The sequence below is a fragment of the Paroedura picta genome, chromosome 11, assembly GCF_049243985.1.
Source record: "Paroedura picta isolate Pp20150507F chromosome 11, Ppicta_v3.0, whole genome shotgun sequence".
NCBI lineage: Eukaryota > Metazoa > Chordata > Lepidosauria > Squamata > Gekkonidae > Paroedura > Paroedura picta.
The window spans coordinates 37,699,826-37,844,004 of record NC_135379.1 but is presented as its reverse complement, the minus strand read 5'-3'; the positions used below and the strand labels follow the sequence as shown (position 1 = coordinate 37,844,004).

Sequence of the window (144,179 nt, the reverse complement as noted above, 5' to 3'; positions counted from 1 at the left end):
AGGATAAACAAGGTTGGCAGTGATACCCGTGGAGTTGGGAGTCAGGGAATTTCCAGCTGTTGGCAGCCAGCAAAGCAAATGTTATTAATTATGCAGGTCGGCTATAAATAAAGCACGGGTTAGCTTATAAATTACGTTGATGCCCCACATCTTCATCTCTGGGTGCAGGGATTCATACAGAGTCTAAATTTACTCCTGTTCTGTTAGTGGCTCTTGACAGCACATTTATGACAGTTGAAAGGTTTGAGTGTTTCATATTTCTTTATAATAAAACCATTATTTAAGCATCCAGATTACTCAATCCAATCTTCAAAAAAGCCCCACAAAACTATTTTGTACAATTGGAAACCATACTGAGAGTCATATTGGTTGTTTCCCGTCTTGGCTCCTATCAGGCTGGGGCAGAGTCTCAGGAATGGCCAGGGAAAGGAGCAGTTACGTAGTGTAGGGAAAGGCAAGGTGGTGGTAAGTTTGCCAAGAGCTAGGAATGCAGCAGCCTCCCGTATTCCTGCTCAGGAGTTCCTGTGCACTCCAGGCCAGAGACCTGATTTGCAACCAACATAATAATGGCTTTTCTATCTAAGCAAATAGATATATTGCTTTCTCTTTACTCGCAAGCGACTTTCAAGAAAGCAAACTAGGAGTAGCAGTGTATGTAAAAAAAAAGTAACACAGATATGAAGGTTTAATTTGTTCTGCTGAGTAGCTTGCTCACTTGATTAAAGATTGGACTTTTATATTGATATAAATCCCTGTCACAAACTTGTTCTTGTGGCTTGCTGGCACCTTCCCAGTCATCGTTACAAATGACTTTGGATGAAATTCAGTGGTGGAAAATGGCAATAATTATAATTGCCTTGGATTGTGAGGCTGGATGGCCTGTATGTCCAAAACCATGGAAATATATCAAGTCTGTTTCAATGTCATAGCATTCTCTCCCCCCCCCCAACCAAAACAGAAGGCTTAAGGAAAGGCTTAAAGAGGGAAAGCTGGCTGCACAGGTGCAGCACCATAAACCCATCCCAAGAGCTCCACCTAGCAAACTGTACAGCAGATGTGAAAGAGACAGAAGTGAAAGGACCCTGCCTCCATACCTGAGAAAGATCTGGAAACTATAATTCCCATCAACTCAAGCAATCTTGTAATTTGTGAGCTAGTGCTGAGAGTGGTGGTTACCCTTTGGCTGCCTATGTAACAATGAATACCATGCGGAATGCAAACGGGCTGTAAAAGACTGCTTCGTTAAAACTGTGAACAAATAAGCAAAGCAACTTAAGAGTAAAGAGCACTTGAGGCAAAAGTGGGTACTGTGAGCAGGCTGTGAGCAGGCTGTGAGCAGGCTAAATCCATCTCTCAAGCATATAACATGATGCAAGGATCAGTGTCACTAAATCTACTTCAACACTCATGAGCCTGCTTTCCCTAATCATGGTGTGATTAGGGATGAGCATGAATCAGCTCATGAACTAAAGCTTATGATGAATTTTAACTGGTCCCTGCTTCACGAAGTCAAGTTCTTGGCAGGTCAACTGGCTTGAACTTTCCACGAACTTTCAAGCTGTTCATGGAAATATGTGTTGGTCTGTGAATTGAGATATTTCTAGACAGCAAAGCATGTAGAGGAGTTTCTGCAGGAGGTCCCCTGTAGGTTTGGTGTCGCATTTCCCAGAGGCACTCAACCTTGGAAGGCAGAGAGGAGTCAGCTGGAAATCCCCTGTGAATTTGGTGTCTCATAGAATCTATTATATACCCCACTGAACCTTGGCAATTTTGACAGATGCAGTCTCAGATGGTTCAGGAGTGTATAGATCAGATCCGGTGCAAGCCAGACACACCAAATCACTGGGGATCTCCAGCTGAGTCTTCTCTAAGTTTGGTGAGGATTGGATTTCAGGGTCTCTGTTATGCCCCCAAGAAGGTGTTCCCAGGTATCTCCACCTATCATTTCTCATGAAAGCACTTTCCTGGGGGGACTTTCAGTGGGGGGGGGAGCTAGAATTCAGATGCAATAAATCCAATTTTCACCAAACTTGGAGTCAGTTAGAGGAGAGGCAGCCAGAAATCCCTGGTGAGTTTGGTGTCTCTAGCATACTGGAGGGGCATTGTACCACCTCATGAAATGAACTGGTTTGTGAGGCTAAACATTTGTGATGGTCCATGGTTTGAGAACAAGGCATGCTATGAACCATTAACCAAACCATAGTTTAAAAATTCTTCCCCATCCCTAGATGTGATACGTGAAATGGGATTCATGTGTCTTATGGGTGGAAACCGCCAACATCCAATGCTTTGTCAGGACTACTGTGGTGAAACTTTCATGTAGCCTTGTAAGTCTGTAGCCAGAGTCTCCACAAAGCAGTCTGAGGGCATCAAAATAGCAAGAGGGAGGCACAGTGTGTATTTGGGAGGTACAAAGCTCCCAGCATGCGTGTGATATAAAACACTTGTATTGTTTCAAACTGAACACAAAGCCTTTGTAATGTGGAGACAGAGTGAGTCCATGTTTCATTCATTATAGTCGATCCCGACAAAACATATGTTTCCCCTATTTCTTTGCAATGCAAAGCCAGTTTTAAGCTACTTCATTCAGTCCTAAGCACTTGAGTTATTAGAAGCCGTAGGCTAGAGAGGGAGCGATCCTAATCCTATGGCCCTGTTTATTGAATATTCCATCCTGTTGATTGTATTAACTAACATGGAGTAATCTGCTTGGAGTTTCAGTAAGAAAGGCAGCCAATAAAAATGGAAATAAATAATAAGGGTCCTATAAAATGATTACCCGACATCTGCTGTGAATACCTGCCTCATAAGCTGAAGTGCACAGAGCTGGAAACAGAACAACCATTTCCCCATGCCTTTGCACCCAGACAAAGCTGCAAGTAACCTTTTTAATCGTTTAATCATTTAAGCATTTACTGCATTTATATTCCACTTTTCTCCCCAGAGGAGACCCAAAGTGGCTTACAATATAATACCCCCCCCATTTTATCCTCACAACAACCCTTTTTCTGTGACTATGCCTCTCAACAGAACCAATTCCATCCCCCTCCTTTCTCCCTAATCTCACTGACAGGAAGAAGCTCCTGATTATATGAAAATTGCTCTATTGTGTCGGATCAGCTTGCTCGGGAAGGCGATGAAGAGGTTCATCTGGAAGGCGAATGAAGCAAACGGTTTACCAGTATGAGAGCAAAGCACAAAACTCCCCTTTCCAATTCTCAACTGGTTTTCCAGGAACTAGTTGAGCAGGACGGTTACCTGTTCTCTTGCATACGGTAACCTTTTGCTTCTTCTTGCATCCCTCCTTGCATCCCAGCACCAGTAAAACGCAACTGCCTTATGATTTCTAAACTATCTTTGGCATTTCAGGGCCATGTATGTCAAACACTGATCTGTGGGGTCTCCTAAAAATTAAAATGAAGAGGCAGATGGGTGCACCTGCCGTTGAGCTGAACCTTCGTAGGCAGGTGTGTACACGGCAAGAAAATTAAGTTCATTGAACTCCCTTTGCTGCGGTAAACCCGCAAGTGTGGATGACTAGAGCTTGTTAGTAGGTCTGTAGCTGGCTTGAAAGTATTTTAAAGAAGCTGCCACAGTCTTCCTTGAAATAAAACAGCAATTTTGAATGACCTTTTTTTTGCCTTACAAGGATACACAATATTAAAATTTAATACATCATCAGCAAGCCCGCCCAGACGAGTCTAGTGAAGGGTAAAGAGCTGTAAGATAATGCACTTTGAGTCTTCGTTCTGATTTTTATTTATAATGTATAATAGAGGCAGCCACCAATAAAATCATTTAAATCACCCGTTAGATTAAGCTAATGTCACCATCATACTTCAGGGCTTCCCGTGATGCTTGCCTGCTCCTTCAGCACTGCGGACATTAATAATCACCCGCACTGCCAAAAATGGGTCCCCAGGCACATTCTCCTTCTTTGTAAACAGCCCCGCTCCCCTACCGTTTGCTTTCTCACTGGGCTTCTAAATATAAAACCCATAGAATGAATTGTCATACTCCGTAAAATCAGATGAGTGTGTGAGGCTGAATTTACACAATTGTTCCCCCCCCCCCCCATAGTGTGTGAATGGATTAACATTTTTGAAAAATTAAGGGTTTGCTTGCACATCCCAGCTTGTTTGCAAGAGCTTCAGGAAAGGTCGTTTTTAAAGCTTGCAGGGGCTGATTTTACTCAGAAAAGATATGTGGCTCTGACTTCTTCCCCACTATTTTTCCTGAGTCCAAATGTGTGTGAGGGTTATTTGCATAGAAGAAGAAGAGTTGGTTCGTATATGCTACCCAAAGGAGTCTCAAAGTGGCTTACATTCGCCTTCCCTTTCCTCTCCCCACAACAGGCACCCTGCGAGGGAGGTAAGGCTGAGAGAGCTCTGATATTACTGAAGAAGAAGAGGAGTTGGTTCTTATATGCCGCTTTTCTCTACCCAAAGGAGTCTCAAAGTGGCTTACAGTCGCCTTCCCTTTCCTCTCCCCACAACAGACACCTTGTGAGGGAGGTGAGGCTGAGAGAGCCCTGATATCACTGCTCAGTCAGAACAGCTTTATCAGTGCTCGGACAAGCCCAAGGTCACCCAGCTGGCTGCATGTGGAGGAGCGTGGAATCAAACCCAGCTCACCAGATTAGAAATCCGCACTCCTAACCACTACACCAAACTAGCTTTTGAACTCAAGCTGGCTCTTAACCTTGGAGTCAAATGTGGAGTATTCCAAGCAGAAGTGGTTTAAGAATTCACGGGGCCCATAGCACTGGAGCCAGTTTAAGGATGCATGGGACCTAGCAGAGTACATTTGAGACAGGAACAGCCAGACTGGGGGCAGAGGGACCCCTCATAGTGGAAAGGAGTGTTACTCCAAGTGTCCTTAAAGCAGGAAAGAGGGGGAGGAGAGAGGTTATGACCCTAATTCATGGGGGGAAGGCACTGTGTTGGGCCCCTGGAAACCCAGGGCCTACAGCACATGTTACATGTGATACCTGGATAAACCAGCCTTGATTCCAAGCACACATAGCTCCAAAATTATGCCAATAACTTCCAATGAGGGGCTGTTTAGTCTCAGGAAAGGTGTCGGGGTAGGGAGAGAAGGAGTCCCTGCTTCCCCCAAGCCACTGTTTCACATGAATGTCAGAATGTCTCAACCCCCATTCCCAGTTTGGTGTAGTGGTTAGGAGTGCGGACTTCTAATCTGGTGAGCCAGATTCAATTCTGCACTCTCCCGCATGCAACCAGCTGGGTGGCCTTGGGCTCACCACGGCACTGATAAAGCTGTTCTGACCGAGCAATAATATCAGGGCTCTCTCAGCCTCACCTCCCTCACAGGATGTCTGTTGTGGGAAGAGGAAAGGGAAGGCGATTGTAAGCTGCTTTGAGACTCCATTGGGTAGAGAAAAGCAGAATATAAGAACCAATTCTTCTTCTCTTGGCATGTTTGGTCATTCACAGGCTGCTGTGAGCAGTTTTGCATGCATTTATTAAGACAGTTTCTATGCTGTCTCTCCAAGGAACTTGCCTGAGGCAGCTCACAACAACATAAAATAAACAACATAAAATAAAACAACAACATAAAATCATTAAAAGTTCTTATATTACTTCTGTCTTTAAGATCAGTTCACTTAATTTTTGAGTTCTGTTTAAAATGCTGCTTGTTACACCCCATGTCCAGGACCCACATGTCTTCATAGTCTGGGTCCCATAGATCTTCAGGATAGCATCCCACAGTATGCTGCCACAGCTTATCTCTGGAGATCAAAACTGATTAAACGTTTAAACATTGACAAGTTAGAATAGTGTCTGTTCCAGAGCTTTTATAGTGGAATGACCTCCCTGAGTATGCCAGGAAATCCCCTCATACCATTAATAGTTCTTTGTGGTTTTTGCAAAATTGAATTATTCATACAGGCATCTTCATTACCTATTCCTGTCTGAAGGGGCCTGGTTTGTGGGATTAGGTCCGACAAAGGATCTGTAGCTGTAGAGATATTATTACGGAGGTCCAATTTTTGTCATGGTTTTTATTAACATGGAAACCAACTTTCAGTCCTTCTAGGACAAGGCAGGCAAAAAGTTTAATAAATGAAAGCATTCAGTAATGCTTTGTCAGCTCAAACTTGTGGTTCAGCCTTCCAAAAAACATATGTTGCTTTTTTATTCTAGCATCCTTCCGTTAATTTACAGCTTAACTGTTGGAAAAGTTTTCTGAGGGATAACCCCATGGAGTAGATCCGAGTGGGATTCAAAGCAGACCAGTTTAGGATTGCACTGGTAATCTCCTTCTCACTGAGAAAAACCAGTAAAACTGCAACCTGATCATACTTAATAATGAACTTTGATTAGGTTGCCTTCCCACTCCACTATCTAGGATAGTTTTAATTTGGACCATCTAATTAGATTTTGTTCTCTTTACTATGAATACAGCTATACTGAGTTACTAAGCAATGAGCTCATTAGCAACTTTTTATCCTGGATATATTTATTTATGTTTGTACTTTGAATCATATTTAGCTTTGATCTTTTTGTTTTTGTTTTTTTGTTTTCAGATCTATTCAGATACCAAGCATGATGGTATAAAGAACCTCTGACACCACACTCTTTTCCTTTGCTGAGTGGCTCAGGACCACTCTTACATGGATGATTTAGATGTTTATTCCTCCATTTGGCCAATTACCTGCCCGGTTGATCCTCTTCCATGATGCTCCTCCTACCCCCTACATATCTAAAGTTGTACAGTGGGCCTACAAAATGGAGGCCTAAGTACAGAAGGATCCATCTTGTGTGAGCTTTTTCTGCTTTTGGGAGCTTGTGTCACATTCTGTTTCAGGTGTTGTAGTGTCCATAAGCAGCCTGGTTTCATTCTTCCACCATTCTGAAGGACCGGCAGGGAAACTAGTTGTTTGAACTGAGTTGGGCAATGTGATACTCTGCCTATTTTTTCAAAAATCATTCTGATTGTGCTTGGCAGGGCTCACTCAGAAGTAAGTGGACATGAAATTGTAGTCTGGGTCCTTTTCCAGCGGCAGTGCACTCCATTGTATTTACATAGCTGATCCCCAAATGTCCTTTGCGTTTGCAGTAGCAAACGTGGCCGTAGCTGTCTTCGTACTTAACCAATCAGCAACATGGAAGCTTTCTATGTTGATCCTTTTTGATATTTTTAGGTGCTTTTATGTTTTTTATTGGATGTAAACCACCACGAGCCAGCAAACTGGGAGTGGCGGTATATAAATATAATAAATAAACAAACAAATATACAAACAAACAAATAAATAAATCTGCCTGTATCTTTGCAGAGCTGGGAATGTGAGACCGATTAAGCATTGGGGTGTAAAATACATGCTGCCTCCTGCTTGCAAATGCACGTTTGGAAACAGTATTATTGCATGCTTCCCAATGGGAGACTCATCCCGTATTTTCGTGCTGTCTTGTCGTGGCTTTAAGCCTCCCAACAAGGTGGCAGAGAATTTGAAAGCATAGACAACACAAAATTCTCCACCCACTTCTCGGGTTGCCACTCAATGCAAGCTACCAATCACTTCATAGTGGTAGTTTTGGGGACTCAAACTTCCATCCACCCCAAGCCCCCAAATTTTTTTTAAGCCCCCTCCCCACACTGCTGTGTTGCTATGGGGAAACGCCACAACAGTAAAACGTTTTTAAAAAAACCTCACACTTCCGCATTGCTGTGGGATCACGGCACAACAATAAAACATTCCCTCAGATCCCTTTTTGGGATTCTTTGTATAATGGCCTTTCTTTATGTTCAGATAGATTTGTGATAGGTGGTCATGGTAATTGGACCCTAAGGACTGTATGTTCATTATAACGATTTAAAACACAGACTATGGATGCCCAGCTAATAGGGAGAGGGCTGCTTCATCCCCCTCCTTTCCCTGTTCATACCCCACCACCAGAAAACACTGCCCTATTCCAAAATTACCGTGCACAATGAAGAGAACATTTTTATTTGTACTGAGGGCATGTAGCTTTATGGTCCCACAGCTATGTGAACTATACCATTTTTTAAAAAAAAAAAAGTTTTGGGTCCGGAAATGGAGAGTGGAGAGAGGCAAAATGCTACCAAGACTGGCACGCATTTCTCCCTCCAGACAGGCTTGTCTCTGTTTGCATCCCAGATTGCAATGTGACAAGAAGTGGCAAATCAGGATTTGGTGATTTCCCTCATTGCAAAGAAAATCTGACAAAAGCTCACATCACTTCCTGCACAGCCACAGGTTGCTTCCAGCATCTTATGGAAGCTGCATTAAAACCAGCAAGCCATGAGAGGCTTTCCAGGGGTAAATTCCTCATGCAGAATTGGTCTGACAATCCCCTTTCACATGTCAGAGTGGACATCTCTGCTAATGAAATAGGTGCACTGCTAAACTATGTTGTCTGGTGCGGAGGAATGTTTATTCAGACAAGTCAGTATCAGTGAGACCTTTGGAGATTGACTTTAAAAATGTGCTACCCCTCAACATGCCTTTCATGCATCAAGATGGAAAATCTGTTGCTCTCCCTTAAGGAGTTAAGATATCCTTTAGACAGTATTCTTTTATAATACTGCACATATGGTCTAGGAGAAATGACATAATTCTGCAAGAGAAAATCAATGAGAAGCCTGCAGATTGTCTTCTACCTACAGAAAGGCCAATTACACAGTTAACTACTGAAATAGATCAAACAGCTACACACTGTGATATAGGAGGAACAAGTATAAAAATTACTGTTGTGATGAGGATGTATGTTGAAATATTTAAGTTGTTCTAAAAATAAATGTGGTTGAGGATGTGGGGAAATAGCATTTTATTGCAGAACAGTCTTTTACAATTGCTTAGAAATACTCAAAAGCCATCAGTTCTTATGACAACTCAGGATATATAATTATAAACAGATATAAGAAACCATTTTTTCCCCAAAGGACTATTAATATGCAACAAAGATTGGTGCATGGCCTACTTATCACTGAGCCCTAATTCCGTATCCAGTTTGACTGGTAAGCCTGTGGCTGGACTGTAGAATGTCAGATGTGATTTGACATGATTTAATGTCCAGCAGTACACTGGCTCTGATGATTCCATTCATATATTAAGCCCAGGACACACTGAAGCAATAAACTGGTTTCCACTATAGACCATTGCTAAAATCACATGTGTAGTTGAATGGGTCTGCTTCAGCTTGCAAGCCCTGTTCTACCCTGCCCACTCCAAGGGGTTTGCAACTCCTGGACCTTTTATGCATGGTGGCAGCTACCCCACGCTGCCGCTGTGCCATTGCAGCTGGGCATGATGCCCTACCGTTTCCCATGTACGCATGGGGACAGGGCATGCTGGACTGGCCCAGAGTAGCGCATGTAGCGTGCGCTTTATGCCGGGACCAGGAGGGCTGGATCGCTGTCAGACAAGGTAAGCTGAAGCAGCGGGGGGGGGGGGGGGGGTTGGAGAGGAACTGGGGGGGGAAAGAGGGGCCAGGCCCCCTCCACATGCACTGGTGGGGGCAGGGGGTCACCCCTGCCAGCTCTGCAGCTCGACGGAGCTCGCAGGGGCGTGCGGTGTCCCTACAGGGACACCGTACGGTGGGACTGGGCAGGCTGAAAGACCCAGTGCTGGCAATTATGCACAGTGCAGGCCCACCTCAGCCCCTGCCGGCCCCCTGCCGTACCCAGGAAGCTGTGGAAGTTCCCACGTTTGCTTAACACAGGCCTTCCGTAGCTCTGGGCAGGTATGCGCCCGCGCTGGTGGTGGCATTAATCAGGGATTTCCCTGCCACCACCATGGGCATTATGGCCCGTGCATAATGGACCTTGGAGAGGCATCTCTCTCTCTCTCTAGGGTAACTATTGCCACCACTGACTTTTATATGAAATTGCCCACTGAGAGGGTCAGCTTCCCTTTTTAGTTATAAGGCCTTGCCTCTGTATCTCCTGCTGCCCAGCACTTGGCCCAGCACTTGGCCACCAATTTACTGCCTGGTGTGTCCCTGGAGGAATAGCTGCTTGCCAATTGCCAGACTCTCTCCCTTTCTCACCCCCCTTCATAATTGTGTGTATAAGAGAGTGGCTATCTTTATAGTAGAGAGAACCACTACAAGCATCCATAGTTCTAAAGCATTTATTTATAAGAAAATGTTTATAAGCTTTTAGCACAGCACCAGATTGAGCAAGGAACCAAAACAACTGGGTAAAAACATAAATCCTTCTTCCCCTCTAGCTTAGAAGTTACAACTTTCTATATAGTTCTCATTACTTTAAAGCTTTCTCCAGCTCTCCAGGTGTGCACAATAGCTGCCAGCTCTAGACCTCAGGTGAGAACTCTGTCCCCCTGATGGACTCCATGCCAAAGAGACCTCCTTCCTTGCTGTCAAGAGTTTTTATCGCGTCTTGTTCTCCACCCACTGCCCACGTCAAACTGGGTCAAAGAGCTATTTTCCTGAAGATTATACCTGAGGCTGACTGGATTAAAGTCCTCCAGATCTCTATTGTCTGCTCTGAAGAAGATCATTCCATTGTCTTTAGATAGACACACTTGCATTTATATAAAAGTAAGTATTTGGACTGATTTATCTCTCTCTACCTTGGCTGCCCAGAGAAGGGGGGGGGGGGGAATCCTGTTCAACTGCTCAACTCAAACTTTCACAGAGAAAATGCATTTTTTTACAACATGCTTGAATGCTCTTATCGCATGCACATACTTTCTTTTTCTTCTGTATAGAAAGTGAGATGTCAGAAACAAGGATTTTTAGTGTACTGTCTGACATTTCTGTCTTCTGAGAGGGGGATTGTTTTTGTATAAAAGAACATCCAGTCATATCAACCAGCAGTCTGAAAAGCTGTAGGGCCGATGTTGATTTACTCATCTTATTGAATACTATAACTTATACATGAATAAAATTGTGAGAGCCAGTGTGATATAGGGGATCATTGGACAAGGAGCTGGGAAGAAGATGTAGGTTCAGATCTTCATTCAGCCATGAAACTCAGGTTGTCACCCAATAATGGGAGGGAAACTCTTGGCTTGGTAGGCCCAATAGAGACAATTGCCCACATTTGATTTTACTGCCCCCTGTATGCTGAAGAGAGGAAACTGCCAACCATGCCCCTTCTCACATGCTTTCACCCTTCAGAAAGCTTCTTCCATCATGCTGAGAGTCTTTTATTGAAATACCTCTTGAATGAGAGGCACAACAGAGTCCCATGAGCTGTAGCAAAGTTCTATCTGTAAACACAAATCTCTCCTAACACTGAGTAATTGCTAACAATGTAGCATTTATAGCCAGGTTTCTATATTTACTGTGACTACACTGAAAGATATTTCATCATACGCATAGCTGATTAGACTGCACAATTTGTAATGTATGTTTTGTCAGATTTAACGTTTACTTGTATAGAACTTGCACAGCTTTATTCTCCTGTGTTTTTTATTTGCATGTTGGAAATTTGCTGGTCGATGACCCTATTAAATGGATAGATTGATATTCTAGGATCTTAACAATAGTAAACTGAAACTGAGCCCCTTTGTTCTGGAACCACTTGCTTGGGATCCGGTATCTTCTTGTTAATAAATAGATGTTTTGAGCACTCTTTTGCCTGCTATGCAAAGCAGAGACCAGGAACATGAGTGAATACTCTAGTCCTGACCTACGAGCAAAGGGAACATTATACTTTCAGTAATCCATGTACCTCTAGCACTGATAAGATCTAAAGTATCTTCATTTTCAAAAATCTCACACCAGTTGAAATTCGACCTAAAATTTTGATAGCTTCGTTTGAGGTACTCGGCTTGTTGACCCCAGATATTACCACCTTCTCCAGTGGTCCTCAGCAGGGCAGTCCTGACTCTTGGGATATAGCTCCTCCTCCTTGTGGGCAGGGTCGCAAATCTTGTGACTCCACTAGGGGGGGTGCTCTCCCAACGGCTCCAGTCTTTGGCCTCGCTGCTCAGAAAGCAGGACGTAGATTGTCAGCGCTCACAGCACTTTGACTCCACACACCTTTTTTACTGCAGCCACAGAGGTAGCCTCACTGGAGGGCAGTCTTGGAGAGAGAGAAAATTGGTCTCTCTGGCCACTGAGACATTCCAGCTTTGGGTTTGGAGCACCCCCCCCCTTCACTCTCAGAGAATGAGTGTGGCCCATCATTATTGGAGCACCTGTGCCTTCTGAGCAACCTTAGCCTGCCACTGTTCATGACTGGGATGAAGGATCTAGCTCGGAGCCCAGTAAGATTGGGGCCTTTTAACACGTGGTTGAGGGGCCCAGCCATCTCTTTTTGGTAGGAAGGGCTATTGCCGGCAAACACTACAGCCGCAAGGGTATAGCAAGAACCCCTCTTGAAAGCATGGCCACTAACCTTGATCTCCCTCCCTCACCTGGACAGGCCTCCACGGATCCCTCCTTAGGATCAGATTCCCAGACTCAGGTTCCAGATCTCTCTGGGGCTAATGCCCATGCAAGCCTTTTGGTTTGGATCAAGGAGTAGATACAAAAAAATAAAGGAAACTGTAGCAAATGCCATCCCTAAGCCCAATGGGTCCCTTTAAAAGATTCCAAGGCAACGCACTCCACCTGGTTCTCCTTCTGTGGGTAGTTGCAGGGAGGTTGATGAAGATCTTTTCTCCTCTACCAGTGCTAAGAGAACTGGAGCCCCAGATTACCACAATGCATACTAGGCCTTTTCCTCAGGAGTTTTTTCACAAGCGGTTGCCCAAGGTTTTCAGGATCCTGGAAATGCAAACAACTGTGAAGGAGACAATGGTTCAGGACCCAAACCTGCCAGGGGGGTTGCTTAGAGCCTTCCCCAAAGTGGTTTCCTCCATTCCTGGAATGCCTTTTCCTTCCGTTTTTAACAAGGCAGTACAGGTCAAGTGGGATAATTTGGCTAGGCCCAAGTCTAACCATCCCATAATAAGTAAATTCTATTCAATGTCTTCAGAGGCAGCTCAGCGCTTTTGTCCACCCCTGGTAGATGAGCCAGTCACCAGCCTCTGTTCTACCTCAGTCCTGCCTACAGAGGACAATGGTATGCCTAAGGATCCTTGCAATAATCGGATTGAGCAGGCAGTTCAAAAAAAAAAAAATGGAGGCAGCCTCCACAGCCCTTAAAGCCTGTTTGACTAGTTTCATTTTTGCATGGGCCATTTTTACCTGGGCCTATGATTTATCCGGGACCCGGGACCCGGGACCTGGGATTGAGATTGGGGATTAGTACCATCAGTATCCCCTCTCCACCTGCTTATAGCAGGAGGGGGAGGTTGATTAGCCTATCTTGCCAGGTTAGCTTGCTAACCGATAATGTTATATTGTAATTGTTGCTGAGGGTTTTTAATGGATTTTATTGGGGGGTTTAAAATGTTGTAACCCGCCACGAGCTGTAAGGGAGTGGCGGGCAATAAATCGAAAGATAATAATAATAATAATAATAATAATAATAGTAGTAGTAGTAGTAGTAGTAGTAGTAGTAGTAGTAGTAGTAGTAGTAGTAGTAGTAGTAATAATCTGGTGCTGAAAGTGCTATTCCTAAGGAATCAAAGGATGAGTTTAGAAAGATTGCCCTTATGGCTGCCTTCTCTCTTGATGCATCCTTAGATGCGATCCAGCTTTTGGCTAGAGCCATGGCTTCGAATGTGGTGGCAATAAGGAATACTTGGCTCTTCAATTGGGAGGTTGACCTGTTTTCTGAGACTAGGGTATTTGGAGTTCCCTTTAAAGGGGGGTCTTGTTCCAGGGCTGTATCACCACAGCCAGATGAGTATCAGAGATTCAAGCACTCTCAGTGGATAAGGAGTTGTGCATCTTCCATAATAATAGAGTGGTTCTCATTCTGGTCCCAGCCTTTATCCCAAAGGTTAATTCGACCTTCCACAGGGGAGAAGAGTTAGTCCTTCCTTCATTCTATCCAAAGCCCATTAGTCAGCAGGAAAGAGAACAGCACTGCTTAGACGTTAGAAGGGCTCTGTGTTTTTATTTGGATAGAACCAAACCTTTGTGTCAAACTGACTCAATGCTTGTTTCCTTTTGTAAGAGTTCCCTTGGAAAAAAGGTTTCTTCCTCTACCATTAGCAGATGGGAAACTACTCCAGTAGTTTATAGGGGTTTTCCTTCCCTGGAAAAGATTTGTAGGGCTGCCACCTGGAGATCAGTGCACTCATTTACGAGGTACTACAGAATTGACAAACTGGCCTCGGTGGAGGCTGAATTTGGCAGGACAATTTTGCAGCAGATAGTCCCAACTTAGAGGCTGGTCTTCCTTCCCAGGGACAGATTTCTTTGGTATGTCCCAAGAGTCAGGACTGCCCTGCTGAGATCCACTGGAGAACGGGAGATTTGTTTCACTTACCGTGAATCTTCCCTCTTGTTGATCCAAAAGCAGGACAATCCATATTTCCCACCTGTCGAGAACGACTAGTTTGGGCAGCGCGGGGGGTCCAGAGAAGGAGCGTGCAGACAGGAGCGGAAATCTAAGAAAGGAAGATATAGAGGAAGAGATCCCAACAGACCCTCTTTGGATACGAAACTTACATAAAGGGATGTGGGGAATCAGTTCGCCAGGGGTGGGGGAAACGGTAGCACAGGGGCAGTCAGTACAAGCGGGGAGAGCAAGGGAGAAACCCAGGGCGGGGCGGTGGCGGAGAGACGCGGAGTCCCGGAAGGGCGACGTCCGCCTGAGAAGCCCGGAGGGTGGAGACAGGGGCTAGAGAGGCTACTTAAGGAAGCGTCAATGAGGAGACGGGGTTGGAGGCGTAGTGAAGGAAATACCCTGAATCCAGGAGCGGGAGAGAGAATACCGACTCCATTCTGAGATGCTGTTTCCTAACGATAAAGCCGTCTAGTCCCGGGTCTCCCTCACCGAACAACGTGGCGGACCCGAAGCGTGGCAAAGACCCGGCGGACCCTGACACCACCCTGACTCATCTTGGGAGATGTGGGCCTCTGAGTCTGGGAAATCCTTCAAGTTTATAGGGCTGGTAGGAAGTTACCACACTGCTGCAGTTAACTACAGTCGGATTGACGGTTCATTTTCGGCCATCTTTGTTACACTATACCACCAGTTTGTTATGGTGACAGTGAGTTTGGTTGTTAGTTGGGGGAGTAGATGGTTTCTTCCTTTGACTGCTTTGGGACCAGATTGGGGCAGTTGGGAGAGCACCTCCTCCTAGTGGAGTCTCAAGATTAGCAACTCCGCCCATGAGGAGAAGGAGGAGCTATAGCCCAAGAGTCAGGACTGTCCCGCTCGTGGACCACCGAGAAGGAAGATTCATGGTAAGTGAAAAAAATCTTCCGTTCCTTCGGGTTGACCGCTCTATTTAAAATATATGACACTTTGGAAACTGTAATATTATTGGAGCTAAGCGGTTTTAACAGAATGCCAAAACAGCAAGACGCTGGGATCCAGCTGAGGGACCGGAACAGCTAATGTGAGACTGTGTGCTGTCCTGATTGTTTTGAGGTTAAATTATCCATAAGGCCTGTTCTTTATACAGCATAGTTTGGTAATAATAATGATATCCGAGCTGGTGAACAGCAGGGTTCTTTTCTTTTCAACTGCCAACAAGACACTCAGACCTCAAGCAGCTGCTTCTTTCTGCTGTTCCAGCTCATCGTAGGGCTTTCTAGGCCAGTCCCCCCCCCTCTGAGTAAACAACCTGATGTTTACACAGGAGAGAGTTAGAAGGCAAGCATCTATTCTCCTAGCTAAAGTGCTGACCCATCTGCAGGTGTTCAGAGTCCTCACAGAGCAATTAATCAGTGTGCTGAGATGATGGATATTAATACTTGATTATTCCTGTTGTTTATGTAATCATTATTTTATAGCATGCCACATTGCCCTGGGTAGGTGCAAAGCAAATGCAAGCTGTCAGCAGTCCTGTGTGAAAGCAGTTCTTTCGTATCACACAATGACAGTAAATGGAATTTTTCAAATATGTATAATGTATGGCATTAGCCAAAGGCCACGGCGTCAGAAAAGAGCCACAAGATGCAGCAAATATACAGCTTCCCAATAATGATCATATTTATAGCCATATCCATAGCAACTTTGCGCTGTTAAAACTTGATCTGAGACTTGTGGCAACCCTCCAGCGAACAATCAGACTCTGATTAGGAAGCAGGAAAGTAATCTTTGAGAGAATCAGCGCTCTAGATAACCTTTTTCATAAGGAAATAAGAACCCAAGAAGAGCACTACAGGATCACCCACAAGTAGGGCAAGAAGCCATCTTTCTCTCTTGTTCTTTCTCCAGCAGCTAACATGTAGCTGCCTGTGAACATGGAGATTTTACCTAGCTCTCAGGGTTAATACTCATGGTAATTTCATCCTTTTTCACTTTGCTGTTTCATCTTTTATGGACACCATAGCCAGTGTAATGTTTCTCTCCTTCCTTTTGGCTTTTTGTCTTGGATGAACAGTTCTTTCTTTCTTTGTTTCTTTCTTTCTTTCTTTCTTTCTTTCTTTCTTTCTTTCTTTCTTTCTTTCTTTCTTTCTTTCTTTCTTTCTTTCTTTCTTTCTTTCTTTCTTTCTTTCTTTTTCTCTTTCTCTTTCTCTTTCTCTTTCTCTTTCTCTATATCTATAGATAACAAGCCTCTACCATCGTCTCTAGATCGCTACTCATCTCTAGATTATAATGATCAGCCCTCCAGGCAAACATTGGACTCTGAGGCATTGTATGATTTTGAAGCCCCACCTCCCAACCTCCAGGAATATTTCCAACCCAGGGGCCAACCTCCAGGTGGGGCCTGGAGAGTTCCTGGAATTGTAGCTCATCTGCAGACTATAAAGATCAGCTCCCCAGGCAGAAAGGGTTGCTTTGGAATTTGGACACGGTTATTGTGGAGAAGAAACATTTAAGGCCTCCCATGGAGGTTGTTGTTGAGGCCTACTGCATAGTGTTGTTGTGCAGATAAAACAGGAGGCAAAAGAACCTCCACAACAACATCCAATTTCATCTGCACAACAACCCTGTGTGGTAGGCCTAAAAATCTACAGGAAGTTGTTTGGTTGCATCTTCCCTCCAGCAGTAAGGCCAGCCAGAATATTATTTTAAGTGAGAAGGGGCTTTTCTGTGGCCTCCCTGTCAGCGAACTGTTGGGCAGAAGGGGAAAGCTTCCCTCCTCAAAAGGAAAGCACACCCATGCCCAGAGACTCCCCTGCATTGCTCTCAGAAGGAAACACCTCCCTCACCTCAGTCAGGGGCTGTCAGAGGCTTCCTTTGGTGGGAGCCAGTTTGGTGTAGTGGCTGGGAGTGTGGACTTCTAATCTGGCGAGCTGGGTTCAATTCTGCACTCTCCCACATGCAGCCAGCTGGGTGACCTTGGGATCACCACGCACTGATAAAATTGTTCTGACCGAGCAGTGATATCAGGGCTCTCTCAGCCTCACCCACCTCACAGTGTGCCTGTTGTGGGGAGAGGAAAGGGAAAGCAACTGTAAGCTGCTTTGAGTCTCCTTCAGGTAGAGAAAAGCAGCATATAAGAACCAACTCTTCTTTTTTTTTTCACAGCAGGGCTGAAGGGAGAGGGAATGCACTCACAAGCCACCTGCCAGCTCCATCAGCGATCTGAGGCAAAGTGAGTGGAGTTGTTGGACATGACAGTTAGGGGTGGGAGATGCAGCCTGATTGGGCCTGATTAGGCCGGTTGGACTGTTGGGGGTGGGTGCCAGAGGGGCAGGGCCAATCCGGATGCGCGGAGGGCCCAGACAGTCTCCGCCCAGGAGGGCTTTTCACAATTATATTATTTGCATTGTAGCTCTTTTGTCATTTTGTTGCATTTTCAACCTGTTTAGAGAACTTGTAGTAATCTGCTGGGGTTTTCATCCTTTTGACCAAACTGATGTCATTTATGAATTCAGATAACATACTGCTAAATCCAAGTCATTTTGGAAATATTACTGTCCTTGGCTGGCATTTGGCCTGACCTTGGCTGAGGCACCTATGGTAAAGTTGAGAACAACATTGCAGGAACTCCTAGGTCCCAGAGTTTTAGGTGCTGGTTGATGACATTATCATCTGTCACTAGGACAAAAAATATGATGCTGGGAAAGATTGAACCCCAGGAGCCCCTAAACGAGCCAGCAAGCATGGAGACAGCCAGCAGAAACTCAATTGTGACTATTGGGTGGCTCAACAAGAACCTGGGTAGAGCTAGGCACAAAGTCTGAGGCATCCCAAGAACTGGACAAGAAAATGCAGGAGAGCCAGCATAGATGGGGCAGGAGATCGGAGGGAGTGATGTTCTGACTGTAAGGAGTGTTCTCAATAATTAGTACATGATAACAAGTATGCCTGATTGTATAAACTAAGATCAGGAATTCCAAATCCTCCTTCACTGAATGGAAGTTGCATCCTTAAAAAAAAAGAGAGACAATAAATAACCTCACATGAATTTTTGAAGCAAAGTAGTAATTTTATAAATATATTTACAATGTATATAGAAAGGAATTGCATGTAAAATACAATCCTAGGTATATTGTTCATTTTGTGTGTATTTACACTGCTCCATAAAGATGTTTAAGGCTTCCCATCTATCCAAATCCAAAAGATATATCAGGAACTTTCTTGTTAAAATTTAGCATAATCTTATGCATAATATATCTAGGAATCAGTATTTCAAGATAAGTAATAACATCTGGGCACTACCAAAAAGATCCTGTGATATAACATTTTCCAGTGGTGTCAACTCAGATTTTGCCCCATTAATCAAATATCCAGAAAATTTCCAAAGGTATTGTTCATATTCATTAATACAGGAATGGAAGACTGAGGTTCTCAATAAAATATCATCTATATAAAGAATAAATTTCAGTTCCAGAGAGCTATGTACAAAACCATGGGGATGGACTCGAGTGTCATCCCTTTCCCCATTTCTATTCTGAAGCCTAGGGAGACGCCCAGGTGTAAAAGTGGTACAACTGCTAAGGTCTAAGGGGTGGCACCATCAAAGGAGGGTCTACCCTTTCTTGCATATCTTTCCCCTTTTAATAAAACAGTAAGGGATAAAACAGTAAGGGATGTTGGGGTGGGCTCAATCCGTGATAGGGAGGGGCAACAATTGGTCCCATGGCCCTGGACTGACAAGCGGAGGGGCCAATCGGAAGGCGCGAAGCACCTTCCGATTGGCCCTTTACCAGGACAGACCAAAATTCTATCCAGCCAGGGGCAATCTGGAGAAATGGCTGCCAGTCTGCTCCTGACCACCAAAGGGAGAGGAGGTCAGTAGGGCTGCCAAGGGGGGGGGGGTGAGAACACATGCTGTGCCAGTCCTTTTTGCCCCAAGGCTGTCCTAACTGTCATGTCCAACTGCAAATTGCCTCAGAACCCTGACAGAGCTGGCAGGAGGCTGCAGAGTGCTCCCCCCCCCTTAAGGCCTGCTGCGGAGCCTCTGAGAGACCCTGACTGAGGGGAGGAAGGCATTTTCCTTCAGGGAGCAATGCAGGGGAACCTGAGGGCCTTCCTTTTTGAGGGGGGGGGACTTTCCCCTTCTGCCAAACAGCTGGCTGACAGGGAGGCCACAGAAAAGCCCCTTCTCACTTAAATTACTGCTCTGGCCGGGGGTTAGACACAGCCAAGCCATGTGTCTTTCTTCTTTGCAACTCTCGACAGATTTGAGGCCACTGCACAACTTTATTCTGAAGATGAAACTGTTTTTTTGTCTCCTGTTTCATCTGCACAACAACCCTGTGCAGTAGGCCTCAAGTCTTTCAATTCAACAACAACAACCTGTGTGGGAGGCCTTAAATGTTTCTTCTCTACCACAACCCTCTCCAAAGTAGCCTTCTGCCTGGGGAGCTGATCTTTATATCCCAGAGTTCCAGGCGGCCCTAGAGAGCGACCCACAGTTGCCGGGGCTCCATTCTCAATTGTGTGCCCATGAGGGGCTCTGGTACAGGGGGGGTCAGTTGTACATCCCGCCTCCCTGCGTCCTGGAGACGTGCCACGATAGCAAAGCTGCTGGGCACTTCGGATTCATGAAAATGTGGGGGCTGCTGAGCCGCCAGTTCTGGTGGCCCGGGGTCCGGAAGGACGTGGAGAGGTATGTCAAGGGGTGCCCCACCTGTCTGACCCACAAACGGGGGGCTGGGAAGCCACAGGGCCTGCTGAAGCCCCTCGAGGTCCCTGAGCGCCCCTGGGAAGTCATTTCCATGGATTTCATCACTGACCTACCCCCAGCCAGGGGAAAACAGTGATTTGGGTGGTGGTGGACCAGTTTTCCAAACAGGTGCACTTCGTACTCTGTGCGGGCCTGCCCACAGCGCAGCGCCTGGCAGAATTGTTCGTCTCACTCGTAATGAGACTGCACGGGTTCCCCCGTAAGATAATCAGCGACTGGGGGGCTCAATTCATTGCCAAGTTTTGGGGGGCCCTCATGCACCTGGCGTGGGTAACCCGGGGTCTCAGCTCCGCATACCACCCCTCCACGAATGGCCAGACCGAATGGGAGAACCAGATGCTTGAACAGTACCTCCGCTGCTTTCTGAACTACCATCAGGATGACTGGGTTCCCCTCCTCGCCCTGGCCGAGAACACGTACAAAAACGCGCCCGACTCCAGTACTGTGAGGTCTCTGTTCGAAGGGGTTCAGGGGTATGCCTTGCCAACGTTCCCCACCTTGGTGAAGCCCCCAGGCTGAGGGTGGAAGGGGGCCTTAGGGGAAGCCAAGTGTCATGAACCTCGATTCATGCCAGCTAAATTTCACTTTCTCACAAACCTTTTGGTCTCTCACCAGCCGGCCCAAGCCAAGGCCATAAAACAATAAATCTGTCCGCTAGCTTCTAGCCTCCCTTCCATTTCCCAGCGGGAGTGGTTCCGTTGCTGATGTATCAATCTTACTATAGGTGTCCTTGCGGAGACAACTCAAGTCTCAACAATGTGCCAACTTCTTAGATAAGATTCCGGGCCATCTGGTCACCTGGGAATCAACCCACCTTTGCTGCTCTCTCGCTCTCCCACCAAAATGCCTATGTGCCCCCCTCCCTTATGTGATGGGCTCTATATCTGCCCTGGGTTTCCTATTATACTTTGTTATTATCAAGATCTTTGCTTAGGAAGATCTTGGTTTGCCTTAGCGTTCTGTGGACTCTGTTTAATAAAGCTCTCTTTGGATTTACAACTGGCTGTTGGATCTCGGATGTGTCTTTATGATGGACTCTGCAGGCTAGGCTCATCCTGATTCCTGACAACATGTCTGTTAATTTTGTAATCATTGGGTAGCATTAAAGCTTCATTTCTGTCACCTCTGCTTGGTTTATTTGTGCTAATACTCTCCATTTCAAAGTGACCACACTAGCTCTCTTAAATAAATCTAATCATATATTATTTCTTAGAGGTTTATTGATGCTTGCCCATGAATACACAGCGTCATTCTGAAGTGGCATTCTCGGTTTTATTAACATGGATCTCAATAAAGTGCTACTGGTTAAATAACCTTGTCCTCCACTTGATTAAATTAGAAACAAGCTTTTTACCACTTGCCACTCTTTAATGAGGGAAATAACCTATTACTTAATGACAACTCAAGTAGTATGCAAACTGAACATCTCCGGTACATAATTGTCTAATTATGGTAAGATGAACATTTTTTTCAACATGCCCATGGGGTGTAGCATTCTTTGTACCAGTTATACTTACCTTGGCTGATTCTACACTTACTTTGTTTATTCTGTTGTGCATCCTGCAGAATTCAGATCGATTTGAACTCGGGTCTTCCTTTACCCCCCCCCCCTTCCCCATTGAAACATAAAGTGGTTAGGGAAGTTTGGTGGTTAGGGAAGTTCGGGGGAGAGGGGTAGCCAAGCACAGCAGGAGCATCTTTCTTTCTTTTCTTGAATTGGGGGGGGGGGGGAAAGGAGAGGATTGGAGACAGCATGGGAGGGGGAATAAATCCAAGAGGAAAATCTCTGCTGAGAGAAGTTAGGGCACCTGGAGCCTCTGCTGAGAAGTTAGGTCTTCTCCTTTAAGGCAGTGGTCCCCAACCTTTTTATCACCGGGGACCACTCAACGCCGGGGACCACTCAACGCCTTTTACTGAGGCCCGGTGGGGGGGGTAGTTTACTCCTCTACTCTCAACCACTGCCCTAACGCTCTCTGATCGCTATGGTAATGTTTAAACATCCCTTCAAAATAAGATACAGACACGCCACAACAATGAACATAAAGGAACATTTTATTTTCATGGAGATTTTAACTCATGACAATGACAAATCAACGGGAACCCTGAGCTTGTTTCTCTGCAATGAGATAGTACCATCTGGGAGTGATGGGAGACAATGACACCCGAAGTGTGTTGTAAAGGGCCAGGGGGGGGGGATGAAGTAAAGGCCCGGGGGGGGGGGGAGAAGGCGTCCTTCGGGGCCCACCTCCAATTAGTCGAAGGACCACATGTGATCCGCAGCCCACAGGTTGGGGATTGCTACTTTAAGGGAAGCCTTGCAACCTGAGATCCAGGAACTGACGCCCTGGACAATCAGGGCTTTTCTACAGCACTGGAGGCTTGGCAGCAAGTTATTTTGGGGAAAGCAGACAGCTGCATGCTTCCTCCTGCCAATTTTTCAAATATCGAGGGTTATATCGCAGGGAAAGGTAGGGTCACTCTGGTCCAAACATGCTTGTTGCAGATGAAAAATTTAAATTGATCTAAATCAAAATGGAAATCACATTCAGTGATGATCATGGACATCTTTCCTTTGAGGGAGGACTGGAGTGTCTGGGACTTTGCGGTTTAGAAAACAGACCACTAAAGTGAGACTTGATAAAACTATGCCTGGAATGGGCAGGTCATCTAGTCCAACCCTCTGCAGAATGCAGGAAATCCGCTATAGTAGAAATGTTTCTTCCTTTCCTATAATGTTAACATTTGGGCGCACCAATGATGTTCATGGGCAACAAGTTCAGGACAGACAAAAATAGCTGTCACATCAAATTGACTTAAGGCTGACTGACAAGATTCAAGGCCTGGCCATTACAGTATGAGACTGTCATATTTGCAGGACCATCTCTGTTATACTCTTGGGAGGGAGTTGTGTTCTCAAATGGGAAAATGCTAGTAGTTCTCAGCCCAAGGGGGTGTGCCGATCATCAATCAGGACCAAGGTCTTTTCTGCCCTGGCTCTGACCTGGTGGAACATGCTTCCTATTGAGACTCAAGCCCTGTTTCCTTTCCTTTCCTTTCCTTTCCTTTCCTTTCCTTTCCTTTCCTTTCCTTTCCTTTCCTTTCCTTTCCTTCCTTTCCTTTCCTTTCCTTTCCTTTCCTTTCCTTTCCTTTCCTTTCCTTTCCTTTCCTTTCCTAGCTTCATGGGTTTGGAGCCATCTGAAAAAATTGAAATACTGAAATTAAGTTTTAGATGTTTTATTATCTTATTAATTAAATGAACTGTGGATGTTTTTAATTGCATCATACCATGGATGTGTTAACTGATAATTTTGTGACCCGCCCAGAACCTGTCAGGAAGAGTGGTATATAAATCTAATAAATAAATAAAGGCATTGTACATAGAATTTTTGACACGACAAGTCTTTTCCTGTGAACAGTTGGACACTTTAAACACCATTGGAAATCACTGCTCTCATATGTACCTAAATGTCTCTTTCTCAGAGTCAAACTAGGTGTTATGTATAACAGGACTCAGGACACATAGTGCGGGGGGTTGGACTAGATGACCCATGAGGTCCCTTCCAACTCTATCATTCTATGATTCCATGATACTATGATTCACAGTGCCTGACCCAATTCTTAGCTGCATGTAATACCTGGGAAACTTCCCTTGAAAGCACTCTGTTGCTCCATTCAGTTCCAGGAACAAGCAATAAGGCATTGGGACTCCAATATTGTACAACAAATTATTCCAATGTAATAAACAGACATCTGGGGGGGGGGTCTTCAATCTTTTGTTTATTCTTAAATAAGCAGAATTCTTAATCAATCCCAATGCATTTCACTGCATAGCTTTATCAAGGGACATCCAATTCTTAAAAATATACAAAAGTATAATTAATGATTATGCCAAAAATAATCCGTAACGGTATTACATGAATATACTTAACAAATGACATGAAATGACACGAATTGTTTTCAACTAGAAACTTCGATTTAGACGAATGCTCTCTTAAGAGATCTAAATGATCTCTAAAGCAAAGCAAAACACTGAAAATATTAATCATCATGATTGCACAGGATAAATATAAACTTTTGTATTATAAAACAAATCTACCTGGTATATATGGCTTTTAATCTGAATACTATTTCAGCCAACCACTGTAAAATTAAACAAATTACGTACATTTAAAAAGGGCCAGTACGTCCTAAAAATTCAAACCCAAATTGTAATAGAGACTTACAAGACTGTTGTAGAAAATTCTATAAACAGCAACTGTTAGCTCAAGGTGTTCCAGATGCACCTGAATCAGGGTGAAAAGGATGTTAAATATGTCTAATTAGCAACAGCTGTGGGGTACAGAAAGGCAACAATGAGTCAGCCATTACAAAAAACAGCAGAAATCCAACAGGTTCTTCAACCCCCCTAGGTTCTGTAGTAGCAATTTTAAAGATAGCACGGGTTTCCTCCTGCTCCAATAAAAGATTAACATCTAGTCTCTTAAAGCATTCTTTTTCCAACCTTCTAAATACATAGAAGCGCAATTGTTCCCATTTATGATTTTTAATTAGGCAATGTTCCATAATAGGAGCAGACAGAACTCCATTTTAAGGTGAGATTTATGTTCACTCAGGCATGTTCTTATGGCACAAGTACTTTTGCCAATGCAAATCAAGGAATAAGGGCATAAAATAAACTTAAATATAAAACACAAGATCTGGCACAATTAGAAAAACTGTTATGTTTTAAGGTAACATTGTAGGTAGAAAGATAGATCTCAGAGCCTTCAATGAGGCTGCTGCAAAAGGAGCACAACCCACATCTAAAGTGCCCCCTGTGGCATGTGGGACTGTTCTGCAAATTTATAGTGATCAGTTCTAACTAGAAGGACTTTAATTTTTTTGTAAATTTTAAAGCAACGGGGTGGGGGGGCGGTGTTCCAATGCCTGTCAAATAACAACATTCCAATATTTAGAAACAATGTTTTTGATGGTGTAAGTTAAAGGGGAATATTTAGGAACCCAGGTAAGTTTATTTTCATCCTTTAAATAAGGCATCCCTAGGGGTAGTGAGAGCTCTTTGAAAATCTGCATATGTTCTTATCAGGGTAGTCACAATCTTTAACATCTTCTGCCAGGGAGTTGGCAGTTGCCCAAAATTCTGCTTGAGAGGAACTATTCCTTCTGTACCTTAAAAACTGATGGAAGGGAAGAAAGATTCCTCTTAATGTGCTGAGGATGGTATGACTGATAGGAAAGTAAGAAATTCCAAATTGTAGGCTTGTTAAACAAGGACACCTACAATCTTGCTATAGCGATTAGAAGCACTGACTTCTAATCTGGCCGGGTTGGAATCTGTGCTCCCCCACATGCAGCCATCTGGTTGACCTTGGGCTCACCACAGCACTGATAAAGCTGTTCTGACCAGCAGTGATATCAGGGCTCTCTCAGCCTCATCCACCTCACAGGGTGTCTGTTGTGGGGAGAGGAAAGGGAAGGCGAATGTAAGCCGCTTTGAGACTGCTTCTGGTAGAGAAAAGCGGCATATAAGAACCAATTCTTCTTTTTCCTCTTCCTCTTCTTCTTCCTCTTCCTGCACTGTCAAAATAATGTGTCTGAATAGGAAACACTACATCTACTGTAAATTCCCTCAAATTTAATGGAAATTTGTAAGCTGTTTATCCACTAAAAAAAAAATAGAAATATAAGCTTCATCATTAAACAATAAAATGTTATCAATTTAGCGCCCCATAAAAATTACACTGGAAAAATACGGATTACAGTCTGGATGCAGAAAAGTGTTCTTTTCAAAGTGTGCCATGTACAGAAAGGCTGTGGTGGGCGCTACTGAGCTCCCCATACTAACTCCATCCATTTGTAAAAAAATTGGTTCTCAAACCTAAAATAATCATAGTCAAAAATAACAGCAAGAAGATCCATATGCAAAGGTATGGGAGGATCTAGCTGCTCACGAGAATTTAGAAGGTGTTGCAAAATTGTTCTTGCCTCATTTAAAGAACTTGATGCATATCAGGACTTCACTTCAAGTGTAGCCAATAGGCATGCCAAATAAACCTGTAAATTCTCAACCAGAGAGATGAACATGGCTACCTTAGGGACAAATGGTGACAAATAACAGTCCAAAAATGTGGAAAGTGGCTCCATAGGTGAGCCAGAAGAGCTTACTTTGGGGGTCTCTGGAGGAGGGAGAATCCCTTTGTAAATCTTAGGAGGAGTATAACACAATGGAGTTCTTGGAACCTTAACAGTCAAAAATTCAGCTACAGTGACTCCATCCAGCCACTTCATTCTCTGTCGTCCCCTTCTTCTTTTGCCCGCAATCACTCCCAGCATTAGGCTCTTCTCCAGGGAGTCCTTCCTTCTCATGGTGGCCAAAGTATTTGAGTTTCATCTTCAGGATCTGGCCTTCTAAGGAGCAGGCAGGGCTGCTCTCCTCTAGGACTGACCAGTTTGTTCGCCTTGCAGTCCAAGGGACTCGCAAGAGTCTTCTCCAGCACCAGAGTTCAAAAGCCTCAATTCTTTGACGCTCAGCCTTCCTTATGGTCCAACTTTCACAGCCATACATTGCAACTGGGAATACCATAGCCTTGACTAAACGCACTTTTGTTGGCAGGGTGATGTCTCTGCTTTTTAGGATGGTGTCTAGATTTGCCTACCTGTTACCTTTATAGAAATACTCTTCTGAACAGTTCTGTTTTACATATTTGCACAAGAAGTGTTGGAGCTTTCCTAACTTCCTCAAGCAGGCCTTTCCACAAGATGAGGACCACATCAAAGGATGGAGGTATACAGAAGGTTGTCAGTTATGCCCATCTGCAGACGGCACTGCTCCGATAAGCTACCCTGTGGAGTAATATACTTATGAAAAGTGCCCCAGAATGTCTCTCCTCAGCATTTGGGAATGGGAGGTATATTCTCTCTGAGAGCCAGCTTGATGTAGTGGTTAGGAGTGCGGACTTCTAATCTGGCATGCCGGGTTCGATTCTGCGCTCCCCCACATGCAACCAGCTGGGTGACCTTGGGCTCGCCACAGCACTGATAAAACTGTTCTGACCGAGCAGTAATATCAGGGCTCTCTCAGCCTCACCCACCCCACAGGGTGTCTGTTGTGGGGAGAGGAAAGGGAAGGCTACTGTAAGCCGCTTTGAGCCTCCTTTGGGTAGGGAAAAGCGGCATATAAGAACCAACTTTTCTTCTTCTTCTTCTGAGCATGAAGGTTCCATTCAGTTTTCATTGCTAATAGGCTAGCTACTGATAGACCTGTCTCCATGTATCTGTGTAATGCTTTAAATGTTTGTCAGCCTGGGCTGGGTTTAGCATGAAGGTTTTTGTGTGCAGAGATTGGTAGGGAACTATCTTGTGTTCTGGAGGGCTATTAGTGGCCATCCTAGTTTTACGGACAGGCTTTTATACAGAAGTATGTTTCACTGTATTCAATAGAACTAACTGCCAGATAAATGTATACCTAATAGCAGCCATAGTGGATCTCACTTCTTTTGTGTATGTGTGTTTTTAAAACTCCTCCTGAGTTTGGTGGGGTTTCTATGCAATGTGATGATTTCTCTAGGCAGCAAAATAATAGTCAAAATGTCTCACAAGTGTACAGATAACAGAAGGCGGAATCAGTGGAAACACCAAGAAGTTTGAAAGCAGCTAATGAGAAGGTGATGGCCCGGGAGATTGTAATGTGAAGGATAAGAAATGTGCCTGTCTAAATTATGAAGGAAAATGGAGCTTTAACATGTGAAAAAGAACCCAGAGATAATTAATCCCCCCCCCCCACCCATTAAGGCTTGAGGAAAGACCAGCATCGGTCTACATGCGTAGGTTGAGGTGCTAGGAACACAAATAGATGGCAGCAGCCATTCCCTGCCAATTTATGCTGCCTGTCACATACATTGTGGAGCCATAATGGATCTGCTGTGTCAGAAACAAACAAAAAGTTTCACAATATTTGAAAAGAGGCCAATGTTTTAAACTTAAAAACCATCCATAGTCATCATTTATTTATATTTAACTTTAGATATTAACTTTGTATTTAAACCCCTGTTTTCTCCCCAATGGAGACCAAATATGGCTTCCAACCTCATTCTGTCACCTTCCGTTTTATTCTCAGTGCAACAACCCTGTGAGGTAGGTAAGGCTAAAATTGAGCTTCTGTGGCAGAGTGGCATTCAAACCTAGATGTGAATCTGATACTTTAATTCAGGGGTGGTCATACTGTGATTCTCCAGATGTCCATGAACTACAATTACAATTTATTATAGTCAGTCAACATCTGGAGAGCCACAGTATAACCATCTCTGCTCTAATCACTATAGTATATGTTTTTATGTAATGATGTCTTTTGAAATTATGACATTTTTAAAAATACCACTTTATTTCTTCATCTGTTTTATAAGAGCCCAACCATAGGTCTCTTCTGCAGTTTGTTCTCTTCTGCATTCCCTATCTTGCCACAGTGGCCATCAGAGGTCTGGCTGCAGCAGACCAATACAAAAGGGAAGAGCTGGGCCTTTGAGGGCCTGCTCCCCTCCCCCTACCTACAGTGTCCCCACAGGGACATGAAAAGCCCCGTTCAGCTTTGTGGTGCTGTGGAGCCAAAAAAGGCATTTTTACCCCCCATGATGGTGGGAGAGTGGCATGCCAGTTTGGTGTAGTGTTTAGGAGTGTAGACTTCTGATCTGGCACGCCGGGTTCGATTCTGCACTCCCCCACATGCAGCCAGCTGGGTGACTGATAAAATTGTTCTGACCGAGCAGTGATATTAGGGCTCTCTCAGCCTCACCCACCTCACAGGGTGTCTGTTGTGGGGAGAGGAAAGGGAAGGTGACTGTAAGCCACTTTGAGATACCTTCGGGTAGAGAAAAGCGGCATATAAAAACCAACTTCTTCTTCTTCTTCTTCTTCTTCTTCTTCTTCTTTATACCATCATGTGGGGGGACTCCCATGCCCTTCCTGCTGCTGCTGCGAGATGCGGTTGCACCTTCCTGCTCTGCAGTTGTGGGTGCACATGCACAATTCTGGGGTTGATTGTGTGCTCTGGGGGATGTCCTCTCCTATGCATACATGGGAAGTGGCGGGGCATGCTGCTGCTCCACCACTAGGAATTGGCGGAGGCTTAGCACAACCACCGCTGTGCATAATCAGTCTATCAGAAGAAGCTTGCTTGTATGTTCTAGTAGCTCTGCTGGGAAGTGTCAACCATTCAGCATTTGAAAAGCCGGTTTCTTTCTTCAGTTGGATGGCTGATTCCTTATGGGTAAAATAATTTTAATTACACTCTGGTAACCAGAAAGGGAGTTAGCACCTGCACCAGTGTTGGTAAGAGCTATTTGTTGAGATCACAAAGAGACAGACTGCTCAGTTTTTCTCTCCTGGAAAGTGATGACTATAATTTCCCCCAAATTGCCGCCTACGTTTCATTTAATTTGTGCTCAAGGGCTATTCAGAAGCAATGATTTCTACAGGTTGAAAGATCTTGCCACAGCTGAGAGGGCAAAATGTAACTGAATATATTTGCTTCTGATGAATGCCGGTATGTGTCTCACAGAGGAGGAGTCTGTTCTGGAAAAGGCAGGTGGGTACCAGCATTGTGGAAAAGAAAAAGAAAAAACCTTGGTTGAAGCTGGCCCTCAGGCATAAGAAGTCTCTGAGCAGCCAGCACAACCTGCAATATCCCTGTTTCCCATCATTGCTTTTAAAGCCTTCTTTGAATGTAAAACTCTGCTGAATTTAAAACTCACAAAGTTTAGATCACTTTCAGTCCTTCACTATTGTATGTGGACAACATTCCCATTATCCTATTATTTTTGGTTTTGATTTTTGGCTGCCTGCCAGGTAATAAAAGTATGGAAAGTTTGAATTTACTGTAATTCTAAGTCTGGTGTTGTAAGTCCTACTGGAAGAGAGCTTTTTCTAGCTCTTATAAAAATGCAGCTGTCTTGGCAGAGTGACAAAAAATGATCAGTGATACAAATAAGAGTTCTGTGGGCCACTGAACAAAAGGCATCACACAACAGGGGGAATAAAGGTAGTGAGGAAGTTCTCTTCTCATGGTCTACTAAAAGGTCTCTATGCAGAAAAAATTTGGAGCTCTTTCCACTGTATAATTTGACAATACAGTGGTACAACTGCAATTTATTTTTTCATTGTATTGAAAGTATATTGTGGGGAAGAGAATATATCTAGCATATATCATGTCTAGTTTTACTGTTTAGAGCTTCCCCCATTTCATCCACAGTGGCCTGTAGAAATCTGGCAACAGATGGCCACAGAAGAAAACCAACCCAGTCCATATGGATGCAACAGATTATGACTTGGTCACATAATGAAATTGCATCACCTGTATCCACTCTTAGCAGAGTACACTCATCCTTCACACAATTTCCGACAGATAATGACATAAAGGTGAACTGATGGGTTGTTAAATTACATTTTGGTAAGCACCCTCAACACGTCTTGATTTTATTCATTTTCTTTAAATGTCAGCTACTGTAGCAGTGTTAATTTAATTAGAATTATGTATTTCTGGGGGAGCAAAGGACCTCCCTGTGTTCAAGGCAAGCTTAGATTAATTTTTGAAGGATACTTCTGTTCTAATGCCAGAGTTGTAATAACCCATTACAGATGTTCTCCTTTTGTAAGTTTCTGGTTGACCCTTTCCCTAGATGAACCAAAACCAGAGAGATTGGAGTAAACCCAACCATCCTCCAAGTATCCCTTCTCCAACCTGAAGTGTCTTCCTCAATCTCAAATGGTTCTTCCTCCAATGTCTCCTTGGACTGGAGGAAAGCTTTGAACTTAAGTCAAAAGGAAGGTTAACCTATAAATATTTTAATAAATAAATACATTTTGCTCAGGGAAGTTGTAGAGTTGGGTAGAATCCACCCCAGAATTTTGTGATGTGTCAAGCAGCAACCTTTGGTAGATTTCAGATATTGATGTTCACTGGGGAAACAGTAGGTATAACTGTATAGTGTTTCTTTCCCCATTCATTATTGCTTTTTATCCTGTAACGAGACATTCTGTGGGAGTTTCAGGCTTCCAACTTAATGTGTGGACCTCATTCAGACTGGTAGTGCATGAGGAGAGGGGACGTAAGTTTCATGACCCCTAAAGCCTCAGGAAGCTGCTATTGGCTAAACTCCTATGTGCTCTTTGTTTAATGGTTTTGATCCAATTTGGACTACTGTGTGCTTAAGAATTATGTTCCAAGCATGGAACTCCCAGAACATATCTATTGACCAGATGTGTGGCAAACATCAAGACTTATTAATATAAAGGTTGACCCCTGGTATACTGGTTTATACTGGTTATTGTACTTGCTGTTGAGACTGCTCTTTTTTACCTAATTAGATTGCCTCTAAGCTCTTGAAGTTTAACGCTTCCCCCCCTCCCATACTTGTGGCATATGACTTGGCTTACCTGTTTGAATCATTTGCAGTTAGTTCTTCCACTAGGAATGGGCATGAATTGACTCACAAACTAAAATTTGTGATGAATATTGACCTGTTCATGGTTCACAAACTGAAGTTCATGGCAGGTGGATGGGCACAAACTTTCTACAGAATTTAAAGTGGTTTTGATTCTATACTGAAACCCACAAAACTTATAATGTCACCCTTCTAAGGGTGTTAAGAGAAAATGTGGGGAATTTGTATATTTTTGTAACTTATCATCTGACATGTATGAGATTTCCCATTTATTAATTTAATATTTTCTGATTGAGGCAAGCTACAGTTTCATTTTATGTATTTATGTGGATTTCCAAATGCAATTTCTTAGTATACTGCTTTGTATACTGGATTTCAAAATGCAGTTTCTAGGGGGCATTCTGCACCCGATAAATATAGTGAAATGCTCACCTTATGCAGAGGCCATAATTTTGGCGTTTTGCATGACAACGCCAACATCCAGCATCCAAGCAGCAAACCGGTAGCTACATCCTCCTTTTAAAGCAGTGGTCTCCAACCTGCGGGCCGCGGCCCGGCGCCGGGCCGCAAAGGCCATGGCGCCGGGCCGCAGCTCCCTCTCCCCGCCCCCCCCCGCAGTAAAAAACTTCCCAGGCCGTAAGCTTGCGGCCCGGGAAGCTACTTACTGCGGGAGAGCGGGAAGAGGGAATCAGGGCCGGGCTGCGCCCGTGCAGGCCGCGCCCGCGCGGCCCGATCCGCGGGCGCGGCTCGCGGGCGCGGCCAGAAGCGTGGGCGTGGCCCGCGCAGGCGCGGTCCCCGCGGGCTCGGCCCGATGCCCTGCCGGTCCCCAGCCTAATAAAGGTTGGGGACCACTGTTTTAAAGCATTAGCTGGGGAATCGCATAAGGTGGATTCCCCCAACTAAAAAGTGCAAGTTAGAAGAGAGCAATCAGCAAGCCACAAGCTAAGGAAATGTGTGGAGCTGTAGAAGCACTACCTGCACCTCCAATTCCCACCCTCGTACCCACCTCCCTCTCCCTTCTTCCGGGGATGGAATGTTTTAAAAAAGCAAACTGCCTGGAACAACGAATAGATGTTAAATTGTGCAGGCAAAGCAAAAACAAGCAAACAAACAAACAAACAAACAGACAGACAGACAAAAAACCAACAATTCCACGCCACAAATCACAAAACATGCCTCTCTAAAGTCCCCCCTATCAAAATCAGGAATGAGATTAATTTTTAAAAGATTCAAGGCTAGTGATTCCATAAGGGATGGCATTATAAAAGTACTGTTTGTCTATGATTAGATGCATAAGAGTTTCACTGGAGAAGTTTTACTTTAAAAAAATTAGCTGCCATCATGGGTCCTTTAAAACATGGAGAAATGTGATTGGCTGCCTGGCTCTCTTCTGCCTTTTCAAGCAGGCATGCAGAGTGCTAAGAAGTCCAAGAAGGCGGCAGACGAAAGCGAGAGAGCCAGAAGGTGAGGAATGGCTGAAGGTGTGTTATTTTTTAGCATTACACCATTTTGCTGGTGTAATGCTATTGTTTTCAATGTTCAGAAGTCACCTTAGTATACTGCTTAGTGTACTGGTTTCATAGTATACTGCTTTATATACTGGATTTCAAAATGCAGTTTCTTCACATACACTTTTGCATATGTAATATGTAGACACAGAATGGAATATACAAAGTAAAAGGCTGGTTGAAACTTTCTGCTATCTTAGGTTTGCCATATTAAGAAAATGGCTCCAGTGCTTATTTATTTGCACAAGCAGACACAACAGAAGTGAGGGACACAGTTTTATGGCTGTAGGGGTACTGCCAAAACAGTGAGAGATGTTTACATTTGGAAGTATTTACCTTGTGACTTGGGACCATCACACTGAAAGTCTTCCCTCACACTTAATGGTAATATGGGGCAATGACGATTTGTAACTTAATGGCTGCAGTGCAGATGTTATGCTTCCAGACATTACTGAGAGAGAAGAATACTCAGCAGGAAAGGTTTTCTGAGGAATATCCACAGGGCAATGGTAATACATGCCCTGGCCCTGGGCTATTCCTCTAAATATCTGAACACCGCCCGTGGCGCCACGGACTAAATAAAAGAGTAAGGCGTTCTGGGGCGGGATGTGTCCGGGATGAGGAAGGGTCCGGATTGGACCCTTCCTCATGACAGACAATCGGAGGGAACAATCGGCAGGCGCGAAGCGCCTGCCGATTGCTCCCTCTGATTCCCAGCCCCAGCAACTGCGAGCCGCGCGCAGCGCGGCTCGCAGTTGCTCCTGGCCTGACGCCCGAGGGAACCCACGCAGGCCGCAGCCCCCGCGCACCACCCCCTCGCCCCCAACTTACAATGGTCTCCGCCGTCCTCGCAGCCGCTCCCGGTTCCAGGAAGAAACACTCCACCAGCGGCCCTGCCAGCAAGCGGCCCGATGTGCGGGCGCGGCTCGCGGGCGCGGCTCGGGCGCGGCTCGCGGGCGCGGCCCGGGCGCGGCTCGCGGGCGCGGCCCGGGCGCGGCCCGGGCGCGGCTCGCGGGCGCGGCCCGGGCGCGGCTCGCGGGCGCGGCCCGGGCGCGGCTCGCGGGCGCGGCCCGGGCGCGGCTCGCGGGCGCGGCCCGGGCGCGGCTCGCGGGCGCGGCCCGGGCGCGGCTCGCGGGCGCGGCCCGGGCGCGGCCCGTGCCGGTCCCCAGCCTCAGAAAGGTTGGGGACCACTACTTAGGCAGAGAGCCGCCGCCCGACAAGGTCAGTTTCTAGCGCCCGCTGTATTCGGCATACAGCGGGCTTAATTACTAGTTTCATATATTGCTCAGATTTTGAAATGAGTTAGTAAAAATCAGCCTTAAACCTTTTCAAAAGCATCTTTAAGGCAGACATTGGCTATGAGAATAACCAGGAAAAAAAAAGAGCTTGAGTGCTGAATTTCGAAGTAGATGCGCTTATTGTAAGAATTTAAGGCGAATGTAACGTGAAATCTTATGAGTGTAATTGCACACTTTGTAAGGGCCAAAAACACCAATTCTCGTCTAGTGAATATGGTGAGAAGGGTAGCAAATTGAACTTCATAGGACTCCCCCACTCCTGACCTTGCGGAGAACTAATGTAGCGGTTGTAGGAACAGACTGACCCAAATTCCTATCTCTGCTTGCCATGAGACAAACATGCAGTCTTGTTTTCATTATTGGAGACCTTCCACCATGTCCCCACTTTTCCCGTATGCTCATTCACAAAACAAAAATGGGTTGTCTGAAAAATTGTATGGTGTACCTTCAGCGACTCAGAAAGGACTTGGGATGTTTTAACCAAGCCTGCAATTAATTAACAGCAATCTAATTAACTTTCTGTCCAGAATGTTAATTAGATTGTAATTAAGGAAATATAAGCAAGTTCTAAATAATTTGACTAAATGGCTCTTTGCATGTTCTCATTAACCAGTCTATCATGGCTAATTACCAATGTCAAACATATAGGAAATAGACTCGTTCTGGGTAATCTGATGAATATATAGATCTTGTTTAACAATAGTCAGATTATATAAGGAACTTCTGATTGCTTAGAAGTTGCATGGAAAAACTTCCAACTAAAAATATTAATGTATTAAAGTATAATCAAGTATTTTAGTAGAACTACCAGGTCAGGGAACTGGGATGCAAAACAATAAAATGCAAAGCTCCCTATAGCTCATGATGGAGCTCTTAACCTTAGCTGTTACATGGTTAAACTCCAAGATGGAGCTCTCTCTTTGCCTCAAGTTGCATACTTGAGACCAAACATGTACACAATGGCGTAAACAATTTACATACCAATAAACAAATCACACAACCCATTTTTCCTGTTCCCACCAGCAACAAGTGTCAACAAACAGTTAGCCCTTTACCTGACAGTCAGTGGCTGACCCTTGCTAAAAGACAAAGTCTAACAAAAAGGCAGTCATGTGCCTGCCATGGAAAGATGCCCTTGTTTAGGAAGAAACAAACCTGCCCTGTTTTGAGTTTGCAGTGAAGCGCATAAACATTCCAGATTTGGGGATGGGATAGAGAATCAGCATATCTATACAGATGTCACACCTGGTCAGATGACCCAATGAGTTGTCAAACTGTCTTACATGGTGGGGGGAATTAACGGAAGGTTTCCATAGGTTGATACCCCAATATTTTCCTTCTGAGTATTCCACTTGCTCTTTGCACTTTACTGTACAAAGACCCATGGGTAAAAGTACTCTGGGTTCTTGAGGAAACTGTTTATTGGTTAAATTCTTCTTTGGCAGGAGGTTTGAATGGATGTCCCACTTGTTGATATATCCAATATGGAACTCCTTGCTTCTGTGGAACTCTTTGAAAAATGCACCAGAAATGTAAAAGCCTTTATCTCTTTTTTGCTCCGGTCAGCTGGTGGAAATTGTGATCCATCGCCAATAGGGAGATGTATGAATTCTTGTAAGTTTTTAAAAGCTAACAAAGTCTGCTGCTTTCCTTTTGTTTTCATAGATTCACCTTTTCTCAGTTTTCAGCCATGTTAAGATCATTTTTGAGGGATTTCTCATAGCTCTTTTTCATTGGACAAAGCTAGGTGACCACTCAAATGGAATCTTGGCTTGACACTCCTCAGGCCCCCCGTGGGCTTCATTCTTAATACTCAGGCAAAACCAGAGCTGATTCTGCACTTACTTTGTTTTTTCCATTGTCAATCCTGCTGAATTCAGATCGATTTGAACCTGGGTATTCCTCATTGCTTTCCCCCGACTTGAAACAGAAAGTTTTCTGCACTTGATTGGGGAAGCTCAGAGGGGGAAGGGCGGAGGGTGTGTGTTAAATCCAGCCAGCATTATTATTTCTTCTCTTTTGACTGCCGGTGTAGAAGCCAAGTGCAGCATGAGGCTGCTTGTCTCTTTCTTTCCTTTCCTTAATGAGCGGGGGGGGGGGGGAGGGGGGGGAGATGAGCCAGAAGCAGCCTCTCAGAGAATGAGGCAAATCTCTGTTGAGAGAAGTGTGGGATTTTGGAGCGCAGTCACTTTAAAACAGATTCCAAAAGGAGAGCAAAAATAAATCTTGGAAGGAAAGTTTTGTAGTTGGGAACCAGGAAGTCTTTGAACTGGTGCCCAGCCAATCAAGGACAGACTGTTTCTCTACCTCAGCAATTTAATCAATTATAATGAGTTATATCCGCTCCTGGATATTGTAGGGAAAAGGTAGGGTCAGCACAGCTCAATCATGCATGTTCTAGAAAGGAAAATTTAAAGTGCCCAAAATCAAAATAGAAATTGAATTCAGTGTAGATGGAGGAAATTTATTTGGACTGGGTCAGGATACCACACAGATTCTAACCGTGCAATTTCCAAGAAATATTTCCTGAGAGTAAGCCCCAATGAATAGCAGGATTCTGAGTTGATCTGCTTAGGACTGGCCTCTAAGATCAGATCTAGATATTATCTGTTCCAGTTTGGTGTAGTGGTTAGGCATGCCAGGTTCGATTCTGCACTACCCCACATTCAGCCAGCTTGGGTGACCTTGGGATGATAATTTTCTCCTAAATAGATTCTGAACCTAGAAGCTACTCCTGGATTAAATACCCTCCTCAAAGGAATGTTTGAATTATATGATCAGGGAGTACCAGTTCCATTACAAAGATCTTATGCCAGTTCCACTGAGCTGACAATCACCTCAGTGCCTTTGACTTCGATACAGCTTCATAAGTATGTGGAAGACAAACCTCAATGTGAGCTTCGCCCCCCCCAGGCTGATTTTCTATGAACTGCATGCACAGATTCTTTATGGCAGATTTCCAAACTGTGTAATTTCATTTAATTTAACTGGTGTCTAATAGTTTCTCAACTTTATTTTGCTCAGACAGACAGCCATTAAAAATTATCTATTGGAGAAGTATAGTTCCTCCCCCCTTAATAAGTATTTTGCTCTCTCTCTGTATTCCTTTCCAGAAGAGATTTATTTAAAACATCAAGTGCCTCATTTTCCAACCATTACAGCGGGAATCTACAAATGACTTACGCCAGAATGATACCATTAAGCCTGGCTGAAATATATGGGACTGATCTTGCCCAACTGTAAAGAAGGCTTTGAATCCCATCTCTGTAATCCTAAATATTTCTGCCTGCAAGGTCAGGGCAATATACTTATTTGGTCTTATGATAGCTGTATCATTATTGTGGCAGTTGTGGTTTGCCTCTGAACACATGCAATTGCCTTAGACTGGCTGAATCAGACCCTTGGTCCATTAAGGTCAGTATTAGCTACTGGGGCTGGCAGGGGCTGTCCAGAGTCTCAGGCAGGGGTCTTTCACATCACCTGCTAAAGATACCAGACATGGAAGATGGAACCTTTGGCTTTACCAAGCAGGATCACTCCCAAGTTCCTGACTGAGGGAGTAGCGTTGAGCCGCACTCCTGTCAAAGTGGGTAGGTGTGCTTCCTTCCTGCCCAGCCATAGGACCTCTGTCTTGGAGGGGTTGAGTTTCAGGTAACTCTGCTCTAACCATCCAGCTATGGCTTCCAAACATCTGACAAGTGTATCTGGGGGGGGGGGGGCGACGACGACAGGGCAATTGTCCATGAGGAGATAGAGCTGGATGTCATCCACATAACTCTGGTCATAACTCTGAACCAGCTGTACCAGAGGGTGCATAAAGATGATAAATAGTGTGTGTGTGGGGGGGGTACTGCTCCTTGTGGGATCCCACAAGGTTCTGGTAATCACCTTTAAGGCCATATGCGGTCAGGGCCCAGTATACCTGAGGGACTGCCTCCCTGCCTATGCCCCTCAAAGAGCTTTATGCTCCGCCACTATCAATCAGCTAATGACCCCTGGCTGTAAAGAAGCCCGTCTGGCCTCAACCAGGACCAGAACTTTCTCTGTCCTGCTCCCCACCTGGTGGAATGAGCTCCCGGAGATCAGGGCTCAAGACGGAACTAAAACAGTTCTGCAGGGCCTGCAAAAGGGAGCTCTTCCACCAGGCATTTGGTTGAGACCAGGTGACCAGCAACATCTACAGGGCCCCTGCTCCCTCCCTCCCAGAAATCCATCCATGCGTTCTGCTCCTGGACCTGTAGCATCGTTATACTCTGTTACCTCTGTTATAGTTTAATGTTAATGTTATTGTTATTGTGAAAAGCTGAGTTCCATGTACTGTTTTCTGTGTTTTATGTAAGCCGCCCTGAGCTTCAGGGGAGGGTGGTATATAAATACAATCAGTCAATCAATCAATCAATCAGGGAGTTGATAGGGGTGTGATAATTCATCTCCCACTGTCACCTATTTAAAATAATATATCTGACAGCTGATTAATGGAATATAAGAAGGACATGTGCATGTCCAAGAAGAGAATGGGGCTGTTCTCACAAGCCAGTGTACCTTTTCTAGGAATAAAATTAAACTGGTACACAGGTAAGCAAATTTATTTTTTACGAGCATCCAAACAAGGAAGTCTTCTAGGCAGTTCCCAATTGAAAAAGCTTATCAAAATGTTAGTGTAATACCAAGCCTGTGATTAATATAATTCATTTGGTGTAGGGATTACCATGGAGGGATGATGAATCTGTAAAGCTTTAACAGCCTCATTAGAAATGTGTAATACTTTTGTTTACCAAAATAAGATTTGCCTTGAAAAGTCCTGCCTCAGGAATTATTGCTTCTTGTCTTTGATGGCCAGGTAGGGGCACATTTTAAGATTTCCATTTCCATGCAGCACAAACAAAAGGAAAGTCCTGCAGCACCTTGAAGACAAACACCTGTATGGTAGCACAAGTTTTCATGGATTTGAACCCAGATAAGGTACAGCCCAGAGAAGATTATTCTCCAATAAATTATTCTCTATTACAGTGCCAAAGGTTTTTATTGTAAGACCTGTGAAAGATAACTAACTTTCTTTTTCCTCCAAAAGGGGAACAACAGCTATGAGAGAACAGTCATTACATTTCTATGATTCTTTGAGGGAGTTCTACTATGCTTTCACTGGTGCCCAGTCAAAACTGTGGCAAAATAAGCGAAACAACAATTGTGAGCAATTCTGAAAGAGTACTAAAAACAACTCTTATTGCTTTAGGGGCCCCTGAAAAAGTACCATGTGCTCTGGGTTGGGAAAGTCCTGGAGACCTGGGGGTAGAACCTGGGGAGGAGAATACCACCCAGAGGGGTATACCACCATAGAGTCCACACTTCAAAGCAGCCATATCTCCAGGGGAACTGATTTTTGTAGTCTGCAGAGTAGTTTTAATTCCAGATCTCCAGGTCTGACCTGGAGGCTGGCAATAGGCGATCCCTCCGCTTGTGCATCGAAAATCTCAATTCGGCATGGCTTCCACTTTGAGTTTATACTGTCCTTTGCCATCGATTCTTCCTCACTGGTAGATTGCATTATTGATATAGCCTGATATATCACCTTGCAGGTTATTTTAATGGGAATAAATAAATTGGTAAAGGAAGGTATGTTGTCTTGGTCAGCGATCATGGGGGTATCATTGAGGGATAGCCAATTGCCCGTAATTTGGTTTATTGTTGTATTTAAAAAAAAATTCTGAGGGAAACCATTGGATTTCCTGCCTCTCCCCCCACAATGCCTTGGGCTGTTTATGATTTGGGCAATATTTTGTATTTATTTAATTTTTTTCGCAATAGCTTTTAGACAGGATTGCAAATAGCTTTCCGTTGCTTTCCAAACAACCACCTTTTTATTCAATTTAGATCTGCAGTGTACTTTATTCCAAAACCTGTGGGTGGACAATACTACTGTAGAAATAAAAGACAGTAAATGGATCTATCTAGTCAAGGCTCAGATGCAGAGGTTTTCGGGGTGGTGGTGGTGGAAGAAAGGTGAACAGGGCAGAAACAGCAAAACACAAACACATTTGTCTTTAAAATGAATACATGGAAACACCGCAGGCATAATATTATAGTTGATATTGCAGTTCTGATGCGGCAGGGAAGGGAAAGAGGCAAGGCAGTTAGAGCCCCCCAGCCTTGGAGTCACAATAGCAGAGAGCCATGGTGTTATTTAAGGCAATGCAGCGGGAATTGGCAATAGAAGGAATTTAGGACTATGAAATCCGGCAGTCATAGGCTGCTAAGGCTATCCTTATGCATGCTTACCGGGAATTAAGTGTCATTAAATGTCATGATGGGACTGTCTTCTGTGTGGACCTGCGAAGGATCGTGCTGCATGCAGCGCAAATAGAATGCAAGTCACCCTGTTCTTTCAAAGATTATTTGAAAGGGGAAAGGAAAGAAGCAACGTGGGTATTGGTTTCACGGCTGGAGTGATCTAATCTGTGTTAATGATTCTAAGGGGGGCAATCTGCACTTTTCACAGGAAGCTATTTTGCATCTTTGGTCAACCTAGCCAAATATTGCCTCCCATGAAGCTGAACTACATGTGATGCTAGGGAATCCAGGGTCAGACACCCCATCATATAATTTAGCTGCAGATGAATCTTGGAGGGCTCTGATAACTGCTCTGGGGTGTTAAGCTATTTCCCCAGCTGAATCTGTTCCCCACCTAACTTTAGCCTTGGTAAAGAAAAAAAAATGCAGGTGCTCATATTGTGTCCGACTTGTGTGCGTGTTTGGATTCCTAATCCCCGACTCTGTATGCAATTCAGCCCTCAGTGGCAGCAGGTTTCTCAGATGTGGGGCATGGTCCCCCATCCCCAGTCTTTCAAGTTATATACCTTTGAAATGGAGACACAGTGAACTGGGGTATACTACAGTCAATGTGTGTCCTCTACTCCTTTTCTATGACTTTTTGCAGCATTTCTTTTATGCTATTGTCTCTTGGCTGATTGGGAAAAAGGGAAATCAACAACAGATATCTGTGTTATATAAGCCTTGAAAATATTTTCTTGTATGTACAGAGGAATGGCTGTGAACTCTGGAGGAGACAGCATGAGCCACGCTCAGAAAGTGACTGTTGTGTTTGTGGATATTCAGAAACCTCAAGCTTGGAGCAAATCCTGAACCCTGAACCCTGAACCCTTCTTAAGGATCCATTGGCTCCTGGTTTCTAACCTATTGTCATGAACCCCGATTCATGCCTGTTTTGTTTCCTGCAGCCTAGCAAGGCCAGGCATTGTAAAAGTGTAAGTCTGTCCTCTGGCTCCATCACTCCCCTGCTTTCCCAGCCGGGCATCACTATCTGCCTGCCTTATCAAACTGCTCCTTTGACCTTGCTAAGACAGTGGAGATTCAACAGAAATGTAATTGTTGGGATCAAAGCCAAGCCATCTGGCTGGCTGAGAATTCTTGCACCTCTGGTGCCCTGTGCTCTCCTGCCTAAATGCCTATGTCCCCCTCCCCTATTGTATGTACTCTATACTAACCCTGAGGTGTCTATTGTATTTCGTAACTGCCAAGATCTTTGCTCTGGAGGTCTTGGCCCATTCCAGTGATTCTGTAGTTTCTGTCTAATAAAGATCTTCCTTGGACTTTCAACTACCTGTTGAATCTCAGATGTCTCTTCACCATGGACTCTACAGGCTGGGTTCAGCTTGATTCCTGACACCTATCAGCAAACAGACTTATGGGCCTATCACAGGCCCAGTTGCATGTCTTGGTGGGAGTCTCAAACATGTATATAAACTCCTCCATTTTACTTGTCTGTGTTTGGTGTTTTCTGCTACTAGTAAAGTGTTGGTTGTCTGGAGCTGAAGTGTCCAAGTCTTCACTGGAGCCACAGATTTAACAGTGACATTTATTTTGAATGAGGTGTGATCTCATAAAAGGTCTCAGGTTGTGATGGTGGGGATGATATGTCTTGGAAGTCCACACCTGCATATTGCGTCTGCTTTTACAAACCAGCCTGAAAGACCACTGAGCAGTTACCTTGATTGGTGTCTGACTGGGAGGAAGAGAATATTCTGTCATGGAAACAGCAAATTTAATAATGATAATCTCAAAGCCACTAATACCCTTTTAACAAAGATTTATGAGGTGATTTATTTTTGTTTGTTAAGCTCCTGAAAAGAGCGACGGAAGGGCTACAGATGGAAACCTGTGAAAAGCTCTAAGTCAGGCAAATAAGGAGCTTTCTGGCTTGGGTACAAATTTAAATGAAACACACTCTTCATTTGATAAATATTTGCGGGATGCCTTTCCCATTTCCTACACTGTTCGGTTTTTTACCTGTCCATAATTCCTGGGATTACTCTCCGGAATTAGGGTTTTCTGAACCGGGTCAAGGGCTTTTTTTTTTCAGTGTTCCAATATGGGACAGATCAGGAGATGTGGGACTAACTTGCCTGACTACTTTTGGAACACATTTTGTTATCATTGTAAAAACTGAATTTGTGCTTCATGGCATTTGGAGGTCTTTGCGCACAGGGAGATGATGAAAAACAACCGTTATGTGGGAAGAGCTTATCCATAAACAATTTTTACATGGCTAGCTGACAGTTAAATGACTCAGTCTTCTTAGTTTTCCCCATACAATTGACACTGTACCCATATATAATGAGCCTCTTGTGGCGCAGAGTGGTAAGGCAGCCGCCTGAAAGCTTTGCCCATGAGGTTGGGAGTTCAATCCCAGCAGCCGGCTCAAGGTTGACTCAGCCTTCCATCCTTCCGAGGTCGGTAAAATGAGTACCCAGCTTGCTGGGGGGTAAACGGTCATGACTGGGGAAGGCACTGGCAAACCACCCCGTATTGAGTCTGCCATGAAAACGCTAGAGGGCGTCACCCCAAGGGTCAGACATGACTCGGTGCTTGCACAGGGGATACCTTTACCTTTACCTTTACCCATATATAAAAGGAGTTCATTCCATGGCATAGATCCATGGGACTATGCCCCGCCCACACTGGCAATAGAGTGACTGACTTCAGGGCATGGTCAGGCATTTTCCCTGATTTACAGTTGACTTCCAGATTGCAGAAATTAATTGCCCTGTTGGGATTGGCATTTTGGAGGGTCAGCATGTTACCAAACTAGTCTTTTGTCCAGCCAAAGTTTACCTGCCTGGACAGCCTTATTTACCTTTAGTTTTCCAATCATGGTGTAATTTCATGGGAACCTTTGCAGGACAGGGCATCTACCAGATTGCCACCTTATTAACATGAAACCTAAATAATGTAGCTACTTAGGGGACTTACTAGGAGCAAAGAGAGGCCTAGATTGGCATTGTCAACAAGATGGTGACATTTGGCACACACTAGAAGTGATGTCATCATGTAACTGTCATGCTGGTTAAAAACTCTATGGTAGAATTTATTTCTGCCATAGAGTTTTTGCCTGAATACCAGAGTGTCTTGGTTCATTGGCAATGTGATGGTGTCACTTCAAGTGTGCACCAAAAGTGTCTTCACTGTGTTGCCAGCAACACAGGCCTCAACCTCCCTTTTCTGACAGTAAATCCCCTGCAGGCCGGCTGATCAGTGTCTGCTGGTGAGGAATCCTTGCCCTTGGTGGGGCCTGACAAGCCTATCAGCCCCTTATAGAAGTCTGCCCTGGCCAGTAACAGTAGTCTCCCAAGTACTTTGTTAATCCCAAACTCTTGCAGGTGTTAAATTAGAAGAAACTCTTTTTCTTGAGCTCTCTTGCCACGATTTTCCACATTGGCCTCCAGAAAGTTTCTGGAAAGGAACTCCTGCTTGTAACCTCCTGCCCAAAGTTTTCTGGTCTCTTTCCCAGCAGCTTCCCCTTCTGGAACCTGAGTTTCCTCCGCTTAGTTTATGCCAAATATGTATGTATGGAAGGTTTACCATCTTAGACTGCTGTCTGAAGCACACTAATAGAAGTAAGTACTATTGAACATTGTAGAGATTACTTCTAATGAACCCTGCTTTAAGAGTGAGCTGAGAGTGCTCACATGGGTTCACAAATAATATCCTTGCCCCAAGATAGATAATCCAGAACCAGTTTGAACAACACGTGGGAAATCTAAAGGTTTCTGTCCATCTTTTTATGTTGCAGTCCAGGGCTGAATCTGCATGGAGCTTTTATTCCAATCCCAGGTTGATTCAGTCCCTGCCGTCTTCACTGAATGTGATTTCCATTTTGATTTTGGGCAATTTAAAATTTTCATCTGCAACAAGCATGATTAACCCGGAGTGACCCTACCTTTCCCCTGAGATATCTTGGAGTGGATGTAATCCTCGATATTCGCAAAATCGGCATGAGTAAAGGTGCAGCTCTCTGCTTTTCCTGAACTAACTTGCTGCCTTCAACACTGTAGAAAAGCCCTGATTGGCCATGGCATCAGTTCCCAGGTTGCAAGGCTTCCCTTAAAGGGGAGGCCCTAACTTTTCTCAGAAAAAGCTCCAGAAATCCTAATTTATCTTGGCAGATTTGCCTCTTGGATTTTTTCCACCGCCTCTCCTGTTTCCAATCCCCCCCCCCCAATTCAAGAAAAGAAAGAGGTGCCTGCTGCATTTTGCCCCTTCCCTTCTTAGTTTCACTAATCACACACCTTTCTATTTCAATGGGGAGGGGGGATAGAGGAAGATCTGAGTTCAAATCAATCTGAATTCAGCAGGATCCACAACAGAATAAACAATGTAAGTGCAGAATCAGCCCAGGTCTGTTTCACCCACTTCATGATGGGCACTCTGGAAAAGCACCCTTAAAGCCAAAACTAGACAGATGGTAGAAATTAGCTATACAACTTGGCACTGAATGATCATCTATGTAGCCATTTCCAATTTAGTCTGGGGATTGGCTTGGCACCAGAATGAGCTCAGCTGGGATTGCAGAAGCTAAAAGGATGTTTAAAATCTATTTCTCCCCACTCCTGCTTTGTCTTCTTGCTTTTCAGATGTGCTGGGTTTCTACTGGTACATCTTCCTGTTTGAAGAAAGGGCACTTTGATTCTTGTCCTTATGCTTTACTGCATAAAATTAGTTTTGACCTTTCAGAAAGTAACAAACATGTTTATCCCTCTCCATTTCAGAACAGATAAAAGTAACATGCATAAATACAAAACATATTTTCCGGGTGCACTATGAATACACAAATTTCATTTACATGTTGAAAGATGTTTGTGGAAGGAGAATGGTTATTCCTCTTCCCCCCTTCATTTATTCACTATGTATGTAATTACAACCCATTCTGAATTTTTTAAATTGCCATAACGGTGGGATAGCATAGCCAAAGGAGATTATTACAGAATGCATTTTCTCAAGGTAGAAAAAAACAGAGAAGGGAGGGAGAGAAAAGGTAGAGCTATAAATCTTTAGAACTGTTCTGAAAATGAATTGGATGCAGTTTATTGGCCTCGACATCTGACTTCATAACCAAGTGTTTTATTAGCCAATGGGTTTTTTTCTTTTTGTATTGCACACTCCAGAAATAATTCTGATCATGCCTATGGCAGATTTGAATGTGCATGCATAGTTTTTTTAAAAAGATCGGATGGTTTCAAATTCACAAATGGCTGTGATTCTAGTTAATCTGTCAAAAATAAAGTAAACTAAGATAAAAGACAATCTGGAAGCTAGGCAGGAAGGAAAATAATGCCAAAGGCATAAAGCACCAGCTATTTTAGGACCCTTTTGCACTATGAGATTGATTTCCTTTAACAATTGCTCTCTACATGCTGGCGACAGCTCTCACCCTGATGCCAAAACATAGGCGTTTTCCAGATTGCCTTAATGTTCTATTTTCATCCTCCTAGGCTACCTTTCTTTTTCCTGTGTCCAGACAACTTTATGTACATCCCCAGACTGTCCCAGCTTTTCCTTATTTCCTCCTCATTCTTTTCTAAATCAGTGTTCCCCATAACCGCCCTCCCCTCCAATTGTGGAATGAATCCAAAGCATACTCTTAATTGGAATCTGAACATTTTTGCCCGCTTCACGAAACGCTACCCAAACTTGACCAGAAAGAGCAAATTTGGGTGGCAATTTTTAAAAAATATATATTTGCATGCCAGTGCTTCAACGTTTGAATGCTGGAGGGTGCCTGAGCTGAAACAAACTATCAGCTTCATTGGGAGACCCAAGTACAGCAGCTAATCATTACCTTCCTTACCATTCCCTCATTTACACTCTGGAGCAAATTCTAGCATGTCCCTGGGTGCCCTTTTCAGTGCGTGCTGCTGAAAACATGCCCTTGAAGGAAACAAGCAAGTCTGCCAGAGTCAGTGAGGTCTCCTGGAAAGAACAGGAGACTATCAACTTGCTTGCAATTTGAGGTTGGGACAAGGTACGGGAGACACACTATGTGCCCTCCAGGAACATAGATTGCTGTGAACGCATTGTGAAGGACGTAGCGGAATGTGACCACAACAGAATTGTGCAGGAATCAAAGAACAAAACCAGGACCTTGTGTCTGGAGTACAACAACCAGTCTGGAAATGCTGTGGCTGCCTGTCTCTTTCACTCAGAGCTTCGTCGCATTCCGCACTGGGATGCCGGCGTGAAACCAAGGAGAATTGATTGCAGCTTGAAGTTTCAAACCCTGGTGAGACAGCCATCTGTGCCTGTGTAGTGGCAGGAGGGAACTTTTTGCACATCATCTAGTGACTATTAACCATGCAGACATATGTGAGTCTTCTATAAGGAACTCAGGGACATTTCAGGTTGCCAGTGGGGGATATAGGGGTAGGATTACCAATTCCAGATTGGGAAACTCCTGGAGATTTGGGGATGGAGCCTGGGGAGGAAGAAACATCATTGGGGTACAATGTCATAGAGTCCACCCCCAAAGCCTCCATTTTATCCAAGGGAAGTGATCTCTGTAGTCTGGAGATGAAGCACAATTCATGGTGGATTCCCAGGTCCCACCTGGAGGCTGCCATCTCTCAGAGGGATCTTAGTGAGCTATAATGCCATTATGTCCACCTTCTGAAAGAGCCATGTTCTCCAGGGGAACTGATCCCTTTAGCCTAGAGATCAGTTTTGTTTTGAGAGATCTCCAAGAACACCAACAGAGGTAGGCTAGGGGGGACAGGACAAAATTCAAAGGGGCCAAATCAGGGCCCTTAAGCTGGGCAATGCAGTTTACACAGAATGCATTTAAAGTATGACCTATTCCCCATGGAGGCCTAAAATGTGTGTGGCCTCTGGCTTGCAAACGTGGGATTGTAAACCTTGCATTTGCAGACCTCCAAATGGGAAACCTGTCCTGCGCTTCTCAGCTGCTGCACCCTTTCCCCTCCTTACAAGGCGGGGGAGAAGGCAGAAGAGAGAATTGTGCTTCTCCTTCGGTTGCCAGCAGCAGGAGGTGGGGGTGGGGGTAGGGTTGCCAGATCCAGGCTGGGAAACTCCTGGAGATTTGCAGATCGAGCTGGGGGGGGGGCATAGAACCTCAGTGGGGTATAATGCCATAGAACCAACCTTCTAAAAGCAGGGATGGCTAAACCGGGTCTCTCCAAATGTCCAAGTACTACAGTTACCATGAGCCCCTGCCAGTATGCTCCAAAGCATCCGTTTTGTCCACAGGAACCAATCCTCTGAGATCTCCATTTACCACGTGGAGCCTGGCATCCTTAACTTCTCCTAAATTTGGCTTCCATCTGTGTGTTTTGTCTGTCGGCTGTATACTTACCTATATTTCGTTCAGAGAAGGGCTCTTACAATAGCAACAGAAAAAAAAAATTCTTTCACAGGATTTCCTACCCCATGAAGTGGATGTGAGGGTGATCTGGCTGTGACACCCGATCCTTCTCAGAGAATATGTTGCTTCTTGGTGTGTCCTTCAAAAGGGAGGTGGAGGTATATGGAAGGGTTGCCAAGCAGACAGCTGTGTGTGTGTGTGTGTGGGGGGGGGAAATTCAGCATGAGGGGCATGTCAAGGGGCTCTTTCTTACATCTTATACCATGTTGCTGTTCTTTCGGGGGGGCAGAAGCAGCCTCTTAACTATGCAGGGGTTCCACTGCCTTTTCCATTGCAACATTTAATGTACTACTTGATATCGCGTTCAACAGATAATTGGTTGGCGTTGTGTCTCAGGCATTCAGACAGGGATCGCAATTTACGGAACAAAAAAATTCTTTCAGGGCTGAGTCACCAGGGAGAGAGGAATCGGAGCGAGATGCGAGCACACGCCTTCGCAGAATGCTGAAGAAGGTAGAGGATAACTGATGTTGTGCTCTGAGAAAAGAGAATGTAAGTGGATAGTCATCACAAAGGTGCCATGGTAACCAAATTCCTTCCACACACCCCATTGCAGTGGCAACGGATGCTCCAGCGGCAGATGTTGTCCAGCTTTCACTAAACCAGGGGTAGTCAAACTGCGGCCCTCCAGATGTCCATGGACTGCAATTCCCTGCCTCGTCCTGCCCTCACACCTGCCTCCCTCTCCCTTGTTCCAGGGGATGGGAATTTCTTTTTTTTAATGGCTAACTTCCGGGAGCAACAGATAGGCAGACAAGCGTGTAGGCGATGCCAGAAATAAAAGAATTTGGAAGGCCGTTCCACCAGGCCAGAGTCAAGACCTAAATGAGTTTGCTCTCCTTGGGGCCAGGGACCCTAAGCAAATTTTGCTGGCTCAGCCTTAATGCCCTTTGGGGATGGTGGTCTCCTGTATAAGGCTACGCATAGATAAGATCAAATTAGCTAAAGTCCATGCCTTCTTCTTAGAAGTGAAGGTTATTTTCTATGTAGGACTTCAGCTCTCCCCTCATGGTTTTCTTGCTGCCACCCTTGCTGAGATGAAAACCTCCTGCCCCCCATATCATATTGTTGAATATGTGTTGTGGATTATATTTTGTTTTGGGGTAGTTTTATTATTTTTTTCTCATACTTGGTCACATTATGAGAAGACTGGAGTCACTGAAAAATACAACACTTTTTCACTCAACAAAAGGTTCCCAAGGTGGCGAACAATAAAACATTAAAATGATATTTAAAACACGTGTAAGTATTCAAAACAATTAAAACAGAACATGTAAAAGAATGAATGGGAGAAAGGGTCAATGAAAATCAGTAAGGAAATGCTAGACAAAACAAGAAAAGTCTTCACCTACTAGTGGAAGACCATGATAGAAAGGGTAGGAATTCCTGATTCTGGTGCCACAACCAAGGAGGCCCTGTTCTGGGTTGCCACCCATCTGCCTCAAATGGTGGGGGCAGTAGAAGCAGAATCGCTGCAGATGCTTGTATGTTTTATGGATGTAGGTGGCCCTTGTGAACTTCAGTGCCTAATAAATCTTGGCCCAACCTCTTCTACCACCTTTTCATCATGTGTTGCAACTCTGCCTGTCTAACTAGCTTTACGTGTTGCTTTAGATGAGAAGCAGAATTATTTGTTCTATTTGTTTCCATTACAGAATAGATAGCCTGTGATGGATGGCTCCTGAGAACCTTCTAAACTAAGCTCTGATTGTACCACAACTATTGATTATTTCCCGACTTTGTTGCCCTGTGTATGCAGTATTTTATATTTTCAACTTGCAGAAAAACAACCATAACAAAAGCCTGTTAGGACCTAATTATCTGCTGTGATTTACTTGTTTCTATGCTGGGTCTGTCGATCAGACATGTGCTATGAGCTCTATGCTCAGAACATGGTCTTCAGCTTGTGGGGGGCAACCCAGAGTTTGGCCTGAAATGACCCTGAAAGGGCACTGTTTGCCTTGCTGAAGAAACTTACAGGTTACTCTTTAGTACAGGGGTAGTCAGTCTGTGGTCCTCCAGATGTCCATGGACTACAATTCCCATGGGAACTGTAGTTCATGGACATCTGGAGGACCACAGGTTGACTACCCATGCTTTACTACATGTGTAGCCCACCATGGGGTAAATAGTGGCTTCTTAGGACTGTTTCAGCAGCACTAGGTCATACGGTGGATGTGCAGTTCATGTATAATTGGGGTGTCAAACCTAATACTTGCCTGAGGACTCATGTGCCAGGAATGATTTTATGTTTGAGACTGCCCTGATAGCTCAGTGAGATGAAGCTCTAAATTGAAAGAGGTCCTAATGTGGGAAATTAACACCTTCCCTTTAGAGGACATTCCATAGGTTGATGAACATGGCTTACACCCAGAAGCTCCAGCGTTCAACCCCTAGCATCTCCAAGGGAACAAGCAACGTCGCTGAGAATTTGCAGTGCAATCGTATACAGTTACAGCTTTCTAAGCCGATTGGTATCAATGGATCTGACTGATGCAGAATGACTGTTCTCTTCCACAGCCAGCCATAACGTGCATTAGGTTACATTCCTCGCTAGGTGGCCAGCCCAGGACAGATTCTGTGTTGTGCGAGTTGGCCTTTGGGTATGAATACACACTCTCACATTTCTGAAAAGTAGCCCTGGAAGCAGTTCTTAGAGTTCCCGGAATAGCACACCAAGCAGTTCTGTAAATGTGTTCCATATCAACAGCTAGCATGGCAGGCATACTGGAGGCACAGTGCTTGCTTCGGGCAAAATGCCTTTGGGAGACTTCTCAATTGTCAATGCCTCATCTAGCTTTCCCACTGCCAGCTAGGCCTTTCAAGCCGCAAAATAACCAGGCCGATGCTCTTTACTTCACTTTCTACACAAGAATCTTCTGGGGTTTTTTTAAATCCACAAACAACTCTCCACCTTTTAGTTAGTAGCGTTTTAACTATCTCAATAAATCTTTATGTAGCAATGGTGATCGCCTACATAAACTTCCACCGTGAATTAAAGAAATACCTGCTATTTAAATGTCTCTGTTCAGTGAAGGGGCCTGTCGATCTTTGAGGGGGCTGCCATTTTGCTCACACTTTACAAGCTGCAGCCCCTGCTGGGAATTAAATTGAGAATAAGGAAATGCAGCTCATCATTGGAAAGCAAATGCTCCCCCCCCCACCTTCATCTACAGTATTAAGCTCGGCTCGCATCTAGCCATTCAAAATCTTTCTGTCAATAATTGTTTGTGAGATATACTGAGCAATCATTGTTCTTCCCCGCAGTGTTGTGAATCTTGGGCTCTTAGGTTTTATCTGCTGCCAGGAATGGCAGGATTGCTAGACAGTTCTTTGATAGCCAGTGAAGCATTATGCACAGTGTGCGGGCGTCACTGTTCAGAGATTACATGTTGCCCTGATTTCCTCTTAGAAACAGCAGAATGCCAATGTACCAAACGCATAATCATAAACACAATCCCGACCTGTTGAATTCAATGGATCTTGAAGGGCATAACCTCAGTTTAGGATTGTGCTATTTGACTGTTGCAGCAAAACTGCAGGATCTTAGGATACCAAGACTGCCAGGTCTCTGCTACAGTGGGAGACCTCCTATAGGCCACCCCAGCTGCTCACTGCCATTGCTCTTGGTGCAATTTTCCTGTGGCACTTCCAGTGAAAACGCAGAAGTGCTATCATGTCATACTGCTCAAGTGGTGTGGCATCACTACCTGGATTTTCACAGAAGTGACAAAACACTGTCACTAGGGTTGCCAACTCCGGGTTGGGAAATTCCTGGAGATTTTGAGGGTGGAGCCTGGGGCATTGTTTGGAGAGCAGGTGGGATCTCAGTGAGGTATAACTCCACAAAGTCCTCTTGGCCAAGTAACCATTTTCTCCAGGGAAACTGATCTCTATAGTCTGGAGCTGAGCTGTAATTCTGGGGGACCCCGAAGCAACTTGAAATTTTGCACTGATAGAGACCCCCCCCCCCCAAGTCTCCTCACCCTGCCCCGCACTCCTGCCTGTTAACACCCTATTTATTAATCACACAGTATGTAGCATAGCCAGGAGATCTGACGATCATCTGACAGCTGGGCAAGCGTCGTTCAAAGGTGGTTTGCCATTGGCTGCCTCTGCATCATGACCCTTAGTGTCTTTTGGGGGAATTACCACTGATCTGGGGAGCTTCCCCATCAAAATACTAATCAAGGTTGACCCTGCTGCGCTTTTGAGATCTGACAGGATCAGGCTTGCCTGACAGCCCTAACTGTACCTGAAAAATGAGCAACCAAGGTGTGGTGCTAGTTTTCAGGAACTGCAGTTTAGTGTATTAGATACTCTGTATATATCAACCAATGTATCCCTCTTGAGACTCACTTAAAAGTTGTAGCCTGTTTGTATTGTTCTAATGCTGGAAGGTGGGGAAAAGGGAGGCGTTTCCCCAGAAGTGGAAACTGAATCGGATACATCCTACTCCATGCTTACTTGTAACTTTGGCACAAAGACTTCAACAGTGAATGTGTCGATGACGTTTTCCTTCTTACCATGACAGCTTCTGCCTTATTAAAAACTGAGACATTCCCAAGAAACCTAATTGGGCACCGGGTTCTGTTTTGCACATTGCATGCACTGGGGATAAATACCCTACATAGGGTATAAACCAAGGGTGGTCAAACTGCGGCCCTCCAGATATCCATGGACCAATTCCCATGAGCCCCTGCAGCGTTTGCTGGCAGGGGCTCTTGGGAATTGTAGTCCATGGACATCTGGAGGGGCGCAGTTTGACCACCCCTGGAAACTCTGTCGTTTATACAGAGTTGTACGGACGGCTCCCCTTCTCTTGCCAACTACTGGAATGGTAAGACTGGGGCCCGGAGGCTCAAATTACAGGAGACCCGGCTTGGTGCAGTTGTCAGGAGCTCTTTGCCTCAGAGAAAGAGGAGTGAATTTCAAGCCTTTTTCTGTTTCCTTTTTTGCTACCCGAAATGAGTTAACAGGACCAAAAACAGCAACGAGCCTTGACAACTGCATTTCAGTGCAACAATTTTTTCTCCTTTTGAATAATCGGAAGGTATTAGCTGTCCTACCAAGAAGGCAGAGTGTTAATGACAGCGTCCTTCTACAGTCATTACTCTGCAGGCTTCTCACAGAATGGACATTTCTATGACTCCGAGTGAGCGATGGGATGGAGAAAGTGCCTGGAGGCTTTCTAGCAATCAGGCTAGATTTAGATGTTATAGGGGGATTGCTCACCGTATATTGAATGAACTCAGTCATCCATTTTCTGCATCTCACACATCCATTTTTCCCCCCTACGTTGGAAGGTTATAGCCATAAAACACCCGGATTTGTTAATCTTGCTCTGGCGAGCCAAACAGCTTGAGCTGAAACTTAACATTTCTTAGGTTCGGAGACCAGAGCAGGGCCAAGGCAACTCCTAGGGCAGCTGTCCCCAAGCCCCGGTCTGCAGACCGGTACCAGTTCAGGCTGTAGCTCCTCTTCATCCACCTCCCCAGCTGCTGCCTCGGGGGCTGCCCTGCCACTCTGCTGCCAGCTCACCATTGGTGCTCTCCAGCAGCCGCCATGGCTGGGGCTCCCCCTTGGTGTGGCATTGCACAGCTGCTGCTGGCCATGCCCCCCTAGTGGGCGACGGGAAGTCAGGGGCACCGGTAGGAAAGCAAGCGGAGGGGGGGCTCAGGCGGCGGCGACATCCCTCGGCAAAAGACTACCCGCCCGAGCCTCAGTAAGATTGTCAAGTGTTGACTGGTCCCCGGGGCTAAAAAGGTTGGAGACCACTGCCCTAGGCCGGGGATAAATGCTGCTAACATTGAAGTGGAAAGTCCGATTGAGCCCAAGTAAACACCATGACTGGGACCTCCTGAAACAGCCTGCAAGATGAGACAGCAGCATGACCACAGAATAAAGCAATAAATCCAGAGTCCAGTAGCACCTTTAAGACCAACAAAGATTTATTCAAGGTGTGAGCTTTCGAGTGCAAGCACCCTTCTTCAGACTAAGAACTCCCTACATGACAGTGGGAATATATAGAAGAGACTAGTTGCTTGCCCCATCCGTCTCCACCCAAGCATGGAAGCATCCCCACACATGACAAGTCTTGCTGAGATGTTAACTTGTCCTGAGACCAGAGAGTTAGATTCTGTCTAACTTATATCTACACTCTTATGATCCTCTTTCCTTTGCCTGAGGAAGAGTGCTTGCACTCGAAAGCTCATGCCTTGAATAAACCTTTGTTGGTCTTAAAGTGCTATTGGGCTCAAATTTTGCTGTGATGCATCAGACCAACACGGCTACCCGCTTGGATCTATCTAGAAGGCAGACTGTATAGCTTAGAAGTGTCTCCCCTCCCCAAACCCTGTCATCTGCAGGCTCCACCCCCCAAAGCCTCCAGGTCTTTCCTAGTGTGGGGCTGGCAACCCTAACAGCATCAGAGCCCCCCCCCCCCCGTCTTCCTGCACAGACTTAACACAATCACATGTGAGTGATAGGTTTGCCTTGATTGCTGTGCATGAGGGGCCTGATTCGGATCAAGACACTGGTGCCATGATCCCTGGGTTGGGGATTTGGGGGTGGAGCCTGGGGAAGGAGGGGGACCTCTGCAGTCTGGGTATCCCTTCTTTTGGGTGCGTGAAATGGCCATTGACTTCCTGAGGCTAGCAGCCCACCTTAGTTGACAGAGCTTGGGGGGGGGGGAGCAGCCTGGGGCAAACAGAGATCTGTAGTGAAACGATCAAGATAATATTTATAAAACCAAGCGAAGCAACAAACTGTTCTTTGATGTAGCTCTGATAAAGTAGCTGTCTCCAGGTGGGCGTTTTGTTTTGCTGTCTTTAATTGCATCTGAACCAACCCCTGCTGCTGGCTGTCTTTCAAATGGCACATTTATCTACCTTCCTTGAAGTAAAGAATGAGTGGCAGGGCGGGGAAGGTTATCAGCTGGGTTCCCCCCTCCCCCCTTTCTGTAGCACTATGATGAGCAGAAACTCAGCTGCTGAATCTCTGCATCCCCCCCCCCACGTAAATACAGGAACAGAGGCACTACCCGTTGAATTTCTGCCTTAATACGCCGATTATGAATCGGAGTTCATCAAGCGGAAAAAAATATTCACAATCTTAAGACCACCTCTTGGCTCTGTGTTCAAAAGACACAATCAGCAGGACTCTTGAGGTAGAACTCCAGCCACCGGAACACCCTCATAGAATCATAGAATCATAGAGCTGGAAGGGATATCCTGGGTCATCTAGTCCAACCCCCTAGAATCATAGAATCATAGAATCATAGAGCTGGAAGGGACCCTCTGGGTCATCTAGTCCAACCCCCTAGAATCATAGAATCATAGAGTTGGAAGGGGCCATACAGGCCATCTAGTCCAACCCCTTGCTCAATGCAGCATCAGCCCAAAGCATCCTAAAGCATCCAAGAAAAGTTTGTATCCAACCTTTGCTTGAAGACTGCCAGTGAGGGGGAGCTCACCATCTCCTTAGACAGCCTATTCCACTGCTGAACTACTCTGACTTTGAAATCCCCCCCCCTGATATCTAGCCTATAGAAGAAGAAGAAGAAGAAGAAGAGTTGGTTCTTATATGCCGCTTTTCCCTACCCGAAGGAGGCTCAAAGCGGCTTACAGTCGCCTTCCCATTCCTCTCCCCACAACAAACACCCTGTGAGGTGGGTGAGGCTGAGAGAGCCCTGATATCACTGCTCGGTCAGAACAATTTTATCAGTGCCGTGGCGAGCCCAAGGTCACCCAGCTGGTTGCATGTGGAGGAGTGCAGAATCGAACCTGGGATGCCAGATTGGAAGTCTGCACTCCTAACCACTACACCAAACTGGCTCTCCCCCTGCACCATGCAGGACACTCACAACCCTATCGCTGACAGTGTAACCTGCCACCTCCTTGAATCTTCACAGAATCAGCATCCCCTTATTTCAGGGCCTGGGAGTGAAGCTCCATCTTGGACAGAGCTCCAGAGATCTGGAGCTCCCTCCCACCCCAGGACTGATTTATGTTCCTCACTGTTACAGCTGGGAACACAGCCTAGTTCTTCCCCAGGCAGCAGGTGCTGACAGAGAAGCTTGCTTATTCAGGCAACAGACAGGCAGCATCTAAACATTACAGCTCAGCAGTCTCAGGGGATCTGAAGTAAAGAACTAGAGACTGCAAGAAGGCATATCCTGTAGCCCTCTACTTTCCTACCCTTGCCTATCCTGTTCCATGCTGTAGCACCTCTTTGGCCCATAACCTTTTTTTGTAGGCAACTGTTGTGTAGAAAGCACGAGCCCTTTACTGGAGTCCAGGGTCATCTAATTTTCTAAATATGTTTTGTATCTGTTAGGTCTGTTTTGTTTCATTGGGCCTCTTCGTCTAACAAAAAGGTTTCATTATTTTGAGACTAGGAGCCCTTTGGGAATAGGAAAGTTTGCATGTGGGAAAACTACAGTTAAGCTCCTTTGAGCACATGGGACAGAGCAAGCTATAAATGAATCAGATTCCTGCAGGGATTCAAATGCTACTCTGGTGAATCTTATTTTGAGTAAATTTACTTGGGAGGAGATATGGCCTTTTAAATCTCTCTGGCTTTCTATGGAAGCAGTTCTCATCAGGAAATCTAATTGTATCTGGTAAATATACTCCTGAATCTCCAAGGACCAACTACTGTAACCACTGACCTAGGTCAGTGAGGAATGTGCAGACAGCTGGAGGGTATATCCAAGACCCACCTGAGTGGTGATTCACCCAAGGCTCCTCTATCTGATCCACAGCTGGAAAAGAAAATGAAGCCATGGATTTTTCTACTGCATTCTGAGGTTTGGCACCTTTTCAACCAACCTTGCTGCTGTGCTTTTAATAGAGCCTTGATCAGAAATAATTAGTAGGCAATAACGTTCCTCTCCATGCTGTGAAAACCTTTATTTGTTAATTCCTATGTATTAGGCTGCAAAAGGCCCAGCTGGTTGGAAAGAAGTTAGTAATTTTCCCTTCAAATCGTGGCTCTTGTGACTCAGGGTCATGCAGCTCACTGAACTGCCATCTTGAGAGCAAAGAAAATGGGCCTGTCCTGAGTTTGCTAATCTCCAGGTGGGGGCTGGACATCTCCTGGGAGTACAACTAATCTCTTGACTACTCCCCTCCCCTCCCTCTTTCATTCAACTTTTCTTGGAGAAAATGGCTGCTTTAGAAGGTGGAGCACATGGCGTCATACCCTACCAAGGTCCCTCCCTTTCCTAAATCCCACTCTCACTGGCTCCAGTCTCAAATGTCCAGATATTGCTAAACCTCAAGTTGGCAGCCATATATCCTCAAGACGGGGATTGTGTTACCAAATTTTGCACGTGTCAAGGACTTGTGTGAAGTGGGAAATGGTTTAGCGAGAGGTCGGCAATGTAGTGAAAAGATTGGATGTCTATGTTATCCGAGGTAATTGAACCCTTCAGACCTCAAGGCAGACAACAGATAGTGATACAGTAATATGAAATCTTTATTCATAAGAAAGTAATAAAGAGAAATAGACCAACATATATGTATCAGGCACACTCACAGACTATCGGATAGGAAATTCAGGGGGGGGGAGGAGTTACAGTGAATCAAAGATGATATTTACCAGGCCAGGAGAGCAGAGAGGCAGAGAGACAACTGGCCAGCAGTGTGAAGGGTGATCTGAATGGGTCCCAGATCAGAAGCATACTTTGGCTTGGCAAAGCAAGAGTCTTTATTCCCTTCTGAGAGTGGGTCATGTTTGGCACATGATGGGAGCATGATGGAATTTTCCATGGATAAGACACTGGGGAAATGGCCTGGCTGGGTGAGGAGATGGGTGATAATGGGCATAAAAAGGAAATTATCATGTCTCAATAGGTCTACAGGCTCTTTGGAATGGGGAAGAGATTTCCCATGGCAGATTGGCTTAGGATGAGTCAGAGGTGTGAAGACAAAGGAGATCTCATAGAAGCCTCCAGGCAAACTTGACTTTGCCGGCCACTTGATCAGCAATACAATGGGGTGGGAGAGAAAGACATGCAGGATGTGTCGCAGGCTGCAGTTGTCATGTCAAACCTGAGGCTTGGGTCAAGCTGGAGAGAAGATGGACTCTGGCCAAATTTGGTCTTGGCGGACCTTGCCGTTTTATGAGTCATCTCTGGACAATGCATGGATCCCTGAATTTCCAAGGAGCAACTAGCATACAACTACCATAGACACTACCATACACACTGACCTCCAAGGAGCAACTACCATATACACTGTACTGACAGCTAGGAGGTACATCCAAGAGCAACCTGAATAATGATTCATCAAAAGCTCCTCTATCTGACCCACAGGTGCAAAATGACAATGTAGCAGGGAAGGAATGGTTAGGGGCGGGTGGAAGCACCCACTGTAATGATCTCCTACTCATGGCCAGTCCTGTTGCCTGCCCTCTGCTTCTGCCTGGGGGAGTGGACAGGAATCATGTCTTAACCCCCTGAAAGATAAGGATGCAAAATGGAAATAAAAAACCTGCTATACTCTCTTGTACTTGTATTCCTCTTAAGAGATGCAAGAGGTGTTCTGGAGTCTGGCCTGCAAACCTTAATCAGTGAAAATTTTCCAAGCAGAGAGATGCAAACAAACCTGATCCTCCGGCTGCTGATGTGACTCAGTCCACTAGGATGGGCAATAATGGTCTCTTATGCATGCACAGCTTACTTTTGATTTTCAGTGAACGTAGTGTGTGCAGTCTTTACCTGCACCCTGCCCCCTCCCCAGTTTTGTCTTAGGAATCGCTGAATCTCTGTTCTGCATACTGTGTCGAAATTTCTTCTTTGTTTCCATGTGGTGTGGTTGGTCTTTCTTTATTGGTCAATTAAAGCTGGGTGTGTTTTTTGAAAGTGGACAGAGATTCTTCAAGTTGTATTTATTCTTGGGTAGCCATCTTAGCAGGATAGCTGCTAGGCTTGATACTGGTTGGCATATTGTCCTGCTCTAGCATGGATGGAATAGCCAAGAAGGGATTTTCATGGCCAATGGTACCACAAGGACCTAGTGTTCCTCATGTCCTTCATGAAGGGTATTAAGCATTGGTAATGTGTTAATATCCAGAAAGTTAGCAGAGTGCCTTGGTATGGCAATTAGTGCAGCCTGAAAGCATAGTGCGTGTGGGTGGAGAAAGCAACAAAGAAAGAAAGACACACTCACAAACTAATATAGGAACTATTTAATAAAGAACTTAATACTACATATTTAGAGGTAAAGATAAGGTTCCTATTCTAATCTGAATAGCTGGATGGAGTGAAATGCTTGAGGCATCTCCCTTCCATTGTGTTGCAGGCTTGAGAGATGGAGGAGAAAGGAGAAGAGACTGGGGATAACAGGAAATTACCTTCTAGGGACAGGCCAGTGAGATCAAAGGTGAGCAGTCAGTGGCCCTGTCTGTCTCACTAATTCTATGGTATAGAGCAGTGGTTCCCAACCTTTTTATCACTGGTCAACACTTGACTGGTCAACAGGACTGGTCAACACTTGACAATTTTGCTGAGGCACGGGTGGGGGTAGTCTTTTACCGAGGGACGTCACCGCCACCGCCTGAGCCCCTGCTCCGCTTGCTTTCCTACCATTGCCCCTGACTTCCCGCCACCCGCTGGGGGGGCGCTGCTAGCAGCAGCTGCGCAGTGCCAGTCCGAGGGGGAGCCCCAGCCATGGCGACTGCTGGAGAGCACCAAAGGTGAGCCAGCAGCAGAGTGGCAGGGCAGCCCGTGAGGCAGCAGCCGGGGAGGAGGACGAGGAGGAACTGCAGCCCGGTACCGACTGATCCACGGCCCGGTACCAGTCCCTGGACCGGGGGTTGGGGACCACTGGTATAGAGAGTTCCTCGACTGTAAGCTGTGACTTCTTCTGTTAGTATAGAGAGTTCCTGTTTACAGCCTCAAGAAATCAGGAGACATCACTCAGAGAGCTGTTTTCCAACACTTCATGTCTTCAGAGTTACCACCCTCAGCCATTGTTGATCTTATTGGATGACAGAACCATAAAAGTAATTGGATTGGCCAGATAGAGTCCACTAGGTATTCTCTGGTGTATTATTGGACCCAATGTTACCACAAGAGGATTTTCTTCTGAGTGGCTAACTAATGCAAAAAAACTGGGGAGGAGTTACACCTCCACCCCACCATGAAAAAAGGTGTTAGTACTCCAATGGCCATTGTCTGCTTTAAAATGTAAGGAAAAGCACATCTGGTAGCACCCGGAGACAGATAAGGCAGTGGAAAGAATGGGGGAGCTGTGGGGTTGCTGAGACAGGAGGGGGAAATAATGCCACATTTTGTGGGAAAGTGCTGGATAGAGTGTTCTCCGTATGGGTGCATGCATAGCTGAGAACCGGTGACCATGGAGCTCACTGCTGGGCATGACTAGTGAAGAATGAAGAAATTACTAATTGTCAGGCATAAAAATAAAGTAATAGTCAATGAAGAAAGTTTTACAGCATCCTATTTCCCGGGTCGAGGCAAAATGGGTTGTGGATTATTAATATTCCACTTTCAAACCCACAGTCCTTCCTCAGTGGCTTGCCTCTTTTTCCTAATACCTGACCTAGTGACACATAACCCGATGCCAGTCTTGACCCCTTTCCTCCCTCCACCATTCCAGAGCTTGGGAATAGGGAATCTGTATGTTTTTACAATAAAAGCAGAGTCCAGTAGCACCTTTAAGACCAACAAAGATTTATTCAAGGCGTGAGCTTTTGAATGCAAGCAAGTTGCAAGCAATAAATCTTTGTTGGTCTTAAAGGTGCTATTGGACCCTGATTTTATTGTGCTACTTCAGACCAACAAAGCTACTCATTTGAATCCATCTGTATGTTTTTAATTACCTTTGGCTTGGAGGCAAAGCAAAGGGAAGCCTCGTCACAAAACCACTCTCAGAAAACCCGAGGAGACCACAACCAGAAAGTGAACTGAGAGCGGAAGGTAGGGAAACCAATGCAGAATGAAAAAGGAAACCTGACGGACATGCCCAGTGAAAGCGAGGGGAAATTCCCGTGCCTAATAGGCTAATGACAAATAATCAAGACGTGGAGTTGTTGTGACACTTTATTTTTTGGCTTGGTTGTAAACTTTCATAACAGAGTTGAGCGGCAGCCAATCTTTTCAAGAACCTGACTCAGCCTTATAGGTTTCAAAGCTGATTGCCTTGGTCTCTGGCGGGAAGTATTTCCCAGGCCTTTTGAAAAGAAGGCAGAATGGCGGTGCTACTGAGCTATGAGATTTGCAAAAATAATACATTTGGGGTATTTATTTTATTTGCCTCCTAGTTTTGAGTGATGATGATTCATGTATTTGGGCTTCTTCCAGCCGTCATGAAAACAATAATCATGGCTAAGTTTGGACTTGCATTTGTACAGCCAATTGAACACAGCATTTACCTTTGAAAAGCCTTCATTGCAGTAGGATTCCCGCTTGCTGGTAAACACCTTGTTAAAATTGATTTACTTAATGCAAACAGTATTTTTTTAAAAAAAAACACCTCCCTGCTTTAGATTACTGTGAAATGACTTTGAATACTTCTCTGCTGGGGCATAACTGCTTCTTGCAGGAAGTTAGTTCAAGTGGCACGGAATAGACACACCCTCTATTGTTTGACCTCAGGGAATTCTTGTTCGACTGCATTTCTGAGGGTGGAGGAAAGTCCATGTGACAGCCTGGGTTGAAAGGCAACGTGGGAGGCTGACATTCAGTGGGTGCTTTTGCTAAGAGCTTGGGAAAGCACTAGGCTACAGTGTAGGGGGAAATTATCTTGCCATTGGGATACCCTTGTGCTGATGCTACCCAACTGGGACAAGGCCTTGTTTTGTATAATGTTTCTATACAGATGAAACATTAATCTGGAGGAGACAGGATCATACCTGCCAGCTCCATTTCTTTCAAGGTGTGTTTAATTATAGGAGCTATACTGAAATTTCATGCAAATAAACAGAATAGCTCTATTTAATGCACCCAGAGGGAGCAGGACAAGCGTTTTCAAGAGATGGCCGCTGCAAGTGTAGCGGGTGTCTTCGATTGAAGTCAAAGGGGCAGGGAATCACAATAAGATCTACCCTTTTAATTCATAGGCTATTTCTTTGTGCCACTTAGCTGATGTTGCATTGCTGGTGTCCTTCCTAGCCCATGGTTTTCATGGTTTTCATTGCTGGTGTCTTTGGTAGGATCTGTGTGTGTGTGTGTGGGGGTAAACTGGGGATTTTTAAAAAAATTATGCAGAAATAGCTCACTAATCCCTTGGTCTGTTATCTTTGTTTAACCTATATACATACATTGAAAGCAATCTAGAAAAATTAAGACTATGGAAGGCCTGGAGAACAAGATAGAAGGCAGTGTATGCTTAGTTACTGTCTCCCCTTAAATATAATTGGCTGTTGTAACTGTGTATGTTTCTACAGGAAGGGTGAATTGGTGATCCCTGAAGCTCAATATGCCTCTGCCCCTCCCCATGTTTTAGTCAAATGGAGGATGTAATGGAGAAGATCGATAAGGCATCCTGGAACATCTGCTGGGAATTGTCCTGATAAATCTGAGTGATGTGACTGAAAGGAATAGACATCTAGAGCACAAAGATGTCAGAAAGTTACCCAAGGGAGGCTTTTGAGACATTTATCACTTGTTCTGTTTTCACTCAGCTTCAAAGTACATGCAAGTGCCTTTTGCCAGTCCTCCTTTCTGGAAGACGGTGGAGAGAAGTGAGTGCACAATCTCTTGTATTCTCCACTGAATGGTATGCAATGGCTGGGAAGGAAGGGGATATGAAATTTGCTTGGACCACATAAATCTGTGATGTATTCATCACGGGTCTTCCTTTTCCATACTCCTGTGGTCAGAATGTTGCTTTATAGAGTAGAAGGTCTGGATTACAGAACTGACTGGGACAATTTTTGTCTGTGCTGGCATGCCGCAGGTGGGGAAGATACATGCCTCGAAGACCCGGCTCTTCTGTGTCCACATAGGCCTATGCCAGGCTGCCTAGCAGGGGCAGAGTTTTTCCCCATGGTGGCGCCTAATTTGTAGCTCCACCTCCAACAGGCCGATTGGTTGAGCATCTAGTTTAGTATCTTTTTCAAGTGCGAAGTGAAAGTCATTTTGTGTGCTGAGATTTTCGCAGCACCCAATTGATTGGACCTTGCTGTTTCTACACAATTGTGTCTGTTGTGCTCTGCTTTGTAATTTGACTGAAATGGTTTTTAGATTGCTTTATTGTAATAATTGATTGCGAAGCATCCCGAGGACCAAATCGGTTAAAAGGAGGGGGGGACAGGAAATTTTTAAATAATAAAAAGAAATGAATGCCTTCCACAATATAATGTAGCACTTAATTATTTAAAATGACATGAGAATTCAATAGAGCAATAACGAGGCATTCAGCTAAGCTGGGAGAAATTGTAATAGGGGTGGTAGTTCTTAGGGTTTTGTGTTTTTTAAAAAGTGATTTTGCTGAGACTGAATTAGATTGATCTCAGTATTATACAATGTCGCTTTAGTTTCATCCAGTCCCCAAACTTCTAATGAAAAAAAGCAGCAGATATTTCTGCTTATTCTTAGTGGCAAGATTAATTCCAACTTTTTTGAATCTTTACTGTGAATCCTCACACTTTGGTAAAGGCCACATGAAGCTACTGTATAAAATCCCTGTTCATCTTATAACGAATGCACATACGACTTCTGTACAGTATAGACTTGATTTTTTCCTGTGTACATCAATTGAGTAATTCTCGGGTTATGTGAAGATTTTTAGAGGAATTTTACTATGCATTTTTTATAATGTACCCATCAATTATACAATTTTATATATTTTAAGAGCCTCTTGTGGCGCAGAGTGGTAAGGCAGCCGCCTGAAAGCTTTGCTCATGAGGTTGGGAGTTCGATCCCAGCAGCCGGCTCAAGGTTGACTCAGCCTTCCATCCTTCCGAGGTCGGTAAAATGAGTACCCAGCTTGCTGCTGGGGGGTAAACGGTCATGACTGGGGAAGGCACTGGCAAACCACCCCGTATTGAGTCTGCCATGAAAACGCTGGAGGGCGTCACCCCAAGGGTCAGACATGACTCGGTGCTTGCACAGGGGATACCTTTACCTTTACCTTTACCTATATATTTTAAATTTTGTACTGGCTCCCTGATTATGCAATTTTCTACTCTGAAATGTTTTTCTTGCTATCTGTTTTATCTGGCCGCAGTGCTGTATTAAAATAAATTTGAGTGTTTTTTCTCAGGTTATGTTCAATGCACAGGCAGCTGAAAAACATTTAGCCATGTGTTTGCACTCAGTGTCATTTGTAAGTGAACTGGCATTGTGAAAAGCTAAAGGCTGGCCACCAAGGTAACTGGATAGCTTGGTGACATCTTAGAATTTGGTCTGTCCAGCCCAATGAGAGGCTGATAAACTATCACAGGTGACTCTCTTTAACCAACAGGTTAGGATTGCCTATCCTCAGGTGGCATCTGGAGATCTTCAGGACTTTCCACTGATCTGCAGTTGACAAAGATCTGACTGCAGATCTCCAGAGTGCAGAGGTCACTTCTGTTGGAATATCTGGACAAAATTCCCTAAAGTTAGCTGAGTGCACAAGGCTTAGAGTAGCCATAGGGTTTGTATGTGTGCAAGAGACAAAACAACAAAACAAACTGACTTCTTTAGGCCTTTCAAAGTAATATAAGGATAGATATGAAAGGGATAGGAAGCTATGGGAATTTGAATATAGGAAAAATAATAGACGTATATTTATGTAAATATAATAATCATTTAATCAAGAAGATGCAAGAATTATGTTTATTAATGTATACGGAGGATGAGGTGGTCAAAGATTTTATGATTGTTTGGGCAAGGAATCTTGGCCATAACATTCCATGGGAAACCTGGCAATAAAGATCTGAAATTTACCAATAGTTACTATATTAAGGAAAACTGTTATAAATTGCATTATTGTTGGCACATGACTCCGTATAAATTATCAAAAATAAACAAAAGCTTATCAGATAAATGTTGGACATGTAGGTAAGCGAGAGGGACAATGTTTCATATGTGGTGGACCTGCAAAAGAGCAAGACACTTTTGGCAGGATATCCATAAAGAAATTTCAAAAATCTTAAAGGACTTTCCTTTGAGGGAGGGGGGGGGGCTTTCCTATTCTGCCAAACAGCTGGCTGACAGGGAGGCCACAGAAAAGCCCCTTCTCACTTAAAATACTGCTGTGGCGGGAAGATGCAACCAAGGAGCTCTGCAGATTTGAGGCTTACTGCACAGGGTTGTTGTGCAGATGAAACTGGATGCTGTTGTGGAGGTTCTTTTGCCTCCTGTTTCATCTGCACAACAACCCTCTGCAGTAGGCCTAAAGTGTTTCAACTCAACAGCAACCTCTGTGGGAGACCTTAAATGTTTCTTTTCCACAACAACCCTGTCAAAACTCCAAAGCAGCCCTTTCTGCCTGGGGAGCTGATCTTTATACTCTGCAGATGAGCTGTAATTCCAGGAGCTCTCCAGGCCCCACCTGGAGGTTGGTTACCCCTGGGTTAGAAATATTCCTGGTGGTTTGGAGGTGGGACTTCAAAATCATACAGTGCTTCAGAGTCCGGCCTCCAAAGTAGCCATTTTTGCCTGCAGAGCTGATCATTATAATCTAGAGATGAGCAGCGATATAGAGATGATGATAGAGGCTTGCAGACTGTGGTTTGGAGGGGAGTGGTGCAGGTGTGTCCCTCCTGTGCTATGGACTATCTCCAGCCCTTACCAGCAACTGTTTGTATTCTGGGGTGCAGATAGATAGACAGGCAGACAGACCAGCATCAGTCCTGTGAGTCTGGAAAGTGCAGAAAAATCTAAATAAATAATATTTACAGCCTGAAACTATCAATAGTGAACAAGTAAATGGCTGGAGAGACATGGGAATTGAGGTGACTTTTCTCAAGCTTGGCCTTGAGAAAAAAACAGTATTTGCCAGGAAGGTCTTATGAAATCAAAGGCATAAGTGGCCCAGAACTTCAAATGGAGTTAGCTTTACAGGAAAGTAGACAGTGAGACTTAGGGGGAAACTAGGTGATCCACTTTTATTGGGCAACGACCTGGCCTTGCGGACAACAGGGACTGCAGTTGCCAGCAGTAGGCCTCAGGCTTCAGAAGGGCAGATATCACTAGCCAAGCAACCAAGGGGAGTCTGGGGCCATGTGAATTCCTTTTGAAGGGATGCATGTGAGGGGAAAGAGCTTTCACTTCCACCTAACTTCCTGGATATGAGCTGTACTTCCAGGGGATTCTCAGACCCTACCTGGAGGCTGGCATCCCTAAACCTCAGTGGGAAACAATGCTATACAGTCAGCCCTCCAAAGTAGCCATTTTTGCCTGCAGAGCTGGTCTGTATAGTCTGGAGATGAGTAGCAATTCCAGGCCCCACCTGGAGGTTGGCTGTCTGTGGTCTGAACATATTCTTTGAAGTCTGGAAGTGGGGCCTCAAAAGTGTGTAATGCCCCTGCAGCCACCTAGCACCCCCTGACCTATTTCAGGTCAAGAAAGCATTGTAGAGAGGAAGTAAGGTAGTCAGATTGATGTAGGTTCATGTTCTGGAATTCTACACTATCTAGGTGTGCATAAACCTGACTAAGGTCAAGACTGATGTACACAGAGCGACCTCCTCTAAGGGTTGCCATCTTCTAAGTGAGGCTCTCTACCCCACCTCCCTCATGGGGAGTCTACTATGGGGAGAAGAAGGGAAACTGCTTTGAGACACCTGAGGCCTGCTGGGTGACTGTAAATGATTCCCAGTTCTCTCAGACCTCTCACAGCCCCACATTCCTCAGAGGTTATCTATTGTGGGGAGATGAAGGGAAAAGGTGTTTGTAAACCACTTTCAGACTCCTTTGGGTATTAAAGCTATTCTGACTGAGCAGTAATATCAGGGCTTTCTCAGCCTCACCTCCCTCACAGGGTGTCTGTTTTGGGGAGAGGAAAGGGAAGGCAACTGTAAGCTACTTTGAGACTCCTTCGGGTAGAGAAAAGCAGCATATAAGAACCAACTCTTGTTCTAAACAGCAGGGTACAAAAATCCAGCTCCTCTTCTTCTAAGGAGCAACCATGAAAGAAGCATGTGGGCACATTATTTTATCAACAGTGAAAAAATGGAGAAGACGGAACAGGGTGGACACCTGTGTACTGTGCCTACCCCATGTGTATTAGGGCAGAGGGGCATGTGTGGCCTAATTCACACAAGAAGGGGAATGACGCAGAACTGGGAGGAATTGGTTGCCATGTAATCTTCCCCTAAGAAGAGTCTCCAGTCTGATTTTCCCTTCACATATCTGAAGACACAGCTCTTGAAAGCTCATCTGTAACCACTATGCCACAATTCCCAAAAGTCAGTCCTCTCCCACACTCAGCCAACATTCCAAACAACAGGTTCTTGACACCCAGCTCTCTGCACCCATGCCCTCATTTGTCACCACGCCACCACAACCCCCCACACAACCCATATATTCAACCTTATGCCTTTACAGACTGGACAACCGCTCCCCTTAGTGTTCCCACCGCCAAGCTCTAGCACCCATTGTATTCCTGGATACAACAGGCTCTGCCCTTAATGCATGTATGGGCGTATATAAACTTGTGAAATGTATGCTGAGTTTATGCAGTGAGATTCCCTCATCCTCTCTTCAGCTCAGAGCCTTAAGCCTCCTGCTGGTGGGTTCGATTAGCAGAGCGTAGACGCTGTCAGCTAGTTGATGAAATAGATGCTGCCGTGATTTGACATAAATGAATATTTCATGGAGGCTGTTTTCTACGTGACGCTTGGCCTAAGCTCCCGTCAAAAGCACATGCTCGGCAGAAACTGCCATCACCCAGAGAAACTGTTATCCTGTAGTGAAGGGGAGAGTGAGGGAGAGAAAATGCCAATAACACAGTGTGAACAGTCACTCTGGGGTTCTGGGGAGGGGTGGCTTGGCTGCAATCTGCTGGGTAACCCCTCCCCCCCCCCAGAGCCGCTGCGTGCTCTTATGAGATGTGCCCAAATTATGGGGGCTTCCAGCCGTTTTGCATACCAGGCCCTGCTCTGTGTGTGTGCAGGTTTGCGACATCACACCATACATCTCAGACCAAATGGCTGCTAATAAAACCTGTTGGTGTCCAAGAAGCAGCTGCCTTTCCCTTCTCTCCACTTTCCTATCGTCTGTCCATGACCATTTAAGTGCAGCTAGAGGAACCGTCCCTAAACGGGGGACTGAGAGCCCAGGGCATTTAACAGTACTGGAATGAACATAAGGCTTTCGCACCAGGTCTGTAGCATTTTAAGTGGGGAAGGTTGTGGTGTTGCTTGTCTTAATGTGAAAGCAATTAATAAAGGGTAAGTGAATCCCCCCCTCCCAGGCCAAGCTGGATTCTGGAGATTTTTGGTGGGGGGATCACTTGGGCATGAAATTGGCATCACTGTGGGTGGGCAGGTAGTTGTGTATTCCTGCACTGTGCAGGAGGCTGGACTAGATGACCCTGGAATACCCTTCCAACCCTATGATTCTACAAGGGAGGGGACCTGAAAGAGTGTTTAGATTGGCACAGAATCCCCACCTTGAGTACAAGTGAGAGAGTTGGACAAGGAATAAATAAATATTCAGGTATCAAGTCTTGGATACCCAAACTGCCTGTTGCTGAGTACAAGTGTTCTGAGCCCCCTGCGGAGTTGCTTCTCATTCATCCTTCTCTTATAATCTGGCCTTTCATTCATTGCCAGAGCCCCTCTGCTTTCCCCCCAGCTTGATCCAATAATCAGTTAAACGGGTGGCATAGTTGGGACTGGCAATTACAGTCTGATCCAAAACTTCTGGAGGATGGGTATCCATAGTCATGTTTTGTTCCGGAACAGCACCATTTTATGGAATGTAAACGAAATGTTAGAATACTCCAAGGGAACCGAAAGATCACACATTGCAGGTCCAAAGAGTGTTTGAGATTGTATTTGCAGATTTTTAAAAAATTATTTTTAGAAAACAAAGTAAAGATGGGAAAGGAAAAGGGGTTGCGTATCATAATGATACATATAAAAATAATTTTGTAACACAGGGTGTATGAAACAAAAAACATTTCCCCTCAACATTCGCCTAATTGTAATTTTCAGAACACAATAATATACAATAACATTTACTTCAATAGGTGTGCAGTTCTATTCAACATTCTAAATTTCAAACTCCATCACTAACCTATTTCACATCTACAACATTGATTTCATCTGAGGGATGTGCAAGGGAAGGGAAATTCAGACCACTTGGATCTGGTCCGAAGTGATTCAGATGGAATCTGATTCATCGGAATCCTCCATAGGTTTTTTGGATTTGGTCGAATCGATTTGACCAACTCCAAATTGATTCAGCACCATTGGAACCCATGGTGCCATTGTAGTCTATGGGAATTTCCCCCTTTTTGTCTTTTCCAGGTAGAAGCACCAAACTGTCAGCATGGCTGCAGGATTCTTTCCTCAAAAGAATCCCCAAGTTGCAAAAAGATTGAACCAGGGGGTCCAATTCTAGGGACACTTTAAAAAGTTGACCCCCATCCGATCTCCATTATTTCCTAATTATATGACTCCTTTCTTGTGTTATGATCATTTTGGTTGATTTATTTATCCATCAATAATTGTGTAAACCTTCATCGGGGTCTGCTCATTCAAATTTTATCATTCTGTATCTGGGATTTTTGATCCAGACCAGCCCTGTCACTTGATAATAAAACGTTATATTTGGAACTGCTAACCCTCCTTTCTTTTTCTCATCTAGAAATATTTAAAAGCTCATTCTTGGTTTCTTGCCATTCCAAATAAATATCTGTCTTTGCCATTCTGTCAATATTGTTTCTTCTATATGTATAGGTAGCATTTGCGATAAAATGTTTAATTTTGGGAATACGTTCATTTTGATTGCTGAAATTCTAGTCCGCCATGAGATTTTATCTTTCTCCCCATCCGGATAAATCTGCTTGTATCAGTTTCCAGGACTTCTGATACTTATTTTTGAAAAGGTTACAATTTTATCCAGTCACGTTTATTTCCAGATATTTATTAAGACTGGTTGTTATTGTGCATTCTGTACTTTCAAAGTGTATTTGGCATTTTGATGTTGCGTCTTTTCTCTGTCATATATTCTTGGTAGCAGTAGAAAATGTAGCGCTCTGGCTCTGATCTCGAGACCTTTGTGGAAGGGAGTGTGCAAGGCTTTGCGACTGGACTTCAGCGGACTTTGCACATGGAGTGGTGGGGATGGAATACACAAGCCTCAGCCCTGATTCTCCCCTTCTCTGGTTCGATGACTAGCAGAGTTGATAGTTGAGCTCTCTGGGCCTTTAAAGTACATATTCAATTTACTGTAATAAAATAATTCGGCCTCCTCCCCACAACAACAGACTTTCACAAAACTTTGTCAGAAAGTGTACTATATATAAAATTCTTTGACAGGAGACACAAACAGCTTGCACCGGGGAGAATAAGCTGATGAATTGTCCATCAGCTGTAATGACAGCTTCAAAGGTGTTTTTCCCACCGACCCTCTCTGCTGAAGAAGTTAAATAAATGTAAGCCTGGAAGGATAAGATTTTATTTGGCAAATGTCATTAATCATTGATTCCTCCCCTCATGCCAAACCAGTAAGGGAGGCAAGGAGACTGGCAGGGGAATAGCTCCAGATTCATCCCCCCCATTGCTGTAGGTCGCTCCACTCTAGCGCTCCCTCCGCCTGCCTATTCTATCCTGGGCATGGATGGAAAAAATTATTTCGAACACAAGGCTTTATTTTTAAATCTGTCAAGGATCTCGACTTTGATGGCTATTAAATTTTGAATAAGCAGAGTGTGCGCTTTTAGTTCTGCCTCTTTGCTGTCTGGCCGTCGCAAAAATAATGGGCCAGTTTTTAAATCAATAAAAATGAATTAAACAAAGATTGTCAGGAGAGAGGGAGACGCACCGGCGGTGTCCATCACAGTTCTTTTGGCACCCGACGGAAGCCAAGGCTAAAATGTGTGCTCCAGGTTGCTTTGACGATTTCTGAACTTAGCTGCGTGCTGTAAATCATGCTGAGGCATGCTCCCAAAGCAGTCGGCATGAGAACGTTTGCAGCCTTGATGCTTCGTGCCGAAAGCAGTCCGTCCAGCACATTTGAAGCTAACGCCAGCACAGCTTGTTCTCTGATGCCGTCGACAGTGAGATTTTTGACTTGGATGCTCCTTCCGTCCAATTATGTTTCAGAGGTGCCAGTCTTCTGAGTGGACAGGAGCGTGCTTGAAAGGGCAGGTTTGAAATGACTCTGAAAACCTCGTGCTGATAAAGAACCGTGCCTCCCACCAATTGTTATGTGACACACCTGAAGCTATAAAATCAGAGTCCAGAAGCACCTTTAAGACCAACAAAGACTTATTCAGGGCGTGAGCTTTTGAGTGCAAGTACTCTTTGTCAGTGCTACTGGACTCTGGTTTTATTGTGCTACTTCAGAGCAACAGGGCTACCCATTTGAATCACACCTGAAACTGTTACGTGTTCACTTGCAATACCTCCAAGGAGGTCTTATAAAGATTGTTATCTCCATGAACATTTCTGGAACCAACTGAACCATTTCTGGAACCAACTGGAACCAAATTCTTAATGATTTGTTTTGCCAGTGAAGCAAGCTAAGCAGGTGATGTCTCCTTTTAGTTGTCTAATAAAGCAGAAACAATTGCTTCGCCTTACATTGTCAGTGGCTGCTCTTTGATATAAAAAAAACACCCATACTCTGAGGAGCATCAGCCGAGGTAATATGCTATAGTATCAACGCATTATATATTGAAGAGTGATCACTGATGAAGACAGGCAGAAAGCGTGTAATTTAACCAAGGAGCCCGTTTTGGTTGACTCTGGGATTTGTGCTATCATTAAATATACAAAGAGGGCATTTTTGTCCATTGCCTTATTGATTCTTTCTTGTGCTTTTCTGCTCTTCTGATTTCATATTGAGGAATCTACGGTTCTTATATTTATTATATTTATATTTCGCCTTAAAGTGTAGCACAATGAAACACATATATAGAGTAACTGATTAACACTATTGCACGCTGTTTTAAGGCTATGGTAGGGTGGATAGAATGAGCCTCTTGTGGCACAGAGTGATAAGGCAGCAGACATGCAGTCTGAAAGCTCTGCCCATGAGGCTGGGGGTTCGATCCCAGCAGCCGGCTCAAGGTTGACTCAGCCTTCCATCCTTCCGAGGTTGGTAAAATGAGTACCCAGCTTGCTGGGGGGTAAACGGTAATGACTGGGGAAGGCACTGGCAAACCACCCCATATATGGCCTCCATGTTCTAAAGCCTGTGTAGTTACATAATGGCTTTGGAGTCACCTCCATGTGCTATTTGCTGTGCATATGACTGGCACAGAGATATATGAGATACTCTCACTGCTTGTACAATGATTCAAACGTTCAGACTGTTAATTGTTTCATAATTAATATCTTGCATAATTAACGCTTCCACATTATGGTTTTCAATGTATTTTCTTGTAAATTGCTTTGTGAAGCCTTTGGTTGAAAAGCTGGGGAGAAATATATAAATAAACAAAACCCTGTGAGGTAGGTGACGTTAGGAACTAAGCAGCTTGAACCTAGAGCTGGAGACTCCAGGTTTTGTTTAGAGCAGACTTTTTTCAACTTTTTGACCATGACGGAGGTCCTGAAATAATTTTTCAGACTTGATGGAGCCCTGGAAGTGGTCAGCTGGCCATGCCCCCAGAAGTGATGTCACTACCTGCACCCTTAGCCCTCTTTTTGCTCCCTCCCCCCACCTGTACTACTAGTATGGTGACTCTGCTTCAGGTAGGCCAGACAGAAGAAGTTGGAAAGACAGCCCCGGCCCTCCCCATACCATACCACTTCAGAGCTCCAGCTGACCCCCTTCAGAGTTCCTGTGTACCCCCAGGGGTTCATGGACACCTGGTTAGGAATCCCTGGTTTAGTGTGCTGCGAAGACCTGCTAACATAAATGGAGAGTGTGTGGTCCAGTCACTTTCACCCCACAGTGTCATTTTCAAGATGGCTATTGGTGGAGTTACATGTTTACTGAGTTCCCTGGTTGCCTCCAGACACGGTCCTTCTGTCTGAACATCTCAGATCCTGGGCTGTATTTACTTGAAACTGGCAGTCCTTGTGCTAAATCTTGGATTGTCTTCCATGATATTGACTTCTGTCTGACTTGGTGTAGTGGTTAAGAATTTGGTGTAGTGGTCAAGAACAGCGACTTCTAATCTGGAGAGCTGGATTTGATTCTCCACTCCTCCTCCACATGCAGCCAGTTAGGTGATCTTGGGCTAGTCACAGTCCTTTTAGAGCTGTTCTCACAGAGCAGGTTCTCTTAGAGCTCTCTCAGCTCCACCAACCTCACAGGGTATCTGTTGTGGGAGGAGGAAAGGAAGGCAATTGTAAGTCACTGTGAGACTCCTTTGGTTAGTGAAAAGTGGGGTATAAACCCCAACTCTTCTTCTTTGCTGAAGCCCAGTGGCACCTTTAAGACCATCCAAGTTTTATCCAAGGTATAAGCTTTCATGTACAAGCACACTTCTTCAGATACAGTGAGACATAATCATGGATGACCATGAACCAACTAAAAGAAGCAGTCAGAGACAGCGGCGCATGGTGAAGACTTTCCTATAGAATCACGGAGGGTCAGACACGACTGAACGGATGACATCATCATCATCATCATCATCATCATCATCATCTCTCCAGCCATACATATAAGAAGAGAGGGGGTCAGTGGGGGTAGTTGCCAGGAAGGGCTAGTTAAAATGCATAAATAAAAAGTCAAAATGCATAAATAACTAGGCAATTATAGCTGAGAGTGGATTAAGGCACTTGCTAGATCTGTAAATGGCAGTCAATTAGCACACAAATACAAGCGCTAGTTCTCTCTCTCTGGAATCCTCCCCAGAGTAGAACTCTTTAGAATAGCCCCTTTCGCCCCTATCCACACCCTTTCCATTAGGCCCCTCCCCTGTCACTCTACCCTTTCCTTCTTTCACCACTGCATTTTCCATTGCGACTCTCTTTACTCTGGAAAAGAGAAATAATGCACTCCCCACCCCCCTTTCCTGGCTTCCTTTAAATATTTTGTATAAAACCAGACAGAAGAAAATATGCCTTCCATAATTGTATTTGGAATGCTATTGAAATACTGAACCATTTGTGCAAAATCAGTTCAAACTTTGTTTTGGAGGAGCCTCTCTCTCAGGGTGTGCAGGAAGGTTTCTCTGTCTGCATCATCAGAAGTCAGGAGGCCAATCCACGACCATCCAAAATGTTCAAGCAGCTGAACAATCCCAGTGTACTGAAGATTTTCATTTGGAACCATCCGCTAGAAAAGTAGGGTCCTTAATTTTAACATTCAGTACTGGATCAAAGGTGTCATAATAAGCTAATCCAAAGGGGGAAACTTATTTATTGGGAAATGCCTCACTCAATTTCAGACAACAATTACATTTTTAACCCCCCGACAAAGACCACAATCCAAATCTTTTAATTCGTTATTTTATATATGTGAATGATTAAAAAAATGGATTTGTATTATCTTTTTAAAACCATTTGCCACCTTGAAGCCCCTGATTGGGGTCCAAGGATGGCTAAGTGTTATGTCTGTGGGCATTTGGACACAGATGCAAATGAGGTTTCTCTGCTAGCCAAGGAACTAACCAATCAAGGAACCTGATCACTCTGCCAGAGCCAATCCGATTGCTCTGCTTAGGGCCAATTGGATTGCTCTGCTGCGGGCCAATCGTATTGCTCCACTTAGGGGCCAATCGTATTGCTCCGCTAGAGCCAATCAAATTGCTCTGCTTAAGGGCCAATCAGATTGCTCTGCTTAGAGCCAATCAGAGGCAGCAGCTGACTGCCTGAAAGGTATAAAAGTGCATGAGTTTGCCTGATTTTCTCTGTTCAGTAGTTGTAGTCTCTTGCTGGAGTTGCTAAATAAAAAGAGCTGTTTTGAAGACTTGGAGTCTGTGATCACTGAACCCGCAGACTTAATACTAAGTATAGCCTTTTCTCGTATGGACCCGTCCTGATCCAGATGTGTACCATCAGAAAGCTCCTCTAATGTATCAACTAGAGGTGGCAGCTGCAGCAAAACCAGCTGCAGCATTCTACTGTGTCTGAGACCGAGCTTTCAAGGTCAGTTGCAGTAAACCAGGGGTAGTCAAACTGCGGCCCTCCAGATGTCCATGGACTACAATTCCCATGAATTGGGAAATGCTGGCAGGGGCTCATGGGAATTGTAGTCCATGGACATCTGGAGGGCTGCAGTTTGATTACCCCTGCAGTAAATGCTGTAAGGCCACTTCCCAGCATTTTGTTGATCCTGGAAAGAAATGAACAGAGGTGCTGTAATATTCCCAAGAATTCCTTTGTCCAGCCAGAACTGTTTGCAGCATACACCAACACAAGTCATCAGTGGAGAGGAGAGCAAGGTACAACCTCCTATGGATTTTCCCCTATAACAATGGATTGCACTCCTTTGGCACCAATCTATTAGCGCTGGTGTACTGAAATAGTAGCTTAAAGTCTTGTTCCTGAAACTTTGGTTCAGGCTTCGGCCCTGCAAAATCTTTAGTGGGCCTCCTGAGAAAGTCTTTGCTTTCATAGTGTAGGAGTGTAGTGCCAAATAGTTGCACCTGTGTCCTTGAGAAGCTTCACTCTATTCGCACTTACTGATAAGACAATTGGCTCCAGTTGTCTCCAATTAACTTGTTAGGAGAAATGGGCCTTGGGTGAGATGGGTCAACATTACATCACTTTGATTTAGGATTGGCTCCTCTAACTTGACATTTGTAACCCCATTGGTCAAGTAGTAAATTGTTACTTTGGAGATGATTGGTTTTGGTGCCAAGACCCCCACGTGTGGATCAGCCATAAAGGTTGTGTATTGTAACATCCAAAAAGTAAGTTAGTTAGTTCTGATTTGGAAAGAAACTTTGTCTGTGCCTTTGTGAACCTGCAACTTTGAAATTCTGTCTTATCATCCTGCTATTCTTGTGAGTATCATGTGTTAGCTAGATATACTTTATAACGTTTTTGTTTTCTCACTGCCAGTGTATAATTATATGTGTGCACCTTAATAAATATCAACTTATTTTTTAGAACTGTGTCATTTGATTCTGAGACAAGCTAAGACGCAACCTAGCCCGCCTAACTAAGCCTTTTGACTGTGGGACTTGTCCCTGGTCAAGTTCCCAGGTAATTCCCTAATAGGCTTCAAGACTGCCTCTGGGTCTTGGACGCCTAGGGACCCGTTCAGAGGTGGTGGCAGACTACCAGCCAAGGAGGATAGACTATCTACCTTCTTGGGTTTTGTAACTTCTTTGTCTTCTCGTGTGCCACCCTGTTCTCTAAAGTCTGCGGACTTGGCTTTGGGGAACTGGGGTGTGACCGCAGCTGGGCATAAATATTACAAACCAACAATCCATATTTTGTTGTCATTCTGCCTTTTCCTGTTGTGTCTGTGATGTGCAGAATTAAAAAAAAATCTTGATGTTCATTGGTTTGCTATTAACAAAGAAAGGGGGAGGGTGTGTGAATAGAGTGGGAAATCTAGCAAGCACATAGCTCAATCTTCACTCTCAAATAATCCAGCACCATAAAGTAATAAAGATGACATTCTGCCATGTGCTGTGGTGTGAAGTCTGCAGTGAGAGAAAACAAACATAATTATTTCACAGTAGAGGTGGTCCTCCACATCTGCTTTACAGAATCATCGAGTTGGAAGGGGCCATGCAAGCCATCTAGTCTAACCTCCTGCTTAATGCGGGATCAACCTAAAGCATCCAGGATAAGTATCTGTCTAGCCACTGCTTGAAGACTGCCGTTGACAGGGAGCTTACCACCTCCTTAGGCAACCCACCCCACTTCTGAACTGCTCTGACTGTGAAATTCTCTCCCATCTAGCTGGTACCATTCAACACATAGTTTAAACCATTTACTGCAGGTCCTATTCTCTGCTGGCAACAGGAACTGTCTCCTGCCCTCCTTCAAGTGACAACCTTTGAAATACTTAAAGAGAGCAATCATGTCCCCTCTTAACCTTCTGTTCTCTAGACTGAACATTTCCAAGTTCCTCAGCCATTCTTCATAGGGCTTGGTCCCCAGACCCTGGATCATCCTCATTGTTCTCTATATGCTCTCAATTTTGTCCATGTCCTTTTTAAAATGAGGCCTCCAGAACTTCACACAGTAGGCCAGGGGTGGTCTGACCAATACGCTCCACAGTGGGACATTGGCATGTTGTAATTTTTATGTAATACCTCTGTTTAAGGGCCTTTTCAGAATCCAAATGAGTTCATAAAATCTGGTTATGACAATCCTGCATAATATCACTGTCTGCTTTATAAATCTTACTGAGACTGTATCTGCACATGTCCAACTTACGTGAGTACTATGCCAGTTTAACTGTTAATTGCTTCAGTCAAAGAATCCTAGGAACTGAAGTTTAATGAAGGTGTTGAGAGAGTCCCAACCCATCCCTGGGGAAAGGGAAAAGCCATGAAATACTGCAGTTCAGATCTTTAGAGTGACTCCGCCTCAGGTATAACAAAGATAACGCTTACCACTTTGCATTATATTTCTTTATGCAGATACATGCACATGGCGGCAGTACAGCCGGCCTTCTGCTTGGTTTTAGCAGGCAGGCAGGCATATGTTTTGCTAAAATCCTTTCCCTTTAAATATGGACAGGCAGACATTTCCCCCTCCCTCATTCATCTGCGGATTCACTGAAGCAAATAGACCTTTCCAGGGAATTTGCAGTGTTCTGAAGCTGTTGGCGCTAAAATCAGGACAAATTTGAAATGGATTGTGACAGATCCAGCATGGTTTTTGCTCTGCGATTTGGACTGCGTCGGAAGGTGACGGTCGTTCAGCGTGCACAGCACCCACAATAATTTTCAGTTAGTCCTAACATTGCTGGTTCCTAATTACAAGCTTTTAATGCTCTAGCTTTACTTCACGCAGCAGAGGCTTACTTTCTAGCCAGGCTTTTCCCTCTTACGGTATATTGGCAGCCGCAGGGTAGGAAGCATTAGGAATTTAATCTTGAAAAACAAGTGGATGAGGAGAGAGAAAGAGAGCTCTAGTGTGAGGGAGGCATGGCAAAACAGCCAGCTTCTTGCTGTTCAGGAATCAAACACCCTTTGGAGTGGTTCTTGATCCTCTTTACGCAACTTGCTTCCCAGTGTTTCAAGTGAACAGACGGCTGGTTCTTCAGGCCTGGCATGAAGGGAGTGGCTGGGGAAGTTTGGGATCTCTCCTCCTCTCTGATACAAGCCTTTGAATTGGTGGCTGGTGTGGGGAATGTGCCCAGCTGGAAGGAGTGCAGCCCGCGTCAGGATTAGAGATTTATTGGCAACTGTCCTGCCTTGCTGACTCATTGTCCGGAATGTTTTGCCTTCCCCTTTTAGGCTTCATCTGGATAAAAGGTGATTTATTTGACAACAAAAGTCACCCTTTCCTAGCTCAACTACATCAAACGTTGAGGAAGTTGCTCTGGAGAGGCATATGGCTCTGGAGACGCTGTTCATTTCGGGGAGGAGGAGGAGGGATAACATTTTGGAGGTTCTGGCAAAAATGAACACGCGCCTCTTACAATTTAATAGCGTTCCTATGCCTGATAGATTTGAGGATAATCAATTTCATGACGTAACTCTCCCTTTTTAGAGGCAGAAATGACCGTGCTGGGATTCATCCGGGTGGATCTATGAATTCTAGTGTGGCAATTAATCTGCCTGCTGTTGTGCATCCATGCAAGCTGATCATCACTCAGTGCTGTAGTTGGGAAGTGCTGAACATGAAGCAAGCAGGGGGCGGGGTGGTGGTGGTGGGAACATGTCAGCTGTTCATTGCTTCCACACTTGCTACTTACAGTGCATATACTAAATGGGAAATACTCTCTAGTAAGCGTGCTTAGGCTGGGTGACTCAGAGTGTGACAGCCATCAGCTCTTTCCCTTGTTGTCATTATTATTATTTATTCAATTTATCTACCGCCCTCCCAGCAAGCCAGCTCTGGGCAATGTGCAACATCAAAATGGAATTTTGTGAGCTTTGAATAATGGTGCTTCTTAGATCCGTGGATTCAGGAACACACAGACACTGGAATCGTTGCAGGTCTTCATTGGTGCCAGAATGTGATACAAGGTGCACCACTGGAAAATCCCTCAACAACCTCCCGCCCAATATATACACACAGCAGACATTATTAATATTGTTATTGTTGTTGTTGTTGTTATTATTATTACTACTACTACTACTACTACTACTACTACTACTACTACCCACCACTCCCAAGTAGGCTCATGGCGGGTTACAGATGTCCAGTTAAAAACCCCATTAAAACCCTATTAAAATGGACAAAAAATATAATACAGTGGACCAACAACCCAACAACATGGCGGACCCCACCCTCCACAATGCCTATCCCTACCTCTAGAGGGAGGAGGCAGGAGAGACGAAGTAATTGAGTTGCAGCTTAACATCAGGAGGGGACATCAATCTTCCCCCACTGACCTGGCCTCAACTGTATACCTGGAGGAAGAGCTCCGTTTTGCAGGCCCTGTGGAACGCTGGAAGGTCCTGCAGGGCCCACAGCTCACCCGGGAGCACATTCCACCAAGTCCGGGCCAGGACTGAAAAAGCCCTGGCCCTGGTTGAGGCCAGCTTTGCTTGTTTGCAGCTGGGAATAAAACTCCCCAACCGGTGGTCATAGTTCATGGTGGTTATAGCTCATCGTTCTGCCTGTGTTGGCTGTTTTTGACCTTTGCTTTTGGCATGAAGCCACTCTAGTGACATTTATGCCCTGATTTATATTATTTATAATATGAGTAATTGTGAATTGTTAATGTTGTGCTTGAGACACCATTCTGTGTCAGATATAGCTTGTAACCCATGTGTACAGCAGCAATGAATCTAGCTTGTCATTGGGATAACTAGGACAATCTGGAATTCTTTAGCATTTGGGGATGAACGGAATGTTGAAGTGGTTACCTGAATATAAACTCTTTGGAATATATTGCAAAGGAAATGGCTGTCATGCATAATAGACCATCAGCTGTGGAGGGTTGCTCCTGTAGAAAATGAGGATGCATCTGGAGTGTAGGCACATGGCTTTCTGTTCCACTAAACCAGGTAGCAACGAAAGGATCTGTCCATTTGATGGCATAATATACAAGACACTTAGTGGAACTACAAGAATGAAGACATGCTAGTCCCTCTTCCCGAGGACATGGGCCAGGAGTTCTCCAAGAAGACTATAGTCTTGAAGAAATATATCATTGTTAACTCTGCAAAGGAGGGCATAGTGTCCACATTTGTGCCATGGTTGACCACATGTGCTGATCTTGAGTGACTTGATATGTGGTACCATAGGTTATTGTGTGCCTCCACTTCCTGCATTGTGCAGGGGGTGGGACTAGATAACCATGGAGGCCTCTTCCAACTCTACGATCCTATGATTCATTATGATACTTTTTCCAGGTATCATCCATGGAAAGAAAAGGAGTGAGGATGCCGATGAGACACATGTCAAGGACAATGAGGCTGAGAACGCTGGTAAGTAGATGTTTTCCTAACAATAGCTTTGCATTTCTTCAGTGATGTGGCACAGTGAGCACATATTTTGGTTAGGTGCTGGAAACATGTTCTCCTGGACCACCTGTGGAATGATGGCATTCGGTTGTTCCTATAATAACTGATGGTGATGTTAGATATTCAGTCATATCCTATAATAACTAGGTAAAGGTACCCCCTGTGCAAGCACCGAGTCATGTCTGACCCTTGGGGTGACGCCCTCAAGCGTTTTCATGGCAGGCTCAATACAGGGTGGTTTGCCAGTGCCTTCCCCAGTCATTACCATTTACCCCCCAGCAAGCTGGGTACTCATTTTACCGACATTGGAAGGATGGAAGGCTGAGTCAACCTTGAGCCGGCTGCTGGGATTGAACTCCCAGCCTCATGGGCAAAGCTTTCAAACAGCTGCATTACCACTCTGTGCCACAAGAGGCTCCTTTACCTTTACCTTTATAATAACTAAGAGACATCAAATTACAACTGACTTATGAGACCTCATGAAATTTGACCTCATAAGGTTTTCAAGGCAAGAGATAAGTAGAGGTGGTTTGCCTTGGCTGGTCTCTGTATAGCAACCCTACTATTCCATAGGGTCTCCCAGTCAAGTATTATTATTATTATTATTATTATTATTATTATTATTATTATTATTATTATTATTATTATTATTATTATTATTATTATTTAATTTCTAGACCGCCCTTCTCCCAATAGGTCTCAGGGCGGTTTACAACATAAATAGTTAAAACACAATAAAATCCCCATAAAAACCCCAATTAAAAGTTACATATAACATATCACATAACATATAGCGGCGGTGGTCACAATTCTGATCTTAGTTCAGCCTGGTGGAGAGAATAATGTTCAGAAGAGGGTGGCACCAATACAATAGATCTGACCATGATCTCGGTGTTAGAGATCTCAATATTGGAGGGGATCCTCTGATGGGTTAGTGGGAGAGCTGCCCACTATTGGTATTGACCATGGCCTCCAAGCTTTGGCTTGTCTGTTATATTTAGGCTGCTGTCTTGTTCCTATACTATTCTAACAATTTGCAGTTAGAGACCAGGTGCCCATTTGAATGTTCTTACCCCACCATGGATAACAGCATGTGCACACACACACCCTTTGCTCTAGAGCAAGTGCATTAATAAATGGACCACAACAGTTTCCTCTTTTATTATTTTTTTAAATCTCACACTAGGAATGGTTGGTCTTGGGGTAAAATAGCTGCAACAAGTTGAAAAACAAATATTTTTCGGTGGGTATTATATGGTAGAAAAAGGCATGCCAGAGCTTTATACCCTTTGACTCATCCCCTTCCCTAGCTTGTTAATTGTTGGGCAATGAATATGTATTTTCCATCTTTCTCTACTCAGTGCAGAATTTCATTCAAGAGCAAGCTGAACAGTTGTTCACCTGTAGGAAGAATGGCCATTCAAGGTCCTTATCACTGCAATAGAAAGGGCACCTACTGGATGAAAGCTAGTTCTTTCTCTGATTGGGAAGATATATAAAGAAGCACTTAAATTATTTTTTTGGCCTTCAGTTGGATAGAGTAGCATCCATTATGTTCTCATTCTACCAGTGATGTCCTGATAATAACCAGCTATGTTGCATGAACCGTTTTTCAAGGTACCTGGGGTCTAAGGTGTAGTTCAAGAGGGCCATCATTCTATTCCAGAAAGGCAATGCAGCCAGCAAAACGAACTGTAAAGCAGGACAACACATGCATTAAGCAAGAATTAAAACCTGCAAAATAACAACAGACAATGAAGCTACGCCACTCAAGATGTTGTCTAGCAAATGGTAATGAGTGAAGCAGCCCAGTTGGTGAATCCGGGTCATTGGCAGGCAGCTAAGCCTGTAAAACCATGAAGGTTTCAATAGCCTGTGTTTTAATACTGTGGTTTTTCATTGTAAGCTGCCTCCAGCAGGACTCTGAAAAGGTGTCATAGAAATATTCTGAATACATTTATGTATTTGTTTATTTATAATATTTATGTCTCTGTCAGATCAGATGCACAGTAGACCACTGAGAGAGATCTATAGGAGAGAAAACACAAAGGATGTGATCAAAGTACTGAAATGAGATGTTAGACCGAAAGGAGATGGGCTGAGGATGGAACCAGACTAGGAGGTTGTACAGACAAGGCAAATCTTCTGCGTAACGAAAATTCAGGCCAGTCCTGAAAACATTTAGCCTGCTATACCCACAGTAATCACAATTCACTTTAAGAACCTCAGCTCTTCTTTTTAACTGCAGCCTTGTAGTCACCCACATAACACCTAGGACAAAAAGGTCACGTTGTTTATTTCAATGTTACAACAATGTTATGATTGAGGTTCATGGCCTGTTGCCCACATGAAGAGTTTCTAGTGTTGATCCAAACTGGGACGCTTCATGAAACCAAACAAAAGCTAGAGCATGGACCAGCTGTTATTCCCACAGGCAGCCATGCAGGGTAGTGTAGAAGTGTAGTGTTGGCAACAGTCCACACACTTGCAAATGGGTGGACATTCTGTTGTTCCTATAATAACAAAGTGCTATCGAGTCAAAACTAACATATGTGATCTCATGAAATTTGACCTCATGGGGTTTTCAAGGCAAGAGATAAGCAGTTTGCCATTGCTTGTCTCTTTAGAGCAACCCTAATATTTCTTGGGGTCTCTCACTCAAGTATTGACCATGGCCAAACCTGCCTAGCTTCCAAGCTCTGCCTTGTCTGGCGTATTTACATTGCTGTCTTGTTCCTATACTATTCTAACAATTTACAGTTGGAGACCGGGGTGCAAGAAAGTACTGTTAGTTTCTTATTAATAAAATAAAGATGGGTGGCTGTTCATTTGGTCATATTTTCCTCTTTTTACAGCTATCCAGGGTTCTATACACCAACAAGTACTACTTTAAAACAAACACACACACGTACCATTCATTCTACCCTAATGCCAGGCAGGTAATCTTGCCTTAATCTCATCTGCAAGGCTTTGATAAAAAAAAAGAGAGCAATTTATCATCCACCTTGTGAGGATAAAGGGCCATTGTGACACAAGCCACATAGTCGATCTTGCTGAACAGTCACTTTGAAAGCTGCAGGGATTAAAACTAGATTTAATCAGACCTATTTTGGTATCTGGGCTGTGTTGTGTTGTGTTTTTTTTTCTTTTTGGCTGAGCCTATCCAGGTTCTTACATAGGAGTTACAAGGAACAAAACACAGGAGACCCTTGCTCTCCAAGTGACTTCAGAGAAAAAGAGTTCTTTACTATGCTTTATATATTTACTTGTTCAAACATCTAGGCTACAATGGCACGGAAAAAGATATTGTGATGTCCGCTCCCTCAGAATAGCTGCGAGAGAATGCTTAGAGAGATTCAGTGCCCCCTGAGATGTCAGCTGGCCTTTCTTGAAATTGCTTATGTTTGGTCCCTCTCCATTTTCTGTCAGAAGAGCATCCTTGATAACTTCACTGGAAATGGTGCTTAAAATGAACATCTCCAGATTTTGGGAACAGTATCAGACAGATGGGTGATAATTTTCTCCTAAATAGATTCTGAACCTAGAAGCTACATTTGAATTCCAGCCTTAGTATGAGGGAAATAAAATGTTGGTTTATTTATTTAGATTTCTATACCACCCTTCCCTACGGGTCTGGGCGGTTGTGTCTCTTTTCTCACATGCATGATGCTCACATATCTCAGCCTGGACAACTCTTGAGCCTAAACCTGTTTACATCGCTTGGCTCCAGAGCTGGAATATATTTGGTGATTATAAATATAAGAATGCCACTGAACGGGTACAGAGGGCCAAGTGTTAAGAGGGTACAGAGGGCCAAGTGTTAAGAGAAAAAGGGTTCTAAATGAAGGTGAGCCAGTTTGGTGTAGTGGTTAGGAGTGCGGACTTCTAATCTGGCATGCCAGGTTCGAATCTGCGCTCCCCCAAATGCAGCCAGCTGGGTGACCTTGGGCTCGCCACGGCACTGATAAAACTGTTCTGAACGGGCAGTGATATCAGTGCTCTCTCAGCCTCACCCACCCCACAGGGTGTCTGTTGTGGGGAGAGGAATGGGAAGGCGACTGTAAGCCGCTTTGAGCCTCCTTCGGGTAGGGAAAAGCGGCATATAAGAACCAACTCTTCTTCTTCTCTTCTTCTTCCTGGCAGTTTTGAGGCCTGTTCCTCTAAATGTCAAAACCTAGGATTGCCAGCTCAGGACAGGGAAATACCTGGAGACTTTGGAGGTAGAGCCAGGAGTTGGAGGGATTTGGGGCAAGGAGGGACCTCAAAGGAATGTAATACTATGGAGTCCCCCCTCCAAAGCAGCCATTTTCTCCAGGGGAACTGATCTCTGTTGCCCGAGAAGAGCTGTAAAACTGGGGACAGGCATCCCTATCAAGAGCTGACATTTATACGTATCTACAAATCAACACATAATGGAGTGACGGGACAGGAAAATCAGCCAAATAGATTGTATATCCACAGAATTGGGGCTGTGGAGAAATGGAGCTCAAAATATCAAATTATGTTCCAAGGAAGCCTAAAGTATGCATTCCGTATCCATAATGCCAATTTAATATTACCAGTGGTGCAGTTAAGCCAGTTTAGACTCTTTCCCCCTTAAGCATTCAGCAATAACGTCTATCATTTATGAAAACTGCGAAGATTGTGGATCCGATGTGGCTTCCAAGCACATTGGAACCTCAGTGCTTCTTATTTTCTATTAAATGTTGAGGCGTCTCCTGAGCCTGCGATGCCTATCCCTGTTTACTCCTGGCCGTGGATTGAGCCACAGTTGTAGAAGGCTGATGGAGGTAATTCGATAGTAAAACCACTAGCTCATGCTCACAAACATTTGCTGTTTCAGTCAGATTACTGGCTCAAGGGAAATGCTTAAAGCAAAATGTAGGAAATGTATTTATATGGAACTAGGGGCCAAGCCCATTGCATTCAGGAATACAACGGGCACTAGATTGGGGGGATGGGGTGGAAGAACTCTGTGGACGGCCTCCCCCTCCACCCCATGACCGAGCCTCTGATGGAAGTGGAAAGATGAGGGGTTGGTCAGGGGTGGGGGATGGAAGGTGATTGGCTGGCTGCTGGACAGACAGGCAAGCCAGTTGGAGGAGGAGGCACTCAGGGGTGGGACAGCTGCCCTGAGTGGGTGTTAAGCGTTGTGTGGTACTTAAGACATGAGACACGCTCCTCCTCCAAGGCCTTACACAAAACATATTATGTGGAACAGATTTGTATAATTTAGGTCTAAGGACTAGGAATTAATGATGCAGACCTAATGATGCAGATGCTGATTAGAGAGGAGACTTTATGGAACACCCTTCTGAGTTAACAGGCTTTATATTGGACCTCAGAGTTGTTCCCCTCCCTTTCACCTCCATGCTAATTGCAGGGCTAGACTCTAATTCACCTCTGTTGTTCCTCACTCAGTGTTCTTATCCTGTAATATTCATGGTCACTTCTAGAGTGCAACCCTAAAAGGAAGTAAGTCCCAATATGGCTTGATGAGCCAGGGCCGGATTTAGATGAAGGGCGGCCCTAGGCTCTTCCAATTGCAAAGCCCCCCCTATAGTTAAACATTGTAGTGTTTGGGAGAGGGAGCATAAATGTTAAAATTAAACTTTTGCATTAACTGAACTCTGTGAACATTTTGTGGAATAAGCAGGAATTTTTAGGAAAATGAAATTGTATATGTACTGCTAGATTCTTTCTTTTAACCCCCCCAGCTTACAAATTTTATAGCCTGTTAAATATTAGCGAATGATAGTGTGACGTGGATCCTACTTTATGTTGTCATTAAACAGTCAGATTTAAGATACACATCAAGAAATAAACTACAATAATCAGATACATTCAAACTAAAAAAGTTCTTTTTTTAGCCTTCCTCACGACAAAAACATCTAAAAGTTCAAAATTGGTTTGTCTGAGTTTATCACTTTCAGTGTACAGAACACTCAGTAGTACAAACAATCTCCCTTGAGACACTGGAACCCTTAATAAATTGTTAATTCTTTTGCATCTTGAAAAAGACCTCTCTCCCAAACCGTTATGCTAAGAAATAGCCACAAGATTGCTCCCACATTAGGGAAGGCCATCTGAATTTTTTCCTTGTATATAATTTGATAAAGGTCTGTATGAGACAGCGAGTGCGCTTCTGTGGGCCTATGGCTCTGTCTCACATACCAGTGAAAGTGCAAAAGTTCATCAGTAATTTTCAGGTCCACATCTTCAGGGTGTGGAAAACATTTGTTCACAGTTGCTCTTCTTCTTAAATTGGCTTGAAGTGCATCAGTACAGGAATAAAGAGAGTTCATACAATGCATCAGGACCAGGCGCACTTCCATAAGTTCCTTGCCATAGGTTCCTTGTGACAGCTCTGTAGCTGACATTTGGCCAGGTGGCTTTCGTTTGTTGCTCAGACTCATAAAATCTTGTCTCATTTTCCTTTCAAAACCCTGAAGTGAACTGTACAATCTTGCTCCAGTACTCAATAGCAATTCTGATTTCTGAATGGCTTTGCTGACTTTATGAAAACGACTTAGCACACGGGTCCAAAATGCAGCATAAACACACATTCCAGCTCTTCCGTTTTCTGCAGTAGATTGTGAGCTGGAAGTCTGATATCACCCTTCCCATTGACTTCAGAGCAGAAATGACTGAGGGCATCAGTGATAGCACAGTAACTTTCCAGAATAGGTTCTGTGGCTCTTCCATGGGCCACCCACCTCGTCCTTGACAAACATTTAGGCCTTTTTGGCTTAGGCTGCAGAAATGATTTTAGAATTGCCCATCTCTTTGTGGAGGGTGAAAAGAAGGTATACATGTCATTAGTCATACCAAAACAGTTCACTGAACAGCCTGCCAAATTTAAAGAGTGACCAGTGCATGGAATCAATCACTGAAGGGTCGTTTAGAACAGTGCATTATGGAAGCTTGGCTGGAGGCCCCCTAAATTTTAAGGCCCTAGGCATCAGCCTACTTAGCCTATTGGTAAATCTGGTCGTGTGATGAGCTTACTCTCAGATGAGTGTGCATAGAATTGCAGCTTCACCATTTAATCTTCAATAGAGCTATGCTCTTCTAAAGCCATGACTTCATTGTGTAACTCTGTTTAGGACCACACTGCTAATCCTGGCTCCTCTTTTATTGTATGCCTCTTTCTTTGACTTAGAATCACAGGAGTGTACACCTTTTCTCCCCATCCAGTAGCCAGGACAGTGCACCAGAAGAAGTTATTTCCCTTCACCTGCCCTGCTGTGCAAAGATGACCCAACATAGCCCACTGATCTACACTGGTCATTCATTGGCACTGTGGCCCTGTCTTTGGCCTGAAAACTCAAGTCACCTGGCAGACCGCATTCATAGGGTTGGCTGCTGAATGCTGGCAAGTGGCAAGAAGCTTGAGGCTAGGTAGGGAAATCCAACTGCTGTTGCTCCAACAGCATGACACCACTTCCGGCATGATCCTGGAAGTGATGTCACTGCCTAGGCTATGTTCTGTTATTCCACTGAAAATCATTGCCCCAGTGTGGTGAGATCAGTTCTGGGAGTGTGGCTGAGATGGCATCACACCATCATAGCGACAGTGATCTTCCCAGCATTTCTCCCCCCCCACCACCTTATTGGAAGGTGTGTGCGTGTGTGTGTGTGTGGGGGGGGGGGTGGTCAGAGGCTGCCAGTGGAAGGATCCTGCTGAATTTGAAGACCTGGCAGCCATGCCTGGCAGGCTGTATTTTGGAGAAGGGGGTTGTGTGCATAGGGAAGAAGGAGAGGGATTGCTTAGCATCTGGTTGCTGAATCAGGCTACATGGACTCCCACCCTGAAATCTAGCAATGATGGCGCCACTGAACTTTACATCAATATATTTAGTAGGCATAATCGCAACCAAGTCTGCAATTAGAACACTGATGACTTCTGTCTCCAGAAGTTTATGTATTTAATTTAAAACAAAAAACTAACATACAACCTCTGTCAGAAGCCAAAAAAGCTAATTTTCCTTAAATAAGTATGGTGGTGTGCAGTCAACATTCCATTTAGGCTCCATTGATTCAAATCGATTTTGAAGGCCTCGTGTGCAAATATGACTGCTCAGTAGAACTAATGCATGACCATTCTGAAAATGGGAAGATTGAGAAATATAGAGTGTTAGAGAAATTGAGAGTAAGAAAGGAGAGGAGAATCTTGAACAAATTTTATTTCTGCAAGGGGAATCAGAGAAAAGGACAGAAGAGGCAGAAGTGAAGTCCCCCATCTTCACATCCACGTAAGGGCCAAGTTCTGTCTAAGAAGTAGAGAGCCGTCACCTTTTAAAAAGGACAAACATTCTGAGCCTTCTACCTTTGCACAGGAACAAAAACCAAAAGATTAAGCTTGTCTGTGTATAGAGGTAAGGTGATAGTGAAACTTTACCTGTCAGTTTCTGCCTGCTAAAAGAACCTCCAGAAATCTAACTAAACATAGCTTTCAAACTTGGGTAAACAGCACCGATTATAGATATGAATAAGGAAAAATAGCATGGTAAACAATTTGGGTAAGGAATCAGAAATGATAGACAATACATGGAAGCAGCAATTTCTCCCCATTTCCACAAAAGTCTAGGGTGGGGCAGGACATTTCTGAATTATGAGTGGATGAAACACCTGTGCTAAGTCCTCTTATTCCTCACAGGAGGAGCGTATGCTGACTGCTGCTGAATTGTTGTGCCACTCGCTGAAGCAGCCTCAAATACTGCACTGGCCGAGGTGAGGACATCCATTTTTCAAACTCTCATGAATGCAGAAGGTGACATTGATGCAGCAGCCCTTAATCCTGGTACTTGGGACTCAAAAGCCACTGAAGCTGTCGTTCCTCTGGTCCAATGCCTGCGGGTGGTTGCTTGCCATAAGCCGGGTAAGTCCGGGTGACGTAGTGCCTTCATCACCTGCTCAGTGTGCATCCCAAAACCTTATTTTCTTGCACTTTCGCAGGAACCCACGAAGAGAGAATCTTCTCTTCCTTCTGGGTTGCATTCTGCTAATGTAGATTGTAAGGGCTCTTAACATGCCCGGAGTGTCCTTCTTCCCGGCATACTACACTTTGGGATAAAATGAAGGATATAGCTTCTGTATGCAGTGGAACACTGAATTCACTTACGGGAGGAAGAAGAGATCCAGGTGGAGTACCACCCTATCTTTGTAAAAAAATGTCCAGCCTCAACTGGATAAAACCCCCAGTTCCAACACCCTGCAAGCTAATGTTATCATCCCTAAGAACAGTGTCTTCAATCAAGATATGTCAGGGTACTTCCCTCGAAGGTTCAGATGCAGGCAATGTGGGATCCTGAACTACCACAAAAGATCTCCGTGCAGGAAAGTGATGAAATATTGCTAGATGCAGCACAAGGGGTCTTCAAAGAAAATGATTGATGTGCAGATAGCAAGTGAGGCAGGAGGGATCCAATCAGGAGTGAACTGGGACAGAAAAAGCCTGGGAAAGAGTCCCATCTCAGCCTGGCCCATCCTGGCCCTGCCCCTCCAAAGGAGGGAGAGATAGCCTGCCTGTATTGATGACCACCTCTGGGATTGGGTGGGTTGGAAGCCTACCTGGTACGGGACTTGGATATCACCTCCCTTGATCCATGAAGGCCTTGGGTGGGCCTCAAAATGCCTCCTTAATGCTACACTGGTCAGGTGCCATCTTGCCCAAGCTGTGTGGACTTTGAGTGAGCCACAGGCCACTTCCCTCCAGTAATGATGGCTGGGCTGTGCTCCCCTGGGCCCCTCAGATGTTCAGATATCTCCTCCTGTGGGCAGGCTTGAACCTAATTTTTCCTCCCAATTTTCCAGTCTTCCTTTTATCCCCCTCCTGCTGGCTATTGAAAGAGGTGTTTTTTAAAAAAGAGAGAGATTAAAATGGTCCATTAGAACAGTAGTAAATAGACAATAAAACAAAGGCATTTTATTGCGATGCTCATGGCACTTAACCTTTCATGCACGTTTTATACCTGTCCCGTTTTTATTTCCTTTCCCTGGGTTTGTTGTATTGCATTGACTAGTATCAAATAGTTTGCTGCTGCTTGCAACCCATACAGTATTTTCCAAGACATGTTGATTACCCCTTTTCTCCTGCCTACCACCTTTGGGATCACAAATAGATGTGTATAAATGAACCCAGGGACATAGTGAGGAAGATACACACTGGCTTTAAAAAAATATCTTATTCCTTGGTGTCATTGGTAAGAGGCAGATGCTCAATTGATTTATGTAACTGGACAGCTTAAACCATCGCTAGAATGCAATGCCAAGTACAAGCCCATCAGTCTGTGCATTCTTATCTTCAATACATGGTGTGTATTTGGTTTTTTTTTTTTTTTTGCTTTGATGGGAAGAAAATCTCAACACATTTTTTTTTTTTTGTCCATAAGGGTCAAACCAAGTTTGTGAACCACTTAACTATTAAGGGAGAGACAGGTCCATGCTAGAAAGCTGGAGAAGATACAAATCCAAGACTGAGCAGCACTGCAAGTCACCGTTTGACCCATGGGAAGCAATTCACCATGAATGGGGTGTTAAAAAGGCCCGCAAAGCTGAATGCGATGATCTTTGAACATCCACTTTGAACACAAGTGAACTTAAGAGAAGGGGAACCACATTTGATGATGATCTTTCTCATGGTAGTTCCCCCACTGCTTTTATGTTTTCTGTGTTACTGAAGAGGGATAAAGAAGCAACTCATTTGAAAAACAAAAAGAGTTGGTACTTATATGCTGTTTTTCTCTACCAAGAGTCTCATCGCAGGTTACAATTGTCTTGGTGCCAGTTTGGTGTAGTGGTTAGGAGTGCGGACTTCTAATCTGGCATGCCGGGTTCGATTCTGCACTCCCCCACATGCAGCCAGCTGGGTGACCTTGGGCTCGCCAGGGCACTGGTAAAGCTGTTCTGACCAAGCAGTGATATCAGCGCTCTCTCAGCCTCATCCACCCCACAGGAAAGGGAAGGTGACTGTAAGCCGCTTTGAGTCTTCTTCTTCTTCTTCTTCTTCTTCTTCTTCTTCTTCTTCTTCTTCTTCTTCTTCTTCTTCTTCTTCTTCTTCTTCTTCTTCTTCTTCTTCTTCTTCTTCCCTTTTCTCTCCCCACAACAGACACCCTGTGAGGGAGGTGAGGCTAAGAGAGCCATGATATTACTGCTCGGCCAGAACAGCTTTCTCAGTGCTGTGGTGAGCCCAAGGTCACCCAGCTGGCTGTATGTGGAGGAACAACCATCTGTCCAAGCCAAAAAGCCAGTGTGGTGTAGTGATTAAGAGCTGAAGCTTCTAATCTGGTGAGCCAGTTTGATTCCCCACTTTTCCACGTGCAGCCAGCTGGGTGTCCTTGGGCTCGTCCCAGCCCTGATAAGTGCTGTTCTCATAAAGCAGTAATATCAGGGCTCTATCATCCCCACTTACCTCACAGGGTGCCTGTTGTGGGGAGAGGAAAGTTTTCTCTTCCTCCTCCTTGTCTCCATAATATTCCTCAAGAAGTTCCTCTTTGCATGGCCTTCCATGTTTCCTCAGTCTATTAGCTATTATCAGACATTGTCATGCTATCCGCAGAGTTCAGCTTCCCTTGATGGCTCAGGAGAACGTGAGCCAATTATTTCCCAAGGCTAATCTAAAGTAGAAAACAAATGAAAATACACTTTCCCTAACCTACCCAACATCTTAATTAAGATAATATTTGGGACCTGACCTTCAGTACCAAACCTCTGCCACTCAGGCAGGAACATGGTGTAGGAAGGGGATGAATGCTAGCTTAATGAAGAGCTCCAAAGAGGTGCAGAAAGAAACCAGAAAGTGTAAGAAGAACAGATAAGAAGCTGTTCTGTACAAGGGATCCTTGGCACATAATGCTACTCCTTGATGTCACAGATACGCCGTACCACAGGTAGAAATGTTCCCATGGAGATTCAGTTTGAAGGCAAGGAAGAGAAAAGAGTGAGATAGCATGTTATAAAGTCATGCAAAAGTAGTGGTGCTGTGAAAATCCACTGAATGCTTTTTTTTAAAAGCTATATAACAAAAAGTAATTGGTCAGTCAACAAAGCCCCTGAGTAAGTAACCAATTGCAAGGCATAACAGCAGACAAAAGTTCAATAGAGGAAATGTGTGGCAGTAGAAAGGATAATTTGGAATATTCATGCCAATTGACAGGTTCTCAATATACTGTAACAACCGAGTGGGGAGAAAGTCTAGAAGCCATTGTGAGCAGCTCAATATGGGAGAAAAAGAAAAAGAAAACAAGGGATTTGGCTGCATTAAGAGAGAAAACGACAGATCACTTTTTATAGGGCCATTTTTAGAAATTGATAATATGCCTCAAGATTGTGCTTGCCTAAGGTCATTCAGTTCCAGAAAAATAATACAAAAAATATAGAAAACTTCCAAAGACAGCTACAAAAATGACTATAGTGATAAAAAATACTATCATAGGGGAATTCATTCTCAAACAATGAACTGCAAAATCTTTGGAATATGCTGCTGACCCATTACACTGGAAAGAGAGCCCTTCTTTCCCTTCAAAAATTAAGGGCATACAGAATAAAATGAAGAACTTGCAGAATTAGCTGCTGTAGAGGCATATATGTTTGTGTGTGTTTATATGACATACTCTTACAGCACATGAGCCTTGCTTAATTTCTTCAATTTAGATTGAGTGGAACATAATTGGATAGTAACCAGTTTATCAGCAGAAATATTTAGGATTAAAGTGTTAATAGAACATATATAACATAGTCACATGGAAACCGACAAGGAGGAAAAGGCATGGGGCAACAATAGGCATATGAGATGGTAAAGGTGGGTGATAGGAAGTGACCTCACAGGAAGGAAAACAAATGGTGAGTTGATCTTTGGCCAGGATGTGGCATCACAGAGCAGTATGTTATGTCACACCCCTCAGATTTCCCTCCCAAAACTTTTCACTGCCCAGACACCACTCCCAAACTACTAGGAAGTTCCCAAGCTAGAGAAATTGCTGTAAAATGATAGTTGGGTAAATTGCAAGAGTATTGTGGTGATCTGTGACATCACTTCCAGTTATGTGAATGGAAGTGATGATGCAGCATGACATTCCATGATGTCTTCCCTCAGTGTTTCCAGTCCCCTGTTTGGGGCAGGGGATTTTCTGGTACTGGTCTTGTTTAGAGTTTTAAAAAATAGTCATCTGGATGTTGATGTTTCATCACTTCTGGAGAAAACCCTGAAGTGATACCACACTATGAATATTCAGAAACGCTATGGTCTAAAACATACTATGGTTATACTATGGTAAAACCATAGAGTTTTCAGTGAGACCAAGAGAGGACTGGGGTGACTTCTGGGGAAAATGGTTGATGGTGCCCCCCATGTTCTTGCCCTCTGGCCTCCACCTGGTTGTTGGACTCTGCCCTGTCCTTCAAAGCTCCCAGAGTTGGTAGCCCTTGGCTGGAAAGCCTGGGTTGTACCAATCTAAATTTTCCTTTAGTCGTTTTTCAAACATAGTTATTGGTCAAACATAGAGATGCCCCAGACTGTATCTACTGTTCCCACAGCACAAGCTACATCAAGATCCTTTATCATCTCTGAATCAAAAAGCTTTAGCGTTGTTCATTGTGTGTTCTTGCTTCAGAAAATAAAGACTTGGAAAAACGAAAATCAAGAGATTCTGCTGTACAGATGGTACAAACACTTCTACTCAAGATGTTGGAACATCATGGCCACAAACAGCTTTATCCCTCTTTCATTTTAACATCTAGTCTAACAAAGAGTTCTTGAGATGTCAGAAGCTTGCACATACTTCTGAGATATTCTGGTTGATCCCAATAAATAAATGTCACACAATTTTTGGTCTGGAATTTTCCCGCAGGGACTCTCTCTGCAGTGTGGACAACTTGAGATCTGGGAGAAGAAGAGTACAGGTAGTGTGAGAACACACATGAAAATCTGTCCCCTCCCCCCACCGTAAACTTCCCACAATTGCCTGAGAAGGAGAAATTAGACCAATGTAACATTCCACAGAGCAACAATACGGTGATGGGGTAATGTAAACTTCTGTCTTACATATGGGTGTTCAAAGCACAGAAATCTGCTAGGAAAAAATGGGAGTCTATCTGTTCCACTTAATATTTCTGGTAAGGCCTTGGAGAAGGAGCGTGTCTCATGGCTTAGAAGAAGAAGAAGAGTTGGTTTTTATATGCTGCTTTTCCCTACCCGAAGGAGGCTCAAAGCGGCTTACAGTCGCCTTCCCATTCCTCTCCCCACAACAGACACCCTGTAGGGTGGGTGAGGCTGAGAGAGCCCTGATATTCCTGCTCGGTCAGAACAGTTTTATCAGTGCCGTGGCGAGCTCAAGGTCACCCAGCTGGCTGCATATGGGGGAGTGCAGAATCGAACCCGGCATGCCAGATTAGAAGTCCGCACTCCTAACCACTACACCAAACTGGCTCTCTTAAGTGCCACTCAGCACTTCACACCCACTCAGGGTGTCTGTCCTGCCCCTGAATGCCTCCTCCTCCAACTGGCTTGCCTGCCTGTTCAGCGGCCAACCTTCCGTCCCCCACCCCTCCTCCTTCCACTTCCCTCTGCAGCTTGGAAGCTGCAGATCCCTGCTCCGTGAACGCTGCCCCTGCTGGTGACTTTCATAACAGCTGCCTGCAGCTTTCCAGGTCCTGGGGGGTGGGGGAGAGCGTTCACATTCTTCCACTCCACCCCCCTAATCTAGCACCCGTTGTATTCCTGAATGCAACGGGCTTGGCCCCTAGTCATATAAAGTGGACGAAGTGGTGAACTGGAGGATGAAGAGCAGAAGGCTACATGAGCGTTAGACTTATATTCATACACACCCTCTTGCCCAAGGGTAGTCAAACTGCAGCCCTCCAGATGTCCATGGACTACAATTCCCATTAGCCCCTGCCATCGTTCACTGGCAGGGGCTCATGGGAATTGTAGTCCATGGACATCTGGAGGGCCGCAGTGTGACTACCCCTGCTCTTGCCTGTCATGAAGCTGCATTTGTACTAATTGTTTTTATAGCACTCCTACCCAGGGAATTCTGAAAACCACCGTTTTGTGAAGGCGCTGAAAAATACTGTTAACAGCTTTCCCCCTGTAACATAGATCTTGCTGTATTTTCTGTCATAGCAACTCTTGGCTTTTAAACCTAATCTCCAGCAGTGGGTTGACATCTTGTGTATATTTTTAAATTTAATTTTAGCAATGTGAGAAAAGATATTTACCTGTGGTTTGAAAGAAAATGGCACTTTGTAAAATGTCATGCTACTTTCCCCTTTCTTCTTGGCATCAATTATCTGATAAAATAAGGTGTCATGGTTTGGGACCTTCTTTGCTCTTTGTATTTTGGTCAGGGGACCAACTTCATAGCCTTGAAAGCCAGAGATAGAAAAGACATGTGGCGTAATTAAAATCACTTCACAGTTGACTTCATTCTCCCTTCAGGTCACCTGCTTAGAAGGCATGAGAAAAACACTAGGCCAAGAAAGACATTTCTGCCTGCCTGTTGTTTATGAGTCACTGGTGGCACCAAGAGTGTTTCCCCTCATTATGCTGAGGACACGGTGGAATGGAGTGGTCGGGGCTTACCAAGCTCATTTGATGGAAGCTTATAGATCAAACTCATCATACCAAGGCATCAGGAATAAAAAAGCACTTATTTATTCAGCAGGCCATCTACAAGAAGAGGGGAAAGAATCAATAATATCTCAAACTTAATGAGTTGTACGACAAGTAAATAAGAGTTCGCCGTAAACAATATTGATTGGGTTACCCTCTCAGCTGGAACAAATACCTTTCTTCCTGTAATTAAGTATTCCATATGTTGTATGGTAGGTTTCATGGAAGTAGTGTTCTATCAGTAGTCTTTTATGAATTTTGGGTAACCCTTTAGCTCTTTGAAGAGCCTCTTGTGGCGCAGAGTGGTAAGGCAGCAGACATGCAGTCTGAAAGCTCTGCTCATGAGGCTGGGAGTTCAATCCCAGCAGCCAGCTCAAGGTTGACTCAGCCTTCCATCCTTCCGAGGTTGGTAAAATGAGTACCCAGCTTGCTGGGGGATAAAAGGTAATGACTGGGGAAGGCACGGGCAAACCACCCCGTATTGAGTCTGCCAAGAAAACGCTAGAGGGCGTCACCCCAAGGGTCAGACATGACTCGGTGCTTGCACAGGGGATACCTTTACCTTTACCTTTACCTTAGCTATGTCATCAGTCCCACAGCTACTGGCTTGTGTCCCGTATGATGAAGCAGCTTCAGTTTTACCAGATAACATTAATTTCACCATGGCAATCTGACAAAGTGACCTGTGTTCAGGACCTGCCAGCCTGAGTGCTTTCTATGACCTAGATGGGCAGCCTAGGCACTTTCCACACCAGTAGGGTTGTCAGACTTGAGGTGGTGGCTGCATATCTGGGATTACAACAAGAGATGGAGATCAGTTCACCTGAAGAAAATGGCAGCTTTGGAAGTCAGACAACATAACATTATACCCCATTGAAGTCCCTCCCCTCCACAAACCCTCCCCTCCACAGGCTCCACCTACCAAATCTCCAGGTATTTCCCAAGCCAGAGCTGACACTCTTCTCCACCAGCCAGCCCAGGTACATTTGGGACTGCCTGGCAGCTGCCAGTTTCCTTGCCCAACAAAACAAGCTCCCAGAGGAGATCAGGGCCCTGACGGAGCTTAAACAGTTCCGCAGGGCCTGCAAAAAGGAGCTCCTCCACCAGGCATTTGGCCGAGACCAGATGTAATCTACAGCGACCAAGGGCCCCTGCTCCCCCCCACCCCCCCTCAGAATTCAATCAATAAGCCACCCCCCTCAGAATCCCATCAACAAGCCCTGGACCTGTTTGTGTTATGATTGTTTATTGTTATACTGTGTTGTGTTTGGTTGCAATTGTTGGTTATTGGTGTACATGTTCTACAGACTGTTTTATGTATGGTTCTCTGATATAATGTAAACCGCCCTGAGCCTCCGGGGAGGGCGGTATAAAAGTATGATAAATAAAATAAATAAATAATAAATAAGGATGGAGAAAGTGTATGTTGTAGATCTGTTGCCAACTCTTGGTTGCAATATTCCTGAAAATTTGGAGTAAGAACCTGGGGAGGGAGCTCTGCAGGGATGTGATGCCACAGTGCACCCTTCAAAATGGCCCTTTTCTCCAGGAAAACTGATCTCTTTAGTCTGGAGATGAGTTGTAATTCCAGGAGCTCTTCAGGCCCTGTCTTGACATTGACAACCCTAATATATGAGGCATAGGTGACACTGATCAGTCCCTTTTCCAAATTTAGCCTCGATTAATGGGGTACGTACCCACAAGCAACATTCTGGCATTGTGCTAGTTTGTTTGTGGTTTCTCAGGCAGCAGGAGTTAAAAAGCAGATACATGTGTTGGATCAGGCAGGCAGGAGCAACACTGTCCTTCAACCAGAGGGGTATTCCTTAAAAATTAACCAATTTATTATGACACATGACTCAGAAGCCACTTCATTTGGAGAAGATATATAGACCCAAAATTGCAAACAAAAGAAAGGGGGGGTCTCTATCTTAAGGAGACTCACAGTGGCTTACAATTGTCTTCCCTTCCTCTCCCTGCAGCAGTCACCTTGTGAGGGAGGTGGGGTTGAGAGATCTGTGAATGGCCCAAGGTTCCCCAACAGGCTTCACAAGGAGTAAGTGGGAATCAAACCCAGATTAGAGTCTGCTGGTCTTAACCACTACACCACAATGAGGGAGCGGAGTTCTTACAAAGAGAGACTACTATTTTGGGACACAAAAGTGTTACCTTAGCATTGCACAGCACAGATGAGAACAAGGTTCAGTCTAATGAGTAAACTTTCTAGTGGGTGTGGCATACTCCTAACTGTTGATGTTAGTGAAGTGGAAAGAATTTGTTACTAAATGGTCAGGGAGATTGAAATTGGTGTCTAGAAATGCGTTTTCTATCGAAACACCATGGAATTAAATATGGAATTCCTCCTACTTTTAAAGAAACTGACTCCCATTTAAAGAAACTAAGTCCAGTTTCTCCTCTCCAAAATGACCTCTGTCTCTCCCCCACCATTTTACTGCATCGCTGGTGTAACCAGCTCCAGCTTCGTTGCATAAAGCAAAAGCAATCTTGTGTCACCTTAAATAGTCACAGATGTACTGAAACATAAAGTCTTTTGGCTTGAGCCACATCATCAGATGCATAAAGTGGATTCCTAAAGATTCTGCTTCAGTAAACCTGTTAGTCTTTAAGGTGACAGAAGACTCATTTTTTTAATGATTGAAATTAAATACAAGAGTGACTCTTGCAAACTCTCATCACTTCTCCTAATCACTTATCATAGTTGCAGGAGCGCTTCAGTAAGTACAAATGAAAAATTATATCTTGGATCTGTGATTCAAGAAAATGCTCCTATTAAATCTGCTACTTGGATGAAAAGATACCCATTTTGCATGTGTATATTATTAATTGGCAAGCGTCTGAATAGCCCCAACCAACCATTCAAAGTAAATGGGAACATCTGTTGAACAGACAGGACACCACAACAAGCAAACGAGTCAAGAAGAGCCAAGTTAAGCCTTGATGGACTTGGACCTTTTCCACACCAGGAATCTGGTCCGGTGCAGCACTTGTTCGGTTGCGGGGTTAATTTCTGCTTCTTAATGACATCTGCACTGGTCCAGAGCATTCCCAGGTCTTGTGTGATGCAGGCCCTCATTTGCCGCATGGCAAGGGAATGCTGACGACATCCAGAAGCAGAAAATTAGCCCTGCGACCAGATGAGTGCTGTGCCAGGCTGGATTCCTGGTTTGTAAAAGGTTCTGGAGAACCTCTTCATAAAGTGGATGGTGATGTCAATATGTTTCCTTCATTCTTCATCCTGATCAAACTGGTCTGATGATAAATGGGCTGAACTACCGGAGAGATGGCAGTCATGGGAGATAGTTGATGCGGAGGTAGAACATTGGGAACCCCAGCCTTCTGGAGCCTCTAAAATTCTCACAGAGGGTAGTGGATGCAACCACAAAATGACTGCTGCAGAAGGCAGAGCCATCCACGAAACGTCAGGAAGTGAGGTTATGCATAACTCTAATCGCTGCTTTTCAACACAGAAGCTCAGTTTAACAGGATATATTTTTTAATGAATTTATTGCTTAAAAATGTTTTTCTGCAGAAGCAGTGGATGTATGTCCCAGCCTGTTCCCAGGTGACTCGTGACTTCCAGGGGCATGGCAGGAAGACGTGGCCTGTTGACATCACTTCCAGGGTTTCTCATCACATCCAGGGTTTCTCAAAACCTGAAGAATGTTTCAGGGGTTTCTCAACAGTAAAAAGGCTGAGAAAGGCTGCCACAGGGAGAAGGATCTAACTAATCCCCTAAGGAACCAGGATGGCTGCAGATGATCCTTAAAAGCCTGCCCTGCAAAGCTGTAAAGTGATGGCAGAGCTCACATTGTGGATCCTAGCTTATTTATGCGGGTGGCAAGGACCTGAATGTTTCATCACAGGCTGCATTGTTCCTAACACTTGTTTCCCACCTTAGACATTAAGAGCACAGGATAAGGCGCTCCTTGAATGTAGAGATGCTTCCTGCCCTATAAGTGTAAAGTGCTGTTGTTATATGTACAATGTGGGTACCACAGAGTTTGTGCAGTTTTGTATTTCACCCCAAGCGTGTGTAGAAATTATGACAGTTAATGTTACAAAGATGGCTAAACTTTAGAGACTACTTTTCTAGGGGAGGTTTTGGTATTGTGGTATTCTTGTAGGTCTTGGCCATCGGCACTGCATCTGATAGATCAAATCCGCTGGGGCTTAGCCGTGCAGTGACCAGGCATCAACATTTGCATTTCTATGCAACTGCACGCTCCTCTGTGAAGGGCAGTCGTTTTACTTAGTTGCAAAGCAAACAGTTTTGTTCTTATTCAGCCGTGTTCTTAATATTTCATGCACCAGGGGAGAAAAAGATAGTAGAGATTAGGAAATGAAAGAAGCCAAAGCACTGCAACAGCGGCCAAGAATTAATTAGGACTAAAATCACACCCATCTACATGTGAGCACATTAACTATTAAAATTAAGCCCAGAAATGTGCACAGAATTGTGGATATGAAACAGGGTGGGGATTTCATACCAAGAGTCATCTTTTCAAACACCATCTAAAGAAGAGGAACTGCAGTTAATCATTAGACAAATGAGGCCATCGCATCTTCAGCACCCAGGAAGTGGATGGAGTTGTTAACTCTGCGACAATCACACATTCCTGTTGGGGTGTTTCTTAACCAGCAGGGAGGTGTAGACAGCGTGGCATGGAGGAGTAGGATCTGATTGAACTCCCATCCCCATTATGTGGAGAAACTTTCTGGGTGACCTTAGGTGAGTCCATCTTAGCCTCAGCTGCCTCATAGGTATCTGAGGAAGGGAGCTTTGGCTTTCAAAAGCTAATGCCCTGTAAACCTTGTTGGTTTTGAAGATTCTACTGAACCCTTAGCTGTTCTACTTCACAGGGTTGTTTTGAGAATATGAAGGAAGGAAAACTTTGTAGGTTGCTTTGCACTCTTTGAAGGAAGGGCAGGAGAAGCATTGACTAGGCCAGGAAGAATGTTCGTCATGCATTGTGGCCTGTTTGGAGTTTGTTAACTGGAGCTTGTGAACTGAAGATGAACTGTCATGAATTTTGGTACCATTTGTGGTGGCTTGTGACAGTTCATGAAAAGGAAGAAGCAGGGGCTTACCGCAGCTCAAGGGTTTGGATTAAGTGGCTAGGAGAAAGGGAAAAGGGAACCCTTTGTCCCGGGAATCCCTCCCTTTCTCCTAAATTGGCCTCTCCACGTCTCTTTTTGAGTGATCCCCCTGCCCTCCAAAGTGCTGTTTTTTGCACTGTTTTCTGCGATCCTTTTAAAGTTTAGAAGGACTGCTGAAGACAGCCTGCTGAATGGCAGGGATGCCTCCATGCTGTGGAAATGTCTTGTGGTCTGTCTTGTGCGGTCCAAAATTCAAAGTTGCTCCCTGCCACTTAGGTGTGTTTAGGACTTTCTGCAGACCCCAAATGAAAGGGACAGCAGTCCCTAAATTCATGTAAAAATTCTATATGAAAATGTGGGGTGGACATCAGTAGATATATAGAATGTATATATACGAAAAGTCAAGTATAATGGATATCTGTCTGTCTGTCTGCCTCTCTGTCTGTCTGTCTGTCTGTCCATCTGAGCCATTCGCCGTGAGACCCAGTGAGAAAGGTTGCCCATAAATAATGTAAATTAAAGCATCTTAGAAAAATCCAAGCTTCACCACAAACTAGCAAATCCAAGGAACTAGCATATCTAATGGAACTTCAGGTGTTTTCATTTCCATTATCCAGCCAAACCATGTAAATACCACTGCATGACCCAACCAAGTTGATGTTTTTGTTTTTGTTTAACATGTTGCTTTTATCCCCCTTTGGTGAGGAGAGCAGGTTACAAATTCATGTAAATAATTAAAAAATGGGATCCAAAGCAACTTATCATTCTCATCATTCTCTCCTCTTCCATTTTATCTTCACATCAACTACTCTGTGAGGAAGTTTAGACTGAGAGGCTGCAGTAGCCTTTTAAGCATGGGGGAAAAAAGCTGGGCTGGCGTTTATGGGGCAGCAGGGCTAATTCCCACTTCCACACAACATCTAGCACCTGGCACACTTTAGGCCCTCCATAGCCCTGCATTCCCTTTTCTGCCATGGGCACCAATAGGGCCTATCACAGCGCAGGCCCCTGTGGAAGAAGAAGAGCCCGGCCTTCCAGGCCCGGTTTCTCTCATTCCTATTGCATCCCAGAAGGGACCAAGCAGCTCCGCAGAGCTTCATAGTTATGCAGTCCTTGATGAAAATAACCCCCCTCCCCACCACTGAATGCGAAACAGCCTTGTTTGGTCTGTGTCTGAACCAAGGCCAAATGCCTCAATAACAACCTGATCCAAAGCTTTCCAAATACGACCATCAACTGTCCATTTTTCAGTTTGGATAAGCTATATCAAATGAATGGGGCATATTTGATTTGGGTTTGGGTTATAATCACATCTCTTTTGCCATTTTTTAAAATGACAATTTTTGCATTTTTGTTGGGCAACTGCCCCCCCCCACCCCAATTGTAAGCATAGCTGTCTTGATTGCATGAGAATCTTGGCAACTTATCTAGTATGCTGAATTTTCATAAAATCTTACATTTTTGGGTGGCAAGCTATCATTTTGGGGTCTGAAAATATTTTCAGTAAACTTCTACCTTCCACCTTTTGGTGTGATGAAAATACTGAACATTACTTAAGTGATCTTTCTCATGTACCACAAAACCCACGTAGTGTTTTTTTTTTATTTTACTCCCCCCCCCCCCACACTTCTTTTAAATTTAATTTTTGGGAGCACTAGAACAAACCTCAGGGCAACAGCTGACAAATTTCATAGCTAAGAATGAGATTTTGAGTTTGGGAGATAATGAAGCATGACTCAAAGTAACACGAGGAACATCTGTGCATTCTGAATGCCACCAAATTTAGGAGCATTTTTTGTGGTGAGTCAATCCCCTACCATTCATGATTTGGACTCGTTTGGCAAAATATGTGAATTATAATCCATCACCCATTGAAATGATTAACAAGACATGTTGGCGCTTTAATATTTTCAAGACAAATTTTGTGGCAGAACTAATTTGACAGCTGTCTGAATTACAACAATGTACAATCATATTAGGCTCCTGAAATGTTGGACTGAACATTTGTGCTCCCAGCCAGAAGGAGGGACTCTCCTGTCACTTGACCATGGGGGCTTTACAAATTGCTGAAAACACTTGACATCATATTGGAGCAAAGGATATGACGTCTTTATTTGGGGCCTATCTGCAATTTGCCTAGGAACCCGAACAAGGCCATGTCAGCTGGCAGATTGTGTTTTGTTTCCAGAAACTGCACACTGTGGGCACCACGGACTAAATAAAACTGTAAGCCCTCCTGGGGCGGGATGTGTCCGGGATGAGGAAGGGTCCGGATTGGACCCTTCCTCATGACAGACAATCGGAGGGACCAATCGGCAGGTGCAAAGCGCCTGCCGATTGGTCCCTCTGATTCCTAGCAACTGCGAGCCGCCCGCAGCGCGGCTCGCAGTTGCTCCCGGCCTGATGCGGTGAGAGGCGCAAAGCGCCTCTCGCCGCATCAGGCCGCCGCCCGAGGGAACCCCCGGCAGTCGCGCGGCAGCAGCAGCAACTCGCCCGCCAGTGCCACGGGCCGCCGAAGAGCCGCAGCACGCCGAGGAGCAGCCGGCAGGAGCCGCGGAGGTGCGCGCCGAGGAGCTCAACCCGCCCAACCCGCAGCCGAGGAGCCACCGAGGAGCCGCCGCCCTCTTTCAGGTAGCCTTCCCTCCCTCGCTCTCGCCCCTGCCTGCTAGAGCCCATTGTATTCTTTATACAATGGGCTTTTTTTTACTAGTTAAACATAATTCTGGCAATATTTCATGTATGTAGGGCTGCCAGCCAACCCCTGGGAGCTTTTAGGGGGCGGGGCTTGGCATCCTGGTGGCTTGCAATGCCAAAATGCCATTTCCAGTTGCAGAAACAAAAGTGAAACCATGTGTCGAAGTAACACTCTAGAAAGACATGGAGATTGGGAGGATTGCTAGACATCGTGGTGATGCGTGACACCAACTTATACAACCAGAAGTGACATTATGTCATTGCAGGGCTGTCATATTTCTCCTGCTGCTGCACTGCATGGCAGGGGGCAGAGGTCTCCCACTGTAGTATGAGATCTGATCTCCCTACATATAATATAACTGCAGGGCTACATTTAAAGGAAGAATATTTCCCTCTTTATTTATAAACCTTCAAATAAGTAATCACTCAACCTTAAATCCATTTCTTCAAACACTATTTTATCGTGGCCTCAAATAGAAAAACTGGTTTGAGAATGAGAAGGCTATGTCCAGTAGGGACATACAGGGACACCATAAGAGGCAAACAGTGCCATCCTCAGGGCTGTCACAATCTTCTAAGTTCATTGAAGTAAGTAGGCTTTAAAAGGTATAACTCTGTTTAGGACTGTGCTGAATGTCAGATAGGTCAACTCAAGCAAGCACACCACTGTTGACCACCCTCCAGTGCTCCCGTTGCAGTTTCTCAATGCCTCAATAGTAGGGGGTGTTACTGAATTCCAGGAGATCGCTGGTTGTGTTTCTCTTGTGGCTTCTCCACTTTTGGAATGAAATTGCTATTCTTTTTCCTCCCCAGTTTAAATGTTGCCCCCCCATTAGTTGCACAAAAATGCCAGCAATGATAAATGGAACATTTCCAAAAGAAAACTGGTGGTATGAAAGGTTTATTTTATTTATCAAATTTATACCCCACCACTCCCTTGACAAAGCTTGGAGTGGCTTACAGCAAAGTAAAATACAATTCAGTAGACAACTTTAGAAGTATCATAGCAATAAATATCTAATAAATATACTACACAAGTTAAAATCAACTATATAAATCTCCTTTTAAAACATAACTGCATCCAACAACCCAATAATAAAGTGATACAGTGGAAACAATGCAAGAATTGCAAGTAAGACAATGGCAAATTAAAAGCCTGTTGGAAGAGCTTTGTCTTACACTGCAGAAGCTAATGAAATACACCCAACTGGAGTCACCACAGAGAAGGCTCTTGCCCTGGCAGAAAAGAAGTGAGGAAGGCTGGGAACCACCCAAAATTGTGTGATGAAGAGCATAGGCAATGTGGGGAATTGTAGTGGGAGAGGTGCTCCTTCAAGTACTATGGTCCCAGACCATTTAGGGCTTTAAAAATTAAGGCCAGTACCTTGGCTTTGATCTGGAAACCAATTGACAACCAGTGTAGCTGCCTCAGTATTGGCTGTATGTATGTTGGTAGATCATAGTGTACAATTCAAAAGCATTCTGAATAACTTTAAGCTCCTGAAGCATCTTCTAGGCAAGTTGTTCATAGAACAAAATGCAATAGTCAAGTCAGGAGGTGACCATGACATAAGTCATTGTGGGCAGATGCAACTGAGACAGATATGGAGGCAGCTGATGGGTTTGAGAAAGACTGAAAAACACAAACCTTACCAATATGGACTCCTTTTTCTCCAGAGAAAGTGAGGCATCAAGCCATACATCCAAGCTCTTCATGGAGCCTACTGGTGACAGTTGGGTCCTGTCCAGAGCCAGAAGTGGCACCCCCCATACTAACCCAGCCCTACCCAGCCTCATGACTTCCATCTTTAATAGATTCCATTTCAACCAGCTGTCTTTGAACCATCCACCTATGGAAACCAGCAACTGGCTCAAAGCCAGGGGAGTTGTCACTGGTTGCTTATCCAGCAGGAGGAAGAGGATGTTCTTCCTGACAATGTACAGAAATGAAAAGGCAGGGGGGACACATATTTGAACATCCTTTTCTTAGCAGGGATGGATACCAAAATGTCTACTTCACCAGCTTGTCTTTCAGTGATGCAGGAGATCTACAATTGGGATGACATGAGAGATATTTACAAATTATGCCTGGGGTGGAGAAGGTAAGAGAAAGAGGTATATTTTCTCCCCTTCTCACAATATAAGAACTCATGGGCACTCAATATGATTTACCCATAATCATATGGCAAATCATTTTTCTAGCTGAAAGGTATTTGCAAAGCAAGTTGTGATATGACACATATATCGTTTTTAAAAAATTCTGCTCCAAACTTTTGTGTGCACTTAAGTAAGGGTTTAAAAAAAATTGTTTTAGAATGTGGCCAATTTAAAGGTAAGTCATTCATTTTCCAAGAGCATTCTCAATGTGGAGCTCTAAACCAAAAATAAATCGTTTGGAGCACAATCTAGCCAGTTAAGCATCTCTAAGTCACATTGATTTTAGTAGGAAAATGACGCATGTGCAATACTATGCAGAGTTACTTCAGCCTATCCATGGTCTTCACGAAGAATAACTGAACATAAGATTGCAGCATAAATCTTATCCATCTCAATCAATGAATGGGATTTTGAATGGCATTTTTTGGCTGGATCATGCCCTTTGGTGCATGACAGTGTGTTCTGTGAGTTATGAGATATTTGGCTTGCTGCTCATCCATGGCCAAGCCAGGTTAATGTAATATATATCAAGTCATATATACACACAATAGAAACTTATCCCCTGTCAGTAAAAAAAATCAACTAGTGACACAATCTCAGCTTTGCCTGAGTTTGCATATCTTTTAAAAGATCTGTCTGGGAAAGATGGGACATAAACATGTCATCTAACTATGGTAGTTGTGAGTGATACATGCATTCTTAAGTGTCCCACTTTCATTACTGTAACATAACTAGGACAGTAAAGTGAGGATGTCATTGGGCCCTTGCTTCCATGTATCTTTGTCTGAAATGTCACAACTTAAGTATGTCTAGGCCATTGCCCCTGGAGGGTCAACATGATACGTGGTCGTATCTTCACTGCAACCTTCTGTCCTAGTACTAACAAACCATAGGGGGACTTCCTATGGGGTGTTAGACCAAACAATTCTGTTGTCATGTGGCTGACCTACCAATGGTCTTCAAATGAAGTTTGCTGACAATATAGTTGCTTCTGTGGTCTTTATGAGGCCACTGCCTTAACTTTATTGCTTTATTGGTTACATTAAATTTGTTCCAATACTAGTCTCTTGTTTTAGGATGTCATATATTGCAAAGTGCTGGATACTCTGTCTTTTTGCCCAAAGGGTACCCCTGTCTATATCTGAAGGTAAGCTTTGTGATTTTATCAATTCACCTTTATCAATTCACTCAGATCCCTTCATTACCCCCACTATTTATTGCTAAAGGATGGACAACCAGATCTGAATGGAAAAGTTTACAACTGGACACATCTGACTTGTCATTTGGTTTTGTCTAGAATGATCTGTCAATAGGCAATGGTTTGGCAAGACTTTTGCGTTATCTCTCTCTCTCTCTCTCTCTCTCTCTCTCTCTCTCTCTCTCTCTCTCTGTGTGTGTGTATGTGAGTGTGAGAGAGAGACAGAGAGAGAGAGAGAGAGAGAGAGAGTCAGTTGTCTGAAAGTATTACAAAGCTGCATGCCTTTGGATACTGAAAAAGAGTCGCCCTGTTGGCTTGATGAGCTGTTTACAGCTTCCCCCTGTTTTGTCGCTGTGCCTTGCTAGACTCCACAGGAGTGAATTAAAAACTGTCATCGGTTTTTCGGTAGAGTTTCACGGCTATATAACCTATGCATAGAGCCCTGCCATTGCTGTGGTTTACAATTACTATGGCACAGTGGCTGTCAGGATCACAACAGAAGATTGCCACGTGGAATAATAACCGTCAGGAATTTATTTGCCATCCACAGGCCTGTTGTGTCATTTTGCTTTCTCATGCTTATTTGAAATGCAAGGGTCTGTTTGGGGCTTATTATGAGTGACTGGGTTTCTCTGAATAAAATCTCACCTGCTTCGACTAGAGGCAATTTTTTGATTGAGAGTTCTGTGACTACAAACTAGACTGCATATTTCAGGATAACCAGCAGTTGTGTGGAGTGTGTGTGTGTGTCGGAATCAGTTTCTGTCTTTTGCCTGAGACCGATATTAAATTTAGAACAGTCCCGCTGCATGTAAGCTTGTATGCCTCTTTAGGGGGGAAATAATAATTAAAATCTTGTCTTAACTGTTGGATATTAATTTCGTTCCTGTGGTTTAGGAACAAACACATAGTTGAGAACGAAATTTCAGTGTGATGTTTTTTCTTCTTCTAAAGGAAGGATGACAAATCAGATATCAATTCAATGTAAAGTCTTGGATAAACTATGATACACACTCCCTATTTACCCACACCATTCATTCATTCATTCATTCATTCATTCATTCATTCATTCATTCATTCATTCATTCATCCATCCATCCATCCATCCATCCACCCACTGCCCTCCCTTGTGGGTCAGAAACCAGCCTCTTCCAGTCCTGTTTGCAAGTTATACTGAACAAACATATACTGAATGAACAGTGTACACTTGAATTTTCTTTGTGTGCGTATTGAGTAATTCTCACAGTTAATTCATGTACAGCTGATGTGTGGTTGAAGCCTTGTACTTTCAGCTAAACCATTCCCCTTCATACTGATCCAATGGTGGCTAGAAACTCAATGAAGTAATTAATCTCCAAGACACCTCGTTCCTGCCTTACAATGTTGACATCTGAGGAAGTACTAATGAAGCGGCATATTTATCTGGAATTTCCATCTTGTTATTCTATATTTGGACTTTTTTTTTTGCAATTGAGACTACAGTAAATCATCCAGAGAAAGACTGTTTTCTTGTTTTATCATTCTTTGTAAGTTTTGAAGTGTTTCAGCACCCATATTGATGTTCTAGTATATTTAAGCTAGTATTCTGTGTTAAATATAGTGGCTCTGAATGAATATCATATGGCAGGGGTTTTTGAAACCCTGTGGGCTTCTTGGTGGCCCTGGAAGGGTTTCCTGAATGGGTGGGAGTTAACTCATTTTTAATATATTTTTTGAAATTTGTTAAACATTTATTGGGTGATATGACTATATATGGTCATGTTGACCCCTCCTCCCAAAATGGCCAATAACAGGCCTGGAAGGGGTGGGAACGGGAGGGGCCCCCAGTATGTGTGTGCACAGCTATGCTTCCCAACCATATTTTACATGATAGCACCACTTCTGGGGTTTCTCAAAGCCTGAAGAAGGTTTCAGGGGTTTCTCCATGGTAAAAAAGTTGAGAAAGGCTGTGATATAGCCTTCACACAGTGTCATCTGTTGTTTTCTTTCTCTTTCTGGCATCTGGAAGCCCCCTCCTTCTCTCTTTTGCCATGCAGAAAAAAGGAGACTTTTGTTTGCAAGACTAATCCTATAACTGGCACGAGTATCTGCTGGTACTGCTGCCATTTGTGGCCACAAAAGCTTTATCTTTCTTTCATGTAATAATATATATCTCCTTGCTTCTTTCTCCTGTTGTATCCCTACTTTGAATGCTGCTTGGTAACTGCTTTGGGTCCTGACCATGTGGGCTGAGCACATTCATACTCTGTTCTTGCTGGTAATTATGAGCCTTGGTATGCTTAGGCCTGCTTTGGATTTGCCCTTCAGGTTCTTATTATCTGCTTAAGACTTGGAGGGATCCCCTGCCTGATTATCTGGATCTCTGTCTAGAACCTGGACATTTATAAATCCTGCTTCACCTTCTTGCTCTCAGTTTTTAGTCTTTTATCTTCCCTTATTGAGCAGTAAATATTACCTAGTAGGTGCCTGCAGATGTGTGTGAATGGGTGCATGCACATATCTGGAATATTTACATCTCAACATGGGCATTCTAGGTCTTGATCTGGTTCTTAAATGTGTGTTATGGTGACAGCTTGGGAGGATTAATTATTCCTCTCATTAAAGTAAACTCAGAATATCAGTACTTCTTGTAAAAATCTTTGCTGATTTGTCAAAGGTCCCTCAGTTCGGTTGGTCCGTGCCCAGATTTGGCAAAACATTCTGCTAAAGCCAGGAGTAAAAGGCAAGCCACTTCTTCAGAATGTAGAAGTAGTGGGAGAAAGATTTTCTCCATTGACTAGCAGGAGGGCAGGTTCTGGCTGGAAAAAAGTCATGACCAACAGATTGGATTTTAACATGGCCACAACCCTTATTAACAACATGTGAGGATTGGCACAGTGTGAGAGGGGTCCAGCCTGTGTAGTCCACTGACTGCTTAGCCCCCACCAAGTCCAGAGGTGACCACAGAGTCCATCTCAGTTCCCCGCTGGGAATGCAGATCCCCATTCCCTTTGGAGTTGGCCTACTGTGGGAAGGTACCTGATAAGGGGGACAAAAGTGAGCGAACCTCTCTGACTGACCCCCAGGTAGCTTGGCCCAAATGAGCACACACACCTTCCCCGCTGGGTCAGCTTTGGACCCACTTTGGACCACTTGTTAGGGAGGCCCTGTACCCTGGGGAGTCCGGTATACACGGCCTTCCCTCCAACAGGCTCCCTCTTATTCCAAAACCCGCCGTAGAAAGGGGATGCAGCTTGGAGGAGGGCAGGATGCTGTTTCCGTTGGCTGAGGAAAGGACATGCAGTAATGGGTTTAAACTACAAGTACAACGATATAGGCTAGATCTCAGTAAAAAAAATTCACAGTCAGAGTAGTTCAGCAGTAGAATAGGGGGTGGTGAGCTCCCCCTCACTGGAAGTCTTCAAGCAAAGGTTGGATTCACACTTTGCTTGGATGCTTTAGGATGCTTTGAGCTGATCCTGCGTTGAGCAGGGGGTTGGACTAGATGGCCTGTATGGCCCCTTCCAACTCTATGATTCTGTGATTCTATGATTCTAACCATGGCATTCCAAGTGGAGTTATAGCTTTCTAGGTCTGTTGACTTCAATGGACATGAAAGGGTGTTCACTCTGTTTAGGATGTTCCCTGAAAACCTCTGCTCTCCATCTCAAAGCGCTTCTAGGTTAAGTACCCTATTTGTAAGATCCATTTTCGTTCTTCTCATTGAGCCTTTCATAAATAATTCTCGAACAGTCACTGTGTGATGTTGGGCTCTCTACCTCTGCATCTCAACATGGCCAAAAATGTCAAACTCTTTAATGAGGAGAGTATCTTCGGAGTCTGGCTTTAATATAAAAAGGAATCCTGGATTTAAAATTGATTTTACTGAGGTAACCATTTCCTGGGCATCATTACTGTACACAGTGGGGAAAGGGGATAGCCATTTCCTTTGACTATAAAACAATTTGTGAGGCCTGTCATAAAAACCTGAAAGAATCTTTTCTCTGCTTCAATTCCTTCTTAATGGCCTCCCATAAAACTTAAGGAATTGTAATATAACTTTGAAAATGCTTTTGCCCCGGCAGAACCGAAGACTGATGTTTGAAATATTTAGGGGATTAGGCCACGCTCAGCACAAGCAATTGGCTTGTTTGCACATAAGAAGCGCTTTGAAATTATATTTCTTTCCTGGACCCTTTTGGCTTAAGAATCCTCTTTTCATACATCAAGTCTCACATGCTCCACTGCCTTCTTGGCATTTCTTCATTCCGCTTTTCATTTCTGGTGAATTCTCTTGGGCTGCAACCAGTTCACGGAGAAACTTTGTAGTTCTCAGTAGTACATGACTGACAACATTGGAAGCGAAGCTCTTTGTCTGACAGACAACTGCATTTAATGCCTCTAAGCTTTTGTATGGAACTTTTAATGTACCTTTGCTAACTTCTGGGCCTCCACCTCTCTTTGTTTCTCTTACGGGTTTCTTTCCTCCTTCTGCTGCTATATTTCATACTATCCCCTAAGATCTAGTATTGTGTTTAGGATCCTCTATATTGCAGGGGGTACAATTTGGCTTCTGAAAATCCAGGCTTTGTATTCAAGGGATACTTGGATCAAGCAGCTTTCAGTGGGGATATCTTGAGCTTTATAGAACAGGCCACGTGGAACAATTTACTATAACAATTCTGCGTTACGATTGACTCAGAGGCAAAAGTTTTTGATGGTTCTTAAATGAAATATGGGCCTTCATTTTCTATAAAAAACAGGACACAGAATGGTTGCATTATACACTGGGAAAAATTTCTCATTCAGGGTGTTTATTATATCCAACAGCATTCTGATACTGAACAGAGCAATGTCACTAAGTGGTTTGATTTGGGCCTTCCCCAAGTCACCAGCCTCATTTGTTTTGCTTTCTGTTGCCAGTCTTCTTCAGGCAGCAATGGATTATTCCCTGATAAATAGAAGTAGAAGAAGAATTGTTTTTTATACCCCACTTTTCATGACCCCAAGGACTCGCAAAGCGACTTACAATTACCTTCCTCTCCCCACAACTGTGAGGGAAGTGGGGCTGAAAGGGCTCTGATTGCTATGTGAGAACAGCTCTATCAGGACTATGACTGGCTGAAGGTCACCCAGCTGGCTGCATGTGGAGGAGCAGGAAATCAAATCCAGCTCTCCAGATTAGAAGGCACCACGCCTAACTAGGGTTGAGCGCTTTGGCATCCGAAATGGCCATTCGCGCCTGAAACAGCCAGCGCCGTGGCGTGGGGGTGGGGAGGGGAGGCACGAAGATGTTTTTTTGTGTTGGTCAGTCCCTTTGCAAAGGTGCATGTATCAATTTATAATCAATTTATAATAAAAGACTCTCCCCAAATGACAGGAATGGCCAGGGGAAGCCTCCCTTTCCCCCCTGGCCTCTCCTGTCATTTTAAAATGATGCCATGGCCAGGAGCCAGCTCCTGCCTATGGCACCCTTGCAAAATGACAGGAGAGGCCAGGGAGAGAACGGACGCTTCCCCCATCCTTTCCAGTCATTTTGCGATGGTGCTGTGGGCCTCGGCGCCATTGTGAACTGACAGGAAAGTGGAGGGGGGAGGCTGCCTTTCTTTCTTTCCTTCTTTCCTTCCTATCATTCTTTCTCTCTTTTTGGCTGTCTCCCCCCTCCACTACCCTGCTAGCACTTGCTGCATTTCTGACTGGGGCGGGCTTTTTTACTAGTATGTTATATTTTTTGAATCCTCTAAGTTTCAATATAGACAATGCATGAGGCATTGTTCCTTGAGCTGTGTCACTGCTGCACCCTCAGCCACATCTAGGGTTGCCAGCTATGGACGGAGAAATACCTGGAAATTTTGTGGATGGAGCCTGAGGTGGGCAGGATTCAAGGAGGGGAGGGACCTTATCAGGGTACAATACCACAGAGCAGGCTTTCTCATCCAGGGTTTTGTGAAACTTGATGGCCCTGGAAGGGTTTCCTGAACGGGTGGGAGCAAATTAATTTTTAATATATAGTTTTAAATTTGTTAGACATTTATAGGTTGATATGACCATATATGGTTATGTCAACCTGCCTCCCCCCATGGCCAATGATGGGTCTGGAGGGGGAGGGGCCCCAGGTGGGTTTGTCTCCAAGGGAATTGAACTTACTCGCCTGGGGATGACTGCAACCACTGATGCTCCCCACCAGCAAACACTAAATGCTTAGCCTTTCTCCAGTGCCACGAGTCTTTCTCTGGAGGATGGCTTCTTCGCTTCTCCAATTCTCCTGCCTTCTGATCTTATCTCATTTTGTTTCCTCAGTAAATTCCACACTGCTAGCAGGATGTTTACACTGTATTGTTTGATATTCCTTGGATTATATCTTAGAAACTGTTCATAGAGGCCTAGACATTCCCATAGCAATATTTTGTTACCTCATGGACTTGCGTCTTTACATATGAAGTATGTTGCTGCATTATAGTTTCAAATTAATTAATTAATGCAAGGCAGTTTCTTTAAAAATAATGTTTTACTTGCTTTGTTGTACTATGAAAAGAAATAGCGTTAGCAAAGAAAAATAGAAAATTTCATAACATTTTTATTTTTGCCATGGCAGCTTCCAGGAAAGCTATACTGTAGTCCATTATTTGGTTAGTTTTTAAATCAAGGGGTGCAGATGTTTTTCTTCAGAGAAAGAACTTCTTTAGATCACACGATTCTCTGATATTTGATACATTTTCCTTCTGTTTGGAACCAGTGTTTATCAACAATAAGCTCAAATTTCCCTTTATAAAATATATCATCTGAAACTTCTTCAAATTTCTCCAGAGTATTTAGTAAATTTTTAAATGAGGGAAGTGTGTTCTTTAGAGAGGAAGCCATATTTTCATCATATTTAGAGAGGGAGCCATATTTTCATCATCTTTAACATTCATCAAGGTAGTCTCACTCAAGGGTAGCAGCCATTTCTGTAGTAGCATTCTTTTTTAAATTTATTTTTAAAAAATCGGCCTCTTGGCCGAATGTCTACATCAGCTCTTGAGAATGTAATAAAATGTTACTAACTGCTCCCAGCTGTCTGCCTACTCTTCTATAGCCACATTAGTGTCACTGGGTTGTTCAGCATGCTTCATTGACTCAGTATCTACCTTGATCTTGTCCTTCTGTATGAGCCTCCTCGCCAGCTACAATACTAATCTGATGCTTTGATCTGTGTGCTCCCACTTTCAGGCGCAGTAGAAGCAGTTGAATGTTCTGGAAATCCATCCCAACAGAGGCTCACCTGGCCCTAAATTTACAGGTTTTTCAATGCCAGCCAGAGATCTTTGTTTTTACTTTTGCAAGCCTTTTAGATCGCCTCCTTGTTGGGAATGTTCTGCTTTTATCCCTTAAAAAACAAAACATGATGAGTGCCATCAAAATGCAACTGACTCATGGTGACCTCTTGAAGTTCCACTTCAAAGGATTTTCAAGGCAACATATGGTGGTTTGCCATTGCCTCCCTCGGCATAGCTGCCCCTGGTCTTCCCATCCAGGTACCAGCCTTGCTTAACTTCTAATGAGATCAGGCTAATCTGGGCTATTAGAGCTGCTACTTCTCTTTTTTTGGTAGAATGCTTGATTTTTTTTAACGCAATGCTGTTGAAAATTATTTTATCTACATTGTTTTTAGAAATGTACTGTCTCACATTGTGCAATTCTTAATTCTCTTTTTCACAATTTTATTGCTATAGCCTGCACATTGAAAAAAATTGTATTAAGCCAGCGAAATGGCGTAGCGCTAAAAATTATCACGCCCCCCAGCCAATCCTCACCTTCTGGCTCATTCCTGATTTGGGGTGGGGGACTTTAGAAAGGCATGCTTTGGGTGACAGCTTTGGGGGGAAATTCTTTTTGACTTTGCCTGCACGATTGAACACCTATTCATTGCTCCAAGCACTTTGCTCTTTAAAAAAAAACATCCCTGAGAGAAGGGAGAGGGAGGAGGGTGTGAGACATTGGAGGTAGAGATATCACTTCTTCCCTTCCACACATTTATTTAGCATTTGGCCTGCTGGTTGCTCTCCTGTAGCTTGTGCTTTTTAGGTTGCGGAATCTACTTGATGTATTTCCCCAACTATAAAATGGAAGATGTTGCTTAAGGTTTGCTGGATGGACACGGGAGGTTGGTGACATTGTGCAAAGTGTCAAAAATATGGCGTCTTCATAAGGTAAGCATATAACTATATTTATCGAGTACAGAACGGCCCAGAGAGGTGGGGTATAAATATCTGAAATATATGCATATCTTAAGTACAGTTCTTTCACAGTTGAATTCTAAGCAGAATGACATCCTTCTAAGTATACTGAAATCTATGTGATTAAAAGGCCATGACTGCGCTTAGGACAGCACTATTAGAATACTAAATGTAATCATTGGGATCTAAGGAGCATTTCTGCTGATGGGAATCTTTACTTACCTCCCCCCTTCCTGCTGCAACCAAAATGCCCCTTAAATACTGTTCCTACCATTCCATCACTAAAATTGCCAAAAATCTTCAAATATCTAACAAGGAAAATGAGTCTGAAATGTTTTTGACTATTCTGAGTAAGGTGGACTTACTTTAGATCAATCCAGTCTGGTACAAAACAGCCCATGAAGTTCACAGCTAACATGGCTTTTCTTTCTGTCCTGGCATTTGATGCTGCATTCCTGATGAAGAGTCAGTGTGATGTGTCAACGGAAGGGGAGGCATCATAAACTATCTTCATATGGAATCATCACTCTTACAGTGATTTCATTAAATAGATGAAAGGGCTAAAAAAGTACAATCCATCTTCCCTCCCTCAATTGGTTTTGGACATATTGAGATATGTTTCTGTTCTTTAAGACAGTTGTTGGCAACTGAATTCCATACTGAACTGAGAATGATTATAATAAAGTCTAAGATGTATTAATTGCTTTAGAATTATTAAAATGGAATGACTGAGCCTGAAAGACAGTGGTTCAAAGCCTGCAACTGCATTCCTAAGATGAACAGATACTTCCATCGACAAACGGGGGTGGATAATTCTTCTGATTCCCCCCTCATTGCATATTCCCACTTTTTCTCCAGTGTTGTTCCTTTGGATCCACTGACCCCTCCCCCCAGGAACGAAATGGGAGGGCCCAGTGGGCTGCAGCTGGAGGAGCAAGTGGAATCTTCTGCTTTGTTGAAGGGATCTCATTGGCTTTAGTCAAGTCAGTCAGTGAGTTTATGGCTAAGGTGAAGTCTGGATCGAATATTTCCAGATTCATTGTTTAGCTGCTGTTCTTTGCTGCTGTACTTATCAACATGTGCAGAGTTGGGTTACCAATGTCCAGCTGGGCCTTAGTGTTATTTTAGAATGATCTCAGCCTTCCATCCTTCCAAGTTTGGAGTACCCAGCTTGTTGCTGGGGGGTAAACGGTAATGACTGGGGAAGGCACTGGCAAACCACCCTGTATTGAGTCTGCCATGAAAACGCTGGAGGGCGTCACCCCAAGGGTCAGACATGACTCGGTGCTTGTACAGGGGATACCTTTACCTTTACCTAGAATGATCTCCAGATGGCAGAGATTAGTTCCCTGAAAGAAATGGGAGCTTTGGAAGGTAGACATGATGGCATCACATCCTTGTGGAGCTTCCCCCACTGTCCAAACCCTGCTGTTCCCTGAATCTACCTCCAAGCTCGCAAGCCAGAGTTCTTTTATGCTTAGGAACTGTCCTTTGCAAGCAGAACCATTCTCTCTGTCTCTCTTTTTTGCTGCAGCTGGAGTTAGCAGTTTGTAGAATGCAGACTTGCGGGTAAAGTTCTGGCCTTCCAGCTGCACATTTCTGATTAAGGGTCTTAGGGTAGATTCAGAGGGCCAATGGTTTCCTGCAATGAAGTCAGCATGAAATTCAGCTTAATTTGGAGATGTATTACAATGTCCTTCCAAGTCATAGGTGTGAACAAGACAGCTAAATGCATGGTGGATGCATAATGTACCTTGTATTATAACACTGATTTCCAATGCATATTTGCTGTGCTGTGCTTCTGACTCACAGCAACCCTATGAAATCATGTCCTCTTAAATGTCCTATCATTAGCAGCCTTACTCAGGCTGTGCCTTTATTTTTTATTTATTCATTCAGTTTATTAATTGCCCCATTCTGTAGGGGCAGTGAATCAATCCACTTCAAGTTGGATCTTCCTGTTTTCCTGCTGCCCTACCACTAGCAGGATTGTCTTGTCCAGTAAGTCATGTCTTCACAGAATGTGAACAAAATATGATAGCTTGAGATTAGTCACCTTAGCTTCTAGGGAGAATTCAGCCTTGATTTGGTCTACAATCCATGTATTTATCAAATTAAGTTGCCAAATACCTAGAATATAAAAGGAAGAGAAGCTCTTTGGCCATCTTTTGGTGATATTACATATGTATGCCACAGTTTAGAACATTGCTTCTCAACCTGGGGGTCAGGACCACTTTGGGGGTCGAATGACTCTTTCACAGGGTTGTGGCATGGCAAGCAGCTTGACTGGGGGACACCATCCACACAACAGCCATGCGAGGTAGATCGAGGTAGAGCGTTCTTCCTCTTGGAGCAGCAGAAAAGAGCGAGATCGGCATGGTGGGACAAATGGCAGAACTGAACTGAGAAACCCTGGGGGGGAAAAACAATCATGAACAATGGAGCTTCATACCATTGGTCAGTTTGGGTTTAATTTCTGAGACATTTCTGAGAAAGAGCACTTGCATAATTTTATGGTTGGGGGTCACCAAAACATGAGGAACTGTATTGAACGGTCGCGACATTAGGAAGGTTGAGAACCACTGGTCTAGAATCACATTCAGGTTTTGTTTTTTAAAGGATCCCTTAGACTTTTTTGGGAGAAAAAGTTGTGGAAGGCCTACCTAGGCTGAATCTACACGGATCTTTTATTCCAATCCCAGGTCGATTGAATCCCTGCCATCTACACTGAATGTGATTTCCATTTTGATTTTGAATGAGCTGAGGTGACCCTACCTTTCCCCGAGATATTCAGGAGCTGAGTTAACTCGGTATAAATGATCAAGCTGCTTTGAAGGCTCCCAGTATTAAAGTGCAGATCTGTATTTTCCCAGAATAATGTCAGCAGTCTGTCCCTGATTGGCTGGGCACCATTCAAAGAATTCCTAGTTCATGGTTGCAAGATTTATTTTAAATTTTTTTTAAGGTGACTGTGCTCCAGAATCCACACTTCTTTCAGCAGAGATTTGCCTCATTCTGTGAGAGGCTGTTGCTGGCTTGTCTCCACTCGTTTTTGCCCGCTTGCTCACTCACAGCCTCATGCCTAAGTGCAGATGGGTTTCTATTTCAAGTCCGGATATCGATCTGAATACAGCAGGATCAACAGCAGAAAAAAAAAAGCTCCATGCAGATTCAGCCCTAATTGTTATGTGATGATTACGAATAAATAGATTATTGGGATGATGACCAAAAGAAAGCCCATGATTGCAACCTGGAGGCTTCTGAGTTTCTTCCAACCCCATAAATATAAAACTGAGTTGATGAGATGTCTGGATTTCATAGAAAACCAGGGTTGATCCAAGGTGAACTTAAAAGACGCCACAAGATTTGCTGGCAATCACATATTTTTTCAGTGAACAAGGCTGCGGCCTACATTTTTCCTTCACTAACAAGCTCCTGCACGAAACGTGATGTAGGAACTGAGGCTGAAAGTAGCATCCATCAATGTGAAAATGAAGGCGACTCTCCTGCTACATTGGGAAATTAATATTGGTCTCAGTGTTAACACTGCTTTCTCTCTATTATCATAACTCATCCCAGGCACGTTCAATAAGAGCCTGCTTCGTTTGCTGACTTTACATTAATCTGCACATATTGTGATCATTCTTTGTTTGGGCCGTTGTTCCTAATTCACCTGGGTACGTGATCTGAGATACATTAAACATGCCTATTGTTTCCTTGAGCAATGGGAAAGAGGTCACCTTTGGAGACTTCATGTGTGTGTGTGGGTCTGCTCTTATTGAGGAAACAGGCATAGCGATTTAGGAAATCTTTGTAAACCAAAAGCCTGTTCATTAAAAAAGGTATAAGCTGAGCAGTTCATATTATGGATTGGAAGTAGAGCTGAAAAATTATGGGTGGGGAAATACCTGGAAATTTTGGATGTGGAAATTGGGGAGGGGAGATGAAGGACCACAGCAGAGGACAATGTCATAGAGTTCGGCCTCCAAAGCAGCCGTTTTCTTCAGGGGAACCAGGAAGTGATGTCACTTCTGAGTAATGCTTTAGGAATCTCTCAAACATCAATGGGAAGGACTATAGCAATCTGGGGTTGTTGGAATATGCAAGATCTGTAGTGTGCATGATTCAAAAGCATATGAAGAATATCTAATGGGGGCATTGGAGAAGATGTATATTCAGTATAATTCGATTAAGAACTTCCTAATATTTTTCAAATACTCTCCTTCCTTCCTTCCTTCCTTCCTTCCTTCCTTCCTTCCTTCCTTCCTTCCTTCCTTCCTTCCTTCCTTCCTTCCTTCCTTCCTTCCTTCCTTCCTTCCTTCCTTCCTTCCTTCCTCCCTCCCTCCCTTCTTTCCTTCCTTCCTTCCATTTATGTCCCACTCTTCTATGCGGCTCAGGGTGGTGTACAACAAGCAATTTACATTAAAACAGTTAAAAGCTTTGAACAATACAGAATCAGAGTTTTAAACTTGATTTCTCCATACCAACAGTGATTTTCCAGTACATCTGTCAGAGGACATTCTCCATGGGGTGTGTAGGGGGAGGCCCATTTGATGCTATTAGGATCACCCGCCTCAACCAAATGCTTGGTGGAAGAGCTCTATCTTGCAGGCCCTGCGGAACTGGAACAGCTCCAACAGGGCCCTGATCTCCTCCAGTAGCTCGTTCCACCAAGTAGGAGCCAGAACAGGAAAAAGTCCTGGCACTGGTTGAGGCCAGACATACTTCCTATGTCCCGATTTGCTCACTGAAGACTGCCTGCTCTTTTGAGCCCGCTTTCCCCTGCTTGCCTCCACAACAGACAGAATGAAAACAACAGAAAAGTTAGTTAGGACTCTCTGTCATCTTTCTTTATAACATTTCTCTTCTTCCCTTTTCCACCAGCAGAAAGGCTGGTTTAATCCAACTCATTTTGGTGCACCAGTTAGGAGTGTGGACTTCAAATCTGGTGAGCTGGGTTTGATTCTGCACTCCACCAAATGCAACCAGCTGAGTGACCCTGGGCTCGCCACAGCACTGATAAAACAGTTCTGACCAAGCAGTAATATCAGGGCTTTCCCACCCTCACCACCCTCACAGGGGGTCTGTTGTGGGGAGAGGAAAGGGAAGGTGAATATAAGCTGCTTTGAGACTCCTTTGGGTAGAGAAAATTGGCATATAAGGACCCACTCCTCCTTCTCCTTCTTCAATATCTGTATCCATTGTTCCTCTTAATATTTGTGAAACAGCCTGGGGGGAGGAAAAATTTTGGAGTATCTGAGTTGGAATAGGGCCAATCAGGGAGCTGTAGGGCCCTGCCCCTACAGCTCCTGCCCTCCTTCCCTGGATGCTAGCCACTTTGCTCTCAGAAGCCTGAGAGAGAGACACAGAGAGAGCCCTGCCAAACCACAAATGAGCTCTGATTACCTGCTATGGCTCCTGCTGCCAGGGAGAGAGCTAGACATACAGAGACAAACAGCAAACAAGCTGCAAACTACAAATGAGCCTTGATTCCCTGCTACAAACGAGCCCTGATTACCTCCTATGGCTTTTGCTGTGTGTGAGAGATATCTGTGCCTGCTGGTGTCCCCTGTGTCCTAGCACCCATTGCATTCCTGGTTGCAATGGGTTTTCTTGCTAGTTTGTATATATTTGTGTAAATTTTTCAATCAAGGCAGCATATTGTAGCAAAGCACAGTATAAACCCAAGCGGGCATGGCTGGGAGATAAACTCCATTATTAGTCACACAGGCAGTACATACCACAGCAGGTTGTCTACGTACGTGTGGGAATTAGTACTGTAAACAGGGGCAGTTGGAAAGTCTGAATGAAATTAATGTTTTTCTATGCTTAGCTATTCAGTTAAACCTTTTGCAGCAGTATGAAGAAAATTGAGGGAGGCACTAAATAGCCACAATATCTTTGAGTCTTTTATACTGTAACCCAAAGCACTGTTAACCTACCAAGCCATGCTTTTACGTATCGGAAAAATATGAGCTGCACAATGACAGCAGAAAATGCACATATTTTCCTTTGCTACATTTTTGTTTTGACAGGCTTCATGTGCCCAGGGGAACACCCCACACTTGCTATGTTAGACCTTCGTCCAGTAGCTTTTGACAGGTCCCCAAATGCATTGTACAAAAGGCATGTCTGTAGAATTAGAATACAGAGGAGTCAGACTGGCTGCTCCAAGCTGAACAATTTCCTGGCTTTATCCATGGTGGAAAGAAAAGAGTGCATGCTAATAATGAAGAATTTTCTTGAACCACTTCATATGCTTCCCTCTCTGTGGGATCTTCATTACCATCATTATTCATCTTGAGGTTCTGACAGATATTAATAAATCATACATCAAGCAGAAGCATTTTGCATAGATGAGATAGTTTAATGAGAAGGTGCAATACACGTGGCACAGGCGCCAATTAATCAAGGTGTCTGTATGCATATGTGCGAACATGTTCAAATGCATGCACTAAATCCTAATAGCAAGAGGACAGTGGAACTATTTCTTTTTCACTATGGGAAATGATTTTTGCATTTGGTGCAGTTAAGGCAATTGATGGCCAATTTCAAGTAAATAATGTGCCGATCCGATTCAGGAGCTGGAGAGAGACAAGCACAACATTTCTTCTTGGGGAATTCTGAAAACAAATGTATCAAGGCCTCGGATGAGTTAACACAATAAAACTGATGGCATAGTATGTCCCTTCAATGAAGCTCTAAAATCTCATGTTTGCAATCCTTTTAGGTTAACAAGGACAGCTGACACAACAAATAAAGGTTGCACCCTGGACATTCTGGAGAGGTACTCTAGAAGTCAGAAGCATTCTAACGATCAGACACAAAATATTCTTTCTGGAATAGCTATGGAGAGCAATGGATTTATTGGAGAGAGGGTGATGCTTGTATTGAAGCATGGAGAGAGCAGAAGGACAGCCTTCCTTGCCTTCTTATTTAAGGTTCCAGGGTCTTGTTGCTGCATTAGAAGAAATCCGCCTACCACCTCCAGTTGGTTGGGGATCATGTGTTTTATTTTCCACTCCTGGTGCATGTGGCTTTCCTTACTTCCTTGAGCCCTCTGGAATCTTGCTTAGCAAGAACCTTTATGTGGGGTGTATGCTTCTCTGCTTGGGGCACCTATGATCTAATATCTGACATTTGTGTTTGGATGGAAGTTGGACTGTATCATTTGGACATCTAGTTGGACTACCCGTCCCTTTGATCTCTCCTGACTCTCACATTCCTTAAGGTCTACCAGAACGGAAATCTCCTGAAATATTTCTTTTCATGGGTCTTTACTGCTAAAACCCACAGAGCAAGGAGAGCTACAAAATTTTACACAAACAAGCTTTGCTGGTGTGTCCCCCCCCCCATGCTTCTTTACCCATCTGTGTTTGTTCACCAGAAATGGCTTTTAGTTACTTTTGCTTCTTTATTCTGCTTTATGAGTTCTGTCACTCAAGTACTGAAGGGGAAAAATGGAGGCCATTCACAGCATGTTCTGAGGCTCTCTGAACATATTATATACCTCTTAAACCAATTTGGAAGAACTGACAGGTGGCAAGGTACAACACTTCTGTGTTCCATATGGCATTTAGCATACGGTTTCTGCAAAGCTCCATAGCGGTGGGACGTGGAGAGAGGCAGAAAGAGAAGCAGGTGCAACTCAGTGACGCAGCACAAGAGTCGTGAGCTGGATGTCCCAGGTCCACTTCTGGTATCACCAGGTAAAAGATCTCAGCTGTTAGGAAAGATCATTTCTCTGCTTGAGACCCTGGGGAGTGACTCCCAACCCAAGTAGATAAAACTGAGTTAGGCAGTCTGTTGAACTGACCATATAAGGTAGCTTCATGTAGAATGTAAAGCAATACATTAAAATGTTGCACACTGTGCACAAAACAAAATAATTTACGCAACTGGCTGGACTGCAAATAGTTTCCCTGTTCTTGCAGGAGTAGGGTTGTCAGCTGCAGGCTGCAAAATTCCTGAGTATTTTTGGGTTGAAGGGACCTCAGTGGGTTATAATGCCATAGTGTTCACCTTCTAAAGCAGCCATTTTCTCACTCTAACCTGAAGACCAATTGTAACTCCAGGAGATTTGTACCTGCCAACACACGGAGACAGGCAACCCTAGATGGGAGTCAGACAGATGACAGTTTCAGGTGAGTAGCTGTGCAGGTCCATGGGAGTAGAGCAAAATTCATGACCAATAGCACTTGGGGCGGGCTGGACCTGGGCAGCTCGTTAGCAGGACCCTGACTGAGCTCCTTAGCAGGCAGTGAGCAGGCTGGGAGGCCCTCGTCGGGAGGCCCAGCCTAGCAGGCCAAGAGGCCCTCGTTAGCAAGCCCTCCATCACAACGCAGGCCCAGGGCCCTCTCACCTGCTGCTGGCTCCAGGCACTGAGGCATCTGAGAGCAGAGAGGCTAGAGTCCAGGACCGGAGGATGGGAGCCGCCGGGGCAGGGCCAATCAGGACAAAGCTGGCTGCACTCTGATTGGCCCTATTCCAACTTGGACAGCCGAACACGTCCCACCCCCTAGGCTGTTTCAGAAATATATAGAGGAACAACAATGGATAAAATATGGTCATGTTATTATTATTATTATTATTATTATTATTAGATTTATAGCCCGCCACTCCCTTGCGGCTCGTGGCGGGTAACCCCCCTCCCAAAATGGCCAATGATGAGCCTGAATGTGGTGGAAAGGGGAGGGGCCCTGGGTAGGCTTGTATACAGCTGTGCTTCTCAACCATATTCTGCACAGTCATGCCACTTCTGGGGTTTCTCAGAATGTTTCAGGGGTTTCTGCTGTAAGGTATGAAGACAATGTCTTTTCTGCGCAAAAGAAAAACAGTCTGTCTTTAAAAAGTAATATCTTTATTTATAATACTTTTTAAATTTATATACTGTGTCCCCACCTCCCCACCATTAATGTCTCTTTGGATACTGTGTATTGTTTCAGAAGAAGCAGCATTGTTTTTTATACCCTGCTTTTCACTGCCCAAAGGAGTCTCAAAGTGGCTTACAATTGCCTTTCCTTCCTCTCCCCACAACAGATACCCTGTGAGGTAGGTGTGTATGAGAGCACTCTGAGAGAGACTGCTCTGTGAGAACAGCTTTATCAGGACAGTGACTAGCTGAAGGTCACCCAGCTGGCCACAATTGGACGAGCAGGGAATTAAACCTGGTTTGCCAGATTAGAGGTCGCTGCTCTCAACCACTGCACCAAGCTGGCTCAGAACAAAATTTGAATCCAGTGGCATCTTTAAGACCAACTAAGTTTTATATAGGGTATGTTCTGCTTCAGACCAACATGGCTACCCATCTGAATCTATCTGCTTTGTCCTGGTGTATGAGGAATACTTGCCTAGGGTTGGCATTGATGGCTTCTTGTTGCAGTGCTCATCCCTAGAATGGTGATCTCTGAGGCCATTTCCACATGAGGAAAATGTTCCTAGACAGCCTTGGCATGTTGGTGGCATATATAGCTCCCTCCACATGATGTCCTGATGCTGTCCAATAGCCGGGTCATGATTTGGCCGTTTTTAAATTGCAGTTTTGGAAATCCAGGAAACACTACTTACCACCCTAAATTGTGCAAGCCACAAGTGAGCCACCAGAGAGCAACCATGGACAAGATGTTATGGAGGGGGGACATGTGATAGTCTCAGCAGTTTTGTCCTGCCCATGGTCTAGCCTTCCCCTCTCCATTTCCTCCTCTGAGTATTTTTTTTAAATGACGCGGTCTGTGTTGCAGAGCGACTGCAAACCTACATTATCCAAGGTGAAATAAAATCTTCTTTAAAGTGTCCACAGTCTTTTTGGGATCAGGCAGGCAAAAACAAAGCCCTATTTTTGTTTTATGGAGGTGGGAAATGAGTTGGGAAAGGGGGAAGGATGATTGAGCAGTTTTCTCCTGATCATTCAGCCATGTGTGCACTTTGTTTTTTAAGCTTACCATTAACACGAAATGTATTTTTGGGCTTCATTTACCTGTCCAGCCTTCTCACAGCTCAGGAAGGCAAAAACAGACCCGTTTGCATCTTCTGGATGTGGGAAATGAGCTGGGACCGGGGGGGGGGGGGGCAGGGCAGGTGATTTGGCTGCCTTCTGCCAATCATACAAGGGTCTGAGCTGTTTGTTTTAAAGCCAACCATTAGCACAAAATGTCTTCTTGGGCTACAGGAACCATGTGCAACCTCTCAGAAATCCAACTAGACAGAAATCAAGTGCAAAAAACCCCAAACAAACAAAACAAATCCCCCAAAAGGCGGAATGCTGTATCATTCTGGCATTTCTCCATAGTAATCGGGCAGTGCTGATTTTATTAAAGATGCATCTGTGTTATGGCTTTACTGCATAGAAATGTTGAAGTGCCTTTAAAAAGAATTAATTTCAGGGCTGGGTGGGAGGGTAGGGGAGAATGTTTCAGTCCACGAGAGAACTGCTGTGCTGTGATTGGTGGCTTGCTGTGATTGATAAGCCGAGGAGCGGAAGGAGAAGTTCAGCTTATTTGCCCTTGAAGGCTTTTCAGAAGGCAGAAAGCCTCGATAGGGCAAAGAGGAAACGCGGGAGGGGTCTCCTTGTGAGGAGGGCTGTAAAGGAAACAACTTACGTTTTACCCCTCCATGCGGAAATGGCCTGAGGTCTGTGTGGTCCTTCTTGCCATTTTCTGCCCCTCATCCCCCAGTGTGTGGGTTAGGAATCTGCCAAAAACAGATCAAGGGCTTTTCTAACAATATGCTTCTTCAATAAGCAGCTGCTTTTCTCCTGAATTGTGCTGGTTGGATTTGAATGAATTGGAAGCAGCTTTGTGAGATATTCTGGAAAAAAAAACAATAAAGGTTTTGTTTAATGTTCATACACAGCTATTAAAGACTCAGCAGGCTTTAGAAGTGTATTACAGACAGAGGCGTTATGAGTAACACATGCTTACCAGCACATCAGGAAGTGAAGGTACAGATCGTGGCCCAAATCTAGCACACAGTTAAGCATGCTATGAACCATTAATTGGTGGTGCTGACGCATGCTCATCTCTGCACTGAACTGGAGCTACTGTTATAACGAGGCCATTTTGAATGGTTTTTGCTGTGGTCCCTGCAATCTTAGAATGCCTTGGAAAAAAACTGTTTCCAGACCATAGTTTGGGGAACACCGGCATTCTTTGGAAACTTATCAGGGGTTCCCCACTGAAAAGGTCAGCAATTGTGCACAAGCATTTCTGAAAGACGGCTTGCCCATGTTTGCTGTTCTTTCCCTTAATGTGCAACTTCAGGTGAGCATTGAATATACATAGCATCACTTCTTGAGGTATAACCAGAAGTGATGTCACACTATGTCACTGAGATATCACCTTTCTGGCCCATGTTCTGCTCCAGGTAGCAGTGGAGGACGTGGGGTGGGGAGGAATACTAGTAAAGGAAAAGGCAGCTTTAGAGGGCAGACACCAAAGCACAGTCCTGGGTGAGCGTCAGATGCTTCCAAGACCTCAGAGTCCATGTTACACCTGGTCCAGAATAGGGCATGCTGCTCCCACATTCAGACCTCATCATTACAAGAAACAATGTCTACCATCAGATCCTCCTGTGAGCTATGGAGAAAACAACTATGCCACAGTTGCCAAAGGTGAGTCATCACCCCACGCCAACAAGCCTTTCCCACCACACTTTCTTCACACCCCTGTCTACCCCTCCACACCCTCATTTCCATGCACGCCACCACAACCCCCCCAAAAAAAACACCCCTTCATCCCCATGCACTCAGGTGCAAGCCTACCCTCACCTTCCCACCCCCAGGCTCTTGCGTCCATTGTATTCCTGGATATAACAGGCTTTACACCTATTAAATAAAATTAAAAGGTACACTGATTTCTGTATAGTTCAAAGTGCTGGAGAAGGCAGTCTGGCCAATTTTTTTTCCTGGTCAGTGGTTAACCCTATCTAGGTCAGTGGCATGAATTCCAAATCATAAACATTTAATAGTCTTTTATTATTAAAACATTTAGCTAATCCTTACCAAGCTATTTACAAAATGGAGCATCAGTTTTATTAAATGCGGCCAGATAGTTTCGATAACATGTGGTCCACTTCCAGGGAAGCAACTGCTGTGGGTGGCACTCAAAATAACGTAAGCCGGATTTGTATTGGCTATTTAAATATATGGGCCATGCATTTTAGCCACTTACTCGAGTCAAGAACTCCTGTTTTATTGCTAGCACAGCTATTAACGGAATGGGGAAAGAATGAAACATGGATTGGGGTGGGTGGTTCTCGAGCCTACTTGCAGGCTTTGTAAAAAATATTAACATCCTCCAAGATCTCTAGCATAAAAAACAGCAGTATACAATTCAAGATAAGAACTCCTCCCATGCTTTGCCCTTCTGGCATTGGTCAAGTGGTTGATGGTCAAAAGCCAGGGTGGCAACTGGGGTAGCCATCGACAGTTCTAATGCTGCATCCGAAATTGGGGAGGGGGGACCAGATCTCATTTTGTACGTATGCCCACCGCCACATGTCAGAATTTCAAATGTCAGGCTCAACTAATGTTGGGAACCCCTGCTGTAGGATTTCCATGAAACTCTATAGTAAAACTCACAGAGATCAGGGAAATTCCTAGAATACTGCATGATGCCATGACATCATTTCTGGGTTCCTAGCTGGAAGTGGTGTTGTCATGTTGTGCAGTGTTGGTGCCAGCTTTTGATTCCCCACCAGTCAGTAAACATTAATGGTGGGTCAGAGAGTACCAGCATTGGATTCCCTTCCTAGAGGGCATCTGACAGCCCTAAAGTCTTGTGCCAATTGTTATAAGTCTAGCCAGAACACCACTGCTGCCTTTTTATTTAGTACACAGTAACCAAAAAGAGAGGAGCCTGACCTCAGATCTTTCTGAAATATCATTTCAAAGTTACACAAGCACAATAATCTCTTGATGGCCACAAAAGCAAACAGCGCATGCAAAACACCCATCACAGATAGAGCATCCATCATTTTATCCACTTTTAAAGCCAGGTTGGATATAACAAGTTTGCCACCTGCTTCTGTTTCTTCCTTCCTAGCCCAGATTCTTTATAGAAAAGAACATTCATTGGACAGTAACTCAGAGATCCAAACAATTGGATAGTAACTACCATATCTAATAAAACTGCTGTCTCCTTTGTCCAACAGAATGCCAGTCTCCTGTTGCAATCTGAAAATAGTGTCCCAGCAATTGGCCAATATCCCAGCCTCAAAGATATGAAATTGTGCAGTTGAGGATGGCAAGGGTCTGGGAAACAAAGCATCATGAGAAAAATGAGAAAGAGAAAGGGTAGTACAGAACAAAGTAATTCACTTAATTGCAATATTTCAAGTAAATACACTGCAACCCTGGCTCTGACTAGAGGTGTTTTGCAGGCCAATGCATTCTCCTCTCTGTTTGCTGTATATTATTATGGCCTGCATGACAGAACACGCTCGTCATAAATCTTTCTTAAAGATGCATATTCCTGAAGTCCTTGTAAAACAACCGTTTATTGAAGCTGTGCCTAAGATTGCTAACAATAGTTAGTTAACCCTGACCATAGATCATGCTGTTTGTTTACTTCCTGGAGCAGCTTGCTCGCATTCTGTCTTTTCAGGATGAACGAGAAGGTGATGACCATCTGCAGTTCAAGAGAGCGATGGCTACTTCCCGGGAGCTCAATAAAAAAGGAAACGATGGCTTTGTGCAGTGTAAAAAACAGTAAATCAGTAATAGTTCATGCACTCAGGCATGATGAAAAATAGCATTTTGTGGGAAGTCTTTTTCTGGCACAGTGACAGGGGGAAAAGTTTTTTAATGAATTGCTCGCAGGAGGTCAAAGTGATGTCACCTATTTGGGAAGATCATTCTCCCCAAAGTCTCGATGGGTATGCACACCAGGAAGAAAGAGCATTTAAACCCCGCCCTCCCACCATGCTCTTATTTGAAAACCTTCGTGCAATGGCCAGAAGAAAGACCAAGTACTTAAGAGCTCTGGGTTTAGCGAACAGGGGAAACTGCTGAAGTGGAAACAGCAAGCAAAACTCCAACTATGCCCAGGCTTTTCTTCCATGCATGCAAGGTCCCCATTTTTCCAGGCTTGAACCAAGCAGCAGCAGCACCTTTTGCTCTCTCTACCCTATTATGAGCAGTTAGTATTCTACATAGAATGTCCAGTGCTCAAATTGACAGGGAACTCCCGCTAGTAATATAAAGGAAGGGGAGATGAGAAGACGTAATGTATGTAGCTTGATTCATGCCAGGACTCCCCTTGCTTGCTCTCCCATTCTCTGCATCCTGTCATCTGAATGTAGTAGATCAAACCTCTGAAGATCACCCTAGACAGTCTTCAGGATCACTACAGCATTATCAATTGCTCTTATGGCCATTTCCTGCAACTTGCAGGGGGTTGGACTAGAAGACCCTGGAGGTGCCTTCCAACTCTATGATTCTATGATCAGTCCTTGGGTCAACAAATTATGCTTTAATCTTTATATACTTTAGCGCTCCTGGATATCAAAAAGTGCTCAAGAGAACATCTATTGAATCAACCCATGTCTCTCTCTGAAAACAGCAGCCAACTTATGGAGCAAGAAAATGAGACACACTCACAAATTGTGGAATCCTCAGTGAAGTTGTACCCTTGTAAGCCCATTGAAGTTAATGGGTTAAGAAAGATATAATTCTGCTTAGGAAAGGACCATCAAGCAGAAGGTGTTATCAAATGTAGATCTCTCTCTCTAACCTTCTCAGACAGGTCCTTCTTTTCTTTGACATTCATTTTTTAATTGGACTAAGACCTCTTTGACCAGCCGTACTCACTCTGTGGCTTAATTACCTTCTACCACAAGAACCACTTGACTGTTTTATGCCCTGTGCGCTACTGCACAAACACATGTATACAATAATATAACAATATTAAATATTTAACTCTTATCTTTTTAATTACCAGAGTGTCTCTCCTGATCACTCTTGAACCTTAGCTAGCCCTTAGGAAAGGCTTGCAAGAACACAAAATAATATGTGAGTTTTCAAGCTCTCCAGAAATTCTTATTAGAGAGGAAGTGAACAACTAAATGCTTCCCTGCATTAAAAGTTTCCTTCAAGCTGAACTCCACTTGGATTCTCAACAATATCCTAAATGCAGCTTCTGTTTATTCCAACAGGATGGTTACAGTAGAATTTAGGATTGCCTACAGAATGTTTGTGCATATATATCTTTCTATATTATCTTTACCAAAGTACAAAACAAGCACGATCTTGTTTTCTTAGTGGTCAGGTGGTGTATTTGCATGCACACCTTCATTTCAAGGGCCATAAACTTAAGTAAACAATGTTCTCACATACCCACCTACAATGATGAAACCATTAGTAGTTAGTGCTGCATATATCTCTTGAGTGCCCTAACTTCCTTATGTCCTCATGTTAGCCCCAAGTGTAAACACTTCCTCTGGTATTCTATTCTCTTGTTAAGCTTCCGATCTGGAATTATCATTTGCTGGCTGACCCCTAGCGTATTCCTAACCATCACCACCACACTCAATAACAACAATGGCGATACAATGTAAGAATACTATTTCCCATACATGCTCTCAGGATGGTCCAAAAAAGCAAGCAGATGGATAATTAGACATAGGAAGACTGACCTGGGAATCTGGGCTAGTCTAATACTGGCCTCAATCCCTGGTGGAGAGGGAACTCAATCTTAACACCCTGGCCACTAGCCGCCTGGTGGAAGAGCTCCGTTTTGCAGACCCTGCGGAACTCAGAGAGTTTGGCATTGCCTCTTTAAACACTTCTCTTTAGAAATCTCTTTAACAATAAGTACTAATAACAGAGGACTCTGCTCTTAAAGCTAGTTCAGAGTTTACATGACATTGTTGTCTATCACATTGGTACACACGGACAAACGTGATGCTTTGATAGGCTGCTGTTCAATGGTTGCTCTTCTACAGTCACTTGATGCTTGCAGAGATGCATTTTCTTAGGGGAAGATTTGGGTAACCATAATTTTTTAGGGCATAGCCAGGCTTCTTGAAGTTGGTTTGTCAGTTTTCCTAAAGTTGGTGTGCTGGTAAACCCATTAAACCACATGATGAAGGTGATGCGGGAGACAAGGAAATTGAATTCGTTAATGTTCTAGGAAATGTTCATTTTGCCCATCCCCTCTCATGGTATTCAGTTACGGACTATCTGCTGATTTGGTCAATTACCAGTAGCTAGGGATGCCAGCCTCCAGGTTCAGCCTGGGGATCTCCTGGGATTACGGCTGACCTCCAGTCTACAGACATCAGTTTTCCTGGAGAAAATGGATTCTATGGCATTGTACCCCACTGGGGTCCCCATATTCCCCAAATTCCAGGAGTTTCCCAACATGGAACTGGCAAACCTCTCTAGCTGATTGTGTCTTCCCAATCCTCCTCAGGCTCACACCCTAAATCTCTGAGTATTCTTCAAGTGGGACTTGGCAATGTTAGGCTCCTCCCTGCCCTACTCCATATGATTTACAAGAAAAATCTTACCTAGCAGGCAGGGCACTACATTTAGTAGTTCATAAACCATGCTTCTTTGGTTCTTTGTGTAGAGGAAGTCCAAACACTAAAAACAACACCCATTTTGATATGCTGTATGATAAGGTTCCTAGTAGTGTGTGGATGTGAGACCACTACTACTGCATTTTGATGCAGTATACAAAATTGACATCATTGGGGCTGCCTGATGAATTTTGGGTTTGGGATGCTGCGGATCTAGCTCTGCATAAAGGTAAAGGTATCCCCTGTGCAAGCACCGGGTCATGTCTGACCCTTGAGGTGACGCCCTCTAGCGTTTTCATGGCAGACTCAATATGGGGTGGTTTTGCCATTTCCTTCCCCAGTCATTACCATTTACCACCCGGCAAGCTGGGTACTCATTTTACTGACCTCGGAAGGATGGAAGGCTGAGTCAACCTTGAGCCGGCTGCTGGGATTGAACTCCCAACTTCATGGGCAGCGCTTCAGACAACATGTCGGCTCCTTTACCACCCTGCGCCACAAGAGGCTCTTATCTTATCTATCCCTACTGTTATGTATATGTTGGTTCAGAGTTAGAATTTTAATTGTCGCAGCGGGTTTAAGGGGGCACGAGACCAAGCGTGTTGGTCAGGGAGGCCCAGTTTGCATACTGGGGCTCCCTGGAACATGTTGGTTGCCTTACCACCCTGTGCCACAAGAGGCTCTTTAATTAATTAATTATATGGCTGGGCACAAATCGGGGTGGAGATAGGGTATGCCACAGGTAAAGCTGCTGGGGGACTTACACAGGAATGTTTGCGAGTGTTGCCACATTCAGCTTCATTTCAGTAGCTGTGCTGTGCTCTTGGCTTGCCGCTGAAGAGGTCTGCAGCTGTACTCTATCGCACACAGCTTCTTAACTTACTAGCTTTAAGCTGATTACTAAAATAAAGGAAAAGCTATGCTCCATTTGAATGGTTGCAAGAATCTATCCTAGAGGTATAGAATTTCTCAGATAAGAGCGATAGGCTTGCTGTTTTCTTCTAATAAAAGAGGGAATGTCTTCGGAGCAAAGGAAAAATTAAAGATTTCTAGCCTCAAACAAATGAATGCATTCAAAGGTCACACAACACAGAGGATCTGCACTACCTGAACCACAATCACATATTCTATCAGAGTATGGTAAGAGACTTCCCTCGTAAAACTCTGGATGGTAAGGCATTAAGGCATGCCTATAGTGGGGAACAGTCAAATATGAACAGTAATTGGGGAGTTCTCTAGTGGAAGAATGGCAACAAATTGAATAGAATAAAGACATCATGATCTACAGATGGTACTTAAATCTACCATTGTACCTAAACTGACATTTCTTGATCATTCTTATGGCTTAGAATCATAGAATTATAGAATCATAGAGTTGGAAGGGGCCATACAGGCCATCTAGTCCAACCCCCTGCTCAACGCAGGATCAGCCCTAAGCATCCTAAAGCATCCAAGAAAAGTGTGTATCCGACCTTTGCTTGAAGACTGCCAGTGATTCTATCCTAGAAGTATAGAATTTCTCAGATAAGAGCTTCTTGTATGCGAAACGAATAAAGGGAGTCCAAAGAAAGACTGAGGAACTATAGACATTGCTCAACAAGCTTATCCCAGTGGGAAATGTAAGAGTCCTCCCTGACTGTGCTGAGGTGGCCCTCTTGGATGTTTGGGGAGAAGCGGGGGAAGCCCTTAACAAGAACCAAGCTTCAAGAGACAGTTGTCCCAAATCTGCTTAGAGGGCTTCCATAACTGCACAGCTTGGAATTCTGCAGAGAGTATGTAGAAATTGAATCAAAGAATGAAGAATTGAATCAAAAGGCTGCCCTATTTAGTCAATCCAGATACCAGCCCCGTATAAACTTTGTTCAGCCACCTAGGCGTTAGGCAGTCTGATTGAGCCCCAGGTGAATAAAAGAAATGACGGATAATAGCTGCTGTAGCCAATCTTTTAACATGAGCCGCTTGCACTGACCAAGTTAATCTCTGGTCACCCCCCCCCAAAGTATTTAAAATAGGAGACCTCAATATCATGAACACGAATTTCCCGCTTGTGATGGATATGCGATCCCCCCACAAATAACCATCTTGGATTTTGGATACTTAACTACCAGCTGTTCTTCCAGACAGTAAGAGGCAGAAGTCTCTATCAGAGAGGACAGTCCTGATGGTGTTATTGATACAGAGGCTGCTGGCCAAGCTGGACCACAGAACTAGACAGAAGGCAATTGAATGACTCAGCTGATCTTTCAGTACGGAGGTAGACAGAGAGAATGAGAAGAAGAGGAGTTGGTTTTTATACCCCACTTTTCACTGCTCAAAGGAGTTTCACCCCCCCCCCCCAACAGACTCCCTGTGAGATAGATGGGGCTGAGAGAGCTCTGAGAGAAACCATTGAAGTCAAGTCTGGTTAGGACAGCATTGTCGAGTCTTTTATGAAACTTCCTGGAAAGGATTTATCTATTGTCATGAGGCAAAAACAACGGTGTCTGTGGGTGCGTGGAACAATAGAAAGCATTTGCCTTGATTCGTTTGCTGATGAGAATGTGAATCTCTCCTTGAACCTGTTTACGCTCCCTTTTATTCTGCCAGCATTCAAGGAATTCTGAAATAGCCCTCATGAAGATAATGAGTCTGCTAGAGGGCTCATTTAATACTTATTTTTGCAAATGCAGGTGACAGTTTCCCATATTTGAGGTGAGAGACCCTAATCTTATCCTCACGGCTCTAGTTTGATTTGATTTCCTCCTTTTGTGTGTGTCTGTGTGTGTGTGTGCGCGTACGCAAACCATCTTCCATGCTTCCCCCCTGGCCTTTTGTAACCTCAGCTTTGCACGTAAAGCACATAAAGATTCATGCCTAGCTGGAGAAGGTAAATTGGCTGCAGATATAAATCAAATAGTTGCCTTTGTATAATAGGAGGATGGTGAGAGTTGATGCTGGGGGCACGAGAGGCGCTGCCTTAAGCCATGTCATCATGTGTCCACGTGCTTTGATCTATGATAGATATCCCATGCATGCAAATCATGACTTCCCGCTGCAGTCTTCAGATGATGAATGTACATGCGGGAATTTGTTTCACAACCATGCAAAGTTCTAAAGGGATAAAAAGAGGGCCATTTCCTCATTTGTGTGGCTCTTTCTCCTTGGATGCATTCCCTTGTATAACTCCTCCCCTGTCATATATTTGGGAGTGCAGGTTTTCTTTGCCACATCTTAGGAAGTGCAACAACAGCATTACCATATTCAAGCCAGAAATGCCAGGGGGGGAGGGGGGGATATTTTTTCTGTATTGGAGAAATGTCTCCCCTCCTTTCTTCATATCATGATTTATATTCATTTTTACAGAAATCATAATTTGTTGGTTGAAAATGCTGTTCTACAAGTTCACCTTTAACATACTAAATCTCTACCGTCGTTCTGGGCTCGGTGCCACAATTCTTTATTTTTGCTGCGAATCCATTTATTTTATTGAAATTGCAGCACATGCGATCAATTGACACGTGCTGTGGCTACCTGCGGTCTCGTGGGTTTGGAAATGTTCTTGTATATCAGATGATTATGGGGAAACCTGGGTGTTAAATATGTTTCTTCAACACTCTGCATTTATACATTCTGGAGACGTGCGTGGTTGAAGGATGAATCAAACGGAATGAAGCTGGCCATTAGAGGGCACTTCATACTAATTGGAGCAATGACTCATTCCTTTGCATTTTTTTACAACCATCTCCCTAGAATGATTAACTAAAAAACAGTGCTGCGTTTTTCACAGAACGTGGAAACTTCTTTATACTTGTCAGCCTCAAACAGCTACAGGTCAGGGTGGTCTTTCCCTGTGTTCAGATGTCATACTCAGGGGCCACAGCTGATCTGTTATCACGTTTGCAATATAAGCAGTTGTCTCTATTTTGTCAGAAAAGGCTGTTCAGTGCTGGGAATGGAGATCCCTCTCTGGGTCCTGTCCTGGGAATGAAACACCTTGGTCTTCCCATAACCCTGAAAATTGCTTGCCACAATGACGCTGTTCCAAAATGAGGGGTATAACTGAAGGATATTAAGTATTGGTAAAGACTCTTGAAAGTTAGCAGAGTGCCTTAATCCGGCAAGTCAGCACAGCATGGGCAGAGTGCATGCGGTCAGAAAACAACAAACAAAGAAAGGCACAGTCACCTATGTGGTACTTAACTAATATAAGAACTATTTATTAGAGAATTTAATTTTATGCACTTAGAGGTAAATATAAGTTTCCTATTCTAATCGAAATAGTTGCATGAGACATCTCCCTTCCATCGTGTTGCAGGCTTGAGACATGGAGAAGAAGAGAAAGAGAGACTGGGGAAACAGGAAATTACCCTCTAGGGACAGGTCAGTGAGATCAGAGGTGAGCGGTCAGCATCCCTGTCTATCTCACTAACTCTATGGTCAAGAGAATTACAGTTTACAGGCTCACAAGTTAGGAGGCCTCACGGAGAGAGCTATTTTCAACAATAGTCAGGGCTGATTATGGCACTAAATACATGAGAAGTTCAGTGAGATGGATTGGAACATGTGGCTTGCCAACACGAGAGAAGAATGACTAATAGTGCAAGCTGAAGAAGAGTTATGCTGTTCTAGGCCCTGTGAGCTAGAAATTTGCTTACAGTTGCAATATAAGCCTTGGAATTTATCATATGTTCTGGCCAGGTATCTTTCTGCCTGCCTCATTGATGCAATGTTAGTACACTGGGAAAATTAGTTACTCAGGTAGGGTTGCCAGACCCCCCTTCCCCCAGAGAATCAGGGGTCCTCTGGTGCCAGGCCTCACCTTTGAGCAGCTGGCCACTGGGGGGGGGGGAGTTCACCCCCCAGAAGAGGGGAAATCCTTCCATGTGCAGTGAGGTGTCTACATAACTGCTCATGTGACTCAGAAGTCATATGATCACTTCTGGAACATCAGTGCTTGGGCTAAAACTCAGTGTTGTTGTTAGGAGCGAAGTCATGTCCAACCCACCACGACCCCATGGACAATGATCCTCCAGGCCTTCCTGTCCTCTACCATTCCCCAGTAGTTTTAGGCCTAGTTATTAATTCATAATACATTTGGATAAACTTAATTTCCATGAATGTATCTAATTCCCTTCAAGACATTCTGTGGTGATAACCTGGCATTTCTCCTCACAAATGGTGCTGGCTTTCTGGGCTGTATCCTTGACCTGTCTGAGTCTCTTTCTGTTGCTGACCCTACCTCCACCCCCTACAATTTAGTTGTTTTGTTTGACAACAGCAGCCCCAAACGTGGGAATAAGCCATCTGAATTGGAACATTTCCACTCCTTCCTTCCTTTACTTATAACCTTTGAAACCTTTCATGGGCCATGGAGCTCATAGAAATTGATTCCATCATGAATGCAATTTTTAAAAAATAGATATCAATTTGATAATATTCATTGGGGGGACACCACCAGCATAACCTTGGGTTCCTCATATTGGAAAAGTAGATCATGTAGCTCTAATGCAGCTGCTACATTGGATTTCCTTTATCATCTTTTCTCTTCTTTCCCTTTTTTGCCAGCAGAAGCTGCATTCAGCTCAGGACCGGTCTTGCTGCAGCCCATTATCTAACTGGTAAATGCTGCAAGAGTGTGGCTTAATTGGAAAGATGCATTGATGCAGAAAAGGGACCGAGGAGCTCTTAGTGAAGCTTTCTGTGCCTACTTTCTGTGAAGGCAAAGAGTCACTGCTGATACGAACAGTGCTCCCTGATCTGTATCCCCACTTTTCAAACCAAATATTGGATTGGGGATAAGATGCATGTGAGGAAACCAGGCAGGAGGTAAGTCTTAGATTTCTTCCTGCTATGCTGTTGAGTGAACAGTAAATGAGCTAATCGAAGCAAGCACCAAAATGGATTTCTTACCAAATAGAAGTGCATTAGTTGAAGTCTGATTTGGTAATATGATGACTCTCTGACACACAACATCTTCCAAATTAGAACACCCCCCCATTTTTCACAAAATAAACCATCTAGTTGCAGAGATAAATGGTTGCAAGAGAGGAGAGTTGCTGCCAGCTGATGCTTAGCAGTGAATATGGCATGATTGTGTTACAATGCAGGCGTTACATTGATTATTCAGTGCATGGTGGAAACTAAGAAACCCTTGCCTATGTTGCTGCCTGGCTCATCACCAGCTTGTAGTGATCTGAATGTGTGTATCCATCAAGAAGTGCATGACTGGGCACATAGGTACATACATGAAGACGTGTACAGGCATGTCAAAATGCTGACCTCCTTGCTGTCCTCTCCAGTTGACTCTGTATGGCTAAGTCACACTTGGAGCTTTTTAGCTTGAACATGGTCATCATGATACCATGAGCTTCTAGGTGAATCTGGAATAATGGAAACCTAATAGACTCTTGGACATGATTGATTTCTGAATCAGCAGGGTCCTCTGAATTCTTCACAGTTTGAAAAATGGATCTGGGTAGGTTATGCTGTGATATCCCCATGCCTGACTCTCATTGTATCAGATTGCTCACATTTTGTTTTCTTCCACTAGTTCACATCATCTGTGAACCAGCTGAGAAAGACAAGTCATGAATGAGGAAAACCTTCAAGTTCACTGGTCTAGACCACCACGATTTAAACACTTGGAATTTTATGAGGTGGAAGAGTTTATATCCAAAATGCTAAATCAGAAGCCCACGGACACAGCTATGAGTGTTGGTAGTCCAAAAAGACCAACGACTCCCAGCAACTATACTCAAAGTACCACATACATCTTTGTTTTTATGATTACTCACTTGCTTCCTTCCTCTCTTGGTTACATAGTATTCTAGAGAAGAAGAGCTGATTTTTTTGCACCCAACTTTTTATTACCGAAGGAGTCTCGAAACAGCTTACAATTGTCTACCCTTCTTCTTCCTGTGAGGTAGGTGAGACTGAGAGAGAACTGAGAGAACTGTGACTGACTAAAAGTCACCCACGTAGCTGCATGTGAAAGAGAAGTGGGGAATCAAACCTTGTTCTCCAGAATACAGGCCACTGCTCCTAACCACTATACCAAGCTGGCTCCCACAGACTTGCACAGCATACTTGTTAAATATGTATGATTTGATTAAATTCTCTGTGCCTGTCTTTCCTGACAGCTATTCAGATTAGTAATGGGCAAGATATTTTAAATTTAATTGCTCCATATAGGTGTTTTCATGGATGAGTTCACCCTCTGAATAGTGCCAGGAAAAGAAAGGGCTACTGACATAGCTAATTTTTACAAATTCCAAGGCTCTCTGTGAAGAAATCTGCTAGAGGTAAGGTGACAAAAATCAGTATAATCATGATATAGCTTATTTGGGATTTCAGTGGAGCTCTTGTGGAAATCCTCAATAAGAACACTTAAGATAAAAGGAAGCAAAGCTCTGGTGTAGTATATGAAGAGGCCTTACAGTGGATAAAATGCAAAAAATTAATTCAATCAAGGGCTATGGTTGAGGTTATTACTTGGGTCAAGTCCGTTTCTCAGTTACTTTGTGGAGACCAATATTTTGAGAAGCAATGGCAATTCACCAGTTTAGAAGCAAGAACGTTGCATCCTGTGGGTGGAAATCCCTCTACCCATGGAAACACCCTGCTAAGTTTGAAAACAATTTCCTCTATTCTGATTTGTTTTTGACCATTTCCCCGAATTGTGGTAATGAAAAATCTTAAAGAAGGCAGCAGTTTGCTCTCGGTGTGCTTCCTCCAATGGGACCTGACAGCCTGGGCATGTAGTGAAGAATTGCCAACGGCTGCTTCCCTTGTGGTTCGCCAGAGGTGCAGCCTGCAGCTTACTGACAAGCTAGACAGTATCGATTGGCAGGTGTGATGTCAAAGGACAGCTCTTAGGAGCACCGTTGCAAACAATAGCGACCGGGAAGAGATACCAAAAAGCTACTGTCTGCTCTCAATTGTGCCAGGAGTGATGACGTGTTGTAAAGAAACAATACCTTGAAATGACTGCAGATGTTCAGGTGACATTATATGAAAGGGCTGCAAGGGAATGGCTAGTCATTTTCTTGCAAATATATCTTTGGCACTTATGTTTCCCCACAGCAAAAATAATTTTTTAAAAAATGCTTGGCTTTTTATAGAATGCAGTCTAGTCTGGTGGCAACCCTTCGGTGGTTTATTGATTTAATATTTCTTCCGAGCTGGTAGGAAGTGCATGGCCCATGGACTATCCTGGCCTTTGAAAGGCCTCTTTGATGGCCCTGTTATGCCTGTCTGCTTTTGGCACAAAGTCTCTAGTTCTTATGGTGTCACTTTAAATTTCAATACAGTTTCTGCTGTGTTTATGAGCTATATTTTCTTTCGGCGTTTGGCAAAGTTTCAGCTCTGCCGCCTTTGGTGCAGTCTCCTAGCGGGCGCACTGAAGCGAGCCATTTCACGGAGAAGTAACTTGGATTTAATCGAAGACTGCCTTGGTGGAGAGTTGTCGCTGAGTATATCACGGCCATAAAGAGTGGGCTGGCAGAAGTTCTAAATTATGCTTTATTTATTACGGAAAGCTAATGAAGCCAAATGGATTCGTGTTAAAGTGCCGCATGAATGTTAATCTTCCCAGATGGCAAGAAGTGGAAAGTGATAAGTGGTTAACTAAGACTTACTTAAGATTCATTTAAAAAAAAAATTCCAGTAGACAGCTGAATGGCCAAATCAGACGAAGTTATTTGGTATAAACACAGACTAGTTTTTTTAAAAAAGAGCCTCTTGTGGCGCAGAGTGGTAAGGCAGCAGACATGCAGTCTGAAAGCTCTGCCCATGAGGTTGGGAGTTCAATCCCAGCAGCTGGCTCAGGGTTGACTCAGCCTTCCATCCTTCCGAGGTCGGTCAAATGAGTACCCAGTTTGCTGGGGGGGGTAAACAGTAATGACTAGGGAAGGCACTGGCAAACCATCCTGTATTGAGTCTGCCATGAAAACGCTAGAGGGCACCACCCCAAGGGTCAGACATGACCCAGTGCTTGCACAGGGGATACATTTACCTTTTTAGTTAAAAAAAACCAAGAGGCATAACACTTCACGTGGCCCAAAACCACAGCACAGGTCTCCTTCCCAGTTCCCTCTTGTCAGCCTCCTCCCATGCTGCGACTTGTGTCCCACCAGATTCCCGCCCTGCACACATCTCCCCCATGGACCCCCTTGCTATGCCTTCCTCTTATCCAGTCCTGCCTACAATCCTTGATGACTACAAAGGGCTTTCTGCCATTTGCACCTACTCTTCCTTTCACTTCCCTGAAGTATGAATGTAGACAAAATCTGATTGCTAAGTACGAATCTTGGTTGCATGCCTAGCTCTCAGGGCAGCTTCACTTCTTTCTGTGACCCTGAAGGGCCACTTGAAGACTACTGAAGAGATATCTCTTCCCACCAGCCCTAGTTTAGTACCCTTGTATTAATCTATGAGGGATTCGAAAGAATGGAGCACTGGTAAGGTTATTATCATGTCGGGATTTCCTTGATCTATGATGAGTTTTGCAAGCTGATATCAAGAGTGCTTGAGCACATGGTATTTCCTAGGCTTTATGAGTACATCACCGGTTTCTGACAACGGTTATAGTGCCGAAGATTATGATCTCCTTTGAAGAAATGTTTTATTTGAGCAAACCACACAGCAGCTGTAACAAGGAGAACTATTGCATTCCATGGTACAGAGATTTTCTAACCATAGGGGATTCGTATGTAGTGGGCTAGAAGGGAATGAGATTAATGGTAGAATCAGATCCAGTCCAGCTCTCATATTTATTATAAGGCTGTTAGATCGCTGGCTTTATTAACACCTGTAAATCAGATTAAGTTTAAGGATGATTCGTACGAGCCTTATCAGCATTGCTGTGGAGTGTCTAACTTTTCTCTAAAGGGCAGGAAGAGCATCTTAGCTACATTCTATGGTACAAGGAAACACTGTCATGCTGGCATAGTAGATGCATGTCGTTGTTGTGTACCTCTAGACTTCGTGTGTTAGCAAGAGTCAGCCACTGACTGTCAGATAAAGGGTTAACAGATTTGTTGACATTTGTTGCTGTGGGGACAGGCATTGTGGGTCATGTGATATATTTATTGCTATGCAAAGGGTTTACCGCCATTGATAATGTGTCTAGTTCTCACACAGGCAAGTGACCTGGAAGAGAAGTAATTCTCCTTCCTGCCTTTGTCTTCTCTGACACTGCTTAGGGCAGAGAGAGGGATCCATCTTGAAGTTTAGCTATTTAACAGCTAAAGTAGAGGTAGGTGGGGGTGAGAGAGATCTTATAGGACTGCTCTGTAAGAACAGAACTATAAGGACTGGTACTAGCCCAAGGTCACACAGCTGGCTGTGTGTGGAGGAGTAGGGAATCAACCCTGGCTCATCAGATCATAAACCACCACTCTTAACCACTAGTTTCTGCCAGAGGTAGAGATTATACCAGAGGAGTTCATGCACAAGTGCACACCTGTTGGTAATGATCACAGCTTGCAGTGCCCATGGTTTCTGTCATCCATTCTGTACACTCAACATGTTTTTCCATATTATGAGATCATGTGACTCTTCCCCATTTTTCGCAATGGTCGATAACACAGCAGAGAATCCCTGTAGTGCTTTGCAATAAGGAAAATAGGACTTTGAACCTACTTGTCAGGTTCAAAACAAGTTTTGTCAATTTCAACCATGGATTTCTCCCCCCCCCCCTTTGTGGGCATTCCTTCCTGTTCCTTTTCATTGAACAAACTAACACTCAAATACATCACAAAACCTGAACCACGAAGATTTTAAGGGAAGGTGCTTGTTGGAGGCTGCTATACAACTGTGATAGGGCAATTGTGTAAATTTTAAAAATAATTTTGGACACCAGCACCCTATGTGTCACAAGTGACATTCCACCCCAATTTTGAAAAGTGCATTTTAAAAACTGTATCTGCAGGATAAATGCACTGGAGGAAAATGAATGGTGTGTAAGGGGGGGACACAGGATCCAAAGTTAAGATCCTGCTCTGAAAAATCTGAAGGAAAATTTGTGTGCATAATATGCCAGTGTCTCAGGAAGAAAATGTTATTATGCAGTGGTTGTTACAGATACAATATCAAATATGCAGCCAGGTGCCAAAAGCCATTAGCTGCATAATAAGTGGACGTGTTGAACCACTTTAAAACAAGTATATAATTCCTTCTGAAAAAACCTGATGAAACATGTGCTGTGTTTTTAAATGTGAGATGAATGGTTTGCTGGCAGAACACAAATGCTGCCGTGGTAGGCGAGATAAGGGCTTATATGATGAAGGGTCTTTAAATATTTTTTCATTATGAAGCACAGATGCCACAAGGACTCTGGAAGGACTCCTTCCTCAGCTGATATGACAGCTCCAGGCGCACAAAGGTGTGCCAGGCCCCCCACCTCCGAACGGGGAAGCACAGAAAGCAGGGCTTGAGAGGCAGAGCTTAACTGGTGGGGTGGATAGTGTGGGAGGAGCGGGTCCCTCAAGTACTCTGGCCTCAAGCCCTTTAGGATCTTAAGGATCAAAACTGGCAGTCTGAGTTGGGCATGTTTTCTGCACATTTTCCTTGCTTCAGTCCCTTGCAGCCAGCATCCTGCCCTGTGCCATCAGAGAGATTTTCCAGGCTTAAAAACGCAGTTACCATAGCATTATAATGCTATAATGATCTTTTAACTTACTCTGCTGCTGTTTGATGTCAAGCAGGAGAAAACCTCCATGTGGAAGGAACTAGCTTTGTGCAAAATATGCTCATTCTCCTTGCATGAAAATTAGAATTATGTGTCCCACCTTGCCATTTAGTCAAGGCTGTAACATATTTTCTCACTGGATGCCAGGCTATAGCATTATAAAACAGTAGCCCAGCACCAGCTAAATTACATTTTAGCTCTATTTATTTGCATGGAGAAAGTTAAGCAACTGCTTAAATTTCTGCCACTGAAATGAGAGAATTGTCTGATCCTGCTTAAAATGATTTGTGCATGGAACTTGATTCTGCA

General features: G+C 44.1%; 2 long non-coding RNA genes across 5 annotated transcripts; one reads left to right on the top strand and one right to left on the bottom strand.

The window, feature by feature from the left end:
* Nucleotides 1-48,343: 48,343 nt before the first annotated feature.
* On the bottom strand, nucleotides 48,344-55,268 carry LOC143820313 (uncharacterized). The gene is made up of 3 exons (XR_013225304.1): nucleotides 55,201-55,268; nucleotides 51,085-51,172; nucleotides 48,344-48,554 (listed from the first exon to the last, which is right to left on the bottom strand). It is a non-coding gene; the product is annotated as an uncharacterized LOC143820313 (long non-coding RNA).
* Nucleotides 55,269-75,901: 20,633 nt separating this feature from the next.
* Nucleotides 75,902-136,577, top strand: LOC143820713 (uncharacterized). 4 transcript variants are annotated; one of them, XR_013225472.1, is made up of 4 exons: nucleotides 75,902-76,017; nucleotides 80,599-80,673; nucleotides 89,369-89,442; nucleotides 136,497-136,577. It is a non-coding gene; the product is annotated as an uncharacterized LOC143820713 (long non-coding RNA). The 4 variants fall into 4 exon arrangements; XR_013225473.1 differs by lacking the exon at nucleotides 136,497-136,577 and adding an exon at nucleotides 91,104-91,389; XR_013225474.1 differs by lacking the exon at nucleotides 136,497-136,577 and adding an exon at nucleotides 91,104-91,389 and having other exon boundaries at nucleotides 89,369-89,590.
* The last annotated feature ends 7,602 nt before the right edge of the window (nucleotides 136,578-144,179 follow it).